Source organism: Leptosomus discolor, chromosome Z (genome assembly GCF_034619465.1).
Source record: "Leptosomus discolor isolate bLepDis1 chromosome Z, bLepDis1.hap2, whole genome shotgun sequence".
Taxonomy (NCBI): domain Eukaryota; kingdom Metazoa; phylum Chordata; class Aves; order Leptosomiformes; family Leptosomidae; genus Leptosomus; species Leptosomus discolor.
Genome location: NC_141419.1, coordinates 58,803,973 through 58,948,151, shown reverse-complemented (window position 1 = coordinate 58,948,151; position 144,179 = coordinate 58,803,973). Strand labels below are relative to the sequence as shown.

The 144,179-nt window shown below is 39.8% G+C and overlaps 1 protein-coding gene across 4 annotated transcripts; it reads right to left on the bottom strand.

Moving 5' to 3' along the window:
- Positions 1 to 46,402: 46,402 nt before the first annotated feature.
- Positions 46,403 to 135,448, bottom strand: MPDZ (multiple PDZ domain crumbs cell polarity complex component). 4 transcript variants are annotated; one of them, XM_086480483.1, is made up of 49 exons: positions 135,433 to 135,448; positions 134,679 to 134,845; positions 125,609 to 125,830; positions 124,511 to 124,650; positions 122,240 to 122,453; positions 120,161 to 120,289; positions 118,736 to 118,939; positions 115,681 to 115,795; positions 112,198 to 112,286; positions 110,319 to 110,514; positions 108,900 to 108,996; positions 106,973 to 107,054; positions 106,361 to 106,507; positions 105,569 to 105,736; positions 104,408 to 104,593; positions 101,443 to 101,652; positions 99,727 to 99,831; positions 97,076 to 97,234; positions 93,794 to 94,078; positions 92,730 to 92,853; positions 88,275 to 88,473; positions 85,377 to 85,418; positions 80,809 to 80,913; positions 79,907 to 79,999; positions 79,253 to 79,430; positions 77,037 to 77,147; positions 76,427 to 76,510; positions 73,721 to 73,819; positions 72,441 to 72,512; positions 69,560 to 69,722; positions 68,755 to 68,951; positions 65,950 to 66,041; positions 65,612 to 65,702; positions 65,190 to 65,270; positions 63,998 to 64,090; positions 63,830 to 63,904; positions 62,230 to 62,407; positions 57,547 to 57,692; positions 57,147 to 57,230; positions 56,840 to 57,033; positions 56,432 to 56,579; positions 53,234 to 53,320; positions 51,761 to 51,857; positions 51,062 to 51,105; positions 49,868 to 49,990; positions 48,822 to 48,926; positions 48,592 to 48,704; positions 47,388 to 47,511; positions 46,403 to 46,549 (listed from the first exon to the last, which is right to left on the bottom strand). In XM_086480483.1, exons 1-49 carry the CDS (start codon positions 135,446 to 135,448, stop codon positions 46,403 to 46,405), a joined length of 6,420 nt encoding a protein of 2,139 aa, XP_086336609.1. The 4 variants fall into 4 exon arrangements, with proteins under 4 accessions (XP_086336609.1, XP_086336610.1, XP_086336611.1 ...); XM_086480484.1 differs by having other exon boundaries at positions 73,721 to 73,795; positions 79,907 to 80,002; positions 106,973 to 107,052; positions 108,907 to 108,996; XM_086480485.1 differs by lacking the exon at positions 76,427 to 76,510 and having other exon boundaries at positions 79,907 to 80,002; positions 106,973 to 107,052; positions 108,907 to 108,996.
- Between the last annotated feature and the right edge of the window lie 8,731 nt (positions 135,449 to 144,179).

Sequence of the window (144,179 nt, the reverse complement as noted above, 5' to 3'; positions counted from 1 at the left end):
CCAATCCCAGTTATTTTTAAAATGTTTCACTTCATCGTAAGCACGTGAAAGTGAAAAATGTCAATCTGAAAATACTCATTCTGCTCTTCTTGCAGTCTCAGGTGTGTGGTAACTGTCACCCTAGGCCAGTAATATATTCACATCAGCTTCTCTCTTTAGGCACATAACTAAATCATTGAAACAAGTAGAACTACTTGCACATTTAACGCGTTGTTGGATTACCTCCAGTATATGGTAGTCAGCTTTCATCATATGCTAGCTAAAGAACGATGCATATCACCTTAACTCTACCTAAATTATAATGTCAGCTTGATTAACTTAAAACAAAAAATTAATTCTGCTGTGTGCAGAATGAAAAAGCCATAGGACCATGGATGGAGACAACCATTGACACAAGGCAATATATGAAAAGTTTAAGTTTAAATATCTGTCTCTGTTTGACCTCTGAGTCTAATTATCCCACCCACCACAAACCCAGAAGAAACATCTGGCTTTGAAGTTTAATAAATCTCCTGACATCTTAGCATTCTAGACATGGAAAAAGTGCATTAAAAACATTTACAAATTATTTCAAGTCAGTTCAGGCTAAGTATTAGTGTCCCAACGACTTGTATTTGTTTCAGTTTTGAAATACATAGGTACTCAAATTAAATAGCTCCAGGATACATGCACAGCACTTCCCTTGTCTAAGTCAAAGCCACTGAGCTTCCAAAGTGGGTCCTTTAGAGCAAAACTCTCATACATCTGCCATTTGGAGTTCTATTGTGGACTCTGTCTCAGCTATGCCCTGACCTAGAAGCATGCCTAGCCTTTCCTCTGTCCCAGAGGAAGTGGAGCACACCTCACAGATTCTTTGAATGGGCAACAGAAGATCATTTCACGATTGGCTGGGTCAATTGGCAAAGGGGTCCTGCCCAAACCTGTGAGAGTCCATGCATGCACAGGTAATGTCAAACTGTTCAGGTGTTCTACAATTGCTTTATAGGCAATTGCCAGTTCTCTTCATTGCCAGTGCTGTCCAACCTTCCAGAAGTTACTGCTCTGAGGAACTGAGACACAGTAATGAGCAAGTTGCAGTATGTTTTGAGTAAAGTTGTGCTAACTTGTTCACAGACCCTAGGAGAACGACTTTTAGGATTTGCATATCTACTGAGCCAGTTTAAGCATTAATCCTTTGTCTGTTTTTACAATGTATTTACATACCGCAGCACACTATGATGCTGTTACAAAACTTATCAGAAACAAGTTTTGTCAATAAGGATGGCTCTTGCTTATCCACCACAAAACATGCTAAAAAGATAAAATGAGAAGTCACTGTCTAGAAATGACATCTCTGAAACACAGGTTTAGTTTAGAATTGCAACGCTAACCTAGAAGAGTAATTTTGAAGTCAGTTACTGCTTTTACAGCATTATTTCAGTATGGCTTAGGAGGTAAAATAGAAGCCAGCAATACATGAGCAGTTTATTGGAGTCTATCAGCCTGAATTAAAAAAACAGAGAACACAGAAGTCTGGCAGCCCCTGGGCCAGGTCATCCCAAAAGCTAGCCAGCTTCCCATACGTATACCATATTCTAAGCTCTTCTATCCCTGATTCACCTAACTGTACGCGATATTTAGACTATATACTAAATAACAATGACAATACATCAACCATAGCCTAGGAACTCCCTCATAGAAATACGGTGCTCTGTAGGGGAAAGGAAGTGCCCCCCATCATCTGCGTTAAGAAAACATGATGGGAACCAAGTGCTGAGCCACAACTTGCTGTTCAGAAACAATTATGTGTAGAAACTGCATGTACTGTTCTTTTGTAACTCTGTTTTTAGGTAGGAAAACAAGTTACTGAAATTCTACTTTACCAGAACAGGGTACTGTTGATCTTTTCCTTAGTCCTTGTCTAGTGATAAGTCTAATCAGTAGGCAATCACCAATAACTAGCACTGAGAATAGCATGCTCTTCCTTTAGAGTAGTGTCTTGGTTTGAAAGACAGGTGTCTGCGGAGGAAGGCAGGAGCCTTCCTTGAAATGGAAAATGCAACCCCCTTCCCTCCAAATTATTATAATTTTGAAATTAACGGGCCTTCAGGCAAAGATATGGGGAATAGGAATAACAGTTCTTTACTAATATATATATATATATAACACAAGGCAGGAAAAAAACAAACAACCCACTGGTTTACACTGACAGAGTCAGAAATACAACCTGACACCCTGTTAGGGTGGCAGTAGCAGTCCGATCAGATGCTGGCTGCAGTCCCCCTGAAGCGATGGATGTAGTTCTGTGGAAGCAGCAATCAGGTAAAAGAGTCTGGTCTTCCTCCGAAGGTCCAGTGGTAGGTAGGTAGCTCTTGTCCTCTGGAACTCCAGTCGGGGGGAAAAGCTCCTCTGGGAATCCAGTGGAAGAAGGCTGCTAGGGTGTTCGAGATCTCAGTTTTTATTTGGCATGGACTGCTTGGCTCCTTCCACCACCACCGCCCCCCCCCCTCCCCGGGCGGAGCATCTCACAATGGGATGGGGAGTCGTGAGGCAGTTCCTTGATGGGCCATTAACAGGAGATAGCCCAGGAGCGAGTTATCGATGGGTCAGGCGATCAGGCATTGTTGTGCCCATTAACAGGAGACAGTCCAGAGGGGGGAGGCAGGGAGCACCGCCCCACCTGGTCTCAACAGCTCCTGAAGATGGTAATAGAATACTTTTTGGGGCACATCTTACACTGTAACCTAGGACAAGCAGTAAGCCACAAAGCAACCACACAGAAAAATCTTTGCCCCTACCACTACTCTATGAAAAATATAAGTGTATGATTTTATTGTGGGTTTACTCTGGTCAATGGCCAAGCGCACACACAGCAGCTCATAGAAAGAATGCAAGAAGATTCACGAGTCAAGACAAAGACAGTTAAATAGACGAAGAAAAAGCTATGTGTGCAAGCAAAGCAAAGTAAGGAATTAATTCGCTACTTCCCAGTGGCAGGCAGATGTTTAGCCACTTTCTAGAAAGCAGGGCTTCATCATGTGTAATGGTTACTTAGGAAGACAAATGCCATAACTGTGTCCCACCTTCCTCCTGTTTCCACCAGCTTTTATTGTTGAGCATGGTGTCATATGGTATGAGATATCCCTTTAGTCAATCTGGATCAGCTCTTTCAGCTGTGTCCTCTCCCAATATCTTGTGCACTCCCAGCCTACTCACTGATGAGGCAGAGTGGGAGAAAGAGAAAGCCTGAGTTTTGTGCAAGCACTTGTCAGCTACAGCCAAAACACCGGTGTGTTATTAACATCGGTTTAGTCACAGATCGAAAACATAACACTGTACATATGTACACCATGACGGTTAACACCATCCCAGCCAGATCGAATATAGATTTCAGCCACCCTGTAGCAGTTAGGACAAGGGCATTACTGTCCTCAGCACAAGCAAAAAAAAAAACCAAAAAAACCACACAGCTCATTTAAACGTGAGATGAGAGAGAGATGCTGGTGGTTGTTGAGCTGAAAACCCTAACAATTACACAGACCACTAATCAACAGCCTTTGAGAACACTAAAAAAACCTTTTGGCCAAGGTTAGGTGTGGGAGCTATCAGGTGTCCAAGGCACTGAGAAACAAGAGCAAGGCACACTACTGAAGCCTCCAAACCCCAGATGTCAACTGTTTTGGAGAATGCTTTTACCATTGTTCCACGTTGCAGTTCTCCACCTGGGAGACTGTCATGGTACCATCCCTGGATACGAACACCAAGCTCAAAGTGCTTGCTCCTCTGTGGTTGCTTAAATACAGGTGGAGAGAACTTTATCCAAACTGAATAGCTGACAATCAATGCACAAAGTGTATTCACATAAACCCATGTGTTCATGTTCACTGCATATTGTCTCCCATCACTGAGAGATGCCTGAGTCTACTACGTGGTTACAGGGTGAAATAACTGCTCACTCACGGCAGTGTAAATAAATCTGAGGATTTTGAAATAATCTGTTTCTTAATTGTTCAAAAAAGACAAAACACTACCCTTAGATTTAACAAATTATAGGCATTATATATGCGACTGAAAAAAAGCACATCCATATTGAAAAATGGAGAGAAACTGTAAGAAATTGCCAAGAATTTTATACAGCCTTTTCTATTTTATTCAAAAGCCAGAAAGAATATTAATTCACCATTTATAAGGCAGATGACATAATTTTAATTTGGTGTTTGGAAAAAACCACCACGTGTTGGGTGTTTGATTGTTTTTTTAAAAAAAATTCTTTAAGTAATGTGAGTAACAGGATATTCCGGAAAAATATTTTAAAGCTTTAGATGTCTGAGTTCCTCATTTTTCTAGATGAGATTTGCAGTCCAACTGTAAGGAAAACTTGACACAAAATTTCCATGACTAAGACCAAAAGGGAGTTTTACTTAACAGTAGTACTGTAGTATAAACTTTATTCTCTTGAATGATTAGGACTTAGTTACTGTAGCTTTGGACCTATTCAGTTTTGTCAGATACAGATATAAACCCATTATTTCCACGTTTTAAATTATAAGACTACAATTCTGTATAACAAGTACTCAAACAAAGCACAATAAATTGAAGGTTATGAAAAATGAAAAGCATAAGACAGGCTTTTCAAAAAGCAAGTAAAAAACCATGAATGTCAGAAAGAGCTTTTAATTTTAGGTCTGAATCCTTTATTAGCATAATTCTAGGTTTAACTTGCTTTAGGTCCACATTTAAAATTGTACAGTACCCACATTTTCACCTTGTTCTAGCTGCTGTCTCAGCTGGTGGAAGACTAAAGATTTGTGCAAAATAAAATCAAAACACTGTTTGGCAGTGGCATAATGAGAAGTTTCTGAAGCATGTTTGTCTAGGACAATGCCACCAAGACCACTGGGAAAAAACGCGTCACAGAATGTTTGGCAGAAAGCAAGTACAGCTTGATGTAGTGCATATCAACACCATGAGTTAGGCTTTAATGCTCCCAGGGGCAGCTACCTGCATGTCCTCCCTTCCTTCCCTCCCTCCCTCCTTGCCTTTGCAGCCAGTGGGCTTGTCTGCAGTCGAATATACATCCAGCACAATGCTCTGGAGGCCCTGCAGAGGGGAAACGGACCCTGTGTGCTCATCAGGAAGCCAGCTGATGTTCAAGGCAACTTGGGATGGGGCAGTCATTTGAGGGCTGAGAGGCAGAATTTGCTGGAAATGGGTCATCTGAGGTCAGTTAAAGTTTTAGCCTGGTTTTGCAGTGAAGCTCCCAGGGGAGCTGAGAAGCAGAGCTGCAAGCCAAGCCTTAATTCACTGTGCAGAAAAGCAAACAGAGAACTAGTCCTAATTAGATAATGGGAACCCCTTTTAATGACCTGCCCATATGTTGATGCATAGATCATCTATTATTAAGTAAATACGTTCTCTGGGATTTGAGCTAAAAAACACCACCAGGTAGCTATTTACTAATGAAGAGAAGTCATACAGTCAAAATTTATGGAAGTTGGGTCATATAAGGTAAAAGCCATGATCAGTTTGCTCTTTAGCCAATAGTGGAGTGAAACTGTGTTATTTTTCCTATACTTGGAGGGGATGTGCTCAGAGAATTCATCTGGAGTTATGAATAGCAGGACATAGCTGTTACAGGGTAAGACTAATGGAAAAAAGCACCATCCACATCTGAAAACCATGTTAAAGCTCTTTCGGTCTTCTCTAGCATTGTAGAGGGTTATCTGAGCACTAACAGCATTCCAGCTTTGCTGTGCAATGATCTATGGCACCACATACAGGCAGTTTACTGCACAGGATTTAAGAGTGTGACCAAAGTCATAAATCCTTGCAAAGGGATCATCTGTAAAGCAGAGCCCCAGTTCCCAACTTCAGGGCCACTTCAGGACAACCGCAAACTCAGTCGTGTGCTCAGGGGTAGTCTGAAATGAAACACTTGAAGCCAACTCAGGCTTTTAAACTGTTCATCTGATGTCATGAATTAAACCTAATTTACTACCAGATGACGGAAGAGTGAACTAAGGTGAAACACAAGCCTTCACTCTCATCCAAAGTCTTATGAAGTCAACAGCACTGCTCTTTCAGTGACATTCTTCCAAGTGAACCAGTATGAGAAGCTGCAGAAGAGATGTAAGCAGCATGTTGCAGTTGTGGCTGCATTGAATTCAGACACCCTTCACCCTGTGGCTTGCAACCTAGTCCTCATACCTGAGCCTTGTGAACAGGCACAGTTCCTTGCAGAGTTCCTTCATCTTGCTATGGAAAGCCTCATACACCAAATACAGACCCAGCATTCCAGGTCAAACGCAAACCCAAGTAACTTCTTAGGGACTGTCACTGTCAGCAGAGCAGGTGCTCCTGAACACATCGCATACTGACCTTTTTTGGTCAGCAGATTCAGCCACACAACTGTATCTGAAGTCAAACATTCCCCTACATCCCTACTGTTGAACAATAGTCACCTAGATCAAGAAAAAGCTCAAGGACTGCTCAGGCAAGGCGGCAGGTTTTAAAAAGCTGCATAATTAGTCTTGGTGAAAAATTGGTGAGAGAAGAGAGCTGGCATTGGCTGTTGCCTGTCTGAAACCAGAGACAGGCACTAGGGACAGAGAGAGAGAGCGAGCCACCGACTGAGAAATCCCAGCTGCCCAAAGAGTTGATCCCATCCTCCTCAACCCTGCCCAGCTGTCTGCAGTGGAGGCTGACAGTGGGGTGGGAGACAGAGGGCTTTTCCATTGGCAGAAGTCTTCATCTCGCCACCACTGCCAGGAGCAGCAAGTCTAGGGGGTGGTGTGGGTCCTCTGCAGCTCAGTGATCCTGCCTGGGCTTAGTCTCTTTTTCTACTCTCCAGTAGCAGAAGCAGGTTCCCCCTTCCCTCCCCACTCATGTAACAGATAGCGAAATAGGACCTACTGGGGGTGGTGGAAGAAAGAGGGAGCTATCATCCTGTATTTGGTTTGCGTGGCAAGGTTTTGGCAGGGGAGGGGGGCACAGCGGTGGCTCCTGTGAGAAGATACAAGAAGCTTCTCCTATGTCCGACACAGCCAGTGCCAGCTGGCTCAGAGACAGACCTGCCACTGGCCAAGGCCGAGCCCAGCAGCAACAGTGGTAGTGTCTCTGTGATAATGTATTGAAGAAGATGGAAAATGTTGCTGTGCAGCAGCAACTGCAAAGAGAGGAGTGAGAATATGTGAGAAAAACAACTCTGCAGAAACCAAGGTCAGTGAATAAGGAGAGGAAGGAAGTGCTTCAGGTGCCAGAACAGAAATTCCCCTGCAGTCTGTGGTGAAGCCCATGGTGAGGTAGGTTGTCCCCCTGCAGCCCATGGAGGTTAACAGTGGAGCAGATATCCACCTGCAGCCCATGGAGGACCCATGCCAGAGCAGGTGGATGCATGCAAAGGAGGCTATGACTCTGTGGACAACCCACGCTGCACCAGGTTCCTGGCAGGACTTGTGGACCTGTGGAGAGAAGAGCAAGAAATATCCCTGATGCTAACAAACCTCCTTCTTTACTCAAGTCAGTCTTATTCTTATGTCTGGACAAACTGAAAATGAAAAATCCTCACATATGGTGGACACTTTCTCATACGTTGGCAAAATATGGGCATCTTTGTGTGGTAATGCTTAGAATATGAGGAACATCACTACTTTCTAAGTTAGAGGATAGAGTGCTTGAAACTCCAGTAAATACCTAGGTCAACCTTGACAGCTGAAAGTAGAGCCTCTAATCAGTTTCTCTGCATTAAACCACTTGTTAAAATTATCTGTGTTGTCACTGTGTTCCCCATCAATATACAGGGATCAAAGAAGAGGAAGAAACAGCAGCTTTAATAAAGTTCAGAGGAGCAAGAGAGCTGGGGGAGGGCAAGAATATGAACAAATTGCTACGTGTGGAAAGCATTAGCAGCCAAAGAGGATAAGGACAAACAGAAAGTGCCAGTGGCAGAAGCATCTCAGATGACAAACCATATTTTGTACTCTGGGCTGAATTCAGGACCCTTCAGTCCTCCTCAACCACCTGCTGCTGCTGCCAGTAATGAGTGCCATCATCTGCAGATCCTCCGATCACAGTGCACAGCCAATAGCTTAAAATAATTTTCCCATCTTTACTGAAAACTTTTCTCATCTGATAGGTTCCCATACCATCAGCAGAGACACAGCTACCATTAGAAATCTCTGCAGCATCCTGGCAGATCAAGCACGCAGACTAGCACTGTCAGGTAAATAAGGTTATTTCTCTCATAGCAACAGATGCAAAGAAGACCTCTGTGTTTGCTGACTTTTGTCAGGACTTAGATGTAGAAGGGAATGCTGGGAAGGGAAAAGATTGTCAGTATATTTCATAACAGTCTGTTGCTGCTGTCCTCCTGGTAACAGTCTTGCTCAAGTCACAGAAAAGGGGAGGTTTCTATCAAGCTGATTTGGGTATGTGTGATGTACAGGTGTTTATCTTACCTTGTACTCAGTGAGGAAAGAATTATTCATTTTGACTCAATGTTTTTTAGTCATTGAAGAGAGGTGCTCTGTATTTCTCCTCTTTGCCAAAGATACAATGTTTAAGAGATGTTATAGAACAGTTTGTGCCTTGCTCGGAGATTGTGACGTATTAAAAAGAGAGGGGGTGCAACTTAGTACTTCACAGAAGAAGCTACACAATGTATAAATGCTGTCACTACATTGTCTGTCAGCCCAAAGCAATAAGATGGAAACCTGAAACAGTAAGAATGAAATCTTGAAGTTCCTATTTCGTTATGCCAAAAACCTGAGTGTATTATATAGGTACATAGGCCCCAATTCTGTAGTTCATCATACAGAAAAGCAGGATACAGAGAGTCTGCTCACAGCTGTAACAGGATGATCCACCCATTCATCCCAAGTCTGGCTCCTGAGTCCAGCTGACAGTGGCATAAAATAGGTACAATTTTATATTACATTATGTTTTTACTATTCAGGAAGGGCTTTAAACCATGCTTTTGGGCCTGTTCCTACTCCTTCCGCAGCCTGCACTGAGTACCAGTCCCAACTATTCTCAAATACTTCTTCATTCAAAGGTTATGCCACATGGCTGTGAGGCATAATCTTTTTCAAATTTCATTTCTATTATTTTTAAAAGACGTCCCTGATGCCCTAACAAAGGAAGATAATGGTTATAAAGAAGTAACATTCAAAAAGATTGAAAAGCTCTTACTTCACCGCAGTCTAATCAGTCTGGAAAATACATTGCACTTTATTAAATACCAGGTTTTACTCGGGGGAAATCTATGGGAAAAACAAAGGAAAAGATGCTCTTCCGCCATTCTGCTTCTCCCAATAAATCAACATTAGCATTTATAAAAAGAGAAGAGCTATTAACCACATGCTAATAATGCTGCCTTCATTTGGCATGGAAATTAGTCTCATGCATAGGAAGATTTTCACCCCTTTTCATACAGATTGCCCATATTCACCAGTGGGAACTAAACCTTGGCAAACTTTCCCTGGAGAAATGTTTTTAACCCGAAAGTCAGCAGCCACTGTACATTCAATCTGTTTCACTGCAGCATTCCTACAGTTGTCCCCTTGCAGACCACCCAACTATCTAGTGTGTATGACTCCACTCCAAACTGTGGAGCTGCTTTTTGTCCACTATTCCTCTGCAGGCTGGGAAAATATTCTCATGAGGATGTTATGGTATGGTGCTTACAGTGTGTTAACGTTCTGGTCCCAAAGGTAAGCTCAGCAGAGGTTGTGCTGCTTTTCTATCTCTGTCAAGAGGTTTGCTGGAAAAGGACAGCTGTACTCTACAGCCCACTTGGTAGACCTGCTGTTAACTACATCAAAACCCTAGCTTTGTTTTCTAAGTAGTTCCTGAAGCCAAAATGACCATGAAAGGATTGTGCTTAACAGTTTCACAAAAACATGTAAAAAATGGCCACATTCAGTCTTACTCTAGTTATCTATTTGTGGAATACATTGCTACAATTAACTGTGAAATACAGAGCTAACAACAGCTTCAGGTTTAACCATAACACATTGGCAATAACGTTGTAGTTAGCCTGTTAACAAAACTTGAATTACAGATGTATTAAGTTAAAACACTGAGATCAGGTCTTCCCACAGCAACACTGCATCAGCAGCAGATACTGCTCACTTGAATCGCTTCTTTTTAATTTGCAAGGCCAGCAGTATGTTTTTAGCATCTTGGCTCTGTTACAGGAATTAAATAGTAGAGTAAATCATCTAATGTGTGGTGTGTACTCTACGTTTAACCGGAGTGAAACTGCTTCTAATATACAGGCCAAACCTTCCACAGACAGGGGCTATTGACTGTAGTTTGTTTATTTGTATCATTTTCATACAAAATCACAGATATGCTTCAGTGCTGCTGTGCTGATAAACTAAAAACTGATGTTAAATATCCCAGCTATATCATCTCTATCACCATATAATTTGCATGCATTTACAAAGCAAGAAAATAAGGGATTGCTGTTGTCAATTACATGAATCAGCATGCACATATTAGAAGATAACCTGATTCAGACATGCAGTGGTAATTTCTGACCTTGTCATCGTGTCTCCCCATGCAAAGCAGCATTGCACTTTATACATGAATGTAAATGAAATACCAGTAGTAAAACAGCCTTGCGCTGTGTGCAGCCTCCTCACTTCCAGCTGAAGCACATGCTCTTTTCTCTAGCAGCTCTTCCCCCACACAGCAGAGCATTGTCAGGGAAGGCCAGAAGAAATGAGAAGCCTCCATAGTGCTTTGAGCCTTGCGGCATGAAATTTGTGTTGATTTTAAGTGTTTATTCCACATACAAAATTTTTAACTGCATCCTGCAAAAAGCTTTGAAGATGTTACATCAATTTAGTTTATCTATGCAATTTTCCTTTTGCTTTGATTCTACAGTCTGCAGCCTAACATTTAAATGCCCATTCTTCTTTCAATGTATTTCAGCAGCTTGTTTGTATTTTTATGTGTAAACAAATGTGCTAAGTACAGTAGCTGGAGAGCTTTTTTGCGTTTCTGTCATCCAGGGTTTCATACAGGGCAGGGCCTCTAGAATAACAGGGTTCTCACTTTCCATGTATTTGCAGCAATAGAGATTTTATAAAACAATGGGGGTAATACCACCACAATTCCCCCACCTGGCATATGGGACACTGGCTAGTGAGTAACCTCTTAACTTGTTAACTTTAAAATGTAATTTCTCCAAACCCAATCTGCTAACTGATATTTCAGAAAAGGGATAATTTAAAGACTAGCTATTTGCTCTGCTTAAAAATATTTTAAAATCTGATTATTTTGTAATTCTTGGCAAGAGATGTCTTTAAGAATGCTATGTCTGAGACAAAGATATCAGACCTGAGATACAAATCCAAGCACATTTCTCCATTCTCCTTTTCTCTCCCATACAGAGCTTCTTTCTCTTTCTCTCTCCCTTTTTTTTTTTTTAAGCCAAATGAAATTATGGGGTTTTTAATGTCAGGAAAATATTCATTTATTTTCAATTAAACAGGTCACTGTGTTCCATTATGCCAGTCTGCAACCAAAGATTTACGGGCTCAAGGTCATGAGTAGGACACAAGGTCATCAGCAGGAAAAGACATGATACATAACAGAATTGTAAAAATACAATTGCCTGTTGCTGTAGTGACAAGACAAACAGAAATGAGGCACTGAGAAACAGTTTCAGACTGAGATTTCTGTCCAAAGTACACAGGAGGTTATTTGGCAGCTGTCTTATCATTGGGGCGCTGAGTGAGATGGGAGCCTGAGCAGCCACTGCTCACAGTGGCCACACGACAAACAAACTACTGCAGCCAGCAGCCTCAGTGCATTACAGTCACAATCAACAGCTGCAGGTAGCTAGGGCGATGAAATCTGTGCACAACTAAGAACTAGTTTTGATTTTGCCATGCAATAATGACGAAAAGGAAGCTGAGACGGATTCCTGCAGTAGTTTGCCTTGCAGGCAAAATGGCTCATCTGATGTAAACACCTTCGGGAAATCAGATTTTCCTGGGTTTTTTTTTTGTTTTTTTTTTTTTTGTTTTTAACAATTTAATTATCAGTGATGTCATTTTGCCTAGTTTGAAATAAATCCATTTTATGGTGAAGACAATGTTTAAGCTAAATTTTTCTTGTATGCCTTGCTACCCAGCTGATTACCAAAGAATTTGCAGTGAGTACCTGACACTGAAGTTTTTTTAAAAAAACTAGTCATGTGATCTTTTTTATCATTTTGCCCAGTCACACTGAAACTAAATTTTGTCATTTTACTGCAAGCAAACTATTTCAATTTGAGTTTATTTTTACTTTAAACTTGTTTCTGCACTTTTAGAAGATTTGTCCTGGCATGCTTGCCTTAGTCTGGCACAGATGTCATTATAAAACTATTAAGAATAACTAGGTTTCAGTTACATCTGACATTTACATAGAATTTGATTTAAATAGAAAAAGATATGTAAATCAGCCTGTCTCAAAAACCAAAACTAGAGGAAGCTAAAAAATTTATGATAGTGACAATATGCTGGACAAGAAGGTTTTGTTTGTTAAAAGTTTGTCCCTGACTCACTGAACATAAAAAATCCTGGACTCATGCTAAAAAGGTTTACCCATCCAGCAAAAAAAGACATGAATTAAGACACTTCAGGCTTTCACAGAACTTCATATTCCCACATGTGCAATTTAATTTTTCAAAAGTGTGAGAAGCTGCTTCTATTATCAGAGTTGGAGAAGAAAAATGCACACAATGGTATATTTTGCATAACTAGTGTGTAAAGAAATGCATATAAAATGCAATGGTATTGAGGAAGTAGGTATATGTGAACTTTTCTGAAATTACATAATAAAAACCTGAAAGTCGCTCGTTCTTCTTTTCTCTCATCTCTGTAATATTGCTGTTTTAATGTTTCATGGTCAATTGCTATTTAAAAAATTGAGGCAACAGATCTTCTTACTATCACAGTCATTGAACTGTCTGTTTCCAAGCAGTAATACAGAAAAACACTATCAAAAAAAAAAATTTAAAAAATTTAAAACCTCATAAATTTCAAGACAATCTTTAGCACGTTCTAAGTAATGGAGATTGGTTAGTGTCTTGTAATCCTTTCCAAATATTTTTAAAATTCAGGCCAGGCAACTTTAAAAGCATACTTTATCTATCAGACATTTAAAAAAATTAAGTGATAGAAGGGACCTATAAAAACAAATAGGAAAAAATCAGCAGGGAGTTAAAAGCAGACCTCTTAAAGCCCTGTAAATTTAACAGAACATTGTTGTTTTAAAGTGTTTGCTTCAGTGCTCAGCTGAATAGGGAAGTCGCAGCTAGGGATCTAAATAGTTTTTCAAGACTAAGAAACCCATATATTCTAAGTTTTAAGTAAGGGTATAAAAATGCTCTAAGGTGAAAACACACCTTTCCTTTATATGTCAGATGCACTGTAAATTTTCTCACTGAGAGAAAAGGAAATAGTTTGAGCTGATCAAATTGCTGACAGTCCCTAGCATATACAATCGTGTTGTTTCTTTCATAAGCAATGTCAGAGATTGAATAGACTTTATCACTGAACTGATAGGTTCTGACCTGATTCCCCTTAAGTAGCAAATCTGGTTTTACTGGAGTAACTCTAACTTCATTGAAAGAAACTGAAAAAAATTACCTGGTTTTCCGTTCATTCATATTGCTTAAACATCCCTCCCACGTTTTGATCTCCATTGTCCATTTTGGTTCCGCTCAGCTGGAAATTTTCATTCCAGTGACAAATCACCTGACACACAATTAGTAAACCTGCCATAAAAGCATAGTTTTAAGCACTATACTTCCCATGCAAGTATTTTTTGGTGAATGTTTACAAGTGAATTTTTCAATTTGAGTAACACCAGATCATTTTGTGGAATATATGTCAGCCTTCTGTAGTAAACCTGAAAAAGTCTAAAGTGGATTTTAAACACAAAGAGAAAATGAAAAGAAAACCAAAACAAACCAACCCATGTGAGAAATTCAAACCAAACATTTACCTTGATCCCATTTATTAACCAAGCCCATGTACCACTGTTCTTAAGATACTATTATTTTTCAGTCCAATCCATATATTCTTTTCCATGCCTCAACAGTCTTTTTTTCCTGAGCACAACCTATTCTGAAAAATGCTTCCTTTTTTCACCAAGACATATTTATGCTAACGAGAGCTGGTAAATCTTCCTGCAGTTCCTCTTGCCAACCTTCACTGTTTTTTTAAAGGTTTTGCATAAAATTATCAAGTCAGAATTAGTCAAAAGCTTCATTAAGATCAAATAAATTTACAAGCAACGGCTGTTGCAATATAATCTGCAGGAAAATCTCTGCATTTTAGTTATCCCAGCAGAAATCTAGATTTTATGCATTCTTTTCCACAAAATTACTGACTCACAAGCATTTTAAGTTGTATTTAAATGACCCATCAGACTGCATTGTCTGATGCACATCATCTGTCTGTCTGTCTACAGATATGTATATACATATATATGACCTTAAGAATATTTTCAGATGAGTATCCAACAGATTTTTTAAATATAATGATACTTAAATAGCCTTGGATCACCAAGATCCAAGTACTTTCACGAACTCATACCCCATGTGAATAAGAAAGGCAGGAGGGAAGGATATAGTGGAGTGAGTGATACAGTTGAACGAAATAGCTCAGACCAGTAAAGTCTGTCCAGTCTCATTTTTAAGCATTGGTAAGCTATTGTGACCATTTTCAGAAGCAGTTGTATTGCAAAAATTAATGAGTTTTCCACTCAAAACTTGCATCTGCCCTAACATGCAGACAGCATTGCAGGTCCCATGTGTATATTTCACCCATAAATAAGCCCCTTCACCACACTCTCTATACTAAGAAGATGTCACAAAGACTCTTGGTCTTCTATTGTCCTTACTTGTTCTGTGTAGTCTAAAGGAATAAAGATTTCCTTGTCAGAAGTTGTGTGAACATATCACGGAAAATGCTGCCTTCCAATGAATTATTTTCTGCTTGAGAAAAATTGTCCTCTTTGATTTGCAGATCTTTCCCAACATCTGATTTTAGTCTAAAAATCTGTGGGCTTATTTGCCCCTTTCTTTCCTCCTGTTAAAATCTTTGATTTTGTCATGCTTGTGCTAGCAGACGTTGAATCAAAAGGGTACGGCAAGTTGTGTTACAGGTACATTGTATACATCTTCTAGTGCATTTTTCCACTGAAGTGATTTGCTGGCACTAGCATCTCCTGACAAACACGAAAACACCAGTACATGCTCCTTTTCTGTATTCTGTGCAGAGCACTGGGAGTGGGAGAGTCTGTGCTGCCACACCCTGCGTGGATATAAACTCCCCTTTACAGTGTTTACCACTACTGACATCCTGCATTCCTGAAAGCAAGAACGAAAACGATAGATTTCTCCTTCATACAATAGACTCCATGAGTTTTTGAAAGCTGTATACATGAATCATACCGAGAGGAGATGAAACTACTCAAGTGGAGCCCTTTTCGATATAACAAGGACACACAGAGTTGCACCTTGCCAACTGAAGGTCTAGGAAATCTAGAAAATCTAGGAAATCTAGAAAATCTAGGAAAGTGCAGCGTTAACAGTCTCTTCAACCCATTCTGGAAGAAGAGTGAGGCAGACTGTGACTATGCCTATATCCACGATCACAAGGCACTTACAGGATTATTTCAGAGACTCTCTGAGATCACAGTATCTGATCCAAAAAGGCTTTTTTTCGCAAGGCTATTAGCAATATTCTCAGTGATTTGATATGTTCTTACTATAACAGGATATAACTTTGTTTGCAAGGCCAAGGCCATCATGTTACACAAAGCAGAACTCAGGAGCAGAGGACCACAGGAGGTACCAACATGAAAATGTGTGCTTGATACCCATAAATATTGTTGGTGCTCTCTTCACAGTGCTGAAGCATATAAGTAGTGATCATAAAATCATAAAATGGTTTGGGTTGGAAGGGACCTCAAAGATCATCTAGTTCCAACCCCTCTGCCATGGCAGGGGCACCTCCCACTAGACCAGGTTGCTCAAGGCTCCATCCAACCTGGCCTTGAACACTGCCAGGGAGGGGGCAGCCACAACTTCGTCAGGCAACCTGTTCCAGAATCTCACTAGCCTCAGGGTGAAGAACTTCTTCCTTGTATCTAGCCTAAACCTGCCCTCTCCCAGCTTCCAACCATTACCCCTCATCCTATCATTGCAGGCCCTCGTAAAAAGTCCCTCCCCAGCCTTCTTGTAGGCCCCCTCCAGGTACTGGAAGGCGGCTAAGGTCTCCCTGGAGCCTGCTAGTCTTCATCTTTCAAGTTAACACTAAACTAAAAGTGGCAACTAGTGAAAAATAAAGGTGGCATGAAATTCAACAGCTGTGTATCCAAGAATACACAGGAAGTCTAAGAGCATGAGAAATTCAGATCAGGTGTTTCTGAGTGTGGGCCCAATGTCTTAAGTGTAAGTCCATCATCTGTTCAATACATCCATTTGGTTACAGGTAGTAAACTGATCTTTTCACTCCTTATGGAAATATTTCTATACCAACAAATGATCTTTTTGCCTATTTGCAAGAACTTCTGAAAGAGAAAAGAAAGGAAAATAGAAATATTATTACCTTGTAAAATTGTTTGCTTATTTCACTTGCACATTTGAAGGAGACTGTTCCGTGAATGATTGGAACGGGTTTGAACACTCCAATTGAAGGAAAAGTGTATTTGTTTCTCTGCCTACTGCCACTTTTTGCCTTATATCTTGACTGTGGTACTTGATGTCACAACTTTTGATTTTTCCAAGTATTCTTATGCACCCATGTACCAAAAATTTCTGTTGTTCTCCCAGACAAATTCCCAGAAATGTCAATGGTAGTTTAAATTAAAGAAAGAAGAAAAGAGTTAGCATGTATGAGCAGGGGCTAACCTTTTTATGAATCAGGTTGTTTCACAAAAATCTAAGAACAGAAGGGGTTAACATGCTTTCTTTTCACTGACCATGATGTCTAGAGCACAGCAAAAATTCTTGCAGATACCCTTTCAAACTGAGGCAGGCTTTTGCAGCCTGACTACTTTATCCCTGCGTGTGTTACCAATTAGTAGCGGCCTAAAATCAATATTAGTAGAATACTGCCCAAGTATTAAGACATTTAGAGGCTGCTGCACATTTGCAGCCAAAAGCTGATTCCAGCTGCTCCCACACTACAATGTTCAAGAGTATTTCTAAGTCACCATTGCCCCTAGATATGGCTATTTTCTGTTGTTAGTTTGAATACACATGGTGATCTCAGCTCTTGGCTCAAAGATTTCTGCATTCTTTTGTAATCTCCTAAACAAAGGCTTTTGTGCTTTAAAAACAGATGCCCAAGGGACTCTGTCATTGTCTCAGGAGGCTGGACTAGAGAAAGCCAGATGCCTGCAGAGTGACTGATGTCCTGGTGGTAAGTGTGGAAGCTGTGTCCCAGATCTGGGATACTCTGGGGAGTGTGCCCCTGTGAGTCACCGGCTGGTTGGTGAGTTCACACACAGGCTGTCTCCAGTGCCAAGAATGAGTCAAGCAGCTTCCTCAAGGGTTGCTTTCATGCATGCCCTTTACCAGCCAGCGATCCCAGACACTAGCAAATTAAACAAATCTTGCGAATAAGAAGTAATCCGGACAAGCTAGGCCTCCAGTCCTCTACATTTTAACAAAGGAGAAACTATTAATCTGCTTCAGCTAAACACGTCACATCTAGACCAGGTAGATGGATGCTAGCTGTAGAGTAAAGAAGGATCAAATCCTGACAGGCCCTGGACTAGAAGGTCTTTTGGTACAGCCAAAAGTGAGAGTTCCCCTGGAAATGATTCAGTGTCGCATTACTGCTCTTTACATAGAGCTGTCACTTGCATCTAGTGACATTTATTGAGCCCCTTCCAGTAAAATGGTCTAAGATAAAAGAATATGCATCTTCAGGATGGCAGAGGAAAGATGGTCATAACCTGTTCTGAGAATTGCCAGATAGTGGCAGGGCACTCATACCATTTCCTCCCTCCTCCCACCACTTCATGGGTTACATTAGCTGGCAAATCTGGTCTCCCAGTGAGTTTTTACCTACATTTCCAGCTTTACCAGTACAAGGCTGGATCTGCTCTTTCAAGATTTGTTCACATGAGCAACATCAGTGTTACCATCAGGACCATTACTGCAGATGAGCATTACTCACACACACAAGATGTACTGGATTAGGTCCTTACATGACAATACCATGGAAACTGCAGTCTGGATTTGCCCAGATAAACATACTAAGGAAGCAATAGCTAAGGACCTGGCAGGAAAATAAGAAACAAAATAGAAAAACCAAAAATACCACTCTGTATTAGGTAGTGTTGGTAGGATGTTCTATACCTGCTCTTTCATAACCCAGTTCACCATCTCGCAAATATTTGGCGCCCTTCTAGAACAAAATACATGCTGAATCCATACTGAACTGTTAGGACCAGGCATCGCTGGTCAATGTGCCTACGTGTAGGTACAGGTTTTGTAAGTCTTAATAAAAAATGAGCACCGTGGTCACCACTGGCTAACTTTACACAACAATTTGGCACTCTCCTCACACCGAAGAAAGCCTCATTTTGTACTCCATTTGTGCGAAGAGTGAAAACCCAAAACTGTTTTTTCCTGCAGAATTAAGTTGTTTAAGATTCTTTTCTTTCTACTTAAATGCACTTTACCCCAACTAAGTTATTAAGTGTGAATATATAATATGAACACAGTTAAGTAGCATTCTGTCAGGAATTGTCAAAGTTTTGGAGGGTAACATCATCAGATATAGACCAAACACAACGTACCTATTATTTCTTACCTTATTCCTTCTGTTTCTTACCAAAAGTTAGCACCTGCCAACATCTCTGTGGTGGTTTGGTGCCTGGCGAGGTTTTTGTAGCGGGGGAGGGGCCCACAGAGGTGGCTCCTGGAAGAGGCTTCGAGAAGTTCCCCCAGCTCCAATGTCGGACCCGCCTCTGGCCAAGGCCAGACCAATGGCACCTCTGCGAATAACTATTTAAGAGTGAAAGAAGCGGTTGATTGTGTCCCTTTGTTCTGTTCGTGTTGGTGAGCGAAGGGGGATGGGAAAGAGCCAGCCCTGCGGACCCCCGGATCAGCGAGGCAGGAGAGGGGGAGCTGTGCCGGAGCAGAGGTTCCCTGCGGCCCGCGGGGGGGTGGCGGCTGAGCCCCTGCAGCCCCTGGAGCCCAGCGGTGGCCCAGAGGTCGCCCTGCAGCCCGCGGAGGGCCCCGGGCCGGAGGGGCAGGGCCCGGGCCCGGAGCAGCCGCGGCTCCGCCCGCGCTGGAGCCGCCCGTCGGTGGGAGGGCGGCAGCCCCGGGAGGGACCCGCCCCGGCGGGTTCTGGGGAGCTGCGGCCCCGCGGGAAGGACTCCCGTTGGGGCGGTGGGTGGAGGGCTGTCTGCCGGGAGAGGGACCCCGCGGTGGGGCAGGGGAGGGCTGCGAGGGCCCCTCTCCCTAAGGGGGAAGGAGCCGCGGAGACACCTTGTGCCGGCCGGACTGTGACCCCCATTCCCTGCCCCTGCGCTGCTGGGGGGGAAGAGGGAGCAGAGCTGAGCCCGGGGAGACCGGAGGGGGGGGTGGGGTGTGTGGAAATTGTGTTGTATTTTAAGACCTGGTTGTATCACATTCTCCTTGATGGTGGTAGTTGTTTTGTATTAAATGTGTGCTGTTATCGCCAAGTTGAGCCTGTCTTTGCCCATGACCATAACTGGTGAGTGAGCCCTCCCTGTCCTTTGTCTTGACCCTCAAGCCCTTTTGGTTTTCTCCTCCCGGTCCCCTGAGGGATGGTGTAGGGTTGAGCGAGCAGCTGCGGTGGGGCTTTGTTGCCAGCTGGGTGGGCTCAAACCACGACAATCTCCTAAACCCTGGAGATGCTTGCAAGAGTTCTCTAGCCAGCATCCGTTCACTGTCACCAGGGGATAGTGATAAATCGCAGAGCATCATCACTGATAACAATGTCACCTTATCACTACATCCAATAGTGGAGGAGAATATTTCTTTGGACTACCACATAGAATGATCAGCCATGCCATGATTTGTATCATGGTGCAGTCTGATCATTCTTACACAATTTTATTCAGTAAGCATGCATTGGGTCATGAATTAGAAACTTAGGAGAAAAAGTGTTTTAAAATACTTTTAGTTAAATACAATTCCAGCTCAAGGCAAGAAGGTTCAAGCTTTTCCCAGGTTCCGTAAGGAATGGTTCTCACAGTACGAAAGGCAAACATTTGTAGCTTGCCAGAATTAGCATCACCTGATTGTTATCAGTAAAATTCAAAGTCGAGCATGTGCACTGTTTTCTGCTACCAGTTTTTCAGGCCAGCTGCAATGTCAGGAAGACAACACTGCAGCGTGTCATATTTGGACATTTTCCCAAGCAAGAAAAAAGGCCAGAAGAGGCATCTCTCAGGCCATCCTTAGTGAGGAGAATATAAATATAACCTTCAAGCACAAGATTAGCAGCAAGCCAAACAACAGGGAACAGCAAAGAAGTAGTATATTCTCCATCAGCACTGGAAAGAAACTGAACTAACTTTCGTTCCTGAGAATATCTTTTCTCATCTGACCCCGGGATTCTGGTATCACGTTTACTCAAATCATCTGTGTGAAAGAGGAAGAAGGATAACAAATAAGCTTTCATCAGCTGGGTTTCAAATCACTCAAAGGCCATGCACTAATAGCACACATCAGTTGCTGGCAGCCAAGGCCAGCAAACAAAGTAGTTTAAACTAATTTCCTCTTGTGCCTTGAGATTTGAGTCTGACTCCCAAATGCTGGGGGCAACACACAGGCACCCAAAACTATTCTGCGAAATGCAGTGCATTAAGAGATATATCCAGTCTTGTTTAATATCTTTATCAATGATCTGAATGAGGGGATTGAGTGCTCCCTCAGCAAGTTTGCAGATGGCACTAAATTGGGTAGGAGTGTTGATCTGCTTGAGGGTAGGAAGGCTCTGCAGAGGAATCCGGATGGGCTGAGGCCAATACTAGTCATTGTATTGGCTGAACATGAGCCGGCAGTGTGCCAAGGTGGTCAAGAAGGCCAACAGCATCCTGGCCTGTATCAGAAATAATGTGGCCAGCAGGAGTAGGGAAGCTATTGTGCCCGGGTACTAGGCACTGGTGAGGCCGAACCTCGAATACCGTGTGCAGTTCAGGGCCCCTCACTACAAGAAAGACACTGAGTTGCTGGAGCGTGTCCAGAGAAGGGCAACGAAGCTGGTGAAAGGTCTGGAGAATAAGTCTTGTGAGGAGCAGCTGAGGGAACTGGGGTTGTTTAGTGTGGAGAATAGCAGGCTGAGGGGAGATCTTGTTGATCTGATGGGTGTCAATCTCTTCTCCCAAGTAGCTAGTGATAGGACAAGAGGAAATGGCCTCAAGTTCCCCACCAACCGAGGGGAAGTTTAGATTGGACATTAGGAAAAATTTCTTCAGTGAGAGAGTGGTCAAACATTGGAACAGACTGCCCAGGGAAGTGGTGGTGTCAATCAAATGTGTAGATGTAGCACTTGTAGACATGGTTTAGTGGGCATGGTGGTGTTTGGTTGACAGTTGGTGATCTTAGAGGTCTTTTCCAACCTTATGACTCTATATCCCAAGAACCTGTGGCATATTTTTCTCCCATAGTGCAAAGCCTCACAGAAATACTGCATATTCTGGACTGAGTCACTGCCATATATGACCTAATAAGAAGAAACATAACCCTGAATCCAGAGTCCTGAGTATCTTCTCAACAGCACAGCCCAGAACACAGATCAGGGTAATGTGTTAAGACACAGACTCCAGACTTTGTCCACCCAAATACTTCCGTTGCAGTATCTTTTTGTCTCGTGGGGTGGACAGGGAAGGGAGGGAAGACTTAGTTCAATATGCAGGTATCTTACTGTACCTGCTAAGCAATAGGGAGTATAAGAGAAATGTCCACCAAATAGAAAAGGTGAAAGAGGCACAACTCAAATCCATTGCGGCTGTAATCTGCAGTTGCATTTTTCTACTATGGATTTACAATAAATCGTTGTTTCTAATTTACCAGAATATTTACAACTCCAGATTTTTAACATTCCTTGTAGGAACATAGATACATTAAAAAGTAGTATACCTAGGACTTGCTGGGGCAGATTGCCTAGTCAATAGAGCTACAGTAATTCGTATTTAGGAAGATTTATTTGTTTATGCCTATGTTGTAATATACTCCGCCAGCTTTTTTATCACAGGTGTGGTTTTTCAATTTAAACATGGTCACTGCCATTTTGATATTTTAGCAAATTTCTGAAAAACTGATAGTTCAATGCATATGGTTCAGCTGAATTCCACATGAATCAAAAAAATCAAGTGAACAGGAATGCATCATGCACTGCAACTTCATTTTAAATAAATCAATGGTGTTCTGTCTAACCTCAGCATGAAAGGTAATTGATGTAGAATAACAAATGAATGTCCTCTGAATTTGCTGATTTTCACTGATTTTAACTGATGTTCTCAATGGGGAACATTGGCATTGTTTCAGTGGGAAGGATAACAACATAATGGATTTCCTCAATTAGTTGTAAACCAAGATAATGGAGCATTATTAGTATGCCTAGACACAAGGAAGACCCTAAAGTAACTTTGAGACGGGAATGTGTTCAGTTAAACAGAAACTACATTGAAATGAATATTACATAGCTCTGATTAAAACAGCTGTGCATAACCTTCCATAAATAATTTGTCAAATAAAATTTATGTGGTGGCCTTAAGCTAAAGTACAACAGCCACCAGTAACATGCTTGATTCTTTAAAAAGTACTTGTTTCGTGTGAAAAACGACTTTTCTTCTTTGTTGCCTTTGGCGCTTACTTAAAAAATCTTGCTTTTAAAATCCATCAAGTGCAGTACCTGCAGGAAATAAATTCAGTTCCTAGAGCAGTACTATCCTTGTATTGCATGTACATGTTCACATGCAGGTATCACCATGCTACACAAGTGATTAAACCATTTGACAATCAACCATGGAAAAAGTACTTGATTCAAGTTCCGAATACCTATAAGCTAGCAGATCCTAGCAAGAATTTTGTTGCCCCAATTCACTAGAAGAGGAAAAGCTCTTCTTGCTCTGACCTATGGTATGTGACAGAGCCAAAGGAAGATGTATTTCTTGACAGATGCAAGTTACCAGAAAATTTAAAGGCAAACAAGAACACTGTTTTCCTGAAAAGAACGCCAACCCTAAGCAAAAGATCTCTGTTGTGTCTCTCAGATGTCATTTGTTTCTTTAAGAATGAAACACAACATGAATAGTTAGTTCAGAGAGAGGCAAATACATACGTGTATATAGACATATATAGACATTTGTACATATTTATGCACATGAAACAGGCATAAATCAGCATTTGATGTGCTTTTCATTGCTCAAAAATGCCTAGTGGAGTTGAGCTGCAGTTCGACATTGAATTGAAGTTTGGGAAGAATATACTATTGATTCTAAAAATGATCCATGACAGGAAAGGAAAAAGGGAGTTCATGTAATTAATAGAATTTTGAAACAGACTGTGTAGAGAGAGCCCAATAATACAAATACAAAACGCAAACCATGTGGATTGCTTGAAAATCGTATGCAACTTACACTACAATGAATGATCACCACAGCAATTAACCTACCACAGTAATATGAACAAACATTGCATAAGGCACACTGTAGGACAATGCTACAAGTCTTGAAGAAAAGCAATGTCATTGAAATGGTTACCTAGTGGAAATCACTTCTGAGAATTTGAGCAGTTCTTTAACACTAAATACCTCCCTCTTCCCTGGGAAAGAAAAGCTATGTATATGTGAGAGCCTAGAGGGAAACTTTCTGAGAAGTACTCCCATCTGTCACCTATTAGTTACAGAGGTTGCGTTTTGAGGGTGTAAGCATTGAACAAAATACGGGCTGAGTCACAGCCAGCCATCATTGGAACCGTGTTTAGTGATACATCATGCCAATCAACATTTTGTTTTCAAATAGCAGTGGGAAACAGCTTCTCAGAATGGCCAGGCCATTCAAGTTAGATTGAAAGATCTGGAGCTGAACATTTGCACATTTGGACAGGTCCAAATAAAAAGCTAGATCACTGAGTTGCTCTTTAATTTCCAGAATCTAAACCCAAGACCAATAGCTCTCATTTTTTTCTTCCTCAGCCTGTAAGAATGAAAGAAAAGGTTAGACACACAGCATTACAAGTAGGTCATGCTGAATTACAGGAAGCACCGTAGCAGAATTCATCTATGACTTCCTTCCTATTAAATCCAAGCATGAAACCTTTCTTGGTGCAACAGTCTGAATGAATGTAATACGTTTGTCACAGGTAACATAAATACATCATTAGACCACTGTTACAAATTAAGTGATTGAACAAAATCAAGCAGTATGAAAAGAAAATAGAAGTTACTTAAAGCTATAAATCACCAGGTTTGAAAAACATCATGAGAGACTACTGAAGTCACACCAGCTTCAAATGTGTGAAGCTGGGGAAGGCTTGGTTAATAATTGATAAAGCACTAACAAGAGGGAATAAAGGAGAGAAATCTGAAGAATTAAATAACCAGAGGCAGGGGGGAGGAAGAGAGAAAAAAGAGGGGGGAGCCTACTTCCACAAAGCCATTTTTAAGTAAAAATGGCAGTTATTGCTATTTGACTCATTGCAGAAATTTGCCTGACATAGTCAGAGATAACAACTCCTAACATATTTTTGCTGATCCAGTATGTCTGCTGTCATTTCCACCCTGGAGTAATACATTATCAGCTTGCTTCAAGCAATGTGTTTTCAGCAGTCACTCAGCTCAGACATTCAGCGCATTGAAGTCCAGTAAAATTTTGCAGATTGTCCTGGGTTACAGTGTAAAATGTGCCAAAAGGAAAAAAAGTATTCTATTACCATCTTCAGGAGCTGTTGAGACCAGGTGGGGCGGTGCTCCCTGCCTCCCCCCTCTGGACTATCTCCTGTTACTGGGCACAACAATGCCTGATCGCCTGACCCATCGATAACTCGCTGCTGGACTGTCTCCTGTTAATGGCCCATCAAGGAACTGCCTCACGACTCCCCATCCCATTGTGAGATGCTCCGCCCGGGGAGGGGGGGGGGCGGTGGTGGTGGAAGGAGCCAAGCAGTCCATGCCAAATAAAAACTGAGATCTCGAACACCCTAGCAGCCTTCTTCCACTGGATTCCCAGAGGAGCTTTTCCCCCCGACTGGAGTTCCAGAGGACAAGAGCTACCTACCTACCACTGGACCTTCGGAGGAAGACCAGACTCTTTTACCTGATTGCTGCTTCCACAGAACTACATCCATCGCTTCAGGAGGACTGCAGCCAGCATCTGATCGGACTGCTACTGCCACCCTAACAGGGTGTCAGGTTGTATTTCTGACTGTGTCAGTGTAAACCAGTGGGTTGTTTGTTTTTTCCCTGCCTTGTGTTATATATATATATATATTAGTAAAGAACTGTTATTCCTATTCCACATATCTTTGCCTGAAGGCCCCTTAATTTCAAAATTATAATAATTTGGAGGGAAGGGGGTTGCACTTTCCATTTCAAGGGAGGCTCCTGCCTTCCTCCACAGACACCTGTCTTTCAAACCAAGACAGAAATAAATAATGATTCCTTAAAAAAAAAAAAATTAAAAAAATCTTTATTCAATTTCATAGTTAGCTTTTAAAGAACATTCTTCTGGGTGAGTCAGGTTAGGCCCCCTTAGCCATATGAAAAGACCCTGCAGGCGAGATAAACGCAACTAAAAATATGAAACAGCTGTTTCTCAGTTGACACACACAGGAGGGATATGATTCAGGTCTTCTTGCCACCCAGATAAAGCACTCAAACATCCTTTGCTAATGAGGCAAGCATCAGTGAACTAAGCAAGAAAAGCCAGTGCTTGGAGCTCCCCAGGCTGGATCCTCAGTGCTGCCAAGCTGCTTTCTGCCACCAGATCAATCCACAGGTCTTACCCTGGTGACTAGTGACACCAGGCAGTCCTTAGATTAACCTCTCTGCTTTTTCTCTTCAGACTACAATTCCCATGTAGGTGGTTTTCCCTCTTGGATCCTTGCATACTTGATGATCGTGTTCCAACCACCCTCCCCCTGTCTGTAATCTTTTCGTCCTTATCTCTCTGCAGACTTTCTTTCTGCTTGTTCTTGCACTCTCTTAGTACTCTCACTTCTCTGAGACAGGGTTGTTGTGCAGCTGGTTGGCATCAGACCTGGATCATGTCTACCAGGGATCCCATCTCAAGAGCAAGGTTCACTGTGGGCCAGGGCTCCTTGTCCGGAGCAGGCACCTGTCCCCAGAACGCAGCACACTTCTCTTACGAGCGTCAGTGGATGCATATCCAGATGTTTGCTTCCTGAAATCCTATCCATAATTTTCTTCACTAGCTCAGGGGAAGTTAAAGACTTGATAGCAACAGGAGAATTCACTGGTAAGAGAATATGAAGTGACAGGCTGGACTGCACAATGTTCTTACTGAGATAGGAGGATGATCCCAGTGCATGAGTTCAGGTGTTAGGAACTGCAAAATGAACACCCCAGAAAAAAGGCAAAAGTCTTTTGCATAACACAATGTCACTATTTATTTTACCTGGCAACTAAGAGTGTATTAAAAATTCAAATGAGCTGTCTGGTTTACAGTTCAAATCTGTAGGAACAATACACAATCAAAATGATTAGGGGTAGGAGTGGCTGTAGTTTCTTTCTACTGACTCACTTGACCCTCTCAACTTCCTGATTTCTGGTTTTCTTCTTTTTGATGCCTACACTGTCCCTTTTCATGCATTCTGTGTTCTGTTCTATAAAAAGAGTCACAAGAAACTTAAATAAATCAAGAGGAAAGAAGAAAATCAATCACCTGCTAGAGTTAAGATTTAAGAGTAACGAACCCAGCAAGGCATACCGGTGTAAACCTGAATGTGTGAAGAAAGATCAGTGAAGCTAAAATGCTTCCATGAATTAGAGACAAATTTCCCGAACCTCAGGAGTTTATTTAGGCATCTTATTACCCTTGAAATTAATGGGAAAACAGACCCTACAAATTGGTCCGTTTGTAAACCTATACAAGGAAAGCAAGCTGGGCATAGACAACATTCTAAAACCAGTGTGATACAGAAAATACACACCATTCAGTGTGACCCAGGTGGGAGCTGCTGTTTTCTGGTCAGTGATCCCAGCACTGTTTTAGTATTAACTAGGAAGACTTAGCTGAACGCAGTTTCAAATCCTACACACTGAAACCGTCAGACTGACTGTATCTGTAGACTGCCTGTGAAACAAGAGACACGGTTTCCTTTCTCTGCCAGCACTGCTGCTCTGAAAAGCCGTTAGAAACAGACAGATACATTCACAAGGCAATGTTCAGGATGATTTCTACCTTTAAGGAAGTGAGTAGGAAGCATCGATAGTTCCCATTTCATAAGACTTCCAGATTCTTAAGTGGAAGGCACAGCAAATTCTTTTTGGACAAAACAAACCCAGAAACTGAATTTTCTTGGGGTGGATTGTCTCTTCCACCCCAGTGGAGATGCCTCAGATAAAGCACCTTAAATGACACTGGACAGTTGTGTTTAAGCTCCATCTGTACCTTTTTATCATTGATTTTCTGCAGGCAAGTATATTTTTCCATGATTCAGAAGAAAGCAACTTCTTCAGTTTGAGCTCAAGCTAGAAATTTTCAAAGCACTAAGACCTTCAGTTGAGAACAGGAGAACAGACTCAGGGCAAAATGTTGTACTCAATTTTATGAGGGTGAGAGAGAGACAGAGAAAATCCTTTTGTGACCTCTTTTTCAAAAGCATAGTGCATTTAATGACAGCTCAACAGGTTTTCATCAACACAGCAAAATAATTATCTGAGAAAAGTTATATAACCTCCAACAAATAAGGTCAGAGATCAAGATATTTTTATACATGGTCTGTAAGATTCCCTCCTGCACAAAATAATTTCTTGGACAGAAAAAAAACATCATCTTTACAGTACTGGACACAAATGACCTATTATTTTAGCACCAATTAAGTTTCCTTCATACAGAGACTAACAGGGAAATTCATTATACAATCCCATTGGTCATCCTACTTCACTGCACAGGCATATCCATAATTCCATCCTGAACACCAAACTGCATCTTTATTTCAGGGGACAATTTAAAAGAGTTACTTTTTGTCCTTAGTTGAAACAAAATACCACAAGCCTATCCCAATCTGTTCCACCGACTTGTCTTTTCTTTTTTTTCCTGGACTGTGTAATTACTGCCCTTTTAACAGAAAGGTTACCAGGGCACAGCTAATGAAACTCACTGGTTAAGATCTAGTTAGCAGCCAAAGATCCGGATACGAATAAAGGGCTGAACACCAAGTCTTTGCAACAGCTGTGAGTTTCAGTTATTAGCCCATCATGGATACTGAATTAAATAGGTCGTTACTGTTCTCGGCAACCATAACCAAGTCACCCTCACATGGCAATTGTAAACATTTCTCTGAGGACTGCTGCCTGCCTGGCTCTACATGTTACATCTTCAGGGTGGATATGGGAACAACTCTGGCGTGACTTTCTATGTCTTTGGAGTGTCTCAGCTGAACAGGCTTTATGTTTCTCTTGCTGAGATCCTGCAGTTTCCAACACTGAGCAATAGACTTCCTAGGTGAAATATTGCCTCTCTTAAAACCAGCTGAACTGTTGCAATCAGGTTCAGTGTGGTGAGGATTTATTCCACTGAGCTTGGGACTTCACATTCAAGCGTGTGCAGAGAAATAGGTGCTGTTGCATATCCCAGAGCTGAAGGACCTAGAACAAGCAGGTTTTTCAGGCTTTCAGAAGGCCCTTGCATCTCTGCAGGCTGCATAGACAACCCCTGTTTAAGCCTCAGACTGTGGCCTGGAAAGAAATACTTGGCTGACATGTTTTAGATGCTGTCCTGATAGTCATTCCTCACCACCTCCCAGCTGTGAGGTCATGACAAACTGGAGCTTCCCCTTGGGATGACAGTTTGGCCACACTGCTAAGGGTTATCATATGAAAAATTCCCAAATAAATAGAAAGATTAGGGCTCCCCACACCACTCAAAGTCGTGTGTTTACTTGAAACATAAGGCCAGAGTATTCAAGCTCAAGAACAACTACAATGGAGTTTTTTGCCTCTATCTATTAACCATTTTCTATGCCAGCCATATCAAAACCAAATCCCATCTCAGTTTGTCAGTAGCTGTCCCAAAGTCTTTGAGGACCCCAGATATGACCATCAATTTTAAAATCTTGCTTCAAGTTTCCTTGAATATTTTGACATTTCTTTTGTGATATTTTCAAGACCAAATACAACTTCCATCGTCAGCTCTGTATTAGATCCAGTATGTTGTTACTAACTTTATATTCTCCCCCTTGAATGCTTTTATTGAATCACATTGGCTGTGGTATTACACCCTTTTCTGTCCTATTTACTGTTATTTAATTATTAATTTACTATTAAGGGGGAAGAACTGCACCTCCTTCCTCCATTGAACATCTTTAGAATAGCTTATATAGTCTAGATCTGCTGAACAATTTATATAGCTTCATAATTTCCTCTTTCACATTAAGTGATGCAATTAGTGAGTAACACAAGCATTCTCATACTCTACAAGGTGCCAGCCCAAAGAAAATTTCAGTGTAGAGCAGAACATCATATACTCTGTCATTAAGGCAGCTGTGAGCTGATGCCTCCCCCAGCAAGTGCTCCAGTGGTGCTGTTGGCAAACAGCTTAGGGTCAGCCATTTTCCTGACTGTGCTGGGAAGTGACATGCTCCTGAATGAAAAGTATTACATGCCTACTGTGAGGAAAACATTCAAGATTTTGGATCTTGAGGTTCATAGTCTAAATGGGGTGAAAGGTGAGGTGAGGAGTAAGATCTAATAAAGCAATTCAGTTAACTAGTGTAGGTGGCTAGTCAGTCTGAGAACTGTTTGTAAGCCATCTACTTGCAAGTGTTTGATTTTTGCTATTTTTTTGTAGAGAAACATTTGGTAATCTCAGCGGACATATAGATAACAAAATATTTATTTAGGAACCTGTGAGCCAGAGCTCTTCTAAATTAAGAAAGTGCCATTTCAAATAAAATCCTTCCTTTAAAACATTCTAAATATATATATATACATATATATATATATACACACCCCCCCAAGAAATTTCTCAGGAAAACACTATACTGCTAAAATAGTTTTGTAGTTTCTTTAGTTACTTTGACTGAAATAATTTTATCATCTGTATTCTCTAGTGGCCACTGCCATGTGGAAGGAATCTGCTTCTGTCAACATCTTCCTGCATACCAAGCACAACAAATGCCAAGTTCTCCCTTGTCCATGATACGTGTTCTGTTGTCACTGTTGTTTCTGAGGGAGCAAGGGAAGTGAGGCCTGGGGGCTAAGAGCCAAGCTCAGCTTTCTTTTTAACTCTACTCACAGGTCACTGGCCATTTCCAGAGTGCCAGCAGTCACTGTGCGGTGCTCTTCCAAGTCTGTGCCTCTGCTCTCAACCCCTCTCTGAATGCGCTGTCCCAGAAGGTGGCAACCCCATGACACAGTGCATGCTGCTTCTCACCCGTCCTAGCGCAGCTGATCCCACCCTGCGTTGTCCAGCAGCCCGCCGACATTTGACCTGCCTTTGCTCCGTTGCGCCCTGCAATGCGGGGCACTGCAGGATGGGAACTCTGCTGCCACCAAAAAACAATACTGCTGATGGGAAACATGCGCCAGCTTATGGGCCAGACCAGTGCTGTTTCTCCAATCTGAGCTGTAATGCCTTTTGAATAGAAGCAAGTGGCCCACACATTTTACCTGGCAAGCAGAGGCTATTATCTGGTCCTTTTTATTCCCCTGAAGCAAAAAGTGTATATAATACAGATTGTAGGTTTCAAATTATCATTATAATTTTTCAGTTGTCACAGTGTGTTAAAATGCAACACTTGTATGCAGTAGAGTAAATAATAATTATGTAATAAGACAAGATGGAGAATAGCTTCACTAATGTGCAATGTAGCCATGGCAGTGAAAAGGAAACTATTAAGATGGCTCCTGAAAGCAAACACTTTGCAAAATTCTTTGGAAGTTTGTAATGGGTAAGTGTGTGAAGACCATTTGACTTTAAAGAATTGTGAGAGCTAACTCACCCATTTTGTGCTCAAGAGACTTTATGAGGTATTGCAATCTGCTTTATATGGCTCCATGTTTCTAAATACTGTATCTAACAGCAACTGGACAAGGGTAAATACAATTAAAATAGTGTGTATAAAAATGTACACACTTATGTAAAATAACATACATATACTATATATGCTTTTACATATAGTCATAATGTATAGATATACTATTATACATATAGACTATATGTATACTATAGTATAGTGTACCGTATAGTATACTATAGTGTATATACAGTATATATATATAAATATACACTATGTACTTTATAGTGTGTATATATGTATTCTATATGTATACTTAATATACATTATATATTATGTAATAATATATAGTACACTATATGCTACATAATAGCATACAGTGTATATTTATACTATATATTTATATATCTCACACTTCTGACTCAAAGGCCTAATTCAGGATTCACATCTTACTACCTTAGAAATACTGAAGTGTAAACACAAAGAGTAACCTGTCGTTTTGTGACCACTCACAGAGAAACAGCAGAGAGAAAAAAGAAACACTATCCTCTTCCTACAATGTCTCCATTAAATAAACTAAGCATAAGATGAAACATCAGAAGCTACTGATCATAAAGGCAGCAACCTAACGAAGATTGTTCCACTTCACTAGTTATTCACTAAACAGCTCCAACAGTATCTCAGTAATATCTTCACAGCTAATTAAGGGAAAGTGACACACAGAGCTAACAACCCTTGAAAAACTATTGCTGTCATGTTGAGCAGCTGTTGAAAAGCACAGAAAAGAAGGGTAAGAAAGCCAAAATCTGCACTAACCTAGCAGATCCCACTGGCCCTTGCCCCACATACCTGCAGTTATGATCTGTGAAACGTTGCCCTGTGTCAGCATACAAAGCCTATTGTCTAAGCAGGATGTGAAACCCAGTGCACAGCAGGGCCAAGTTGGAGTGCCGCACCTGGAAAGTCCTCTTGCCTGAGAGCAGCATGGCACTGTTACCTCCTGGAGAAACACACGGAGTTTCAGACTTCAGCAGCATCGACATCTGCACTACTTCTACCTACTGCTCACTTCATCTGCCTGAACCCTCTTGTTCATTCCTTCACCATGCATGACTTTCTGGCTAGCGCAGATGGTATTGATTTCAACCCACAAAGCTCTAAATAAAATTTGGGCTTTGCTGATATTCCAATTGCTCCTCCCTTTAGCACTACAGCTTTCCTGGATACAGAAGACAGGCAATTGTACCTTCTCAGAAGAAGTTCTACATTATAATCTTGCATGTGAACCTAATTCCCTATATTTAAATATGCTAGAATTGTTGATGGACTCAGTGTAACTGGCAGTAAGTATAGGTCCTGGGTCCAATTCAAAGAGAAAGTGATTAATCTTTGGCAAAGGGCCTGGAATGCCACTTCCCAGGTGCTGTTTATTATTCATGATAGTGGCTTAATACATTAAGTGGAGGACTGATTTGTGAAACTGCAGTTGCCAAGCAGTAACTTGGAGAGACAGACTCTACATGTTGTACAGATGTGTATTTCAATGGCATTTCCTGAATGCCATCTCATGTTTCCTTACAAAAGCATGTGCAAAGAAAATGGTTTCTTTTTTTTTTTATGGCCATAAAACACAGAAGCATCTATGTTGAGGACAGGACCAAAATACATCCTTAAATTCCATCACTCAGATGCTGTTCTGTGTAAGAATGCAAAAGCTTTACCTAAGGCTACAGCCCAGTTCCTCCCTATTTGCACACAGCCTCTTATATATAAACACATTCATTATGTCCTTCATCTGAAACAGGTTAGACTTGGACCTCAAGTGAACACTACCTCTCTTTATCAAGCCACAGATATAATAATAACAAATCTGTTGGTTAAAACAGTTGCTAAAAATTATCAACAATTTTGATTGCTAACTGCAACTATCTTATATCAGCAAAACTTTGCTGCAAGTATATGTATTTTTATCTGGGTTTCCCTGCATTAGCACTTCAGTCTGGATCAGGAGTTTACTCCTAAAGTCTGTTTTTGACCATACTGATCCATCTCATGTAGTGGATCATCCAAACTGGACACCTTTTTGAGCATACTAAAGCTGAAGCTGTGCCAAAAGAGCAGTCGGTTGAAGGAGACACATGAGAATTAGTTGAGAATAGCTACACTGAAAAATAAGTAAGAAGTATATTCTTCAGAAACAACAGTTTCACCCTATGAATTAATTTATTTGGAAACATGTATCTTGTAAATACAGTCTACAGTTTACCTGCATCTCCTGTTGGAGCGCTTCTCCAAATCTGATGGAATAATCAAGTCCAAACTAAACAGCATTGTGGCAGGTAGATCTTGGCAAAGTCAAGCCATTGGAATAACCTGAAATGTAGCTATGCCTATATTTATCTGTATGACTTCCTCAGGATGATACCTGAAGCCTCTATCAAAACTGAATTCCATCACATTGTCTGGAACAACAGACAATCCTTAACATATGGTAAGACTTTTCTGGCAATTTACATCCTGTTTGTCCCAGAAAAATAGAACTATTTGGTAAGGATTTTCTTTACGTTCTATTGGGGTATTTGAACAAATTTCTTCATAAAGTTCATGAATTTAGATATCTTTAATGGGTGGAATCGTGTATCTGGATTCGCATCACAACTACACTTTGGCTTAAAAATATACATTTGGATGAAAAATGGGCACTTGCTCTGACCCCTTGAAAGCCAGGGAGCCCTAGTGCCACCCACTGGACTGATCATCCCTTAAAGCATTTGGACAGTTTGTTAATTATTTCTCCATACCAGGAGTTCCAGGGGATGTTTGCAGCATGACTGCTGGAAACTTTCATTGAGCAGATGGTAAGGGGTGTGTTACTCTCAGTTGGTTTGGCTACAAGTTAAACTTGCGCTTTACAAATCTGATTCAGATCTGCCTTGCTTGATTTAATCACTGATGCAGACAGCTGCTTAATATAGTTGCCTTAACTCCAGCCACGGGTTTTATCTGCTAAAGTAGTAATTATAGGTCTTTAGAAAAAGCAAGGAGGGAAACAATAATTATACAGATGGAGAGGGAAGACTTTCCAGCTGAAATTCAGATTTGTTTTCCCACATCACCTAGCTTAGGAGCCTATCAATAAAGCATACAATACATATACTACTTCTCTCTAGAACTGAGCTTGGCTTTAAACATCAGCAGTCTTTCAGACTGTCTGCTGCTTGCTTTCAGCTTGCCTCATGTCTTGTCTGAATGTCACAGCATAACCTGAAAATAGTTTCTTGGGCTAACTGCACTTTGCGTAAGGCATCTCCTTCTGTTTTACCTTGGTGGTATCCCTGCTTAATTTTAACTGGGCTTTAGGGATCAAAATGCTCAAATCTGAATCTCTGGTATGTCTGTAAGATGTGTGGATTGCTGTTCAATGAAAACAGAAAGGAGATTGCTTAGCAGATCTCCCTACTGATTCTTCAGTGATACAACACAATTTTCCCAGACAAATTGTCAACAGAAAATCAGGCAAGAAATCTCTTGACCTCTCTGAGCCATGCCTTGCTCAGGTGCACTGTAAGTACTAGAAGACTGATTGTAGAGCACCAGAAAGGCAATGACAAGCCTTCCTGCACTCTTCTGAGACAAGATAGCTTAGTGTGTGGCTCCTGAAGTTTTCAGTCAGCTATCTTTGCTCATCCTCACTTTCTGGGTTGTCAGCAACCACACATACCACCACTTGGGCCGTGTTTTACCATCCGTCTTTCACACACTTTCACTCTGCTTTTTTGGGAACCACACGGGTTGTTCACCAGGATTCTGTCTTTTCCAGCTTCCATCTCCCTCCTGCCAAGCTCATTTTCCTCATTAAATAATGCTGGGCAGTGCAGACAAGCAAACAATTACCCATACAGTTTTGGTGTAAGCAAGTTTAAGACCACATCCACAGAGGAAAGGAAGTCAGGTTTAATCATTGCCACTATGTGTGAAGTGTGGGTTCGACAACTGCTTTTGGTCAACAAACCATACGATTTTATTGTGTGGTTGGCTCTCCTGGGCCAGGGCTTGAGCCTAGCTCAAGATTTAATAGAAAGCACAGCTTTTGTGACAAAAGAGACGGCCATGTCCTGATTTCTGACCTTTCTTTCCTGCTCTGATCCTTCCTCACAGACAAAGACCACATTACTTGTCATCATCATTTTGAGACCCCACTGCACTGAAGACACAGCCTCAAAGACAGCCATAGCGGTCTTTGGGGACTGAATACAATTAACAAGGAGGATGTGTGACTTCCCAAAGACTCAGCAGCAAACAAGTTAAGGAAAGTAAGTTTGGCCCTCCAGCTCTTGAGGTTGTTTTGTATTCTGTTGCTTCTGATACTTCCATGTCTATCATTCTCACCTGGTCTTACCACTTCACTCAGCTGCTAGCCATCGCAACCTGCTTAACTAAACTTTTAGCTACAGGAGTGTTCCTGGGATTGTTATTATTAGTTAATTCCTGTGGCAAAAAGTGAATCAAGGAAAAATTTCCCCATAGCAATTTAAGAAGCAGTGCTGCATGGAAGTGAAGTCATACCCAATGTTAATGGAACAGCGTTTGAAACCAAAGGGGGAACCAAATGCCTCAGGCCATTTTATCATCCAAGGTACACAGGTGTAAATACGAAAGCACTCTGATGTAGATTAATAGGCATCACAGGTATGTAAATGACCTCTGAGTTTGGCACAGTATAGAACTTACTTGTTCTTAGATCTTAAGATATCCTGAAGTGTGACTTCACAACACAGAAAAAAAACTGTTCTTACTTCCCTACAAAAATTCCATGTCCTTTCAAAATAAAGTTAATTGTAGGAAAACCTGGTGAATACTTTAAAATGAACATTAAAGATCAGAGGTTACTTACTTGGAAAAATACTTGCTTTAAGTTTCACTACAGGTAAGAAATACTATCAGAAATTAAAATAAAAAACAAACTAAAGCACCAGACTGTCTTCTCATCTTTCCTAGGCTCCACTGGTGCAACCCTACAGCTCTCAGAAGTGGTACGTTGTTTAACTAAGCACACATGTCTCTGCTTTCTTCTCCTCTTGCAGTAACTGCAGGTCTTTCACAGAGAATAGTATCCAATAGCACATACTTTTAGACAACTGGCTAGAATTGTACATGGGCAACTCAACTAAATTTTGACACCTGTAATAAGCTAAATGCATGCTGTCTTTTGCCTGAGTGTATGTGTTGTAGTCCTTTGCCTTTACTTAGGAATCTTCCCAGCTCAGGCCACACGTAGGCTTCTGGGCACAACCTCACTATTCCTCTAAACCTACATGAAAAAGATCCTCAGTGCATTGACAGCAAGTCCCCAAAACAAGGACTGTTCCCCCAAAAGAGCTACTGAATTACATAACTCTTAAGTCTGGAAGGCACCATTCCCCAACCCCACGAGGAAAAAAACAAAACACCACAACAGCCAAGAAGCTGCAGAAATGGTGATTCTACCATAACCTACCTAAAAGTTTATACACACACACACATGCACAGAGGTTTTACACATCTCTTGGCCTTTTCACTTTCCAGCTGCAAGTTAATGGGTGTGAGAACAATGTCAATATGTGCCACTTTAAGAACAATCTTTTATGTAACACAGATTAAAATTTAACTGGCCTGTTTCACTATTCAGTATGTGCAGCCTTCTCAACGGGATCTGATAAAGATCACTTTTGCTGGAACTTGTTTTCAAAGCACTTAGAAAAACAGCTTCCCTGCCATTAGCACTTGGAGCAAAACAAATCACAGAATGAACGCTGTAAATACAATCTACTGCATTTGAGAATGAAGTATAGTAGTTGTCTGGACATGCTTAATATAACTTCATTATGTGCAGTAAATAAATACGGCAAAAAAGGAGCTGGAAGAATTTGTGGTATAATGTCAGTCACTAGTCCTGCTGTAGCGGCACTGTAATGCCAGTTCACCTTCCAGTCCTGTATGTAACTGCTTTGCTGGCCTGCCAACTGCAAATAGCTGTCGACTAGTAAAGGATGCCTGAAGCAGGCTGAAACTGTGATTGGCAAAACTTACTCAGCTCTGTGTTTGTGTAATTGACTCTTATGACCAAGAAAGTTTAGCCCTCCAAGCTGCAGCTGAAGGACTTGTGTCTGAGGGAAAAGGATGGCTGCAAAATCTTTGTTTAAATTGTGGAAAAACAGATGAGCAACCTTTAGTGCTGTGAAATCTCTTACCTTGTTTAAACATACACCTCTCATACACCGACAGGAAAAAGTGAATTTCTATAGAAAGCTGGTAGATCATGATATTCTGGATGTACTGTAAGTGTAAGCAGGCCTCAAAGATAGCCTTTGAATCTCTTGATAACAGGCTGTCATTTTGGCAAGAAACAGCTCACTGGCTGAAAGAGTTCACACATGCATCAACCTAGACTGCTGGGAGTTCCTGCAAGCTTCTATCAATGACAGCCAAGACTGCAGTCCTTGAAGACCCTGTACCTAAGATGAAGCATGCTTATAGCAAATAAGCCACAGTACAGTTGCATATTTTGATACTAGTCTGTCTAATGTACTTTAAAAATAAGCCACAAGAGTGAGAAGCCCTGAGCTGATTATGAATCTGTTCTTCAAGACAAGCATTTAGGAGACATTACTCTTGGGAGTTCAAGACCTTGAAATTTCAAATTTTAGATCCTTGCCAAAGACTCTTGAGATGTATTATCAAAGTAGGATATGGCATCTGGGTATACAAACCCTGTTAATAAATAATAGAAGAATTCATGATCATCTACACAGTATTTTGAAACCAAAGTCAGAAACGCAGTTTTCAGAATTACCAAGTTTCTTACCTTGCACACATCATGCATACCTGGCTATATCTGTCAGGAGGGCCAGAAAATCTGTTTATGGATGTGCAGATCAAAAGCACTTACATGCATTAATTATATGGTTTGAAAGAGTAGTGCAAAACCTATGAAAATGCGCAGCACAAGCAGGCAGTACCGATGCCTTTCTCCTAAGACTTTTTTGCATTTCCCAATCCCTGAGAAAAAAACTTCATATGGGGCTGATAGCAAGCAAGTAGAAGTTGTACCCTTATCGCTTCTCATAGCAGAGATTATACACATTAGTTCTTGGCTTCTCACAGAGATGGTCAGTAATGATTTTTTTCATTAGCTTAAACTCTTCTTGGAAAGTAAAAATACCAAATAATTTTGCAAGGGATAGAGTAAACTTCAAGAAAGTGACATGCACAGATTACTTTTTACCCTCTCTGCAAATGAGTTCTGTGGCAGATATGTTTTTGGAGGCATAACTTTGGAAACCATATATCCCTATGGATATTTTTAGAGGTGTATTTTTACTTCAATTTTAAAGCGTTGCTTTTGTGACGGCTAGTATGAAACATTCGGGATTTACTGCACATTTTGTTGAAGCTTGTGGCCTTCAATAAAGATCAAAAGTAATAAAAAGAGGGCTGGAGTAGAGTAACTGTTCATGCTACTACTATGTTTTTTTTTGCTTGGGAATACATCAGTGTAGACATTTTAAATACACCAGAAGTTAAAACAACTTTCTCCTGATCGAAATATTTCCATTAAGCTGCTGATCAGAGCTGAACACCAACCACAGACTCCAGTGGTTGTTAGTTTTGGAATGCTCAACCTCATTTAAATCTTTGCAACCCATGCTGTTTGAGACTTACTTTGATTCTCTAGTGCTATCTAGTGGCTAGTACTGAAAATGATTAATGCTTAGAAATGCAGCTACACTAAAGTCAGCATCTATGGACAAGTCTAGGTCCCTCTTCCATGGCTAGTCTGACTTCAAGGTGCGCATGTGGGGCTGGGTACTATAGGCAAATAGCCTCTCACACAAAGCTCCAGCACCCCCAAGCTCCCAGGCTAAGTGCCCATGCTGAAACCAGAAGCTGACTGCACAAACAGGTCATGTAGGTAGCGTTATCTTGATTTCTGGTGGCCACCTTCAGGTCTGTTTGTGCCTGAACCGGTGAGAACTTCCCCTCTCGTTCCCATTCACTTTTGAACTGGAAGTTCAGACTAGGGCAGTTCCAGATACCTTTCACTACAGAGAAAAGCAAACAGGCTGCCAGGTGCCAGCAGATACCTTTGCCTCCTTGCTGCTTGTTGCCCAGGATTTTTTCTTGGTTCATCTTCTCCTTGACATTGAGAAGGAAACCAATCTAATTCAGGGTTGCCACTTTGGGGCTTGGTCAAAGAGGTTTGATAGCTTGGCCAACAGATTTAAGGTTTAAACCCAAGTCTGACTGTCAATAATATATGCAGGTACATGAGTTCAAACTACCAACTGAGTAAAATTGAATGCAGCTCCTATATATGAGAAGAACAGTCTTATGAATGTGAGATCTTTCCCATGGGCCTAAATAAAAAGCTTTTAGCAGTGAGGAACTCTGCAGAGTATTGTACTTCATGAGGTGCTCTTAGCCCCACAAACACTACATCAGTATCCCAGACCCAAATATTTCTCAGCTTCAAATGGGATTTCATTGCTCTGAAAGCAGAAACTGGAATGTACTCCATGCCAGGCTAACAGAACAGATCTACACTCACATTAGAAAAATGTTCATGAGGAATCACAGTAAGTACAATCTAATGGAGAACAAACAGATAATCCCTCTGCTGCAGTTTTTCCTGACATTAAATTAAAATACATCAAATATTTATTCCCTCTTTAAAAATCCTTTGAAACCTATGGATAAAAAATGGTTAGAGGGCCTTTTTTAATTTCTTCCATGAAAAAAAAAAAAAATCATGCCTGGAAGGAAATATCTGCAGGCAAATTACTAGCACTCACATAGTACCATTCCCCAAACTGCCCATACATATGCATATATACATGCGCACGCATGCACACGCAAATTTGACATCTTCACCTCACACGTAATATCCACCCCCCTACATACACACAAATCAAAAGAAATGGGAACAGGGGACATACAGACAGGAATGGTTTGGCTGCTGGCAAAATAAATAGCTTTGAAGATTCTCTGACTCCTTAGGGTGGAAAGAAGAAGATGCCATACGACAAACTGTTAATGAGTTATTTCTACTAAATGCTAGCTAACATTCCATAAATCTGCATTTAAAGACAAAGGTCCAGTTACATTTTTACTTCCAGCTCTAGCAACTGCAATAGGAAAAGTAAAGGCCTTTTTCCAGAGGAAAGAGACTACATACACAGAATTCTAATGGTCAGCTGCCATTTGACACCAACAAAGCCAAGTTGTTTCTAGGGAGACTGAAAAGAGAGCATGCTTGGTCATAATAGGAAATCAGCTCAGTCCAGGAGGTTCCCACCTTGTCTCAACCAATTCACTTTCCTGGCAAGCACAGATTTATACTTATTGCAAAGGATTTGTTAGATATGTAACACAAAGGCAATCACTGCTGATCTTCAGTGTTGTGAAAGGGGCTGTAAAGCTTCACCAGGAGACTGTGTCCACAAACATTTTTGTGAAGTAATTAACACACTATTAAGTAATATTTAGTTAGAACAACCTCTCATTCTACAGTAACAATAAATTTGAGTGGATTACTTCTCATTATGTATATGCTTAAAAAGGGAAGTACATGTTAGAACTGGAGATAAAGGTAAAACAAACGCAAGTCCTCTGAAACAACACTCATTTACTACATTAAATGTCTCACTTGTCCTGTTTAAATCCCCAAATACTAAAAATTTAGTCTCCATCCCAGACACTAGGTTTGGAGTTGCTTGGATTCCCCAAGAGAATTCTAACATTAAGAGTGACATTTTCCTTCACTACCTGTGTTTGTATTTATTCATCAAAACCAAGAAAATTACATTTCTGAAACAATGATGGAGTCTTTTCATTTTTTTTTCATTCCAACTATATCAGAAGAATAACACCTTATTAGCTCTTTGCAGGCACTTTACACTTGGGAAAAAGCATAAAATCTCGGAAAAAGGGTTGGTGTGGACTTACTGAAAAAGCATGACAAAAACATGAACGCTATCACTTCTAACCATCTTCTAGTCTTGGTGATAGTAACAAAGGTTAATACTTTCCCCATATGACAATCTTTATTATCATCTGTCCTCAGCGGTTCCCGTCACAAACAGGAATTCAAGAAAACATTTGCTGCTTTAACCATTAGGATTACATTGATATTTATATAACTCATCTCCAATACTGACCTTTCTACTCCCATCAGACATATTCACATTTAACACTGAGTAATGAAGAAGTTTTTCAAGGCAAACCAAAATGTGTTATGTTTTTGACAGTTTCAGACAAAGATTTTCCCAAAACAGAGAATAACTCATTTCCTATTAACTACTCAAGATGCTGCTCCCATTGCTTTTTGTAAAATCCCCAATGATGTGAACTCTGAAGTGTTGGACACAGTGGCTATGGCATCCCTGTGATGAGAAGGTACTTGAAATTTACAGCCTGCAAAGACCTTTAACGTGCCTCAACCTAAAGCGCAGTGTGAGGTGCCCAACAAGAAACTCAGGCTCCCGCATCTCCATCTGGTGTGCAGTAGTGGAAACCTGATAAAGCATCCTGAAAATGTATGTTGTGGTCTCAGTCCTCCCAGTCCTGGTATTGTGCACTCATCTGTGGCTATGAACAGTGAGGAGCATTAAAATAATGCTATGAAAACACACCAAACTGGGACAGACTTGACCAGAGCTGAGAGTCTCAAAAAGGTATCCCACATCTCACAGAAATACTCATGAAGAACATTCACTCCCTTTTAGCTATAATGCCTACCTTGCTCAAAGTGTACTCTCAGCTAAACTGAACTACACTTTAAAAAATGTAATCTTAACTAATAAACTGCCAAAGGCTGAAATACCAGAAAACATTAACAAGTGCTGACAAATTGAAAGCCTTCCATCTTAGACATCCCTTCACTTGTCTATGGGTAAACCGGACATCCAATGCAACTCTCTCAGCTAAGAACACAGATAAGATTTATTGTACATGATTCAAATACTCCCTTTATGTAATAAAAACAAAAGTTACATATTTAAACTACCGTTCTGAAGATTAGAAGAAATGGACTGACGAGAAAGTACTTCGATGAGAAAGACTATGTGAAAGCCTGCTTAATTCACTTTATAAAAACAATTTGCTCCTGCAACTTAATAAAAAAATCTTGAGTTACAAATTAATGATCCATTTTGGATAATTCTGTTATTTTCAGCTGAGACATACGCAGTTTTCAGGACTGTTAGCTTATCAGAAATTATGCTCTTCTTTCTACTGAAATAAGAAAAGCAACACGTATTTTTTCTGCTCATTTCACGTGACCATTTTCACCGGGAGTAGAAAGTCCAATAATATTGTGGAAGATTTTACCACAGGAGAATGAAAACATACGGCAAAAAGTTAGGAACCTCAACTTAGTTAACCATCATCTCCCATTAGTAGGTATACTGTTCTGAAGCGTTTGAAATGGATCAGTCTAACCTGACACTGTTAGCATTTTCCCAAATATATGTGGCAAAACTTCATAAGCTAACACATAACCCTGCAACAGTGGCTAGGAACTAAAACGCATTAAAATCAAGATCTACACAGCTGTTCAGGAAGATGCATGATCTCCAATTCAGAAAGAAATTAAAAACAGCTTGTATATACACTGCAGGTGTTGAATATGCTAAGGACAACTGTGTTTGCAGTTTTAAAAGCATTTGTAAAGGAAGTGAAAATTTTTACCTACTCTTAGTAGTTTCAAGTGGTGCCTAAGACGAAGTGCTCCCTACATGAGTATTTTAGATGCTTCAAAGAATTTGTTTCTAAAAAGCAAGAAAAAGCTATGTGTGGGAAACCACTACCAGCCTTTTTCCAATGTCACTCTCACTTTGAGATAAGGCTTTCTTGGCAAAACAATATTAAAACTACTAAGTTCCTCTACATTACTTGTAAGTCTCTGTCAGTAAAACAAAGTATCTTTTTGCCACTTAAGAACAAAGATGACAACTTTTTTCTTCTTTTAGTTTTCTTACTTTTTTTTAGGCAAGCCCATGCCCAGGTCTACAGAATATACAGCTTCTTTTTTTCTTTTAAAAAGAGGCTGGAGAGGGTGCAGGGAAGTGAATTCTCAATAGCTACTAAATTCCACCCACTCTCCCAACTGAGAATTACCAATATCATTGCTTCCATAAAGAAGTAAAATCCAGCAAAGGAATGAGTAGGAAAGTAGCCATGCCAATGATATCTGCTCACTACCAAGAAATGAAATATGTGCATTCCCATGAGCCAGCTGTCTGTTGTCCAGACCCACACTTACAAAAGGGACAGTCTCTTTCATTAATACCACTTTAAGATTACTACTATTGAATAGGTGAGAGGTAAGCAGAGATCAAAAAAAGGACTGAGTATCTGAACAGACAATGGGGCTGGAGCTTTTAAGATGCCAGGCCCTTCAGCTCCAAGCCTGCCAAGTCCCATAGTTAACAGTATCACACGGAAAAAAAAAAAAAAAAAACCAAAACCAAAACCGGAAGACTTGGTAGAACTGGGAGCACCTTACATGGCTAAACCCTGTGATATGAAAGTTGCGTTGCATACCAAATGATAAAAGAAAATCAAACATCCTGAGTCCGCAAAGTTTATTATACCTCATAGTCCAGTGCATGCAGCCGCTGAAGCAGTGTTCACGCAACAGCTTTCCTGGCATGGGGCTCAGGGGAGATCCTGTGCTCTGAAGAAGCAGCATGGGTCACAGCTAAAAGCAAAGTCCCAGGCTCCATGGCTCACTGTTTTGATCACTGTTTTTGATTCCTTTGATGCCTGAAGGAATGCTTTTTAAATAGGCTCAAAAATGATTAATGCCATCTGTTTCAAAAAAGCAAGGCAGCTTCATATTAATTCCCAGACAGTTTTGGTATCTGGTCTCACGGATTTGCTAAGAGTTTGCAAGAGAAGATAAAATCTTAAAATCCAAAGCAAGTTCTATCAGATGCTTTAAGGTTTGCATGAAGAGTAATGCCTTTTTAAAAAATTTATTAAATCGTTTTGAATTAATCTTTCGCATCAGAATGAAAAATGCAAGCATGTCATTGTAAAGCATTCAGAAACACACCTGTGACTTTATTTTTTCATCATGATAATTTGCAATTTATTCATTTAAATCCTCCATTTAGACACAACAGCAGTAACAAAATAGCTGTACACTACTTCTGTTACAAATATAGATACTATTTAAAGTGACTTTACATACTCTAATATAGGCATTTCTCACTCTAACTAAGGAATAAGTACAGAAGAGCAATTCAATAACAAGAGCATCCAGTAATGGTACCATCTGTTTCTTTCATCTTAGCCTACCATAGTGTAACTTCTAGAATAGTTAAAGAAACAAAGAGGGTGGTTTTTTTAGTTAATTCACTTAGACATAGCTATCAATTTGTTAATATCATTTCACAGACATTCCTAATACTGTTTTTGTGTCCCACTAAAACAAATGCTAGTCTTTTGTATCTCCTCCTAATAATGGCCTGATGGCCTGACCACTGCCTGCATTTTCAGTTCAAATTTCTCTTAAATGACAACACATGGTGGCCTCCTTGCTACAATTTTTTTTTTGCTAATTAACACAAAGGGTCTTACTGCTAATTAGCATGCTAATTAGCTAAATATCTCTCTGCCTCAAAAGACTTGGCAAAATTTTTCTGCAGGAAGGTAACTCATGGGCAAAATGTGCTTTATCTGCCAGACTCCTAACAGCCAGTTTGAAGCAGCAAAGGCAGGCTACAATCAGCTAAGGGTTTTGGTGAGTGCGGTTTTTGGATAAAGTTTTAGTCAGGATCCCAGCTGGGGGAACTGAGGATGCTATTTAACTTATTGACCACACTGCTGGCCAAAGAACAGCCCCATGGTTGCATCATACTTACTAGAGACCGTCTTGTATTTGTGCCTCTAAAATTAATAACCCCAAAACAGTATTTGTGGCCCTCAAATCTCCTCTTCTGCTTTAGCTGATGCAGAAAGACCTTCACTGCTGTCTTATTACTAACCTCCACTGGAAGGGATTTTCAGTATTTTAACCCCCCTCAATTCCCAGTTTTAGGCCTCCTCAGTCCAAGGAGGACTCTACCTTTGCTGTTACTGATAATGGCAGCAACATCGTAACATCAACTTCTTCCACCTTGTCTTAACCAATATCCACAAGCCTCTGTCTGCAGCTAAGTAAACCTGCCCTCAGCAGTTTGTTCGTGGCTCTGATTCAAGCAGCTCGCAGAAATGTCTGCACTGAGCCTGCAGTTTATCTTGCACATTGGAAGAGGACAACCTTCGCTTACACACATGGCATATTGGGAAGGTTGCTTTCATATCCATATAGGCTAGAAAACACTACTATTATAAAAGAAAAGTCTAGTTCTTCTAATACTGTAATTGCTGGGCACTCTCGTTCACCAGGAGTATCTTCCACTAGCAAATGGATTTTTTGGCCCTGAGCACAAGTCCTCTCCTTTCAAAACAAACACACACGCCCCCCTGCCTCAAAAAAACCGCCAAACTCAGACCCTCAAACATAAGCCAAAATGAAACACAGTTTTCTTTTTTTTTTTTGAAAGAATTTCCATGACTTAGGAAATTTAAACACACAAACAGACAAGCAAAAAAACCCACCCAAGTCACACACCCAGCTCCTTCTACTTGGGCATTGTGAATTAATACAAAGAACCATCTAAGTCCATTAATCATCTGCCTCCAGATTACATACTTTTCTTTTCCCAAAATTCCGTATTTTGTTAATACTTTCTTCATAAGCTTGTTTCCGTTTTCTGACTACTGCTGCCCATGCCACCCCTTTGTTGACTTGGTGACTTTTTGTTTTTCCAATGTATTTCAAATACCTAAAGCCTCTTAGCAAAACATTCCAGTTTTGTTGTGTGGTTATTAATGCAAACATTCTTTTTTTTTTTTTTTTTTGGCTTACAAGCATTCATTATAATACTAATAGGAAAAATATCCATGTCTTTCCATAGTTGACAGAACTCCATCCCAGTGGTTTGACAGTAAGAGAAATACTTCTATTGTATATAAAAATACAGTTAAATGTTATTTAAATGTTATTTTTCTTTAGTGTTGTAACACAGTCCTGTGAAGCTGGAAGAGCAAGAAGGCTATATAAACATTTCCATTCTCTTTGCTACACGGAATGTAAATAATATAGTCTTATTGACCCTACCCCTTCGGGCAGCCAGTTCATGACAAAACAGTCAAAGTGACTGTTCCTTTTGTCCTTTTCAGAATAGTAACAGCTTCCTCATGGGTCACCCCTTCTAAACTCTGCCCATTCACAGCAATGATTTGATCCCCCCTCTTCAGGCGTCCATCTTCTGCTGCTGCACCCTGAAACGACACAATATGTAACTGCACTCATGCATTTCTTTTTCTCCCTGCCACACTGTTCTTATGGTCTGAATAAGATGGGTTCAGTGCATAAAACCCCATAAAACTTTTTTAATTTTCAATTATTAGAATACAGTCAACTGTAGTATAGCCTGCTAGTGCTGCAGCATGCCCTGCCCTAAGTTTCACAACATCTAGAAATCGGATTTACAGGACTTTTGTATTTCCTTAATCCTGTTCGTCCAGCTAGTATAACATTTCCACTCTGCTATCACAGAAGTGAAATTTTCAAGACCTGAAGAAGTTTTCAGTAACTTGTATAAGAAATTCAGTAATCAAAACCCAGCTCTGTACTTCAATTTACCAGAAAAGTTTGGGATTCTTGAGTGAAGTTTTCTCTGACTCAGTACTGCTTTCCTAGGGCAGTCCAAACTATCAAATCCAGGTCAGTACCTGAACTTCTCCAAAGGTCCAGACTGAGTTTAATTATTTTATCTTGGTCTACCTTTCAGACTCTCAGGCAAAATAAGTATAACACTCCCTCCTACTACTTGAAGAAAATACACTCTAAACATAAAGCAAGGGGGTTGTTTTTCTAAGTATGTGCCCAGTTCCAGTTTTGAGAATTGCAGAAGACGCTGCCATATGCAGCGTCACATGCTTCCTAAGATGATAACCTTCAAATGCTGCAAGCACATTTTCACCAGCACTTGCATTAAGCAAAAAAAGCTGTGAGAAACTGTAACAATCCTTTGGCTTGAAACTCAGGTCATGACTTAAGATAGTATCTGCTGTAAACTAACTAATAAATGGATTGACCGAACAAATTTACACTTACCTTTGCAAACACTGTCTTCACATAAATGGGTAAGTCTCCATGGGGACTGCCATAACCACCCACAATACTAAAGCCTAGGCCATCTGGTCCTCTATCCAGAGCAATGGTCTTGTACTGAGGGGGTCTACAAAAAGGAAAAAGCATTGCAATGTTGTCTTAACTTATGATTTAACATGCAGAATATTCTACAAAAAAAACACCTTTCCTTTCAAACTAAGCAATACATTTCCCTTTCCACTGTAATTACAAAGGCTTTTATTATAACTAACTGGCTGTTTTAGCTCATGTAAAACACTATAACTGTCTAATGTCCTTATTATTACTCAAAGGTAGCTATTTCAAACATCTCTTCCACCCAGCTTAGGGCATAGTTACAGCTACAACGTCCCACTAACAGTGTTTACAAGTGAAGTAAAGAGGCAATACCAGTACTTCAAACCTCCATAACAAACATCTACTTTAAAAATCCTGTAACCTATTACACCTCCTAAAAATGTCTAAAATTAGCCTCAATAGTTTATGTTGTAAGGTTTAACTGCTTCTCTCCCCCCTCTAATATATGACCCTGTATTTGTATATATGTGTTTAAACAGACCATTTGCAGGTATATTTCCCCACATATACTTTAAGAAATTCTGAAGTTCTATCTTTCGAAGTACGTCTGTGTGGCTAAAGAATCTCACTCTCTTTCCCTGTTCCTAGAACAAATATGCCTCAGATTTATGACAGTTTCAGGCAAAACTTGTTTAAATAGCTTTATCCTGCAGTATACCAGAAACAGTATAACCTTGTATACTAGTAAAGTTTGATGCTCCTGATAGCCCAATGCTAGAAAGCACATTATGGAAACACAACTACCGCTATGGAAAGGGTCTTGCTATTGAAGTCTGAGAAAAAACATTTCGGGTGTATCAATTAACCCCAGCTACCAAGGCTCAGTGAAACAAAGGAGGCTGTATTTACAGAGATGAAATCAAATCACATCATAACTCTACAGCGGGGCAAAATAAAGCAGCACAGTAAATCACATAATGAAAAACACAGAAAAGGACCTATGGCCTACAGGTCCCATGTATTTAAAACACGTAAGCCATGAATAAGTCAAAAAATTCATCCATTATTTGCTAGAATTTTAAAGTTTTTTTAGATTGAGTTCCACCTAAAATAATAGGCTACAGAAGTTGTATATTCTACAGGTACTGACCCTAAATCATCCTGAAAAATGCTGGTTGAGGTTAGCCCCACAAATGAAAGATTTGACGTAGGTGGATCCTGCTGCTGGCCAGTTATGACACTCACTTCTCCTCCAGCTACAACCTAGGAATAGAGTTCATAAACCAGTAAAATGAGAATGCTGACACTGAAATACTTCATTGTAGCAGCTGGCAAAATAGTATTCAAAAAATATTCCAAATGTCACTGAAGATTTTTTACCTGCAACTCAATAGTGCCTGAAGCATTTTTTAACAGACTAACAGCTTGGGAGTGAGTCATGCCCTCAGTAGATGCTCCACAGATGCTAACAATCCTGTCCCCAACCTGGAGAAGAAAACATAGAAAATCTAACTAACGGTAAGTTTAGTTAAGCAGATTTATTCGGCACTTCCTTTCAACAATGGCAGATTTGTGTACTGGCATTTAGCCAGATTTTATCAGTGATATAGGGCAGGAAGAAAGAAACTAGTAACTGTTCATGGACATTATCTTTTGAAGGCAAATCATCTTTGAACTACATAAACACCAAATATTAAGGTAGAAAATTCAACATCACAATTAGCAAATTACACTGGTTTAGTGTATTCAGTGCAAAAAAAGCAATGATGCTTTACAGAATTGATCCTAACATTCTAGAAATATACAACATGTAAAAGAGAGATGCATTTTGCACATCACCTGAAGACAGGCATACTGAAGTAGTAAATTATCATCAGACATTATATGTCTGAAATCATCCTGAAATAACAACTGTTCATTTTTCAAGAAGCGCAAGTCAAATTCAACCACCTCTGGTACAGATTGGATACAGTATGTAAGTGCTGTATCAGACAAGATCTCCCACTTTAACTCAGAACCTAAAAAGTACTGTCTCTATCCTAAGACAGGCAAGCATAGAAAACATGAGAGACACAACAGACTGCATACATACAGTTGCAGGAATGACCACCACACCCATCAGTGAAGCTCACTTACAGAATCCATCATTCTGAACCACTCTTTCTACTTTTAGTTTTCACAAGCTGACCACCTTTATGATCCCAGATTGCTTTAGGACTTCCTTCCCTGAGTTAGTATCTTCCAGCAATTACCTTTTACCATGCTACCAATCTGAGTTACTATTTTGCCAATTCAAACAGCAGAAATTCTTGTCACAAGCAGAAGCACTTATGACTGCATCATTAAACTGCTAATTTATTGCCTGCCTAGGGTAATTACTGTGCATTACCCATGCGATCTTTACAACCTTCTTAACAATAACTTACTCTGAGTTTCTGAGTCTGAGCTGCAACTCCATTCGGATGCATCATGGCAATAAATATAGGAACATCTCCAAGAGGACTTCCTACACCTCCAGCAATGCTCACTCCTAGTGAATCTGCAGGGCCCTGTTATAGTCATGAAAAGAGATTAGATTCTTCTGGAAAGGAAAAACACAAACAGAGAATTGGAGGCTTATCTCAAAAAATTACTAAAGCCCTTGTCTTACGAAAATCAGAATTCCTATGTCTCAAGCCATTTTTTAAGCTAATACAGTTTGCAGCATTTCAAGAAAGCACAGAGAACACAATATACGTTTCTTCTATCAGCGGTAGGAAATTTGCAGACTTAGTTGTATGTTCTATCTTAACCAAACTAAATACTTACAGAATTAATGTCAGCATAGAAAGTCTGGGCAAAGAAAACTGGATAGATGGGATTGCCTGTCCTTAATATTCTCTGCACCAGTCTCCTGCTATTAATCTCCCAAAGACAAGAATTAATCTTTATGCTCCCCCTAGTGTCCTACTGCTGAAGAACAAAACTAGCTGCTTGATACTGTACAACACCCTACTACCTAACTGCAAGAACTGCTATTGTAAACTGATATTTGAAGTTTCTACTGTAAAAAGAGTATGGCTAAATACAATCCATGTCACCAGGTGAACTAGACGCCAGGCAAAGTCAAATAAAATTAAGTATTTTGGACTCTCAGAAGCAATCTGTGACTCAGATCTCATGCTCCTGTAAATAAGTTGACTGAATTTCACAGCTGAAAACCTGGCAGCTGTTATGTAAGAGCCTGCCCATTAAAAATATGTGTGAAGAAAAATATGACGTACCAAACAATGGGCTTGCAACTTTGGTACAGCTCCCCTGACTTCACTAAAACTGGATTTAACTCAGTTTGATAATAGTCAAATTAGGTCCCATTATCTCTTACTAATCCTTCCTCCTTTTGCTTTCAAAAAAAGTTTACAAAACGTGATAGCATAAACTGTACTGATTTTACATTAAAATATAGGCAGTGGAGATCATACAGTCTTGACCTGAAAAGACAGGCAAATGAATTATCTACTGACACATCAATTCCTCTCAAAATAACTCACAGGGCCAGACTTCTTAATTTCTGTAAACACAGCTATTGACAACACTACAAGACCTGCTCCTGATATATATCACTTCATTCTGTAACTTACCTTTTTTATTTCAACTGTTCTTAGTCCCTGTATTTCAGAAGTTGCTGATAAATGAATTTTAAAAAAGAAAAGTTAAACTGAGTATCTTTAGGAAACTTTTCCATTAAAGTTATCCAAACCACTACGATGATTCTAACTTTCTGTTGGTTTATTATAGGCATACATTTCAAGCAGATTCGGAGAGTAGCTGTCATTAAATGAATAGGATTGAAGTACTTCTAGAATGGGTGAAAAAGTCATTCATTCTCTCCATTTAAATAACTTTTGGAATAAGACTGCTAAGTATGCTCAAATAGAATAGAAAAAATATTATTTGCTAGCAATACTTTAGTCAGAAGTAACTTTGTTCTGAATTTCAGCACATGACAGCTACTCCACAACTATTCTAACTTAACTATACAGTATCTGGATTTCCATGAATGAGACAGCTTGACTGAAGAAGTATTTAGATTAAATAGAGAATTATGGCTCAACTTAGATTCTCAATATCTGAACTGCTGGTCTAACAAGCTGCTAGTTTCTTTTCTAAAAAGTTATTCAAAGATATATATAATGTACCGTACAATAACCACCCCTGCAGTGTATTAATATCTAAGGAATCACTTTCAGGCCTACTGCACATAATGACAACATTTTAGAGAAAGATCTCAGCTACCAGTTCACATGTATAAAATACTAAAAGCACCAAAGAAACCTTACTTGTACTCTTCTTTAGGCCACTTTCAAAGACTTCAGGTGCACTGGACCCAGAAACTGGGAAACTGAACGATGAGAGACTGCCACTTCCTTCACTGACCTAAATACAGCATTAGACTGGAATCAGAGAGCAGCTTCAGATACCCAACTGATAAAACTGTAACCCACTATGTTCAGCGGATTTTGCTGTATTGTACTTTTTCTGTGCTCAGTTAAAGCTGACACAGTGCACCTCCATGTATTTCTTGGTCACTCTAGAGGGCTCCTTGTTCAAAACATCATTAGATCAACAGAGATCTCATGCCTACAAGCCCATGCAACACTCTGAAGTGCTGCTTCTGAGGGCCAGACTGTGCCTTCTATCACTTCACAGAGATCTTCTGGTGCTAAAGTTAGCCATGATTATCAAGGTAGGGCCAGAATACAAAAGACAGATCTTTACACTTCTCATGTGTACTCTCATGTTCACCCACCGTGTCAGCTAAACTAAGATTAGGCTCTTCACTCAGCTTCACCTGCATGGTTTCCAGAAAGATTTTCACTATACCCGCAGGGCAATGTAAAGGAACAACACAGCTCCCAGTGAGACTAGTTCACTGACTGTTACAGACTCTTCAAAACATTCAACATTGTGAGCTTCTTCTTACTTAATTTAGATTAAGACAGCCCAGAGGCTGTATATTTCCATCTTGTTTGGCATTACCCATTTTGAAGAGAGCCTAATGTTTCAGTCTTATCCACTCCTAACCCACTCACTTGAAACTGTTTAATTATGATTAGTCTTTAAACTATTTTTCTTCAGTACTTGATGATCTGCATACCTAGTTTATAACCACTTTGTAATAAAAGTTCTAAGGTAACTTCTCAGCTCTCAGAAATATAGCTCCTACTGGAGAGAATAATAATCTGAACCGCTACCACATGCAGGATGCATTCAAGTGCAGAAACTGATGCAAGTTTGTAACACTCCACCATTAGGCCAACAATAAAATAAACAAACTTGACAGAAGCCTGATGGAAAGGGCGCAGGTTTCCTGCTTCTGAGGACCAAGATTATGGTAAGAATATGCAAGGAGTGGAGAAATTCACGAAGTTTACTAAAACAATACTCCATTGCGTGCCAAGAACTCCTAAAGTAACAAAGAGGTTTCAAATCCACTCCCAGCTTCTCATATTGATGAGAATGAGAGCACTCTCTGCTTCCCAGACTGGAGCCATAAAAGCCAGACTCAGGTAACACGTCAAAGCCATTTATGGATTACATTTTTGGCTGGATCATGTCTTTAACAGATACAATATGCTAAAGTGAACACACAAAATGGTTACCAAAAATCTGCAAAGTAGATAAAAACTACTTTTCTTCATCTTGGATCAGGTATGTGGAAAATCATTGTCATCATAAAACTAATCCTTTTTATTTGCTTTCATTATTTAACCATTACTTCTTCCAAACAAAACACTTTTATAGTTACAAACCTGGCTGCTCTGGGATGTTCTCCTCTCGGAGTGGAATGGACCAGCTTTTATTCTTCCAACCTCTAGTCTTACCGTACCTAATGAACACTAAAGAACCAGTCACTTATAACACATCTCTTCTGTCTACAATATTAAAACCTATGACAAATATTTAAGTCGCTTATTGATGAACAAAAGAGAAAAAAAGAAAAAATATGTGCAGAGAGGAAACAATGGGCTAACAACTCTGCATTGAGCACTGAGCAGACAAAGCACACTGCAGGATCAGCGCCATACAAAATGAGTACACCATGATATTCAATACTGAGCAGTACTTTTTGGATTAACCAGTATTACAATACAGATGCGAAAATTACACAAGTCTAATTCACTGAGTAGTTTTGGCTCCCCAACTGTAATGTCAACATACATTTTCAAGATGGTATTTTTCAAGGAATAGTGAAATTGACTATTTTCACAATAAGCACTACAAATAGTGTAACACCTTAAAGTATTAATAATTATTTCTGTTGATATGACTGAGAACATGGTATTTAAACTGGTAGTTAAGTCATCTCTCTCCTGCTCTTCAAATTACTCTGGATCCGTAACATAGCTAAAAAATTTTGGGCAGGAGGTTTTCCAAACATGTATCTGCAGTTTAAGTGACCTTTCTGCATCTAACTCCCAAAAGGAAGCTCGGTGATACAGGCAGTTTGGAGATTAGAAAATCCTTCCACTACTCTTTAAATTTTTAACTATACTATTAGGTATTTACATGTCTGCATAAAATGCACATCTCTGAAGAAAATTTACCCTGCAATCAAATATTTAGAAACCAAGACAGTAGGCTGATTTTGAAAACAGACAGGTAAGTTATTATCACAAAAAACATTTAGAAAACTGGACTTCCAAAATAATACAAGTAGTGATGAAAGACAACCATATATCTGCAACATATTCAAATACAGAAATTCTGAAGTTTTGTTGTTATTTTGCTTGTCCTGCTTTCTTCCACTGGGAAGTTGTTAGTATGAACTCCTGTATCCAAAGAACTTAGTATTACTTAACAATGCCTTATTTATCATGCTTTAGCTGTATTATGATAAAAGAGGTTCATGTATTTGTCAGAAAATTTACAGTAAAAAATAGACCAATACATCAAAGCCAACAACAGGACATATCCATCCAAGTAGGGTTTCCATACCTCATATCCTGTTGCTATTCTCTTAGGGATGACACTAAAAGAGATTTATTACTAAATTGCTTTTTATTTTTTAAATAATGTTGACTTCTCTGTGTCTTGCTAAAGACTTGATCAAAGCTCAAGCAAAACATCTTTCCTGGTTGTATGAATTGACTCATATTAAACCACACAGATGGACAACTCATCTACAATGGAAAATTGAGGAATTATGTACCTAAAATTACCACATCCTCACATAAAATGCAAACCCACAAATAAGATTTAAAAGTTATAACACGTGAAAGTGGAAGGTAATACTTTCCAACTGAACTTGTGAATTCACATTCAGTTTTATTACAGTTTTCTCTTCCTGAAATCTCCCATTTGACAAATCTGTGAGTCAAATGAGGGGAAAAAATGCTCAGCTTTTCACAGGTTTTAGGGATACTTAAAAAGAAACACTTCCAAGAAAAGGCAGAATTCAGACGGACAACACATTCTAGTACTCATGCTATTTAATATACTGGGATATTCCAAAGATTATAAATAATTTTCTAGGAAAATACACTTCAGGCAGTTCAAGACAATTCACTCCTAGATCTTAGTCTCGTGAATGAAAACAGAACTGACACCTGAACTAAAAATGGCGACTGCCTATGTACGAGTGATCACGCTTTACTCCATTTATACTGTGCGAACAAAACAGAATCATTAACAATCATAACATCAGTCGTTAATGGAAGTATTTTAAAAGCCTTATTTCTCAGGGCTGGGACAATTAATTACAGGTACTGTTGAGTGGGATGAAGTATTTAAAATGTGAATATACAAATGATAAGTAGGAAGTAAGAATCTTCAATCAGATACATCAAAATGCTTGCCAAAATGAAAGAAACTTTCCATATAAAATGGCATTTATTTTAGATGAGATATAAAAGTGCAAAATATGAAGAACAGTCCTCAGATAAAATAAAGTATAAGGTAAGAATGGAAAAGTACTATTACCCCAGAAGAGTATATTAATGAGTTCATTGTCAGAACAGACCCAGTTCTGGCATTCTCACTTACGGGCACATGCTGAAAACACAGAAAAAGTGTTCCTACCTCCCCTTTCTAAGCCTTAACCCCCGCTCCCTCCACCCCCTCGCCCCCCCCCCCCCCCAAAATAAATAAAAAAGCTTGAGGAACTGTTCAAGACCTGGAAAAATGTATCTTTGAATGTGAGTGCAAAGAAGCATGATTGTGGGTCTGTGTATCCAAGAGTCAGCTATGAGTAGTGGCTGTTAAATTTTTTCCAGTGTAACTGGTTTCCATTGGAAAATGCTGACTTGATGGAATCCTTACCAGGCAGCAGGACTGTCTCAAAACCCTGGATGGAAAACAGACAAGCTGGCTGACCAGCTGGACTTCCTGCCAGACCACAGGAAATGTTGTATATCTGACTTCATTCTGATCTGGAAATAGGGGGAGGACATCGGAAGCACAAGATTTATTGAGAACAGAAATTCTGGTTCCAAGAGCTGCAGATAGGAGTTTACTTCAATTATCTTTGTGAGAAAGTAATTTCTTTCACTAGATGCCTTGGTCACTGGAAAATGCATTACAGTATTTAATGGATGTAAGGTGACACTAGACATACAAAGAAAAAAAAAAGTTGAACATTATCAACTATGACAGTAATCACTTTTTGGCACAACTACTCTGATGAATTCTCCATCATTTAATGTATTTTCCTAAAAATGTGAGATAGTTAACCAGTTATCAGTTTGTTGGAGACCATACAGTGTTAAGTTTTAGCTTGTTCCACATAATGGTCTTCTACTGCCCTGCACTATGGCACTGCACCACCACTACCTCTATTTTCATCAGGCAAAAGTATCAAAATCTGAATGCAGGAAGCTTAAATTTGAACCCACAACTCATACTCACTGACATCTCAACAACAGTCTGAACTCAGTCTGAATAAAACTAAAGCTTTCAAAAACTCTGGATCTCAGTCCTTCACTTTTATCCACCTTCTCTTTTCCCAATACCTTTAGCAGAGCTGCAACAGCCTCTTGGTTAGCATTTCGAACATCTTCTCCATTCACTGTCAATATCTGGTCTCCTTGCATCAATCTCCCATCTGTATCTGCTATTCCTCCTTTGACGATGTCTGACACAAACACCCCCGTATCGTTTCTGCAAATACACACATGGATTTTGCATTACAGTATTGATTGAGGGCCATTTTTATGGGTTGCTATTTAGAACACAATAAATATTGTCTCATTTTTCTATTGAGTAACACTGGGCTAGGTCCTCTAGGAATGACCAATTAGCTTAGGCCAAAAAACGACACATATGGCCTTCAATCCCACAGGACCTGAGTGCCAGACCCCAACAGAAACATGAGCATGCCCAGCAAGTCCCAGACATTGACACTCCAGGTACATTCATACCTTTTCCCAACAATACTCAGACCAAGGCCTTTGCCAGGCTTCTTTTGCAATTCTATATTGAGTACATCATACATGTCTTCCTCCTTGTACTGGGCCTCATCTCTGTACACAGTCAGACGAACTTTTTGGGGAGTCTGCCGGAGGACATTTATTGCTTCATCATGTGTGGCATTCCTGAGGTCAATCCCATTCACCTGCAATGAAAACATAAAACATACAACGATAAAGTGTGTAGGACCTTCCATCTGACAAATAGAAGATGTCTAGCTAGCAAAGACAATAGAAATGACCAAAGAAACCACCACACCTCTAATATCTGATCCCCAGCCCACAGTCTCCCATCTTTAGATGCTGCTCCTTCTTCATATACTTCATGAATAATGATTGCTCCCTGTGGATAAAGAAAACAAAAATAAATTGCATGTTGAGAGAACATGTCCCTACTTTGAACCAAGAGCAACTGAAAACTCGTACTATAATTCATCAGTGATAAACAAAACAGCCAAACGTATGATGAACAAATTACCAAAATATTTAAGAAGTTCATTTATACTTTCAATTTTAAGAGTGCCTTTTTTTTTTTTTCTTTTCCCCCTTTGGTATCTTTCTATAAATGCTACAAATTAAGAAAAAAAATCTCTTATATCAGACGTTTTCATTTCATTATTGTTACTTCATGGAGTGACACACATATTTTCCCAACCAACCAGCAAAGTGTCTGCTCCTCCAACAATGCTCAGACCAAGACCAGTCCGCCCTTTAGAGATATCAATGGTTGTTTCACATCCAGGAATGATGGGACAAGTAGCTGGGTCGGAGGCTAACATGGCTGGAGTTGAAGATCTGCTTGTGTCTAAAACAACAATTAAACATCCTGGTTACAGTAAGAGGACTCAATATGAGAAAAGTGACTTTAAAACAGCATTTTGAGAGTCCGTTGACAGCTCTTCAGCAACAGCTGAACAGTTGATCTACAGACACTGATATTGCCAACTCTCCCTTCCCCTCAGACAAGTACTATACTGTAGTTTTAATCACAGTCCCATTTTTATACCAAGTACCTGGATTACAGTCTGGATAGCCAAAGAAGCCATCGTACACAATAGATTCTGTTTAGGATAGAATTTAATTTAAACATCTATACCAGCAACTATGCAATGTAGAAATAAATGAAGTACATAGTACGTATTAAATACATGGATTCAAGGACGTCAGCCCTTCACCTCTGCAATAGGTCAAGTTAAGGGCCATCTAACTAAATATTCTGTCTCAGACTCAGATCTGTACTAAGAGAAAGAATGTTAAGTATAAATCAAACATAGTGGTATTTCACAAGTCCAGCAATCCATGGTCAAGTCAAAGGTTTTATACACATCATTATATTTAGTGCCCCTCAAAACGAACTTTTTTACACCAGTCCAGCTTTTAACTGGCCACTGACACAGCTTTTGGAAGCACTAAGTTTTGTGGTATAAATATATATTCTCATAGTGCAAATACATAGCAATTTATCTGTAAATTCAGTATCTCTGGTATATCATAAATTGATCTTTGCTTCAGTATTTTAGTCAGTTCTGTACCCTTCACAGAAAAAAAAAAAGCTAAAAACACTAGGAGAGGATATTTTGTAGCAACTGAAAGAATCAGCAATTGAAACATCTGGGATGTTCAGATTATCTCTATCACTGATGTTCTCTGTGCTTTAAAACACCACCAAAATTACATTTTTTCCAAAAGGTAAAAACAGACATCTAAATCCTTTTAAGCCACTTTGAGAAGGCACTGATTGAAAGACTTTTCACTGAAATTAACAGAGGGCTTGACCATTCAGAAATAAGGATTTATATTAGACAAATATTTAGGTATAGTGTGAGCAACAAGTCCTGCAGGAACAGTAAGCCTCAAAACTAAGACTCTTGGCCTCTGAAGGGAACCAAAAGGGCAATTAAGACTTTTTAAATGTAAAGCCTCTGTGCAAGTAAAGAAAAGGTTATGCTACTTCTCTGTTATGCAAGTTCTCTCTGTTAAAAGGCATCAAGGTGCTCATCTGCTGACCTGATAGAGAGTCACGGGAGGTATGCTGCCTTCCAGCAGTTTTAGGCACCTCATTACAAGAAAGACATTGAGGTGCTGGAGCGTGTCCAGAGAAGGGCAACGAAGGTGGCGAAGGGCCTGGAGAGCAGGTCTTGTGAGGAGTGGCTGAGGGAACTGGGGTTGTTTAGTCTGGAGGAGGCTGAGGGTAGACCTTGTTGCTCTCTGCAACTACCTGGAAGGAGGTTGTAGTGAGGTGGGGGTTGGTCTCTTCTCCCAAGTAACTAGTGACAGGTCAAGAGGAAGTGGCCTCAAGTTGTACCAGGGTAGGTTTAGATTGGACATTAGGAGAAATTTCTTACTGAAGTAGTTAAACATTGAAACAGGCTGCTCAGGGAAGTGGTGAAGTCACTGTCCTTGGAGATGTTCAAAAAACGTGTAGGTGTGGCACTTGGGGACATGGTTTAGTGGGAATGGTGGTATTAGGTCAACGGTTGGACCTGATGATCTTAGAGGTCTCTTCCAACCTAATGATTCTATAAGTTGATATGCATTATTCATCGATTTGTGGCTGCCTCCTTACCACTGACTGGTAAAATGGAGGAAAAGGTAACTCTGGCCTCTTCAACGACCTACTTGGAGCAATCCCATGGGCTAAGGCTCTAGACCGTAGGGGGGCTCAAGAGAGCTGGTTGCTATTCCTCCAAGCTCAAGATTGGTGCATCCCTATGAGGAAAAAAGGGAAAAGGAAGAAGGAAATTTACAGAAGGTGGAAAAAAAGGCACTGGCCACTTGGGAAGAATATAGGAATGTTATCAAGAGTATGCAGGGATGCAAAGAGGAAGGTTAAGGGCCACTTGGAATTAAATCTGGCAAGGGATGTCAAAGACAACAAGATGGGCTTCTTCAAATTCATCAGTGGCAAAAAGAAGACTAGGGAAAATGTGGGCCCACTGCTGAATGAGGTGGGTGCCCTGGTGACAGAGGATATGCAGAAGGCACAGTTACTGAATTCCTTCTTTGCCACACTCTTTACTGATAAGGCTGGCCCTCAGGAATATCAGACCCCGGAGGCAGGGGAAAAAGTCTGGAAAAAGGAAGACTTTCCCTTGGTTGAGGAAGATTGGGTTAGGGATCTTTTAGGTGAACTAGACACCCACAAATCCATAGGATCCAATGGGATGCACCTGCGAGTACTGAGGTAGCTGGCAGATGCTGTTATTGCTAAGCCGCTTTCCATCATATTGATGGGTCATGGAGGACAGGAAAGGTGCCTGAGGACTGGCGGAAACGCAGTGTCACTCCAATCGTTAAAAAGCGCAAGAAGGAGGACCCAGGAAACTACAGACCAGTCAGCCTTACCTCCACTCCTGGAAAGGTGATGGAACAGCTCATTCTGGCTGTTATCTCTGAACAGGTGGAGGAAAAGAAGGTTATCAGGAGTAGTCTGCATTGATTCAGCAAGGGGAAATCATGCTTGACCAATCCGATAGCCTTCTATTATGGCATGACTGGTTGGGTGGATGATAGAAGAACAGTGGGTGTTGTCTACCTTCACTTTAGCAAGGCTTTGGACATGCTCTCCCATCACATCCTCATAGGTAAGCTTAGGAAGTATGTGGCAGACAAGTGGACAGAGAGGTGGACTGAGAACTGGCTGAAGGACAGAGCTCAGAGGGTTGTGATCAGTCACACTGAGTCCAGCTGGAGGCCTGTAGCTAGCAGTGTTCCGCACTGGTCAGTACTAGGTCCACTCATTCAATATATTCATCAGTGACGTGGATGAAGGCACAGAGTGCACTGTCAGCAGGTTTGCTGATGACAGAAAACTGCAAGGAGCAGCTGATACACCAGAAGGCTGTGCTGCCATTCACTGAGATCTGGAGAGGCTAGTAAGTTGGGCAGAGAGGAAACTAATGAGGTTAAATAAGGGCAAGCGTAGGGTCCTATACCTGGGGAAGAATAACCAATACAGGCTGGGGGTTGACCTGCTGGAGAGCAACTCTATGGAGAAGGACCTGGGAGTCTCAGAGAACAAGAAGTTAACCATGAGCCACCAATGTGCCCTTGTGGCAAAGAAGGCCAAGGGTGTCCTCGGGTGCATTAAGAAGAGTGTGGCCAGCAGGTCGAGGGAGGTCATCCTCCCCCTCTACTCTGCCCTTGTAAGGCCACACCTGCAGTGCTGTGTCCAGTTCTGGGCCCCCCAGTTCAAGAGAGACAGGGAACTAATGGAGAGAGTCCAGTGGAGGGCCACAACAGATGATGAGAGGAGTGGAGCATCTCTCTTATGAGGAAAGGCTGAGAGATCTGGGTCTCTTTAGCCTGGAGAAGAGAGACTGAGAGGGGACCTTATCAACACTTATAAATATGTAAAGGGCATGTGTCAAGGGGATGGGGTCAGGCTCTTTTCATTGGTGCCCAGTGAACGGACAAGGGGCAATGGTCACAAACTGGAGCACAGGAAGTTCCACCTGAACATGAGGAAAAACTTTTTTCTCAGAGGGTGACAGAGCACTGGAACATGCTGCCCAGAGAGGCTGCAGGGTCTCCTACTGTGGAGATATTAAAAATCCACCTGGACATGATCCTGAAGGGGTAAACTTGGACAAAGCAATAGATTTTACCCTAAAACTAAATGCAGCAGGGAAGATGACAGAATTATTACCAAGCAGGTCTCCCGTGTGTTTCTTAAGCTTTCTTTACAGTGGTATAATTGTGCATCAATACTACTGCTAGTAATCAGCAACAGAAACATGACTCAGTAATACTTGCAGCAATTTACATTTAAATTAACTGTGAGGTGTGCATTATGCAATTAAGTTATTATTAACTCTTAGTAATGTGTTGCTTAACCAATAACCATCATCAATCAGTGGCATCTCAACTCTCCACTCTAAAGTGGAGAGTCAAACGTGGCTAGTCATAAATGGCTAGACAATCTTAACAATTCCCCTGTTCAAGGAAAGATGACATGACTTTTCTCCCTCATTTAAAGGAATGTCTCCCACTTAGTTCTAGACAACAATGACAGAGGCACCTGCTGCACAGCCTCTGGGAGGGAGAAGGAAATCCTTCTATCCTCCCAACTCTACAACAGGCCAGGGGGAAGGCAAGAGGTAGGGGGAAGGCAAGAGGTAGGGGGAAGGCAAGAGGTAGGGGGAAGGCAAGAGGTAGGGGGAAGGCAAGAGGTAGGTCTTCAGCATGGAGCCTCACTGCTTTCAGATGGATCTGTAATCCAAAAGTACTAGAAAATGCAACTCAGAAGACAGCTGAGTGCATAGAAAGAGGGAAAACTTGTTACAAGTTGAGTCTTCACTTTTATGTCACAACCTCAGTGAAGACAGACACAAGAATCTTACTTTTGACTGCTTCTGGTTCTGGTGAGCTGGAAGAGGGGACAGTCGGTGGCGGCTGTATATTCCTCCTCTCTGCTGGGGCAGTGTTAGAAGGGACTGGTGCTGCAGTCAGGCTATCTGTCTCTGCTGAGTTGATTGTAAGCTTCACCATAGTTTTCGATGTCTTCAGGAGACTAATAAACTGAATGATAAAGAGGAAAAGCTGTTGAAAAGTGTAACTGGACTTCAGTTGTAAAATAAAAATAAAGCAGAACTGTTCTGCAAACCATAGCTACAAGTCTCAGTCTGCAGGTTTTCTTGGTAATGAATAAGGACAAATATCGATGGTTTTTATAAGAAACAGCAAGAGAGTTAACTGTGGGCCAGACCTGGCTGATGTTAATCAAGCTTCCATGAAACTTCACTAAATTACATCTGATGAGAATGTGGCAGTCTTTTGATGGCTTCTTTGGACAAAATACTATGTTTATAGCAATTACTATAAAAATGGAAAAACTAGTACTGTCTTTCAACGCTTGGCTGAAGCCCAATTCTGATCCTGCAGAAGTCAATGCTAAAACACCTACTGATTTAAATAAAAGTGCTACTGCCATCCTAGCTCCTTAATCAGATGCACAGCTGGAAGGAAAATCTGAAAATATGGTCTGAACTATGGGAGGGAGAGAAGGATACTAGGGCGGAAGGCAACATCTAGTTTAAAGGGATACTGAAAAACCTTCAAAGTTGTCATCTCACAGAAAAGACAGCAAATCCTCCCAAGACTTTACATTTCAGCAGAATTAGAAGTATCTTCAGAAACTAGTTACTCAATCTCTCTGTCTCTTCTTCCAAAGCCTACTTACTTCCCTGCAGAAAACATCCCTATCTCATTTCCTGCTTCAGAAATAGCAGTGCATCAAAGAGTAAGATGGATGCTCTCTTGATAGCCCTTTATCAAACAAAGTAAACTTCTCACACCTAAAGAATCACTTTTCTCAGTAGCAAGGCAGGTGCTAGAAAAACGCCCTCCTTGATTCATTACAGAACCCAAATTGTGTTTGTAGAGCTACAAGTTAGAAATAGATCTTGTTATTTAGGAATAAAGATAGTTTTCCCTAAAAGGTTGAAATAACAGGCTTGGAATATGAGGCCATTATTACAGACACTCCCCATGTGTGAGCACAGTTCATGACCTGATTTACCACCGATGCAACTCACTCATGTAAATTTACACATATTAATTTTATTGGTTCTAATATTTTCAAGTGGAGCAGATACAAAGAGTCATTAATAAGCAATAGTTCATGGCTTTTAGCCCACAACCATGTACCTCTCAGTCATCAGATTTGAACCACAGGTAATGAAAAAAATCACATTTGTAGCATAAAGATGCCTCATGAAGTGCATTAATGTAAAATATCAGCTGAGCTTTAAATTCAGGCTTTATCTTATTCTGCAGTAGTTTCCTTATCCAGATGATGCCTGTGGATCTTTGGTTCTTCAGCCAGCTTTGAAAATGAAGTCAGAATATAGTAATGAAAACCTCACTGGTGTGTTTAAGCCTCTATCACTTCCTACATTAAGTGGCGTAATTTCAGCAACATTCCTGACACTTCAGAAGCACCTTTTCTACTGGGTATCCCACAACAATTTCATCATCCACTGCCAGGATCTGATCTCCAACTTTGATTCGTCCATCCTGGAAACAACACAGAATAAAAAAATATGAGTTCTGGATGCTAATCCAAAAAACATTTTTCATTCACTATTTGGATTTTAAATGTTCTCGCACCTTTGCTGCTGCACCATGATCTGTTAGGCTCTTAATAACTACTCCATTAATTGTGTCTTCTTCACTAATGGCAATTCCAAAGCCTCCTTGATCCTGCAGCAAACAGAAATATGCAAATAGTTAGGTACTGTGTTTATCAACATCTTAGAATACATTCACAAAAGACTAGTGAAGCCTGCAGACATAACAAAAGTTTGGGTTTCCACAACCCATCAATATTTTTGTTTTAAACTAATCTATTTCTGAAACAGATTTTGCCAACCTATAAACAGTATATTTGCTACCAAGACAAATCTGAAACACTTCTAAATTCAAATATACTCCTTTGAAACTTACAAGGTCAATTGTCATTCAGTCATTAAATTCATAAATAGGAGTAAGAAAGACAAAATATTCGGAAACTACAAACTGAGGTAAACAAAGCTTCACGGTATAGCTCAAATTCATTATCTGAAACCACAGAAAAACACACAGGAGTGGAAAATACAGAGGATGGAAAAATGTACGCTCTTCCCATGACATTAGTAAATGTCTGTGGCAAAGTGAAATTTCCCTAATGGTTTCACCTAGAATTAAATCATCCAGATACCATCGTCTGTAAGATATTCTCCTGGTTATAATCGAAGACTAGACACCTTCCAAGGAGAAAAACTCAACAACAGTCTGCAAGTCTCTATCCTTACATCCACTGAATGCAACAGTCTTCTCCATGTCAATAAGCAGGAGTAGCAATTTTTCCACCCTTGTTTGGAAGCTTCTTGGTTATAGAATACCTGGCCATTTTCTCACAGCTGCACCGTCTCCACATATGTTGTCTGGGGGAATTCGGTGCTTACAGTCTGCTAATTAATTTACTTTGAACAATTAAAGTAAAGATTTTATCTGAGGCACGACCAGCAGCTGGTTACAAGGAGTTTTGCAAATGGGACAAGTGGTGACTTATTGCAGAGAGAAACAGCAATCGGCAAATTTATGTGAAGTTAGAAGCCCTTGAGGTTGCCAAAGACAGTCATTACATCAAGAAAACCATGGGGTCCGTTCACAGATAGGAAGAGAAGACCTCTAGAAATCTCTCTTCTAACTTCCAGTAAGTAAGGGACAAAGTTTGTTTGCCATAAGAGGGACACCATTACAAGGAAGTAAGCTAGTGAATACAAATGTGACTAATGTAAATTTAATTTTCAGCACATACCTTAAGGAGTTCCACATGCTGTATGTTTTTACATGAACTGAAGTCAGAACAAGTACTGGAGTTTGCAGCACTGATATCAATCTAATAAAAAATAAAAACATAACTGTCAGCAACTATATTCAGTATTTTGCATCAAAATAAAGTAGCACACAAACATTTCAAGTGGATCTGCTCATTTTCTGGATTCATTTAAGCTGCTATAAGCCTACTCACAGGAATGTTAGATTCACTTCATAGTTTAGATTAACATAAAACAGAATTGCTCATAGCTGTAATAAATTTAGCAGCCTTACTAAAATCTCGTTTGTTTTTCCCTTGGATTTCTTTTTCTTTTGTAGTATTTGCTAAACAAACAGGGCACTCCTCTATGCAGAAGAATGTTAGTATCTCAGTCAAATGAGAAAAACAAAAATTTACTTTACCTCTTGGTGTTGAAGTGCCCCTGAAGGACACTGTGAAGCCTCTACTGACTTTGCAGGGCACACAGCCATCTGATTTACCGCATCTTTATTTCTACAATAGATTCAGTTAAAGAATGTAGTAATACAGCATCGTATTTCTTGGAAAAATTTTAAGTCTAGCGGTTTCTTTTACTTTATTTCTGGCACTTCAAATTCATACCAAAAGAGAAAACTCAAGACATATTTAACTACTAAGAACTGGGTTCAAAAGAACATCTACCTTACCAAAATAAATAAAACAGAAAGACTCTGTGCAAAACTTGAGCATATTAAAAATAAACATTTTAACCAGAACTTACCTGATAAAGATTATTTTTACTTTAGATGGTGCACATTTAATTATTGAGGAAGCATTCTGATGAGTCCTTCCATAGAGTATTTGCCCATTTATCTATATAAAGGAAGGTAGCAATTATTTCTCAAAGTATTTTAATCCACTTATACTTAACCTAATTTTTAAGCCTTAAAAATAATCCATTATCCCACATGACTGGCTAAAGCAGCAACTGTATTGTGCTTTTGTGTTGTGTCCTGCTTTCACTCCCATCTTCCAGTAAAACACTCCTTACAGTTTAACTTCAGACTAACACTGTCCCAGTGCTAAAAATGTATTTCTCTGAGTTATGCTGGGTTGACTTGGCACATCTGTTTTTACTTGCCATTGATCACCTCATGACTGATGGGGTGATAAAACAGGGCCATGGGAAATTCTAACCATAACAAATAAATGAATCGCTTATATCCAGCAACAAGATTGCTATTATTTATTCAATCTCAGCTCTGAGCCAGGCACTTTATACACAGGAGTCTGACCACTGGTGCATTAACAATCTGAAGATTTGACCTGACAATTATTGTCTTCACTTGGCAGAGTAGACTCACTGAAACCCCTTGAAGCTCCTATGATTCAGACATGATCAGAGGTATCAGTGCAAATTTGCAGAATAAGGCCATTGGAGAAGGAGTTGAGGGTGCTGGTGGATGAAAGACTGAATATGACCCGGAAATGTGCGCTTGCAGCCCAGAAAGCCAGTCACATCCTGGGCTGCATCAAGAGAAGCGTGGCCAGCAGGTCGAGGGAGGTGATTCTCCCACTCTACTCTGCTCTGGTGAGACCCCACCTGCAGTGCTGCATCCAGCTCTGGAGCCCTCAGCACAAGACAGACATGAATCTGCTCAAGCAGGTCCAGAGGAGAGTCACAAAGATGACTGGAGGGCTGAAGCACCTCCCCTATGAGGACAGGCTGAGAGAGTTGGGATTGTTCAGCCAGGAGAAGAGAAGGCTTGGGGGGGGGGAGCTTATAGTGGCCCTCTAGTACTTAAAGGGGGCCTACAGGAAAGGTAGGGAGGGACCCTTTATCAGGGAGTCCAGTGATAGGATGAGGGTAATGGTTTCAAAGTGAAAGAGGGGAGATTTAGATTAGATATTAGGAAGAAATTCTTTCCTGTGAGGGTGGAGAGGCACTGGAACAGGTTGCCCAGAGAAGCTGTGGCTGCCCCCTCCCTGGCAGTGTTCAAGGCCAGGCTGGATGGGACTTTGAGCAACCTGGTCTGGTGGAAGGTGTCCCTGCCTGTGGCAGGGGGGTTGGAACTGGATGATCTTTATGGTCACTTCCAACCCAAACCATTCTGTGATACCACGATTATTCATCCACATTTTATTAGTTGCATTTGTTCTTGGAATCGGAAAACTGCTGTGCAGAAATCCACTTTAAGAAAGGGGATATGACTGGCAAAGGACAGCTTGAACCTACACATGCAACTCACACTGAGGTAGTACCAGCAGAAACAGAGAATTGAACAGTGAGCAACAGCCACAATACACTGAACTGAGGGTTGAGCATAATGGCAACCCCTCAGCTCCCACACAAGCTGTGTCGACCAGGCATGGCCCTGTCATTTGCACTGGAGGTGACAATCCAGACGCCGCACTGCTTCCAGTGCTCACCATGGGCTTGTGAAGAACCGGTCAGGCTGTCAGCTGGGGAATGGGGCATGGCCCACCATAGCTGATGGACAGCTACTTGGGAAGATAAGGAGCAAGCTCAGATGTCTCCTCTCAGAAGGGGCTGAGACTCTTAGCATCATTTGCAGGTTTACAGCATGGACAGTAAGCAAGAAATCACATGAGAGCAGACTCAGACAGATGTGTTTCAATGTATTCTGAGGATACTCAGCATCTGCAACATCAAGGTTCTAAAACCAGCCATTTTAACCGATTCAAGAGAACCACCTAGCAGATAACATTGGACTCTACAAGTCCCTCCATGAGACTAGGTCCACAGTGCCACAAATCCCTTTTTGTTTCTCTCCTGCAACTGCTAATCTACATAGTTTACTCTCTCATTGTCTTCCTCAAGCTTTGTTCAGCCTCACCATTCCCTCCTTGTACCATCTTCTCCATGCATCCTCAAATATCTCCACATACAGTTTTGAACTTACACAAAGCATTTTGGTGAGGGAAATGTTACCTACTGCTATCACTACAGCAGAGAATGCATCTGCAAGTATCAACAACTGAACTGTGGTAACACAAAAATACACTTTATGCTCATATACGTATTGGGAACGTTAGCTGCACATTCAGCAGCTGGGTCCCTCCACAAAGCCACAAGAAAATAGCCTGAAAAAGGTCTGTAATACAAATGGATCTGTTCTGTTTCTCCAATTTAATTTCCATATTAAATGTTACACAACATAAAAATATTCTGATACCATCACACTTCCAGTAGACAGAGAAGTAATTAGAAAGTCTGGAGCGCTCCACAGATGGATGGATTAAAGGACTTCCACATTTTCCATGGTCTGCAATGCATTGCCTTCCACACTCTCCATAACCCAGAAACTGCTGTCATCCCCCATTTTTATCCACTTTAAATACACAAACACCTTTACTTAGTACTCCTATAACCAGGAAAAAAGTCCCAGCTACAACTGTTTTGCACACACCAAAATGAAAATCTGCTAGCATAGTGATACTGACTTGGATAACTTGGGAATTTAAAGTCCACTGAAAAACAGCTAAGCATTGAAGCAAGAATCTTATATTTCACTGTATTTTCAGTCAATATGTTTGGGTTTCAGTATAAATTGCAAAAACTCACCTCCAGTAACTCATCTGCAATCTGTAACCTGCCATCTTTGCCAGCTGCTCCATTTGGATCAATTCCCACTACAAAGACACTCATTCTGGATCGGTCTTTGTTACCAGCAAGACTAAGTCCCAGACCTGTCCTTCCTTTTTCCAGCTCAATCATGTGTAGCTCCCCCGGTAGATTTCCATAGCGCTGCACGATCTTTTCTAAATGTAAAAGTGTGGGCAGCAGAGGTTGGATTTACATTAGAAAGTTTCACAAATCACCTAGAGTCAAGATCAGTGTCCAGTGGCAGTATGACAGAAGAACCCCAAACTGGATGAGAAAATCTTAAGTGTACACCACATTTTCTTTTAAGCTAAGCCCTAGGTGATTTTAACAGTATTTCTAGTTCCTTGTTTTCCTTCTAACTTCGGAAAACATTAAAACTTCTCTTAAAAAAAGATATTTCACACATAAAAGCAATAATCTTCCCTCTAGTAACACCTTCAGGATAACAGATGCTATTCCATCAATCACTGCCATCAGTTACCTAGAGCACACTGAAGTTCTTCAAGTAGTACTACATGTGAAACAGGGAATTTGGACCACGGAGGAAAACAGAGATTGGAGTGCAATGAAGAAAAACTAAATAGTTTTCTATTTCACCATGTGCATCTGACCAAGCAGAAGTGAAGCTGACAGCAACACTTAACACCTAAACCACGAAGCACAAAAGAATGAAGTAGTTCACACTGGAGCCCCCCCATATCTTCTGCTACACTGCTATTTCAACACTGACTATTTCAAACATTATCACAAAGCATAAACTTACTCCAGCTGTAATCGAACTCATCCTCCTTCTCCACATCCTCTGGGACTCTGCTAGAAGATGACTGTGCAACATCACAGCTCATTCCTGAAAATGCTGAAGGAGGGGGCAGAGGTAAGTTACAAAGCGAAGTCTTTTCTGGCTCTAAATCGGACTGACCGAATGCCTGTGGAGAATAAGAAAAATGCAGTGGTTAAGCAGATGCAGACTCCGTGAAGGGCAAACTAGTACACAAAAATGTTGAAATGGCTATGAACATGGCTTTGAAGTTTAAACACCAAGCATCTGGAATTCTAAATTAATAACACTGCACAGAAAGGCTGCAAGAGATCAAAGATAGAAACAAACACCAGGCAAGGTAAGAGATAACATCACTCCAAAATGTATTCGGAAGCAAACAGAACTCACAATAAAAGCCCAATTCAGTAAAGTTTTATGTGCCACTTTACATTTCAGAAAAACTCTCTTACGAAGACTCAAGAGATTTTTTTTTTTTTAATGCCATATTTGTAAAAGACTTCTACTTCATTTTATTTTTAAAAGCCACGGCATATAATTTCTCCCTATCATATGCTCTGGAAGCCAAAGAGAAGGAAAGGGAAAGGAAAGGAAACAAAGAACTTGGTGCTTTCAAAAATGCCTCCAGAAAAAAATAACTGGCATATTAACTGAAAGGATAATTTAAAAACAAAATAGAACAGATGATAACTGAAGAAATCCAGTAGTGGACTTTTTTTATTTCAGTTTTATTTACTGGTTTCCTATAAGCATTGGGGAGATCAAATAAAGCACGATTAAATCACAAAGGAGGCAAATATTTTTGGTCTTGATGTATGTGGTCCATTCATATTCACAAAAAGTTAAAAAGTACAACCACATGACTACTGCAATATAATGGTTAAATGCCCAAATCCAAAATCTGGCAAGCCTCCATTCAAGTCAGTTTCCCTTAGGAATATGGACTCTGATCAGGGATTTGGCTACATGTTTGCAATTTATATCATTTTGGCTTGTTCAGAGTAAACATGTAGGCAAGAAACTCATGTCTGAATATCATCATTCTGAAGCTTATGCATGCCCAAAAGACTTTTATATTTGGCATGTTCGGCTGTTGATGTAAACAACAAAAACTTTAGATGAAAACCAAGTATTTTTCCAACACAATTTTCAGGTGTTGCTCTAGCTTCATATCCCTATTCTCACCATTTCAGCTTTCACTACCTGCATTAGCAAAAGTTCGAACACGGTGTCTCGGTGTCTCTGGGTGCCAAAAGCACTGAGACAATTTCTTCATCAGAGGCAACAATGAAATTGATAACAACATACACCCTGGAACGCTTTGATCCACGTTAAATTGAAGGTGTTGAAAGAACTAGAAAGTTACCAATTTAGGCATATGAGATTTAAGGAAGGTCCCATCTCTCAGGGAAAATAAATCACCTTCATTCTCTGTATCTTCCAAAGATTTAAAGAAAACACAAATGTCCTATTTCAGCTCCCTCATTCTGCTTCTGCTTGAAAAATATTTTCCTTTCATTCAAGAACTTGTTCTAGGAGCTTAACTAAGTTTAAATGTCAAAAGTTTTGGAAGTTTTAGTATGGCACCCAAGCCAATCATTTTTATAAAAAAAGAATATAAACGCTATTAAGATTTTTAGTATCATTATATCAGCCACATTGATCTGTGCTTCAAATCCAAGACAGTGCCATCCTGCTGAGATGATACCTTCCATCACTAAACTTCATGTAGGAATTATTTATAGTTTATGCAAATTATAGTCTAAAACATGCTAATAGTTACAGGGCAGACATAAACCTCAATTGAAGCAGCAAAATTATACCAACGACATTGTTACCCATCAGAGTCAGAGTAGGGTGGAAACATTATTTAGCAACATTCAAAGTGATTCTGCATAATCAAAAATTCACATATCCACCACAGAGAAAAGTTGGTGACAGAACTCTGGCTCAAGGAGCGCTGAAGGGGAGAGTAATTCTAGAAACACTATTTGTTCAGAATGCTTCCTAGAGTTTTAACTAGAAAGCTACATAACATACTGAAAAAACGAGGCAATACAATACAGTGTGACAGCAGACTCTATCAGCAGACCTTACAGTAGTCTCTGTGTTTTAAAACCAAAATTAACATATCACTTCAGTGGTACTCCCGGTAAACGACAGTGTCAAAGAACTTTGCAAAATTAAAGAAAACATGGCCAAAAAAAAAAGAAGAAAAAATTGTTAAGAGGACCTCTGGAAGATCTATAAGGTGTGGATGCGTGGCTACATTCTGACAGATTAGCACTTATGAACTGCAGCCACCATAACGTGACTGAAAAAAATGCTTCTTTTTGTACCTCTGTGCACACGTACATAAATCTGAACATGTCTGATGTTTAAGAAAATGCTGAAACAAAAGTAGAAGAAAGGCTCCTTTGCAACAAGGGTAAGAAGGGTGTTACAATGCCATTTGGGTGGAGGGGATCAGGTCCTGCCTCCAGGAACTCAACCTGACACACATGCACTGCCAGCAGCACAAGCTGGCCCCACAGTTAACACACACATAAGACTTTTGCTCCCTGAATCGGGCCACACACACAAAAAACTAAAATGCTTTAACTCATGAAATACTTCCAGTGTGCCACAGCACAGTATTTCATTTAAAATGCAAAGCATCAGACTGTGCATGAACCCATTTGGCTACCAGGGTCACTCCAATCACAGCCAAGCAAATATTAAAAATGGCAGCAAGTCTGGAGCAGTATCACTTTCAACAAAGGAGGCACACGTGGAGGAAGAAGCAGTATTCTGAAAGGTATCACAGGCCATTTACAAACATACAGCACACATACAGTAGAACCCACTCACTGGAATCAAGACAAACCTTGAACGGTGTGGGAGCAAAAGGGTTAGTTGGGGAACAACGGAAGGTAACCCTAATTGGATTCGATACTTCCTACAGTAACAGAAAACAGCAGTCCACATGTTACAGCACCTTTGGCAATACACAACATTATTCATGAATAACTCATTTTCAGTTATGGATTCATTTTGCTAACTGCAGCAGCTTCATTAACTCCATTCACAAATGGACAAAAGTATTTAAGGGGTTACTAAGGACTCTGTTTCAGCAAAGTTTCTTACTCTACGTGAACCTTAGCTCAGCAGAAGCAGACACAGATGACAAAAGGCCATTCTTATCTCAATGTTAAAACAGGAATTATGCAGAAGCTACAAAAACATTAGGCTTTCTCTAAAAATACATGCAATTATTTTCAAAAATAATTTTGAAAATGTAGAAAATACAAGCCATCATTTATGTTACACTTCTACTCTCTCTCCTCAGAACTGTAACAAACACAAAGACAGATTTCAAAAACACACATGCAATTATACACCACATATCATATCACAAATGTTCGTTGTACACTCGATAAATTTGACAACACCGGAAAACAGACAAAGGGAACAATCACTCCCAAGATGTACAACCAGCTAGAAACTGTTTATTAAATCAGAAATGCATGCACATAAGAATTACACCTTTATTTATGACTGTGTTAGAGGTTAACTCTGTTCTTAATATCAATAACATGCAGTAAGCACTAACCACAAAAAAAAAGAATTTAATTTTTTTCATATTTCCAAAGATGTCAGTATCCTGTTCATGGTGCATTGAAAGTTTTTTCAAGAAGCAGAGGGAAAATACTTTCAGCATCATAAAACAAAAGCTGGCCATGGGTTTTTTCATGCAAAAAGAAAAAAAGAGATATCAAAGCTGGAAAGTCCTAACCACATAAAAAGAAAATGAAGTACATAGCAGCAAAACACCCCACACTGATGAGAGAGTTACACTCAGGTGGATATTTAAACATATACCACAGGGACTGATTTTGTAATTGAGACCCTACTACTCTGGTAGCTCTGATTAGATCAGCTTTAGTGGTTATGATTAATGGAGCTAGCATTTTTTGACTTCTTCAAAGCTTTTCTATGTGCCTGCGTGTCTGCATCTTTTTAATTCACTACACAGAATTCCCACTCTCATCAGCGCAATATTTTACTCAAATTGGTATAAAAGAATTTAAAAGCAGAGACACACTAATGGTAAAGAAGCACACATAATTTTTGGTGAGTCAAAAGCACACAGTGTCATCATCCAACCTTGTTGCTGAGCTCAGAAGAATCAGCAAATGGGTTAGTGCTGCTGAAGACAGTTGGCCTACAGAAAAGACTGTTCTGTGGAAAAGGCAAGGAAGGGTTCTAAAAGGAAAACATAACAGCAACTAAGCAAAAACATTTTTAAATGAACCCCTTGTGACTCATGAAACAAAGCATGTTTACTTAGCAGTTTGTGCTAACTGAACGAGGTCTGCTTCCTGCACTTTGCTACAGACATGTAAAGGTAAGCAAAACCGTATTTGCCCTGTGTTTGTAGCAGCTATGTTTAGCAGAGAATAGAGGAAAAGCACCAATCAACCTCATACCTGTTCTAGCCCACAAAGCGCATAAACAGCAGAATTCAGCAGCACAAACAACAGAAAAATTACTTGCTGTGATGTTTGTTCAATTTTGTTCAAGCACGTCAGCATATGGGATACTCTTACACACTAGTTAATTACAAAATGTGTGGATTTCTGGATTAGAATAAACACAGTACTTTGTAATAATGCAGTAGGTTTAGTTTTATTTTGAAAACCACAGATTAATTCTCATAATTTGGTTTACCTCTTGTGGTACACAATCACTGCTTATTTCACAAAAGAGAACATTTAGTAATATTAGGCATCTCTAGACAGACTTCATACCTAATAACTTCTACAGATCACTTTATATGTGTCTATGCATCCATAATCTTCTGAATTTATACTTCAATGAAACTAAATTCTCTAGTCTTCTGAAACAACACAAGGTACTTCCTCATTATTATTTAACACAAAACCAGTTTCTATGTTTAGACAAAATTAAAGGATGTAATTTGACCATTTATATTCCTTACGCAGTTTTTGTACGGTACTTTATTTCGAGATCAGAACCTGCTTAATAAAGAGGGAATAGCTCTGATTTTGTACACTATGTTGGAAATACTGCTCAATGTATACTTAAAAGTAATTTCTAAACTAGGTTATCCATCTGGCAGTTGCCTAAATGTCTTAGGGCTGTAAGTTTAACACTGCTGGAAACTAAGTAGTATAGTAAATGGAAAGGAATGTGAAATGCTTGCAGCACCAACTGATAAATTTATATCACAGTAATTTAATCCAGACATATGTTGCTGTTTAAAAACTTTCTTAAACCATTTTTGTTTTTTCAGTGCTCCTGAAAATAGAAAATGCATCCCTAAACACTGTTTCTCAAATAACATTTTTCAAAACAAAAAGTAATGTAATTTGGTAAGACAATATATGCCTTGGTTCTACAATATCTTCAGCAGTGAGAAATTAGAGCTATGCATGAACAAAGTTTCTTCACTGGCAAGTGACTCAAAGTCAACAGGCACTTTCCCTACAGTACAAAAAGGTTTTCTGTTTACACATGCGATTCACATTGGATTTTGTCTTTTATAAAGAGAAGTTTGGGAAAAGTAACTTGCCAGTGTAATGAACCTATTGCACTTTAACCATTACATTTGTCATCTTCATAAAACTTGAAATTGTATCTTGATGACATTTTAAGCAACTAAAATAAGCATCACAAACATTTTGTATATAAACAGTGAAATCCTGGTAAATGAGAAAACAAAAGATCAGCCACAGTAATTCAAAATCATCCCTTTTGTATTTTGTCATGATGGTATAGCACCTAAAATACCACTGCTAGCTCAAATTCTAATCCATGCAACAGTATTGTATTAATATGGAGTATTGTAATAAAATACGGAGCATTTGAGCTTGACTAAACAGTTAGGTTTAGCATGCTTTCTTGCACAGTCCAGGATAAGAAAAGTAAATGCTAAAATAAAGGGTATTCTTCCTCTTACTGTTTTGTTGGGTTTTTGTTTTTGTTTTGTTTTTTTTTTCCAAAACAAAACCTAAAATAACAGGATGCTAAGGTATTATAAACCAGCTAGCATTTCGTATAGCACAATCCTACAAATTATCTGGGACCACAACCATGGTGACAGATTAATTCTTACTCAAAAATGCCCAGAGCAGTATTAGTATGAAACACAGATTTGATGAATAACTGCTTGCTATCAAAACTATCCACTAGCCTTTCACAGCCCATTTGCATTTTTTGGGCTATTCTGGAGTACACTTAGGAACTCTTTAACTACTACAACAGCCTGAATGAAAGAAAAAAAAAAAAAACCAAACAAGAGGGAAGAAACTGACTCATTAGCAACATGTCACTTGAAACTGACTATCTTGCTAAATACATAGCGGTACCATATTAAACATAGCTACTGTGTGCAAGCAGATAGCTATCTCGGTGACTGCACATGAATGAAGGCAGGAAATTCGCTTGTAATATCTTATCATAAAGTACAGATGCAAGTTTCAAAAGATGAAAACAATAAAATGTAACACCATTTACAAAGATCATAACGCAACACGTGTACAGTAAGAGCATTTGCAATGTTTCTGCTTCCAGAGAAACAAGAGTTTGTTAATGAACAGTCAAGAAATAACCAACAAGCTTAATAATTGGAAAACAAAGATAACAAAGAGCTACAATTAAAAATAGCAAAGGAGCATTCTCTAAATGAAAGTAAGTTATGGTAAAGAAATGGCATCATGCCCATCCCAAACTGGCCTAAACATTCAGCACTGGCAATTTTGTTCACATCACAGCAAATGCAAAAGCCTTACTTTAGTAGCTTAAGTATCAGTAACCAACATTCAATACCACTTTTTCATGCAACTTTACCTTAGATGACTGACGATAAAATGGGTTAGTAGTTTTCTGCCCACAGGGAGCAGAAGCTGAAGAAGGGCTATAAAGAGACTCTGGCTGGGGAACAAGAATTATGAGACAACTAGTAAACAAACATGCAACTTACACAGACTCTACAATGAGGAAGTTTAGTTTCTAGTGATGCAAGCAACTTATATTAAAGCTCAGTAGCTTTTGTCTGCAATGTCCATGCAGCTTAGTGACGGAAAACTTCGTGTACGTCTAGGTCCTTTCATTAATGTCCAATGAATTTTTTAACAGGTGCTGTATTTCTGCATGCGCTCCTCAGACATGCTGTCAATCTCTAAGAGCTGGTTTTAGTTAGACTCCTACTCTGCCCCCCAACAAATTATCTCTCTTGAGGCTTTTCAAAATAGTTTGAGGACGGCGTACTGGAGGGCAATTCCAAATCCAAATCGATTTCATTCTAAATGGAAATAATACTTAAATCAAATCTTTGTTCCTAAAATAGCTGAGATGGAACTTTCAGGACTAAATATCCCATTCCCAAACACCACCACCTTGAACATTTGTTTCATCTATTACTATTTATTACATCTCTTTTCACATTCTTTATGCTTACCCTTGGTCTGCTTATAATGCTCTGTACCATAAAGACTACAGGATTGCCTGCCTTCCGTATGGCTTCCACAGCTTGTTCGTGGCTGGCATCTCTGAGGTCAATTCCATCCACCTGTAATTGGAAGGCCTCATCTTAAGATTGTAAGAAGCTACAAGAATCATGAGTCAGCTTTGGGTTTTGGTTAGGGAACGTTGACTAGAACCTAAGCCCAAACCTCTTTACTGGTGGAAAGGTTTCTACTGACTCGGTCTCAGGTCCCCCACACATGGGTTTGAGATTTCCAAGAGCACTGAAAGGACATCAAATAACTGTTCTCCATCATTTTAAAAACACGTTTTTCAACATTCTTGGTTCAGGCTCCATACATCCTGTTTTCCCACAGGCAATGTAATAGAAGAGATATGATAATAAGAAGAGATAAGGTAATCTGAAGAGAGTGGTAGTGTTTGCCAAATACTTCCAGTTAATCCTATCTTGGAATCACCTACCTCCCGGGACTTTATGAGATTTACAAACTGAAACTTGTTAGGTGCTGGATGGTTTTTCATTGTGGGGTATTATGTCAGTATGGTGTACTTTTTTTTTTCCCCTTCTTTTTTCTTTTAATTCTTTTTTTTTTTTTGCTTTCTCTCCTCTAGAAGAAAGCATTTACAAAGGATGGCTAAGGACAAATTTTGCCTGGTTGCTTTTCTTCATGCTTTTACATGTATCGGTGTGTAAAACAATAAACCAGTTTGTCTTGAGATCCAGGTAAGAACCATGTTATGCTGAGGTTAGCATCAGTAAAGCATTCTCACAACAACCATAATAAAAGCTAGAAGCTAACACAGAAAGGTTATTTGTTAGTGGCAATTCTTGCACACAAAGTTATATAATGAGGATTACCCCTACCTTTTTAATTGTCTAACTCTACCACAAACTTAACCATCCAATGTAAATAAAAAGAGAACAATAACAATCTGAGAGACATGACTATAAACCTATGGGGAACTGAACACCATCACTAAGGGTCTCTGGATGGCCAAGTCTGAAATACTGTATGCAGTAGCAGAGAAAAGCCTAGATATGCTACAACTTGAGAAACTGAAATAATCTGGTTCAGGAAGAGTCACATTAACACAATATTAGTTACTTAAGTTTCATTCACCCACTTGCAACTTCTGCAAACATCATTGCCAAAGACAATCACTGCATTCCTAACATTCCAGGTATTCAGATATAACAAACATTTTTTAACTCTGCGGCCATCGAGCAAAATTCCACCTCCCAACTTGTTATACGCTGGAAACCCTTCCATCCTGTTGTAGAAAATGCTACCTATATTAAGGCATTATTTCAAGATCCTTTATATGGATCTTGTAGCAGACAGTAAACTGCAGTTTAAGTATCTCCATGTAAAGCAAGCCCACTCTGATCCAGGGGAAAAATCATCATCTCCATCACCCAGCTTGTTATGTTCTTACTGATGGACAGTCAGCTAAGATGTCCAGCAGGGTGAAGAAAAGTGCAGTTCCTCATGGCTTGACACTGGCAGCAGGGTAATGTCTGACTTATTGATAATCATCACAGGAAAGACATATTCCTTTCATTATGTTCATTCTTCAGTATCTTTAAGCGAGAAAGTAGAAGTGGCTGCATGAACACAGGACTGGCAAAGCAGAAGAGAAATCTTGGTAAATTCCTCCCTGCACCACCGCTGGCTACCCTATCCTCAGGCAAGGGCACAATGCTCTTAACTTCCTCTGTATCAAATCCAGCTTTTTTCATGTCAGCAGGAAAAAAATTGTGTATCCCTTAAATCCTGCACAACATGCACAAGAATGATATGATCTGATTACGATTTAAGAGGGAACTAAGCTTGGCATTTATTTGCATGACTTGCTATTCACTGGCCATTTCTGTGCTCTCCAATATACAAAGGTCAAACCTTTTAGCTTCACCAAAGTGAAGCTTTTCCCCACACATGCTGGCTTTGAAACAGGCAGGTAGAACTGCTGGCTTTGTAGACCTCTGCTCACACAGTCATCTATGCTTTAGCTTGTATATTCAATTTAGATCTGTCTGCCCACAAACACCAGTGGATGGTACTACACTCTGCATGGCTCAAGTGGTTCCAGCTAGAGCAATTACACAGCTGTCAGCCCAGGACCACTCATCCATCTCAGTGGCTCCTGAGATGCTGGGGGTATTGCAAGCAAAAGGCACTCTGCTGGTACCTCCACAATCCGATCTCCAGTTTTCAGTGTTCCATTTTTGCCGGCTGGGCTGTCTTCCAGGATATGCTTGATAAAGATCCCTCTCATCACTTCTCCATTACTCAGGCGGCTCCCCATCCCTCTTCCTCCAACAATGCTGATCCCTAGTGACTTGCGAGGCTCTCTCCAGAGTTCAACTCTGTTGTGACAAAACAAATGCCAAAATAATAGAAAATATGTTGTGATTATGACAATGCTGCCTATTGAAGACATGTGGATTTGCACAATGGTTTATAAACATTCAGAAATAACTCCTCCTTGGAAAGTTTTGTCTTTCAGTGGGAGTTATCTACTGAATCGCTCAATGCCTGTGTCTACTGTTCACTCTATTTTGGATTCTAATCAAAACTTTGAATTCTCCTCTTCATCTCTTCTTACTGGGTCCCAGAGAGTCAGCCTACAAAGGTAAGTTACAAAAGCAATGAAGAAACTGCTAGATTGCAGGGACTTAGCCTAATGGCAACAAAAGTCAACAGTGAATTACTCCTGCAATGCAGAATATATTTAAGTGCAGCAATTCTGTCATTTTCTTATTCCTCTTAAAATATACTACAGGTTTCAAAATTTCTGAATTTCAGCTGAGATTTTATACTGTGCAACTAGATCTGCACTTACTTTCTGGGCTGGTTCCAGTTACTGAAAGCTGCATTTTGAAGCTCACTTTCTTCTCCTTCCCCCTCTTCACGCTCTGGAAGTTCCGGGAGTTCCCTGCTGATGAACAGGAACATGCAACTCACTTTTAAAGAACTCACATAATCACTAGATTTCACTGCAAAATTTCATGTATTGGATCACCCTGCCAGCATGAGAACTTGTACACAGGGTTCCTGTAAGAAGCTTCTTTTTCAGATGTCTGTAAGATTACACATTGTGTTTGGGGATCCCCTGTCCACTTGTCTCCGCAATTAAGTTGCTGTCAACCACAGAACATGACTCTGCATTTTGGAACTAGAACCAAATCAAAGCTGCAGGTAATTATCTCTTGTTTCCAAAACAGAAGAAATAACAACAGCAGCATTCAAAACCAGGTGCTGCTTCTGGAGATTAATTTCATGAAAACAGAAATTATTAGTTGCTTTGAATATTTTGGCCTATAACTGTAATTATTTTTTGAAACTCAAGGAAAAGGGCAGCATAACTCATTCCTTCCAGTATAGGTTCTGTAAAGACTATCGATGCCAAATTCTCATGTTGGAAGCACTGAGTATTTGCAGCAATACATAAATCAAATTGCATGGTATTTAAAAGAAGTTCAGGATGAGGCAGTATTCAATCTCCTTTTTTGGGTAGATCAAACACATAGAAAACAGCCTTGTAAAAATGTCAGAAAAATTTGCTAGCCAAAGCAAAAACTGTATTCCGAACAGCTTTTAATTGTAATGGCTGCTGGTCTGAAGAAAACCATCCATCTTTCAGCTCTTCTAAACTAAAACTTACCTTCCTGAACTATGCAAAGTGTATGGAAAGAGTTACACCTGAGAGCTCTATGGGAGAAAACAGTGCGTCTTTTGACTCACCTGACAGTATGTGAAGTTGAAAGTTCAAGTGGCACAGCTCCCTCTGTCTGTTGTCCCAAACTGGCCCTGTACTCGTCTAAATTTTCTGCTGGCACATACGTAATACTGCAATAAAACGGGACATGATTAAGGTAGCATGAGGACTGCTGGTCCTAACTTTGGTGGGTGTGAGGAATGGATACGAGGAAGCTACTCAGGGCTACTTCATGCCAGCACTGACTTCAAAGCCACAATGCTGGTATGTTAGGAATAAGGAGTTAGATGAACCCTTTGTTAACTTTGCAACAAATACGCATTTATGATCAAATCAGGTAGCTGAACAGCACATAATTTTCTGAGGTCTGGCCACTCCATTTTAAGTAAATGGTGCTTGAACAGCGACAAGAGAATAATGGAGACAATCCACATCTTCACTCAAAACAGAGCTTCCTTGTGCAAAGACAAACACTAAAGAATCTGTGAGGTGTGAAGCACCGTTACCACCCTAAATGCTGGCTGAAGACACTTCTGGAAGTTGGCTTGCAAGAGGTTTTGTGCTTTCCTGCATGGTTTTGTATCTATTTTAGGTTTCTATGCTCTTGGTGAATAATACATGCTTGGATTTGGACATACAAACGTGTTACAGCACACCACCTATGCCACAGGGAGCAATCCCCTGCTCAACTCCTTCCTCCACCCCCTTCATGCATTTCCAGCCAGCTTGGGACAGTCAGACAGTCATGTTTCACCAGCCAAATGACATGCAGACTCCTGAAGTGCTAGCGTAACCCAATTGTGTTTGAATGCCAGAAACAGAAATGGCCCAATAGACTGGGGAGGGGGAAACAAAGAGAAGGAAAAAGGATTAAGGCATGAATAGTATTTCTTTAAAAAAACTTCCCTCTACAGGCAAAAGGACACCATGATCTAAACCAGGGCTACTTAGATGGCCCTCCTTTACTCATGCTTTGTCTTCTTAAAAACCTTTAGTTGTTCGGTAAGCTGCTTAGCTATCAGATCCAAGTCTGCCAAGAAGTAAGGCTGATGGAAAAAGAACACACAAAAAAATGGCTGTCCTCCCATCCATCACATGGTTAAAAGAAATACGAACATATTTCCCCATCGAATAGACAGGGGAAAAAAAAAAAAAAAAAGTCTTGATCAATTCACAAGGACATGTAAGCTGCTGAGGACAGATTTCTTCAGATCTGAGTCTCTCACTTACCTGGAGCCCTCTCCTGTCCATCATTCCCTGACTGGAGTCCTCTTCTGCCTGTCACTCCCTGACTGCCACTGATTCCCCATCTCATTGTTTTTTTGCTGAATACAGCAAACAGCAGAAGGCAGAGCAAATAAACTTTTATACGACTCTACCAAAATTGTCATAAGGAATAACTTTGTGTGTTGTCTTCGCCTGTGCTCAAGCATGTTCCCTACCTCTTCTCACATCTACCATACCTAGAAAAGTGCAGAAGGTGGTCATTAAGGAGGTGCCCAAGGTGCCAAACAGGAGGAACTCCCCAGTTCTTTTAACGGAAATTTCTAAATCACTCATCACCAGTTTTTTCTCTTCCTTAATTATCCTCCCTTTGCTGCTTTGGCCATTTTTCAAACACACAAGTGTTATGTGCTTGACACAGAGTTCACATTTTGAAGCACTGGGGAGTTAACTAGTGAACAAATACTCAGCAGGTCACTGACTCTTGTCTCTTTCCTGAGAGCATTCCAACACTGGGAAACACCCAAGACACGCAGCAGTTATTCTGCGATGCCCTACTAATGAAATGGGAGAGAAGTAAGAGGGAAAAGAGTTTTTGAAAATAATCATTACTACTTCTCAGCCACCTCCAACTCCAAATGTGTTGAACTATTGCAAAGTGATAGCATTATGGTCACAAAACTCTCACAGGGCACATGCTGCTGCAGAAGGACCACCCACTAAGCCTAGAAGAATACCTTGCCTCAAAGCTATGGCACATGCAAGCTGCATTTCAATGAACGAAAACGTATCATTCATCCAGTTACACTCATCAGTTTCATCCCAATCAAATTCATCAATTTTCGTCCTACAAAACTAAGTAGGAAATAATGTATTTTCCTTTGAAAAACAGCTGCAGTAAGGAAACCAGAATTGCAAGCAACATTTCTGCTGGCTAGAAGGCTTGGACAATCTTCTTTACACTGCAGCTGGAAGCTACTGTTCCAAGTATGCAAAGGAGAATGGCAGGCTCCTAAAAAGCAAACAGATATGCCCAGATTCAACCTGGATGTAGACAGTAGAGTGCAATCTACTGTCTACTACCTACTGATAGTAGAGTGTCCAACATTTTTAAACTCCTGTCCAGGCATTTTGTGCAAGGAGAACATGGCAAACAATTATGCAGGGTCCCCAGGTCCAAGAGTAGTAGTAGTCCTTACCTCATACTTCTGTGCAACATCAGCATCAGATATCAGCTAAGGGGGAGGCAAACCATATGCACTCCAACTTCTGGGATACCCTGTCGTTTTTCATTATATGAATGAAAACGGACATTGTGCCAGGACATTCAAAACATACGGCTCAAAGAATGCTCTAAAACAGCCTTATACGCTACTTACAAACATCTCCCAAAAGCTCTCCTAGGTAGGTAAGTTTCCTTCTCTGAATACAGCACAGGAACTGAGAAGAAAAAGAGGTTCACTCCACGATTTTTAAAAATTCATCTAAAATTGAGCAACTGAATTACCCAATTGATTTCCACAGACGGAGTCAAATTTAGATAGTATCACTGGGAGCTGTTACATTTTAGCTCTTTGGAAAATTACATTATTTCTATTCTAATACTTAACCACAGCTCTAATTGCCCAATTTTAAACACTCAAAGGAACATTCAGTATGTTTTTAACTGTTCATTCCTATCTACAACTAAACTTCAATAATGCTTCAGCTACTTCAAAAATATAAATCAGAACACTTACTTGCATTCTGCAAAAAATAGCATAGAAAAGAAAACTAAATTACATGGATCAAACGCATGAAAAGGTACATTCCACGAGCAGTTCACCTTTGTTTCCTGCTCATGATTCCCACAGCTCAGTTAACTGCAGAGGTTTCCCTAGTTGCTCTTCTTAGCTAAGCAGTATTAGTGATATGACTTCCCTCCTCCCCCCTCTCCTTTGCATATTATTATTAAAATGAAAAGTTATACAAAAAACCTAGCTCTGCTGTAAATTAGTTTTAGAAAATATGTATACTCAGCTTTGCTAAGAGGCTGTCTGTCATGCTCCCACATTCTGTCACACAAAGTAAGGTCAGATTGTAGTTAAGACTTTGGGTTTATATCTGATAATAATTTTTCCCTGTTTAGTACTTCATGGGCAGACACTCTGGAGTTATCAAATCTATCACTTGCTAGAGCACTACTGTAGCTCACTTATTGGAAGTCACAGTGAGGTCTGAAGACATCCAGCATCATCCTTAGCAGCTCAGTATGTGACTGGGATGATGAGGGGCCCAGAATGAGAAGGGTGTTGGCCTCCTCTAGTCAACTCTGTTGACCTTTGTGCTGTGAACTGGAGATAAAAATCCACCCAGGCACCTGAATGGTTCATCTGCAAAATGGACTGATAATTGCCCTAATATGGTCACAGCTAAAACAGTAAGAGAAACAAGTGCCAGGAGATAGGGATGAAGACATATAGAACAGGAAACAAGACTGCTCTACTATTGTGTTGCATTTGTTATCTGCAAGAGAAGTTAAAGTTCAACAATTTCAAAGGAAAGTATATGCAGGACTTCATCATTTCCTCTCTTTCATAGCTGTATAGCTTGAAGGAGAAAGTGTTCTGGTTTTGTTTCTTGAGAGCCACAACCACCCTCCTTCCCCCTGAGATACATGCTAGCAATGAAAGCAGTGACAATGAAAATACCACAGGTTGTACATACGAAAATATCTTGTAAATACAACACTGCATGCACCACAGAGGAACATTTATCACATGCTTGACTGAACAGCCACACAAAACCTTGAAACACCAACAAACCAAATAACAAAGTATGGAAAATGTTCAAGACAAATTACTGCCATTAACACTTAAGGTCTAATTTGAATCTTTTTATGCATGAAGGAAGTAAAATGTAAGTGTCACAGAAAATGTGACACTGAGATTAATCCAGATATCAGTACATCGTACTCATGCCAATTCTAGCAGTGAACCCCGTACACACACACACACACACATGCACGTGCTGTGAGCACATCTGTGGTGGCTGTCATAGCCGAAATTTAAAAATAATAGCTATAATTTTTTAGAATACAGGTGTTTTCATTCCAGTCTTAGAAAGTATGCTCCAATCTTCAATTTTAAAGCCATCTATACATATAGACACACACACACACGCGCGCTCATACATATATATATATATATATATAAACATCCACATGTGCAGCCACATATGCATGCACACGCACACACAAAGAGAGACAGAATATGCACCTATATCTGGATATATCCCTGACATTACTATGGATGTCATAAAAGCATGGAATGATTTTACAGACAAGTTGCAACATAGAGCCATAATGAGTTTCTAAATCGCCAATACTCACACATAACAGAGGGCCTGATCATCAGCAGGTGCTGGAGAAGATCTAGAATGTGAAGCATACGATGCAGCATCTTTTTACAACCGTGTTAACAAATGTCAATGTCTCATGCTGAATGTGAGAGGCATATTTACGTAGTTAAAAGTGTGAGCTGCGGGTTTTTTTTTCTTTCTCCTTTTCTTTTCCCCATTCCACCTCTGCTTCATCTATGCCTCCCCCAGAAAACATCTGCTCTCTATTACTGTCTACAGCAGTGGTTATTAACAAGCATGGAAAATGGAATTGCAATCTATCTTTTATTTCTTGATCATTAATTCATCCCCGCAATTTAGTCAGGTGAATTCTGATTCAGCTCTGTAATTATCTGACAGCTGTTAAAAGCAGCTGCTGCTAAGTACAAAACCCTGGCTATTATTACAGAAATATAAGAGCTCCTGGCAAGGTGGAGTGAAAACTGAAACAGAATGCATTCTGATAAGGCCACATATCTGGTTTTCCACACACAAAGGGAAAAAAAATTACCTAAGATTGAAACTCAGGTTGCTGGTTCATGAATTCAAAATCAAATTTCCTTTAACAAAATAAACCAAAGCCTTTATGTGACAAGTAAGAACAGCTTTATGTTTTCTCAGCAAATAATGTTGGCCACTGAAATACAACTTTAGAATCAAAATACCTCTGCTTAATCACATTTTAGGGGAAGCCTGCTTCCCCAAAAAAGCTCAGTCTAAAAGTTAAGGTGCCAACTTTGCAGCCCTGTATGGATAAAGAGGAGTGATATCTAGATCACCCCACCTGACTGCTGGCACACCCTTGTTTCCCAAGGAAGACACCAAAGAGATTCAACTTGCTTCTTTGAAACACTGGCCCTTAAATTGCAAATCCTGAATGGTGGTGCACCATATTAGCTCTGAAATGACATCTATATAGCTGTGTATCACTCTCAGCAAACAGGAAGAACTATCATGAGACAATGCCTCATATTTCCAAATTTCTGATTTGGGACATTACCCACACGTTCATATCATAACAATTTCTGGGATCCTGTACTGCTCCTGGAAGTACAAATTACAGAAAAGTTTAATTAAGCTGAAGTTTTGTATCAAAACTATGTAGGCCCAAAAGCATTGTTGTTATTTTTGCAAGACTCCTTTAGAAGTTACCAAAGGATTTGGTCTTTCAGCTCTTTGAAGCATAGAAGCCAGCTTCAATTTAAACTCTTATCGTGAGAATGCACAAAAGAACATAAATATAAAATGAAAGACAAAAGTCCTAAGTAAGAATATGAATAGCAACTGCCCCTTTTCTGTGAGATCTTTCAGAAAGGGATATACTTTTCTCTGGAAAATCTGAATATTCACATCTAAGACAAGGTTTTGTTATTTCCAACATATCTGCAAAAGACTAAGACTACAAATATAGTCACATAGTGTAAAATGCAGCAGCTATAAAAGGATAAGCATAAATAATTAACACATCCGTGTTTGATCACATAACTACGGCACTAATAAAAGACTCCTCACAAAAGAATGGTGTTGTAGCACTAGTGTATTTAAGCAGACGTACTCACACATTCATGCGCACATAGCAACTGATTTCAGTTGTGGCAGTCGGAATTATAATAGAGTTTGAAAGCCTACAATAATAACCAATGTCACATTTTATCAACACTGACTCACATTCATGACAGCAATGACAATAATGTAATTCATCATATGAGCATACCCCACTATTTAAACAAGCTTGCATTAATTATAATCCTAAACACATGAAAGCTATGGGACAGACAATTAAACCTACCACCCACAGTGAAGATACCTTGCCTACCTATTCCTATAACACCAGCTCTCTTCAAAGCTAGAACACTTCTGGGGAAGAATGGAATGCCCTGTAGTACTTTTTGAACTGACAGAAATCACAGTTACCTGCAACTGCACTGAGACTGAACTGATCCCTTCCAAGGCCACCCTCTTAAATAAGTAGAGGCTTCTAGTACCAGCAGCTCTATTAATCCCATTTGCAGATCTGAATCAATCCACATTACCATAGGTCTGAGAAAAACAGCTACCAGATTTTTGGAGCTGTAAACCCAGCATTGGTGTGTCTAAAGCACCGTCTACAAGCTTAGGAACCACCTCATTTCTAGATGGTGTGTGTGGGCAAAGTTAACTCCACAGCCATGACAGCTAGAAAAAATCGTGCTTTAAGGGAAAGTTAAAATTCCATAAATTGAGTGAATTTGAGAAGAAGAAACTTTCTCATCAAGCACATGGATTTTTCAAAACTTGTATTAATTACTACAAGTTTAAAGTAGTACTCCCAAGAGCAGATATATACATACTAGAGCAACAACTCTTTATTATGTACTAATAAAAACTTGTAAGTGACTTCACAAAACAAACTGTTTCTGCTGTTTGGCACAGATGTACTGAAAATGTTTTAAGAGTTACTTCTCTGCATTAACATCATGTGTCATACTTTCTGTCTGGCAGTCAAAACCAAAATCCACTACAAAGATTTCCATCAAATGAAATCACTTGTGCAATGGCCAGGACAGTCCACCTTTGAGAAACACAAACACCTTGAGGAAATCCTTACTTTCGTTGGAAGTCATACCACGAATGCAGAACTCTGACTAATTCCATTCCTTGAATAAAATCAGGCAGGGCAGTAATGATGATGATTACTATTGATAGTAATAACTTTTCTAAGAACATTCAAAGCCTCTCACACAAGTGATTTTATCTTGCAAAACCAGGAAGCTCTAATCTGAAGCTGTAACTTAAAGGTAAATTCATGTTGTAAAAATGAACAAAATTTTAATTTAAAATACTTGCATAAATAACCAAATCTTGATTATCAGCCTCTTCCTACCTCAATTCATCATCTAGCTTTACCTACTTTATATCTGGTCCAATGAGCGAATGCCTCCTTAGCATAGCCCGGGCTTGTGCATTGGTTAAGTTAGTGGTTGACTCTTCATTAATGGACAGGATACAGTCCCCCACACCAATTCGTCCATCACGACTTATAGAGCCTCCATGGATGACGCTGCGGACTATCATTCCTGAGCCATCTTTATTGGAACTTACTGTCATTCCTATAGTGAAAAATGAATGAAACAGTTCATAAGGTCTTTGAGTCCCAGCTCTGAGTGCCAAGAAGAAGACATGTAATCTGGGGCAGGGAAGGTAAAAGCCAGCCAGCTGACCTGCCAATGTCAGCAAGCCTAGAAATGTTGCTCTTACACTCCCTTGCATTTCCTTCTTTCCAACAGGACACAGCAGTTACACATCACAATCATAGTATCTTTACCTTGTGTTATATATTAACATACCAGACTCAACACAAAAAAAAAAAACACCTAAGACAGTGGAAAATTTAAGCAGAAAATAAACATAAAAGGTAATGAAATTGCTTCTAAATCAGTCAAATTTACTGCTCTTCTGCATGGTTCACTGAGTTTATACACCACATTTCAGTTTAGTTTATGACGGTTCTCTTTGGAAAAGAGGTGAAATGATTAAACAGTTAATTAGGAGCACAGGGCAAATACAACCATATACTTATTTTCAACAGAAAGACTGAATAGGATCCCACAATTGTGGCTGCCTTCCCGCTGTCCTAGGTGAGCCATTGCTTAGGCCCAGAACAGCATCCTCACTCCTGTGACAGCCCCCGCGCTACTGACACATACGGTCCAGTACTTACACCATGATCCCACCTGTGGCACAGCAGGACACCACCACTCAGTGTTTATACACACCATTTAACTCCACTTTCTGTTCGCTAATGGGAAATGAGACAGAGATGCCCATGGGGACTTACTTGTGGTGTTGGATTCACATGTCTTTATGACTGTTCTTACATGCATGAGTTGTCACTGTTATTTTCAGGGCAGTTGGTGCTCATGAAATCAACCCTGATGACATTTCCAGGAAAAACTCTTCTTCACTAAGGCAATGGAAAGACAGCTGAAGGGCCAGTACTCTGGAATTCCACTGGGTGGACCTTCCACTATCTTCATACTGCTAAACTTGTTTTTATTCTTTTTCTTGTGCACTAACATGGAAGATTTCCTTTACTAACAAGATGAAGTCTCCGAAGGAAGAGTGCTTTATAGAGGAATACCTATTAAAAGAAGGAGGCAGTGACTATCCTGCTACGTGTCTCCTGGTTTTGCATGTGAACATCAGGCTACCAAGCACTTGGAGTGTAGTTGTGTGCCTGCAAGCCCTTACCTTTATTGTCCAGACTGTGAGCGGAAGGAAGATGATAGCTACCCAGAGCAAAAACTCCAAGGACACTGATGATGAAAAAATTCTAACCATTTATATGAACACATGGCTACAGAAGACAGAGACTGAACACTTTACTCTGTGACCTTAGACCCTGGGAGACTGACTGGCCGAACAGCATTTAGAAGGCAGCTGTAAGCCCGGGCTACCCACACTCAGCCAACCACACAAACATTTGCCTACATCTGTCTCAGAGAAAAATATAAAACACTGTAACCATTTAAAGGACAACGTTAATCTGGATATTCCTTTGTGCTTTTTAAGACTCCTTCCAGAAAACAAAAATCTCTTAATAGTGTTGGTTCCTCCCATCCACTTGTAGTGAGATCAACACAACTGTCCAAAGTACAAGAAGATGGCCCTGACTAGCAGGGAACTGCCCAAAAGCCAAAGCTGCTTAGACACAGGAATATACATACCTCTCTGCTTTGGTATGCAGAAGTCAAGGTTTACTTTTGGAAAAACTGCAAAACCCACCTTCTTCATGATGGCACTTTATATGAAACATATGGAAGAATATGGTATTACTATTGGCTGGAGATTTATACTTATGATTTGTCAGGTCATGATGTCAGCTGTGGTCAGGCATAATTTAAACATGGGTGTATCAGACTTGTGATACAGACACGTAATGCCACTGATTTACTGCCTTGCTAGTAGAAAAAGTAAGGTAAACTGCCTGTCACCTATGCCTCAGGTTAGTAACATTACCATGTTGAGCACGCCACAGAGGGCATTTACAGGTGCCATCCGGGGGTGGATGCCTCAGTGTTTACACTCATATACTCTTTCCGTCTCTTAACAGATCTGCTCATACAGGTTACTCAGTCAGACCTGAATGTAAACACAACTCTGCAACAGAGTGGCCTCCATGAGAATACAGGCAGCATGCACAGGAAAGCAAACGGCCAAGAAAACAGCTGAAACGTGGTTTGAAACTCTACCCTAACTTTGCTGCTCAGTTAAGCTGGTAATAAACAACAGTATTACTGAGGCTAGCATAACAGCACTTTAGAAGAACATCACCCTCAGTTTCTATGCTGACATCCTCATTACAACAGATCTGCAAAGCTGATGTCACACTTTGGACAGCTACAGTTTCAGGTTAAAAACGCAAATGCCACTGTCAAGTTGCCAAATGAATCACATAGGACAGTAGCTCTTCTTCTTGCATGTGGGTGCTCCGTCAACCTACCTTTTAGAAATCGCAATCAAAAGGTTAGAGCTTTGGCTCTGGCTGGATTTGAAGAGCTGTTGCAAGCTGTGGGTGCCATTATTTAAAAAAAAATAACCCTGAGGTGCCAGTTCTCAACTGAAATAATTGACGCAGCTGCAGCTTTCAACATCATTCACAGCTACTGATTTAGCTCCTTTTATAAAAACTAAAGTCAAAAGCAGTGTAGCCACGTGTGTAAATTGGTTACTGTGCCCAAGCAGCTTCCCAGGCCAGAGCACACACAGACTGGAAGAAAAATACTACAGCCAAAAGCCAGGAGAAAGCGTTATTCACATTCATACTATGTATACATGAGACAACAGTCTTACTTCTCATGTATGTAATGTCTACCAATGTGCACCCTGCCCCCCGCTTCTATTTTTATGCTGTATTATGCTTGACATGAAATTTGCTTTGTTTGTTCACTGCACTTAAAATACTCATAGACGTACATGAAAAATACTGCTCCATTGAGTTAAGAGGTTATTGCAAAGAAAACTTTTTTAACAAAATCCAAATGCCTGGAACTGCACTGTGACCTGCATTTTACAGAGCCTAACCACAAGGCCAATAAAGGCAGTAGTTACCCAACCACCTCATACCAATGAAAGTCAAAATTCATACCCCCATCAACCTTGCCTACAGCTTTACATTTTGAAGAGGCTGATTTTACTGTAGATAGTTCCCGATCCAGTTTGGAGGCTGGCTGTATCATGACAGAGAAGGTGATATGGGGAGACTGAGCATCCAGCCATCACAGGGCAGTTTGCTCCAGGCAGAAGCACCCACTGAATTACAGGATCACAGTGGCCCACCCACCTCTGTGCAGCAAGGGAGTCCTGAGGCTGTTTATGAACAAGGGGCCCATGGGCTCCTTTCAGGGTGCTTTCTGTGGAAAGCATTTGAGGAGTCACTGCAAACAGTCAGTGCCCACACAAACTCCTACCCTACCAACACCAGACAGTCTTCAAGGACGTGCAGCTGGCCGAAAGAAATGGCAACAGGAAGCTAAACGAAAGCAAATGAACACATCAGCCATGAACGGGAAGGAAGCATCACTGCCTCCCACCACAAGCCTCCCCGCATGATGGCTCTGGGAACTGGCCTGGGAGGATGCTATCCCTGTGCTCCCCCTCACATTGCCCAGGGCCACAGCAGAGACCAGGACACTGAAAAATGTTTCCATCTGTGGTGCCTGTTCACTCCAAAATGTGCCCCTAGTCAGTATGCACAGTAAGTTGCAGATTGCAGGTATTTAAAACTCTGGAAATCTCTACAAAATGGTAACATCATGAGCTAAAAATACTATCTATTAATTGTAACAATGACCTGATTTTCAGAAATACTGAGGCAGTTAAGATACAAGTACAAATACGTAGCAAGAGGTGAACAGTTTGTTTAGACCCTTTGTCCATCCTCAGAAAGCATGATCATTTTGTTTACATACATTTGAAAGTCTAGTCTGCAGCTTTTTGACCAAAATGTTCTTCTACAGCATTCCTTAGCTATGTCTCATTTTCCCACTATATTATATAAACATATATATATTAAAAACCATTGTATTAAAATTGTTCTGTTAACACTTAGGAATGACTAAACTCCTTTAGGAGGAAAAAAAATTCTCAGTGAGACCAAAGACTCTACTTTTGTGTTCACGGTGACAGCAAATGCATGCCCTGCCATCATAGCCAAACAGCGCAAAAGCAGCAAAGAATGAATACCCCGTTATGCTTTCCCCACTAAAAGGAAAATGTTTAGTCTTTACTAATACAACACGAAACATAGGAGAAAAACAGAAAGCCAGATTCCTGAACTGGTTACAAAAAATATTAGCTACCTTACCTAGACTTGAGTTTCCTTTTGCAATGGTGATAGTCTTCCCATACATGGTTTTGACTGAACCTGGGGTTATGGAACTTCCCTCTAAAGATACCGGGCATCTCTTTTCCACTAAAAGCACTTGATCCTAACACAAGAAAAAATAATATCAGCTCAGAATACCAAGATAAAAATATACAGACATATCAACCTAATCAATATACAGACATTATCAACTAATCTTACCTTACACAAAAGCTAGGTGTACCATTAATACAGACATTGGAAAAGTCAGTCCACCAAAGATCAAACCGACATACATGAGGTTTCTGTTTTCTTTCAGGTAATATAGTAAATTACCATAAAGTACGTTTTTAATTTAGGGACATCAGCTACACTATTACAATTAGTGGGATGAATTCAAGGGCTCTCATGCTCATTCACCACAGACATCTGACAATCTGACAGTCCTAAAGTAACAAGTCTTACAAGAAATAGTAGCTCTGAAGAATTTCTAATAAATTACTGAAGAAAATCATGGAAGGAAAAAAAAAACCCACATCACAGAGACTGTCATATAAAGGAATATTATGTCTGCATACTGGGGCATGACAGGCCAGTTTGTGAGCTGAACTGCACAGGCTTGAGCGAACACCAAGATGCAACACTTTCACACCACTCCTCCTTGGCTTCCTAGGGCTGGTTTCCAGCTGTGCACCTCCTCCTTATGCCTAGGTCTCTGCAGAGGTTAGCAGGGTACCCTGTAAGAAAACCCCCCTGGCCTGCCCAGTAGTCCACTGGGGTCCAGTAGTATCTACTGCTGTGAGGTAAGAGCAGAATTGCTCAAGACTCCGTATTGCCAGTCTCTGGGCGATGACTATCTTGATGACATAAATTATCTCCTGTTTTGCACAGATATAAATCTGTAAGTTTTGATGTGAGCAACCACATCTGATGGACACTTATAACCAAAGAACCATACATGGCTGTTGGCCAGTGTCAATTTCTGTGGGAGATTCTATGGTGTACTATGGCCTTTCTATGGGTTTTTTTAAATTATATTTTTTTTAAAATAATAAAATCTTTACTTTTCCAGTGGGATCAAGCTGCATAGTAGTAGCAAGGCTTGTACTTAGTGGAATTTCTGCTGTTGTTTGAGATCCAGTCCGTGTTGTGTTTTCACTTTCATTTTGGTTGATACTCGAAACATCCAGAGGCAGACGATCCTTTTTAGTAAAAGCAGTTGCAGTTTCCAGGCTACTGTCCACTAAGGACTTTTGGTCTTTCACTCTCTGATTCAGATCCATGTTGTACAGATTCTTGTCAGATGCACATAAATCAGCTGCAGCACTTGAACATTCCTCTCCAACAGACTGTTAAACATAGGAGACAATGAACAATCAACATGCGATTAAAAAGTACATTTCATACTAAAACCTTAAACAGAAACTAATCTCATAGGATTTAACCACATTTGTTGTTACATTAGTTTCTTCAGTAGGTCCCAAGAGGTATTTTACTATAAAATTTACTTGATTCCTCAATTTCTTCTGTTTTAAAATACCAGAAATCAATGAAATAAGTTACTGCTGAAGGCCAGATTCTAACTTGGTACCCATCAATAACTCTCCACTAACTTCAACAAAGTAGCGTCCACTCACACATTCTCAAACTAGACATAACTCCAGCAAGTTAATAAATTTAAGCATCCAATTGTCTTTCTCAGTCGGAAGAACTTTGCAAGACCAAGGCCTTTACTTTCAAAACATTTAGCTAGCAAAGAGCAATTTCAAGCAGCTCAGACAACAAGTATGCAATCTAATCATCCCTTTTACTGAGTAGAAATATACTTAGACATCCCTTCCACACAAAGAGGGAAAACCAAAAACTCAGTCAAATCTCAGCAAAAAAGGAACATGGAGGTTTTGAAGTGTGACAAAATGAGATACAATGTTGCAGGTACATAAGCTTAGCAGTTAGTACCTCTTGCAAGTGTATTGATCATGACTGCAGTACTAGGATTAACTAGTCTGCACGAACACAGGTTTGTGCAGACTTTCAAGATTCTAAGGTTCCACATTTCAAGTATTTTAAGGGATTTCAATAATTACGACCTCCTGGAGAGAAAAAAAAAAAAAAACCCCACACAGAAAACAACTCCAAATATTCTCTAGCTGAGCTTTCAAAATAAGTAATTTTAAAAACATGCAGGCCAGAAAGACTTAGAGGCTGGACTTAGAGGCTCTGCATCAATATTAGAAATTTTTCTCTGAAACAGAAAATGTAGTCACAAGAATGTCTACCTTTATCTGTCTTAGTTGTTATCTACTGGTCCTATTAATTCTTCCATTCCTTTTCCAAAGGGTGAGGAAAACATGTTTCCCATGATATCGGGATATTTTGCAACTTTTTGTATCAAAGGCCTTAGAATTAGTTTCTCTCATCTTTCATTAAGTGAATACATGCTTGCTCTGCCCTCAGACAATCATCAAAAAGATTCACCTGTAAATAAGTGGTTTCAGTAACATCTGAGAAGATAATTGAGCAAAGCCTAAATACAACTAATCGGTATGATATAACCAATGAAATAGTTTCCTACCTTTTGGAGAACAGAACACTAGGACTATATTTAAATTATTCTATATGATTTTGAAGACATCTGGAACATCTACTTTTAAGTCTGTTCTGTATCCTTTCCCAAGTCAGTGAAAACAAGACCCAGATCATACTCAACATTTATTCCATAAGCCACATATACATATTAAGAGTTGCAGCATATGCCTGTTTTTATTTTTGTCTCACTTAAAAGACAACGCTGTAATTTTTGAAGACAAAAACAATTTGAGGAATATGTAACTACAGCAACATGTGGCCTCATTAGAACATTTGCACTATTCTGACTTTTAAGTATTTTTTTACCACCTATTTTAAAAATGACACCAAAAGCATTCAGAACCTGCCAAGTACCCTGCAGTCAGAAATAGCTGAAATACCTCTGCATTCCTCATAGCATCAAAAGCATCAAATAACAATTTTTTTTTCGTTTTTACTGCATTTCACTTGCTTCAGAAGTCTTCTTTTATGAACAGATTTTCTCACTATGTTTACTTGGTGAAATCACTCATAGCTGCAGAGTATAAAATGTTACCTGATGAGAAGTTAATGCTCACTTCATACTGGTGCACTGAAAAGTCAGGACCATAATCTTTAAAAAAACATGTAAACCAAAGCCATCTTTAAGTCAATGCTGAAAATAACTTAAGACTTTCCAGAGCCTCAACGTGATACATAATGTAAATCCAGCCTCTATCTCATAAAATGCTTCTCAGCATGCAAATGCATAATCCGTTTAAGTAACAATTACAGAGTTAAACAACGCAATCTGTCCCACTGGCACAGCACAGATGTGCTCTTCTGTGGATTAGGAGAAACCATTAGAAGATGAATTTAGCTTTCTAACCAGTGCCTCATAAGGGCTGAACATATTCCAGAATGGATAAAGCGAGTTACTGTGGCTCAGGTGTGGAGAAAACAGCAGTAGCTAGTCTATTCAAGACCATAGACTGCAAACCCTGGAAGAATTCCCTACAATGTCGCTTTCAAAGATGACTACCAGGAGAAATTACTTGGAAGACTCTGGATTAGTGAAATAAATCTACAGATTGCCAAGAAAAAAAAAGCATGAAAAAACACGGAGAGAAACAAAAGATCAACTCTGATACAAACAATCAAGTCATTATGGGTATGTGACCAGCAAAAAAAAAAGATACTGATCTTTGTAATGCTCTTAAAAAAATTTATTTTCATTTACTGGCTTCAAATAGAAATTATTAGCAATCAGAAGTTTCACATATACAGATTTACTTTTAATTACAGTGACATTATGAACATTTCATTCAACACAGTAAACTAATTAGCAAACATACTAATGAAGTATAAAATCAAAGTTTAGGATGAAAACTTGCTCTTGCTTTTCATACCTAAAATACTGTAGAAGAATGCAGTTATTTTGTGTTACCATTCATACCTAAAATACTGTAGAATAATGCAGTTATTTTGTGTAACCATTCTTTACCGTGCTTTGAAGTAATAACAATTAAGTTTTTGTCGCAGACTGCTCACCACAGCTTTAACACCACAATCATCTCACCGTACTTTGTCTGGCTATACAAAACACAAACCCAAGCTTTCAACCTTCTAGCTGCCTCTCTCTTCAAGACATCAGCACTACCCTAAACAAAACTGCACCTTAATCTGGTAACAAACAGTGCAGTTTGAACCAGGATGACATAAAGCATTTATATCTAATAATACAGCCTGTTCACACTTATAATCAAAGTTTGTCATCAATAAACCATCCTCCTTTTTACCTTGGGAGTTGACAATGGAAGAGAGAAGCTGTAGTTCAGCTCACCGCTACAGGCACTGCCATGCAGAGCTATCACTGAAGCCTGGTAGACGTCACTCTCTAGAGAATACTGCGATTCAAAGGTGGACTCATCCGCTAGATCTGCCTCGCTGGAGTCCACCTAACAACAAAAGCAATTCAATCAGCCAGGCTATCTGTCACCTTCACGCCACATAAGCCCCAAACACATGCACCTCCGCTGCTACATACGGACTGTCACATTTTTTTCCCCCTCCATGTTTTACATTGAAGTTATATTTACACAGCACAGTAGGAAAAATTTCTGCTTCCAGTAACAATTCATGTTACATCTTCAGAGGTTGTAAAGAATATCTGAAGTAAAGTGACAGGCTCAACTGGAATGTGTGGCAGGGCTGACGCAGGCTCATGCCTCTTAATAGAAGTATGAGGTGTTGGGAGAATTCTGCTGTACTCCCTAGTGTCAGTATTTTCATTTCTTCGGGGCCTTTTTTTTTTCTTTTCGATTTTCTTTTACAGGAACTAGCACTGAAAAAATAAGGAGCTTCACTTAGAGCCACCTGCCAGGAATGTTCCCTCCACCCAACTTCATAGGTTCAGGTTTTTATTAAAAGGATACAAAAAATAACATTCTGGAAACTGTAATGCTTTCCAACACATTTATAAGAAAAAATCATTATATGATTCTTTGTGATTTGCAAAATGTTTTACATATGACGACAAGATTACTACGGACAATTGTCCTGTCTTACATGAAAATAAAATTTTAAAGAGTTCCAGACATGGACACGTGCAGTATTTTTTGCTTTTTTTCTTCTTATATGAAGACTCATATACCTTCAAATTCTAGAAAAAAAATAAGTCCTAAAAGACATGCTGCACTCTGATTATAATTCCATGTCCCCTGGCAGAGCTCCAGAGAGCAGTCTATGCTAATGAAAATGACCAGTGAGTTCAGAGCCACGGCCATGCAGTAAACTTGCACAAAGCAGCCAAGTGCACCCATCTGCAGAGATTGGACCTAACTATTGGTTTTCAGCCTCTTGTGGTTAATCATATTATGAACTCTTCTGTCAGATTCACAACACCAATAGCAACATTATGCAGTGATGCAACAAATTGATTCCTTTTTGGGGGAAACAATCCATTTTTTATTGTCTCAACTCTAAAGACTTAACAACTAATTCAAACTGCTCCTTTGGTGTAACTTACTCTCAGCCCATCTTCTGGAAAATGCAGACTACTGTTACCAAATCTATGCCACCTTCTGGAAAATGCAGACTAGTGTTACCAAAGCTACGTCCTAAAAAAAAGGTTTGTGGAAAATGGGGACAGACCTGTAGAATCTGAATGTAGATTTATCTATGAAAAACAGTATCTCATCAGTGCACACTGTAAACACTTCTTCAACTGGGTGACTGCACATTCAATTTCATACTTTGTACATTTAAATTGTCAACTCTGCCAACTGTTTAATTAACCTCATTATTATCTGCCATTTTCATTGTTCTAATTTTTTTAGATGAATCACAGATAGAAGTCAAATTTTGAAATACTAAAAGGTTTAATCTGATCTTTTCAACATACCTTTAATCAAAGGATACTTACAATACATAACCTGTCTTTTTCACACTTCTTCTGAATGAACAGAGTAAGGCAAATACTATCATCTAACTACTGTGCCAAGGTAACAAACTGCAGAAGCAAAACCAGGCAGTCTTGTTTAAAAGCAAGTTATTAAAACCAGCTTGTCATTTGCAAATGTAAAAATATAGCAAACATACTGGAATCAGTAATTCCGAGACTTCTGTCTTGGAAGAAACCATTTCAGGTTTTGGTTTTTCTCTAACAAATTAAGTTCTGGTGTTTAGTACAAGGTGCTTCCCTATTTATGTCCCCAGAAGGGCTAACTAACTTCAGTATCAGAGATCACTATAAATAACCATGAGAAGACACACTTGGAATGTATTTATATACTGGTTTGGGGGAGTTTTGTGGAGTCCTATATCCTCTGTCTGTTTTACCTGAGTTTTTATTGGTATCTGCTGGGCTCTGCAAGGCACTGAATGCTCAGTAAGCCACATTGTTTGTACAAGTGAACACCTTTTAACCTTGTAAATCTCATAATCACTGACTGATGCTGAAGTCTAAAGCATACTATTAGGGAGAAGTGTTGGCAGCTTTTAAAGACGGAGAGTATTCCTTGTAAGGCTGGCTTACATGCAAAAAGAGAGTTCCAAAAACTTTTCAACATAGAGAAATTATGTATTATGATATACAGGCAAAGAGATTTATTTACAAAATAAGCACATGAACATTTCTCTACACAAGGTGAGATTTTCAAAGGGGATACTCAGTGTATGCAAGGAGAAGTGGGTAGCCATGTACTTTTGAAATCTCAGCAAAATACTTCTTTTTTTTTCCAGCAACTAACATATCATAGGCCAGATTCACAGCCCATGCAAACAGCTAAGATCTCCAGATGCCAGTTGCTACCACATGGGGATCCATCCCAACTATGGTGGATGAGTACTGCGTTGACAGTAAACACTAAAAAATAAGCATGAACAAAGCAACCCCTTTCATTATAAAATGCAAAGACTTAAGAAATCTTTGGTAAGTTGGGCCACTAACCAGAGCCAGCTCAGCATGGAAGAGGGCTGCATCAGCTGGCCCCTCCTCCTCAAGTGACTGGGCAGTGTAGAAAAAGCAATCTTCCTTAGCCTCCTCTGGTGAAAGCTGCAGAAAGAACGAAGCTCTGAGTTGGATGAGTGGCCAGGACACAGGGCATGCAGAGTGCATTATGTGTAGGGGTTTAGAGAGGCAAATTAATTCCAAATTCAGCAAAGAGTTCATTTGAATTACGGTCACAATGTTGGGTAGGGAAAGAGACAAATCTTTCTTTCCAAGTTTACCTGAATTGATTCAGCTTCAAATCTCATTTTACATCCCCAAGTAATGAAAGTGGCCTATCCAGAGCCCACAGCTTTGTCTAAACTAATTTTCAATTTCTGGTCTTATTAAATATATACTAAAACTGGCATTAGAGCTGCCACTAGGGAAAGAGCCTAACAGCAGAGGCCTTCGCAACCTTGGTAGCCAGAAAGTAAACTTGTTAGGAGGCAGGAAAACTGCATCCAATGTCTGTGTTTTAAGATTGTATCTGCCGGGTGGAACAGCCTCAAGAGGACAAAACATAATTCTGACTATAAACCAGCTGCTTCTTCCAACATAATTTGGTGCTAGGTGTATTCATCCAGTACTGCAAAAAAGTTAGTGATTATTCACAATGTTCAATTAACTGGCAAGTGTGATACGTGAAACATTAAAGTGCAAATGCTGAATGTTTACAAACTAGTGGGAACAGAAACAAAACTCCCATGCATTTTCTCTTTTAGAGTGACATCTTCATAAGTATGAAAATGTTGATTTGCAAGACATTTCAGTGGATAACACAGTCTCCACTACAAAAAACTAATTTAACAAAGCAAGTTAAAAAAGTACCCTCCCACTATAAAAAGCAAAGCTTCTAGTAACTTCAAACATCAGCCATTCCCTCCCAGCCTCTCCAAAAAGATCCACTCACAATAAAAATTTGGCATCTGCATCCAAGATTGTAATTTCATTAAAAGCAAAAATGAGCCCCAAAGACTGCACTTGCATTTACAAACATAGTGAAAAGTATCTTCTTTGTATGAACTGATGCCATTCTACCAATTTGAATTTAACACACCATGGACACTAGTCTACTAGCATCATTACTGATACACTATCTAGGTAATCTTAGGTCTCCTTCAACCTTAATCTTCTAATTGTTACACACTACCTTCTAAAATCAAGCCTGAAATTATTTATGGCTATACTAAAATAAACACTTTGAGGGATACAAACTGAAGATTGCTCACCATTGTTTAAACATAAAGTGTGAAGTCTACATAAGACAGAGTGGGTATGTACTGTACCTTGCAAAGCAAAGGAATACGCAAATCCCAGCCAAACTACATAGAATTGAGTTCACTTCACCATCTCACGCATTCAGAGAATCTTGTAAAGTGTATAAAATTATGCCTGGCAACTTGCAGCCCTGAAAGACTGTGGTGGTTGCAAGACGCTTTGCTGTTTTCTCAGCTGCAAGACAAGTGGGCTAGGTCCTGCAATCACTACACCAGTCATACACTGCATAGGCCACTCCTACACACAAGGAGATACAGGAACCTATCAAAGGCTGTTTCTGCAAATTTGGAGCCAGCCAGCTGTATCCAAAGCACACAAAGTGTACGTAGAAGTCAGGACCACCACGCACCAGCTTAAATGACATGAAAAGCACACATCAAATTCTCAAATCCTTACAGGCAATGGTTTGGCAACTCCTATTTTAACTGTTCCTGTTGGGGCTCCTTTCAGTGCTTGTACTGCTTCCTCCAGGCTGCCGTTTTCCAAGTTGATATCGTTGACAAACATAAGCCTATCTCCAGGAAGAAGTCTGCCATCTTGCTCAGCCACACCTCCAGGAACTAATGAGCGAATCACAATTACAGTGTTTGCTGGATCAACAGGATCCTAATTAAATAAAAGGAAGAAAAACATTTCATTTTATTTACTCTTTCATAAAATCTTGTGAGGCTAATTTTTATGCGTGAGCTTTTAATAACTTAACAGAGTTGGGTTATTTAAAAAGTTGGACCTCTGGTCCAGATAAATCCTCAGCAGCAACTGTCCATACTGCCCATACATTTAGACTTCCACCTATTTTTAGTTCTTGAATATGAAAACTATTACTGCTTTCTAGATGATGTACCATCATATATCTCCAGTACAAAATACTGCTCAGTTGCAGAGTGCTGTTCATGTTGTAACAAGCAATTACATGCTAGAAATTCAAAAACTTCTTACTGCAATGACAGCGTTGCAGACTTCATCCTCCCCTACACTCAGTAGTTTGGGAATACAGCTGGGCAATGCAGCCGGGGGCAAATTTAACATGTGCATTCTGGTGGAACAAAGGGCTTCTTTTCAATAACTCTCTTATACTTCATGGCATCAGATTTTGCTCAGCTGAGAAAGCACCTTTTTTTTTTTTTTTTTTTTTTTAAGAGGCAAGTCCTTGTGTAAGCCTAATTAAACACTCTATGCAAGACAGGAACATAACAATACAGCACTCTAATCAACAAGAAACAACAAAGTGGTGTTTGCTTTTAAAAAAGAAAACTGCTTTGAATTCCCCATCCTCCAATGCACTGATAGCACTAAACACTAGTAACAGAAATGTATGATTGTTATAGCAATTATCACAGGTGCACACATTTGCATGATTCTTACAGAATTACATTCACAAGGAATATCAATACATGTCAATACTTCCAACACACACCAACTCACTTGAGTGCACACACAGAGAAAAAAACAAGAAATGTAATAATGTATCAGCTTTACTGATAGCAAAAGGAAGAGAAAAGCAAACACCCACAAACTGGCATGCAACTGTAACAAGTTTCCATGCCAAGATATACATCTGAAAGGATGCACACCACCAAGGCAGCACCCAAATCCACAGGAACTGGAGACTGCTGAAAGCTAGTGTCAGAGAGAAGCATTGAGGGAGAGAGGGAGGGATGCACACCAAGAAGACCCTTAATACTTCATGGCAGTTAGTGCAGAAGAATGCCATGGAGCAACAAAACACAAGTAGAAATACAACTAGCATTGCTGGAAGTAGCGCTTAAGCCTGAACACCAACATCTTCATCGCTATTTTAACAACGTGTATTTACACTGTCACTTTAGATGACATTACATAACACATTTTTTTAAAAAAATCACCTCTCTAGTGTATGTGATGGTCTCCCCTGGGGTAAGAAATTATGTAGACTTTTCTACAGGTCTGCCATTGTATAAAACATAAGGAACATATTAGTACGAACAAAACCGTCTTAACCTTAGTCACTGTTCATCAGAAATTAATTGAAAATTTGATGGAAGCAGCAAAATACAAAGATAAATCTCACTGTAAACTTCTTGTTCACAGTCTTAGATGAAACTTCAGTGAGAAACTGAAATGTTTTAACCACATGTCAAAGGAGCAAACATAAGATAAATCACAAATATTCTGACATCAAAAAAAGGTAAGGTTCAGAAAGCTGACTAGAGCTGTAGGATATAATCAAACTCACATTGGCAAAACATATAAAACAATATAAGGTACTTTCCACAGCCCTTCAGTATTACCATCCATAAAACAAAATTCAGTAACTAACCACATAGGTAACCACTGTTTGTGTAAACGCTTCAGAAGAGGCTGAAGCAAAAACATCCTTTACTTTCTGCTGACATGGACTGCAAATACTCAGGCTCAGCTATGGTGTCTCACTGAAGAGCATCATGAGCAACACATTAAAGAGTAATCACTGTTTTGTAAAACAGATACTTTACTATGCCTTTATCCTTCAGACTATTAAACTACACTGCTCTTCATCAGTGTGCAAATGCCAAATACTACTGAGACATAGATTACTTCTAAGCAGTGCCCTGTGGGCACGATTTCCACCTGCGAAGTGACCTCCAGATGCAAATGCATATACTCTTAGGGACAAGATCCAGCAGAGACCTGGGGGGAGACCAGAACCACTAAACAGCTGGGCAAAAGCCTACACTGACCACAGGCAGAAATTACTTGAAGTCAGATTAACAATTATCCATTGTGACAAGTGGGAACAGGACGAACATTTGTTCTGGGACCCTGATCAAGTGCAGGGAGCAGACAGGCACTGAGAAGCTCATTGGGACACACCAAGAATCACAGCTTGAGATACCCACAAATTTTCAAGTCAAATACAAAATGAATGTGGGTGTTCAGGCAGATCCTGGACAGACAGCAGCTAAGCAAGTGATTTCAGAATTGCAGTTCTGGATTTTAGTAAATCCTGCTTTAAGCATCTAAGTACTTTATTGGATCTTGCCCTAAGCACCTCACTGCAGGTGCAAAATATATGGCAAATGCCTGAATATTCTGACTACATCACTCATGGCCCCTGAGGCACTAGAAGACGAGCCTTCTGAAGACCCTAGTACATCACGAATTATCTGTTTTTCTGGACCAGTATTACCACTATCATTAACACCTGCAGTCTTAATACAGTAAGAGGAATAAGTAAGGTAGCTAGTGGGATGCCTACCAGTAGCGATATCCCTTTAGCTTTATTGTTTTGCTTCATTTCCATTAATATTTACCCTTAAAATATGTATTTAGATCACATTGTGAGATCCAAACAATATGAAGTATTTTGTCCTCTACTCAAATAAAGGAGTGCAGAAGTTACCTGGTAGTCCAATATGCTAAATCCAAGTCCCACACTCCCTTTCTCCAGCTCAATGTCCTGTACTTCTGTTTCCCACATCGCCAAAGACGAGCTCTGCACCTCTTCCATACCCTGACCCTCGTCGGCTGTTTCCAAACCTGTTCCCTCCGTGTCTGAGGAGCCAATGAATCCAAGTTCTACATGAGCCTAAGAAAAACAGTGAATGTTCACCAATAAAACGTAAATGTTTGTGAATCTGCAGAGGCAAAACTCTACTCACTAAGAACAAGACAAAAAATAAGTGATGTGTCTTTAAACACGTAGGAAGTAGAAGCACTCAGCGGAATTAACAAACAAGTCTGATAAACCTAGCACAGAATTCACATACCACATACACATGATATATATTCATATATCACATATATGAAAGTACTCACTGGAAAAAATATTTACAAAATGGAATTTCTGTCAAACTAAAATCTTCAGTGAACTTCATTAGTACACATATTCAAATATAAAGGAAATATCTGTTATTAAGCAGTATGTCTAAAAATATGCCATGCTCTATACATAGTAGCACTGATTGGAGTCAGAATATTTAAAAAAAAAACAAAACGCACACACACATGGATATATGTTCTTCACTTCCCTGGGTTTCACAGAAAAGCTTAACTGAATTTTGTGCCTTGCTCAGAACTCAATTAACTGTCTCCCTTTTCATACAAACACTATTGCTTTGTATGCTATACTGCAGGCCATTCCTACATGTTCAGTACATCAGGCTGCACAGAGCTTTGCACTTAGGAGTGACAGAAGTATGTCTGCAAGTGAATGCATACACAGTTCTGCACAACACAAACCCAGAAAGCAAAATTCAAAACCAGATTAAATATATTCCAGTTCTAAAGAACGCAGAGTTCAGTTTGCCATACGCCCACAGCCCACCTGCAGAACAGAAGTACTTGGGTAGACAGACCTGCATTCCACAGTATTTCTGCTCATGACCTACCAGGATTGACATCTTCTGGTGGCCTAAAGTATGGCTGATGAACATAATTTGCCTTTTTCTATTTATCTGGTTCCAAGTCCTAAAATACTAAAACATATTTCTAATCTGGTATAAGAACTTTATACGTTTTCTTTTTTCTCGAGGAAACAGTGATTTTTTTAAGACAAAAATACCTTTTCTGTGAGCTGAACCTCAGATAGACTTAGACTCTCCAGTACTTCCGACTGAGCAATGGGGGGAGCTACCGGACGACAGCACACCATTGTCACCTTAATAGGAAGTTCTTTCAAGATATTGACCACATCCTTGTGGTTTTCTCCAAGTAAAGAGATCTCATTCACCTCAATAAATAGAGAATACACAGTGTTTAGAAGCACAATAAACAAAAATAGGTTAAAAAAAACGCAGCTCACTAATCACCTCATTTAAAAACCAAAATAAAACAAAAACACACAAATGGACATTGTCAACCCTTAATTTATACTCAATTTTTTGCTCAGAATCAGCACCAAGATACATTTTGAACTGAATGGCTAGTCTCATAAATTGCATGACACCACCCTACAAGCACCACATACTCTGTCACTTCATGTTTCTTGCATTTACGTGAAGAAAATTCACATTTTAATTCTAAGAAAATGATTTAGAAAAGTACACAGGTGTTTAGTTCCTTCACTGTGTAGGCATATTCCTATTAAATCTTAATGCTTTTGCTAGGTATTCTTTTCAGTGACCTTGAATAGTATCTGAAACATCAGCTATCAGCTGAGAAATGCATGTAAGCATATGTACTTATATAAGTATATGTAAATAAATATATGAAGTGAGTGCTCAAGCACTTCTGGTTATGGCTGGTATGCAGCTAGATACGCAACATTCCCAGTCATACCCTGTGAGAAGCAAGTCAGTCACTGCTCAAACATCTTACTGAATGCAGACTAAAATAAAGTAGTATTTTTTCTTACTTCCAGCAACTCATCTCCACTGAACAGCTTGCCACTTCGTCCAACTGGTCCCTCTGGTAAGATAGATCTGATGAAATGATGTCCCACTGTAGCTTCAAGGCTTATCCCTAACCCACTGCTTTCACTGAATTTGTTAAGTACAGCCACCTAAAATAAGACAAAGAAATGGTTACTTTTGACATTGTTATACTGCTTTTCAACTGTACCTAGATCATTATATAAACAACTCATTCAGTATGCAGAATGGGTAGGAAGTTTCAAGCACTAGCTTCAAATTCTGGCTAATGAAGGGAGCTTTGAAGTTCAACTTAATTTTTTTTTTTCCTCTAATATACATTTATCCTCTTGAAGCTAGGAAATCTGTGAAACAATACTCATAGGCACAGTAACCTAAGAAGCCTGTAATTATTTTGGGAAAATCAATACAGAAAAATATGTATCTATATTCAAAATTTATAATAAAAATAAAATAATCTCAACAGATTAAGAAGCACTTGTACGATTTCTACAAATAAAGGGACAAATACAATACAAACATTTCTACCTGTATGTTTGCAACATAATAGGTGGATAGATCAAAGGGCATTTAATAATAGTAATCAGTTTACCTACCACTATTTCATAATTCGAACCCATAATCCTCTGCCACTTTGCCTTGATAGCCGCTTCTTCTGTAGTAGTTAGCTGGAAATCTAAAAATTATGTCTTAGATTACTGCGACAAAAAGTAGTAAAATGTTCTGTCTATTCCTATAACTGATAAAGTATATGGACCATGCAAGACTACGCAACCATTCCCATGATGTCAGAATTCTCCTAAAATGACTCAAAACTTCTCATGTTTTGTCTCATCAGGCTTGGGTTTACCACAAGAAAAACCTGCAAAATAGTATTAGATTAGATACCACCCCTGCAAAACTCTGTATTTTGAAAGACATGAAGTTCAGTCAAAAAGCTTGGTGTGCACAGGTCAGAAGAAAGGACGCGTATTTAAACTAGTCTCAGTGTTGAGTGAATTTAATGCAGCTTTACAAGACAATGGGCACAAAGGAAATAAAAAAGTTACATGCACGCCCCCGGCATTTGTCAAACCAGACTGTATGTGTGCTGATCAGATTGATTCAAGGGGATGGTCAAAACACTTACACACGTATGTTACCGCATACTGATCATTTTGGACAGACCCTGCATTTTACAGAGACTGTCCAAGGAAATCTGGAGGTTTTCTACTTCCAAAACTATAAGCACAACTATAAAAGGTTTTTTTGAAACTGTAGGCCCTAGAAAGCAGTAACAGACTGGAAGTCCTAGCTCTTTTTCTTTTTTCTTTTTTTTTTTTTTCCCCCATTAAATTCACATACATGCACACATACAAGAGAAATAATTCTAATAGCTGAAGAACAGCAATGACATTGGAAGGGAAGAAGGGAAGGAGGGGAGAAAAGTAACGACGCTGAGAAAAACACCATGACAGGCTAGGCAGCAAACTGCAGCAACTCTTAACTTGATTGAAATTTATCTGCAGGCTTAAAAAACAGAAATGCTTTCCTCCTGCCCATTTTGGCTTCATTCACATTGTTTAGATTCTAGGGCAGGACACAATAAAAAGCAGTATTTAGCCACAATAGCCAGCAAAACCAGGAGACTCAAGAGGACAGTGCATATTCAAGTTCCACAGTCTGTGCTACGCCTACAGTAAGTATTAAAATAAACTGTTCAGAACTGAACGCTCGTCACAGGCCAAGACTAGGAATCTTCATTACAAGGTTAAGCTCCCAACTCCCACCAACTTTCAGTAAGAATTTAAAGTGAGTTACAGCCTCAGACAGTGTTTTAAATCTAGTCATTGCTCAGAAAAGTTAGTAAACATAAAGCCATATATTGTGCAGCATTCAAATATGACAATAACTTCCCCAAAGCAGAGACCCTGCAGTATCTGAAGGAAAGCTGTTAAAACATAGGACTTCTGAAACACAGCACAGTGCCCTAACAGCTCAAGAGGGAAAGGAAAACACCCATTAGAAAATAAGAATTTCCACAAAGAGTACGTGGAAAGTCAGAGCATATCAGTGCACCAAAACTGACTGAATTTCCAACATTATCAGAGAACACAGATTGCAATGAGTGAAAGCTCAGGAACAAAAAGGAAGTTTATCAGAAGAGGAAGAAGTCCTGGAACCACAGCTGGGCAGCTGCAGACAGCTGGAAAGACAAGGAATACTGGGGAATGAGGAGACAAAAAATTTAATACACAATTACACTAGAAAGAGTATAAATACAAACTAGACTAAAACCAGCGATGAGCATGTATTTAAAGCAGACTGTTTCATGCGACATCTTTGATACACGATTATTTTCAGACATATACAGTAGTCAGTGATCTTATAGCACACAAGACCACATGCTTATATGTATGACTACTTTCACTTTCTAGCTGCACCTCAGCTACACAGCACACAGGAGATGGAAAGGCACAAAAAACACCTGATCTTTGCGTAAGTACACCCAAGTGCATTTTCACCAAACAAAATATTAAATGTTGAAAACCTGTTTCCTGTTGTTTTGTGTCCTCTCCAATATTTACCACACTGGCACTGCACGGCAGTGATAGGGATCCCTGTTCTATTTCACTGTTACCTGCAAAAAGAAGAAGCAGCTTTTTCAGCTATTTTACGTGTTGTAATGTTCATCAAGCTCACAGGTATGCCTCAGGGTACTGAATCTCTCTTCCTCTGGACTTCAGAGGATCTGTATTTGGCAAATGGAATCTGGCATGAGGGGTCCAGAAGAAATGCCATACTTTAAAGACATTTTGTCTTGTTAATGCTTTACCTTCTTCAGTGAATTTCCCAGTGAAACAAGAAAAAAAAAAGGCACAACTATCAGTAGCTGCATCTTTATGATTGAAAGGAAAGTTACTGGAAAATATATAAAGATAACACTGTTTAGCACTTTTGTATTACCGTTTTTTTTCCTTTCTATTCTTTCCTTTGTGCAATTCAGGAAGCTGATGCTGAAAAATGAAAATGCTACAGACTTGGAGACCTGCATACTTTACACACTTTTCACTTGTAGAAAGCCTACCACAGAGTTCTGTTAGGTATGTAGCTCACTGTCAGCGGTCTTAACACGTCTAGGCTGGAGAAACAGCACTTTCTGAGCATCTCCTCTGTAATTTTTTCTAAAGGCAGGAATGGGAGGATGCCATACAGATAACATATTATCGGTCTGTCAAAACCTTGCGCAAGGTGAGGGTTATGCCTCAGTCTATAAGTCATGATATACTTCTGCTGACATCAACCTATAATACAAGTAGCTGAAAAAAAAAATCTGTTTGTGAATCCAGCCTCTGTGCAGATATTCTGTTCAAACACATGGACTCTCAAGATCTGGCACATATACTTCAAGATATTCACAGTGTAAGATTAAGCTTCACTAATATCAGCAGCAGCAAAATTAATCTTGGTCATTGGCTTTGGAACTTTGTACACATATACAGTTAATGCCCTATCAGATTATTAACCTCTAGATACAGGACACTCCTCTCATACCTCCAGCTTGTGACACTGACACGCAAGACTGAAAGGAACTGAGATGGTTTTTGCTCATTGTGGAGGGTACCTCTTTGCTTGCTCTTGAATGCAGCTCTCACCCTTGTGCACAAAGAAAACATTCACTGCCTTCTTACCATTTGAAGATTTGCAGGATCAAAGTCTTGAAGCAATTCAGTCAGAAGTGCAATGCAGTGCAGAGCTTTTAACGCTCACCTTGAAAATGTAGCAAATAATACCACTGTGTCTAAAAGATTATTCAAACCATAGTAAACTCCTCCCTCATGTACAACAGCTCCGCCATAAGTAGTAACTACCCAGAATGAGTCTGACCCATTTCATTTCCAGTTTGCAACTGAGAAGAAAAATGTTCTAAGCTAACTTTAAAGCAAAGTCAGTTTTAATTACCTTTGGCGGCGCTACTATCCCTTGCTTGGAACAGTAAGTCCTTTTCAACAGCAGCACTGAAGTCCTCCTGGGGCTGAATATGATTTTCCTGCTTAAGCCCTCTTCTGATCAAAGTGAGCCGAACCGTTTGTCCTGTGTGCCGCAAAACATCAACTGCTTGCTGGTTAGTGAAACCCTGAAGATTTGTTCCATCCACCTGCAGGATTAAGCAGCTTTTCAGGCCACAGGACACCACCCATTTAAAAAAAATGTGCAGGGCAAAACAATATGGTGACCTCTCAGCATGTGTCAGTCTGAGCACAAAGCAAGCAGAGGGACAAGAACAAAAATCTGGACAATTTAACAACAACGTATATACTAAGCACTTTGACTGGAGCACCTCACAGCTAGGTAACAACCAGGACCACAGCAAAGTGGGGAGAAGCGCTTTGGGTGCCCACCACAGTGTAGCCAGGCAGATCTGCTCTGCGAGGTAGGAAAAGACATAGCACGTGCTGTACTGGGCACATTATGCAGCCTGCCAGCCTGACTGCTTCAGCCACACCCACCTCAGAAGAGAAAATACTGGGTGAATAAACCGACACAGCCATGGCTGGGAGAGCTGGGGAGCAGAAGGTGAGGGGAGACACATCTGTCCACTGTGCTAGGAAGAACCACAGAGTGCAGCCATTCTGAGGCCAAGTAACCTTAGACACAGTGAAGTTTACTACTGAACACTGTGACATTCCATCTCCCAATAAAACACTGTCCCAGCCAGCCAGATAGTATCTCTGGTCCATCATTTCAATGTTTTAAAGAACAAGATTTTGGTCTCTGCTCTTTGAAGCTACCTCAGTATCTCATTAACTCAGGGTTTTTTTCTGAAACTCAAGACTTCAGCATCACACAATTTAATTCCATTATTCCTAGTACATGCCACTTCTTACTCTTCTCCCTGCAAACTCCGTATTATCCTATTCGTTCTCCGTCTCATCCCTCACTGTCATTAATTTCTGAAATATTTCTAACAATACTATATTCCCTGTCTTCTTTAGTTGCTTCAGTCTATCTATACAACACACATATTCTATTCTTTTAATTCCTCCTGCATGAAGAATGACCCCCAGCCCCCGGACCTTTAATCATTCTGTTGCCCTTCTCTGAACTTCTTCCAACTCTGGTGCTCTTCTAAAAATAAAGTAATCACAAATGAGCTGGAGTTACTTAATTTTTCCTCCACATTTAAGCAAACCGTATTTTAAAAATCTTTATCATTCTTTTGTCTGAAGTCACTAAAATCTTCCTTCTGCATCTGCAGTAGCAGAAAACAAACTTTGGAATAATTAATTTTAGCCATTTGTACTCAGCATTTAAGTCATAAACCCCATATATACTTCCACATACAAACACACAGGCACATTTGTACTTGTAGAGAGATGATAACTTGTTCTTAGCACTGCTTTTGCAGAAATGCAAGGACAAATCTTTGACAGCCACAAGAACACAGTTCCTGCATGATTTGATTTTCACCGCACAACTAACATTTTATGCATGAAAATATTTTCTTCTTTCTCTGAGCACCTAAACCTTTAATTACATACTTTTAAAAATCATTTTGAAAACAGTTGGTTAAATTGAATCAAACTTTGAAACTTTGCCTTTACTAAGCAATTTCAAAGATTAGTAAGACACACACATACAACACAGATTTTCTTAAGAAACACAAGTTACACACAGGTAGCATAACTGGAAAGATAACATGATCAAATACTCGGTCAAAAAAAGGACTCATCATTTCAACACCAATCCTAAATGTTTAAACACGTACTATACAAGCATTTCTTTCAAACTTGAAGTAGTAGTTTTGTAGACAAGTGATCTCAGTTCTGTGTTTACTTACAACTATAATTTGATCTCCCACATGGATTCTGCCATCATGTTCAACAGCACTGCCTTTTGTAATGCTTTTCACAAAGATACCAGAAGGTTCTGAGATGAAGAAACAGAGAAAATTAAATTAACTAATTTATTAAGAAATAATTTAAATAATGCAACAATCTCCAACTGATACTACCAGCCAAAGGAAGACAAAGAAAGAAAACACAATCTCCAGGTAAGATAAGGAAAGATCCATCAAGAAAGTATATGCTTTAGGTAAAACATATATATCATTATTATTTTCCTAAAGGATGAGTCTGATTGATTTCAGCTCGGATTGGACCAGATTTCATTCAAAATCACACAATGCCAAATTCTCAATTCTTGATGCAAAAGAAGAAATATTCTCGCTTATTTTAATCTAAATGTTGAAACCAACATCAACAAAAAACGTATCTCTGACTCTTGGTCAGATTTAAAACTGTAGGACAGAAAGTTCAGTTTGAGGACACTAACCTGGTAAATTCTCTATTTTCTATGTACTTAACAACTACTTAAGAAAATGCTTGGATAACCAAATGCAGAAAATTATAAGCAAGCAGGACTACAACTTAGGTTTGAACCAGCTTTCAAGTACAGCTGTAAGTCAGTATTTGATCCAATGAAAAAAAAAAAAAGACACAAAAGCATAAAGAAAATCCAAACCCCAAAACAGAACCACTTTAGACAGTTACCAATTTTGAATCAGAAGGAAAAGTCTTACTACATAAAACACTACAGAAGGGACATTTTACAAAAAGAAGTCAATTTCAGAAAAAAAAAAACCACACTGGATTTTGAAACAACAGCTCAGTGAAGTGAAAATCTATGGAGTTCCTACATGCACATTTTGCAAGGTATACACGAAATCAAGAAAAATACTAGCATGAACTGGCACGAAATTAGGTCTGAAGGTTACAGGCCTATAACACTGTTATCATAAATCTTCACGGAATCTACTTTCTCTCAACACTTTTCAACTCTGTTAAATGAATACATTTGATGGGAACATAATCCACTACAAAATGGGTTTTATCAGCTGTCAAAGACACCACAGTGCCTTTGCATACCTCAAAGGGCTTCAATATGACAAAAGTTAGCAGGAAGGAGGGCTAAATCTATTTTTTTCTCTAATGACCATGTTGAGCTTAGGAAGAATAAGACTACAAGTATATTTAAGTCACAATATTGACAATTCTTTTCTGCTTTTTCTTAATTTCCTGTTTTCCCAGGTTTTGTGAATAAATAAATGGCTGGCCTTACTAACTTCCAAGTGCTTTTATATCCTGTAACAGCTGTATAGTAACATGACAAGTGTTATTCGTGAATGTCAAAGTTGTACTTTAACTAAGTGTTAAGTCACAAAATTAAGTGAGATGCCGGACTAGTTCCTAAGGCAAGAAGAGTTTCTAATGCAGTTACATCCAGCACAATAATTTAAAACTGAAGACTGGTGATATTCCACTATCAGTTAAAATATGCTATCAGATCTATCACGTTCTACAATTTGATCTGCCTTTTAAAGATTGAACTGGAAGCTGTTAAACAGTGGACTTACACAAACTGTGACCATCCTGTCCTATGGAACAGATTGTTAAAATTCAGTCCAGCGACTCAAAGCCAACAAATTATGTCTATGAACTGACAACAATGTGGGATATATCTATCCATACATTTTTCTAACAATATATACATGAGTAAAAGTCAAACCAACAGCTCTTTGAGAAGTTTTACAACACATTTGATAACTGTCACTTCCTAGCAGTACTGAATTTGCCAGACACCCCTTAGGGAGGCCTAACAGAGTTTTGGATCATTTTTCTGAAAAATGTGTTGGGAATTACAAAGTAAAAATACACAACTGTGGCCAATGGGATAGTGTCGAGTTGGAGGCCTGTATCTAGTGGAGTCCCTCAGGGGTCAGTCCTGGGACCAGTACTATTCAGTATATTCATCAATGACCTGGACGAGGGAACAGAGGGCACTGTCAGCAAGTTTGCTGATGACACAAAACTGGGAGGAGTGGCTGACACACCAGAAGGTTGTGCTGCCATTCAGAGAGACCTAGACAGGCTGCAGAGCTGGACGGAGAGAAATTCAATTAAATACAAGGGCAAGTGTAGAGTCTTGCATCTGAGAAAAAACAACCCCACGCACCAGTACAGGTTGGGGACTGAACTCTTAGAGAGTAGCGTAGGGGAAAGGGACCTGGGGTCCTGGTGGACAGCAGGGTGACCATGAGCTAGCAATGTGCCCTCGTGGCCGAGAAAGCCAGTGGCAACCTGGGGTGTATTAGAAGGAGGGTGGTCAGTAGATAGAGGGAGGTTCTCCTCCCCCTCTACTCTGCCCTGGTGAGACCCCTTCTGGAACATTGTGTCCAGTTCTGGGCCCGTCAGCAGAAGGAGGACAGGGAACTGCTTGAAAGAGTCCAGCACAGAGCCACAAAGATGATTAAGGGGGTGGAACATCTCCCTTCTGATGAAAGGCTGAGGGAGCTGGGTCTCTTTAGCTTGGAGGAGACTGAGGGGTGACCTCATCAATGTTTATAAATACGTAAAGGGTGAGTGTCAGGAGGATGGAGCCGAGCTCTTCTCAGTGATGTCCTATGATAGGACAAGAGGCAACAGGTGCAAGCTGGAGCACAGGAGGTTCCACATTAAAGTAACGAAAAACTTTTTCACAGGAGGTTCCACATTAACAGGAAAAACTTTTTCACTGTGAGGGTGAAGAGCCCTGGAACAGGCTGCCCAGAGAGGTTGTGGAGTCTCCTTCTCTGGAGACATTCAAAACCCGCCTGGACGCATTCCTGAGTGATCTACTCTAGGTGGTCCTGCTCTGGCAGGGGGGTTTGACTAGATGACCTTTCGAGGTCCCCTCCAACCCCTAACATTCTGTGATTCTGTGTAACTGTACAGGAACACTGTTGCATTCATTTATTTAAATTAACTGACTTACTGCCTGCAACAGCCTAGAGGTCAACAAACATTTGTTATATTCAGAGTCATTAAGGAATTATTGATTTGCCAGCAGTATTCTACACATTGTTTCAAAAATAATAACAATACCGCCTAAAAATACTCAGAATACTAAGGTATTCTCTTGTAAGAGCTTTTAAAAAATGAAAATGTAATTTAAAAAGCCCAGCTAGTTTAAACAAAAATAGCTCAATCTATTTTAGAACTGTTTTGCAAAAATATATAAAAGCAGAAGCTTTAGCAAAGAGTGAATACAAAAATTGGTTAAAAACCTCTAAGTTAGGATTTTATAATAAAACTGATTGCTTCTAATCTGAGTGTCCTTCTCACAAAAGCAAGACAGCGCCTTTTTCTTTACAAACTTTAAAAAGATTTTAGATGGCAAAGGTTTTTTTGAGATATGCTATACCAAAACTAAAATTAAGTCTTTGATGCATATACACCGTAGTATACAACAGATTATATAGTAAACAGCAGGAATCAATCATTACCTGAGGTTTTGTCTCCAACGTAACCAGCAATAGTTATTCCTAATCCCTGGTTGTTTTTTGTGAGTTCAACATTAAATTTCTCCCCATCTTCACAGCTATCAAAAGAAGCATCTGCCTAATAAAAAAAGCATGATTAGAAAGGAAGCTTTTTTTTTCTTTAAAGATCCACCACGTTCTTTTATGTCATATAAAATTAGACACAAATGTAAAAAAGAAAGGACCAACTTTGCTTCTGCTCTTACTTGGTGTTCAGCAGAGAAACTATATATAGGTAACATTCCGTACTGTAAAGCAATGCAGGCCACACCTTTCCTGCCCCACTGCACCTGGGACATTACCCTCTAACCTATAAAATCATTATTTGATGACTAAAATGACTGGTGAAAGTTGTACAAACTGAACAATGAATGCCTTGTACAGTAAGTTACATACACCATGCCTAATCATTAGAATATATAGCTTGCTGTCCTTCTGGGACATCCTCAGAAGCAACTTTAGACTGCTGTGTTATTAAAAAAAAAAAAAAAAAAAAAAGATCAAAATTACATTTTGTATTCTATGTCTTTAAATTCCTGTTCAAAAACTATAGCTATTTTTTTCCTATGCATGCCAAGTTTAAACATAATAAAAGCTATTACTAGGGAGGCAATCATGCTTCTTGTTTTTGAAAGACTTAAAAATTTTGTTTTAGAAAGCAGCAAGTATACTTCTAGCTAGTTAAATAATGACAATCTCTGCTAATCTCTACTACAACACTCTGAATTTCAATAACAAAGAATTTTGGGGGTAATAAATTCATGTACTTAATGTTAATGAAGCTACAATACATATTAAAATCCCATTGCAACAATACTGCTTTCGTATTTAAAAAAAAAAATTAAAAAATCAACTTACAAAATTAATTTCAACTTCTAAAAAGTTGAAAAGATTTTCAGCTTTCAGCTGTCTAAAACAGATAGTTACTTCCATAGCTGATATATATCAGTATGTGATTAGATATACAAAGCTTCAATTTCATTGTATTGAGATGGACGTCAATATCTATGTACATATTTAAAATAGGAATTCATAAATCTATCAAGAACCTGCTATACTTCTATTTTATTCTGTCTCTTCTGCATGACAAATAGCAGCTAATATTTTTTAAAGTGCCAATATGGCACCCAGTTTGACTAGATGAGCATACATGTGCCAAAAAAATTAAAAAAAAGATGACTTCAGGAGACCTATGATGCTACTTGCCAAAAAAGAATCTGACTTCATGTCTTTATCTGAACAACTGCACCCAAAACCACAATCAAACAGAAGAAAAATAAATTTCTACTGTTTTAACTACCTCTCTGCTTTATAATACAAGATTATTACGGCCACAGGTAATGCCACCAAAAAAGCGCTCCCATTTCTATAACCTCATTAATTTTTACATTAGAGAAGAGACATCTACAGGAGACACGATGAGAAATGCCCATTTTGGAAAGACATTCTGCTCTCACTAATAGTTTTAAGAGCATCATGAAGTCTTCATGCACCCTGTATTTGCCAGGAAGAAACTGACAAACCAAGCTGCTTCCGTCATCATCTTCACTCCAGACCCAAATGAATGAGGCTTGCACCATAATTAACTGGCTGCTCTCTCCAAGACCAAGACTTTGTGCAGGCAGAAGCAGTTTAAAAACAGCCTGCCTCCTGCCAGAGGAGATGTATCAGAAATGAGGTATCAAAAAGGACAGAAATGGAGAAGACGACGACAAAAAAGTCAAGTTTTGCCACTTGGTGGCTTTGAACTATTTCCTCGCTACTAGAAATCCTATACATCCTGCAGCTGCAGATACAGCCCTCAACACTGCATCATGTAACCTCAGAAAGGCAAATACTAAAGAAATATACACAGATGAAATTATCAAATCAGCTTCTCTTTCGAGATTGCTGCTTTTCAGATAAACAATATTCAGGTTAAATACTGATCCCTTTATCTACAATTACAGCCAGGGTTTCATGCCTCTGAGTGCTGCAGAGACACAAAATTACCATCTCTCCTCTTAAGATGCTCAGAAGACTCCATGTTAAGATTAACTTTCTTTGCCTTATAGTCACAGAAGAGGGGATGAATATACATTTGTTTTCCACAGATACCACTACAATGGACAGAGGCAAAATAATGGTAATCATGCAAAAATTGTTAAGGCTTTTTTTCTTCCAAAGTAACATATCTGAAATGTAATTTGTAACTGGGAAGAAAATGCGCAGAAAAACAGCAGGAAAAAGTAAAACAAAAAATTCTTTGTAAGGCACAAATTCTATCTAGATGTATGCTCAGAAACAACCACCTTTTTCTTCTCTTATTCACTTACTCCACATATTCACATTTAAATGTATCTCGTCATAATCATACGTGACAAGACACTACTGTTCCTGGCTCCCATGAAACCAGGCTTTGCTGCAAACATGCAAATGACTTATTTTGTAGAGGTTTTGAGCTGACGACATGATAATATTTACAGCATTTTTTAAGTGGCTGACAGTTGTAGAGGAGTAACAGCACAGAGAGTACAATCATCAGCAGGGGAATATTTGGAAGGTATCTAGCAAATGAGCAATGCCAGGTGACGTAAGAAAGAAGAAGCATCTGTTTGCTGGTTGGCACAAGGGCAAACATTTCCAATGATATGGAAATAAGAATTGTTCCTGGAGTGGAAAAGGAGAGACGGACAGAGAAATGCCACAGAGACAGCTTGCTCTGTCTGAAGCACAGACTGCACGGCTTCAGTTGTTCATCACTGTGCAATCACAAGCAATCCAGAACCAGACATTATTCAGGTCATACTTATGGAACTCCTCAGTCTTGATCCCAAAAGGCTTCAAGCATATAGTTCCTCATACTGTGTACTCACGATACTTAAATTCTCCCATACTGTCAGCTGAGAACACTGCTACTGGGAAAGAAAATCCTGGCTTTTGAGAACATAAGCATGAAAGACGTTCAAACAGCAGTTAAAAGAAAAGGAATTTTGAAGTGAAAGTTTACCATGAGTTAAGTATATTCACTGTTGCTTACCTGTTTCTCTGATGTCAAGATGGGTACTGGAGTACCTGGAGGGACTGCTGGTGGAGGTGGCTCCTCAATAGGACCTCTTGCAATTACAAGTTTCACTCGATTTCCACACTGCCTCAGAACTTGTGCCACCTGCTCACTGCTCATTCCAGCTAGGTCTGTATCACCAATTTTCAAGATGTGGTCTCCACTACACAATCTCCCATGCTGGAGAAAGAAAAATGATGGAAGAAAATCTATTAACATCCTGCCATTTCTCCCACATACCATACAATTAGAAAAAGACCATATGTCACTTTTAAGACATATGAACCAGGTGACTTTTTTTGAGTGCCAAGTCAATATCCTGACAACATGGAGAAGAAATGTAAGCTGCCTAATGGGACAGTAATTTCACAAAAAATTTCCCCAGATATACTCAGGACATCCTTTTTCAAGCAGTCAGTCACACGAGCACAGAAAAAAATGCATATAGTTACAACTACTGTCTACCAGTATTTAACAACTGCATGCAGATTAGGGAACTTCAGGTTTCATTTCCAAACACACTTCCAAAACACAGCATACATACGTGTATTTGGCTTTGCACTTCTGTTTAAAAACTGGTCTTCAGGATTAACTGTAACTTCAAAATAAAATACATTTCCCCCTTACTGTGACCCAGTTATTTACATCATCGCATTACACCAGTTTACTCTCCTAATGATTTACCTTTAATCAATAAAAAAGCTTCACATGAATTTAGCCCATATGAAGAGTATTAAAGAGACAGGTCTGTAAAAGCAACCCATCTACCCGCTCAGGGAAAGAGTGTGGCAGTAAATCCTGTCCACACATCTCCAGGCCCTGTTATCAGGCCACCACTTCTGTGCTTGGAAGGCTGACCAGCCTGTGCATATTCGATCCTTGACCATCATTAACGCAGCCCTAGATACTTGTCCAATGGACAAGCCTGAAAGGAGCTGTGATCACCAAATTCAATGTGCATGAGCCCTTCAGGCAGGAGCAAAGCCCATGTCCTGAAGCAGACACATGAAGCCACATGCCTGCTCTAAGCTTCAGTAAGCCCAGCAGAGACAAGCAGATGCTATTCTTAGCTGTCACGGCACAGCAAGTAAGTGTGTGGTGTCCCTCCCACCCCTGGATTACGATCAGTATATTCATTAAAGAATTGGAAAGTCTAAATGCATCGGCACCAAACATGTATAATGTAACAGGTTTGAAAATGCAATTTAGAGCCTAATCCAGCTTTTACACCCAAATGCACAGATCCCTCGCACTAAACACATCCTTACTGAGGATAAATTTTACCACTTGCTCTCTCTTTTTTACACTTATGAGGAAAAAAAGCAACACTATTTAGCATGATTCTAAAAGCAAAGAGTAAATTCACACCTTACTGAATGGTAAACAGAAGGTTGAATTTACCTGATCAGCCACCCCTCCTGGGAGGATGGTTTTAACAATCACTCCAGTTGACTTTCCTCCCACTATTCCAAATCCCAGACCTGAGCCATCATTCACCAGCTCAATGGTCTCCACATGCTGCCAGTGAACCTAAAAGAAATAAAGATAAGCTTGCAAATGACTAAAATAAGGACATATGCATTAAAATTTACAAAATATTTTCTCTTATTTCTTGGGTATATTTTTTAACAAAGGAAGGTGGGAGGAAGGCGGAAATACGGGACCTTTCTAACAATTACTAATAGGTGTAAGATTACATAATATTTAAGCAATAAATTGCTCATTCCGTAACAGCTGGAATTTCTCTGGTACAAACCAGAGCTGGGTAGATGGTCTGGCCTTTCAAGAACTTGCTGAATTAGTTTAAGCATCAGTCTAGGACTGTTCACCTCTATGCCTCATTGCAGTCAGTGAGAAAAATACTGCTGCTAGGAAATCTCACAGGACTGGAAATTAAAATCTTCACGTAAGTGAATGTTTGCATCAGCCATTATAACAGAGCACAGGAGAAAGCATAAGCCCAGTTCAGAAGTTAATGTTGAAAGCAGCACCGGGTATGGCAAGGCAGGCATTATTGCAGAATTGCCCGCTGTGTAACGAACAAAGATTTCTGGGTTGTCCAATGTCAACAGCACTGGACTGAAGTAGCTCTGATGGCAAGCTTCACATTCTGACAGGAGTGAAACTGCCGTGAAAGAAAGACAAACACTAGCTTGCTCTCGTGGGGCAATACCACAGGGGACAAATGGAAGGTCCTGGCATTGTTTCTTCTGAAGAACAAACCACACCGAAAAGTCATCTGAAATTTAAAACCACAGATGGTGCTCCACCAGCTAGGATCTTGAAAATAAGTAGTTACTTTGGAATAATCAAGGTACAGAAAATTCAAAGCCCTGTAGTACCCGTTTGGGAATCCACAGTCTTAACATAAACCAACGATGATCAAGCAAAGCCTGAAGGAAAAAGAATGGCTCCAGATAAGCTGCTATCCTCCAGCATTTGAAAGCAAAGGGTACACAAAGACTGGGAAAGGCACGCATAAAAAAACAGAAGGAGCTGTGGCAGGTTTGAAAGTAACATTTTTTCAAGCATGGGAAGCTGGAGAATAGGGAGACAATCACATAGAGAAAGAAGCATGTCACAGCAATACTGGAAGAGCGCAGGCCTCTCCTATGTGCTGACAAGATAAGTCAGGCCAATCAGATTTATTCCTATACACAGAAGAACGGAACAATTCTGAAGTTTCTTTACTAAAAGTTTTATGTTAATGATCAGAATAAACACCAAAATAGCTGCTTTTTCCAGACTGATTGCTCTTATACATTTGATTATCAACTCCCTTAAAGAAGAAATACAGATGACTGAACAACAAATCCTACCGAAACCAAAGATAGGCCATTTCATCCCAGGACAAGCCGTTACATGAGTAAGATAACAGGAAGAGAAAGTGCAGTTAATATCACCATGTTTCTGACCTATGTTCTCTACACCTAGCTGTGCCAAAAGCTTTCAAAAGAAAGGACATGTAGCAGAGCTGTTTTCCGGGGGTCCTAAAGTGTGTCCTTACACATGGCATTTTGTGGGCTCTCTCTTGTTGTTTAACTTGAGCCACACCGCTAACAGATAAGAGAGAAACAGAGCAGCATTCATCCAGCTGGTGGTGCAGATCAGATTGCAATGCCTCACAAATATCTGCTTGCCCAAGCGGAAGGCAAAGAGAAAAAAAGATCCTGTTTACTGCTACCTCAAAATAAAGCCTCATAAAGTAAGGTAAACATGCTGTATTTGCACTGGTGGATACACAGAATTTGGCAGATGGGAAGAAGGAATACGTCCAAGATCAAGAACCCTCCAAGCAAGCCTGAATATTTTCTACTCTTTGTATGGGAAAAAGTACAACAAAGATAAATAGAAGAAAAACCTCAAGAACTGTGAAGGAAATGTACATACAAGCTATAAGAAAAAAAGTCTCAAAATACTAGATGCAGTAAGCACATACATGCTCAAAACTAAATACACAGACGTTTGGGGTATACTCACCGGGTTGGAATGGGCTGAAACTGTACTAGCAGCAGATGGAGACCGGGAAACTACAGGACTGATGAGCTGAGGGAAAGTGCCCCTGGCCACAACTAGCTGGACATTATCTTTTGCTTTCTGTAGGATGCTGATAGCCTGTTGATGTGTAATTGTCTGATCAAGGGCTTGTCCGTTAATAGCAAGGATTTGATCTGCTTCCTTCAGCTTTCCATCTCTGTCACATATGCGTAAACAGGGAAGGGGGACAACAAAATAAACAAACAAGAAAAACCAAAGAAGTGTTGCCACAGAAATTACAATATTTTGACAATTTTCCAGTATTTTTAATAACCTGTTCTCTAACACACACACCACCCCCCCACCCCCACCCCCCCCCTTTTTAATCTCTCCCTGCAGTTTTGCTGAAAGGGGTTGATGCAGCACCCTGGTGATCGCTTCCTTTGAAGCTAATCCCACCACCACTCTCCCCTGGCTACTACCCCCTAGCTAGCTTTCTTCTCCCTGTACTCCCATGCGAGACTAAGCATATTAGATCTCAGTCACTCCCAACCATAGCCTGGGAACTTATGTTTATTCTTGACTTTGAGCCTCTTGCTTAACAGACCAAGTGCTCCACTTTGTTCAGTGTGCCCACTCTGAATATTCATCAAACTGCGGAGTGGAAAACACTTTCATCAAGATTTTATGGAAACAAATTTTGTTTTGCACATGACCAAGGAGGGGTGGGGGGGAAGGAAGCTAGAGAGAAACAGAATGATAAAACAGATCCCTTTTAAATGAGGGAGAAAAAAGCCCTGAACAAATTAAAAAGTAACTCTCCACTTTCTGACAAAGGAAGCACTACTGTAAAATTACATACAGAGCCCTTCCCCAGCCCTACTTCAAAGGAAGCATATGAAGCCTACACAGATGAGTCACCCTCCGCCTCCTCCACCACTTCTACTGCTTCTGCAACAGACCACCAAAAACTCTGGGATTTTGAAGACAAGACTTCAAAGTGCCAATACTTTGAGAACAAAGGGCAGTGATGAAAACAAGGATCCCTATTACACCAGCTGTCGTGTGCACCTACAGAGTAGAAGCCAAGGTACTCGACAGCAGTCACGAAAAACCCTACTTAGCTTCAACTTGTAACATTTCACTTGTGAATTCGAACTGTTTTTCAGAGTGCTCTCAAAGAATTACTACTGTCAGGGCCTTTCTAATTTACAAGCCCTGTAACAACTGTTGAATGTTTCTCTTCTCACCAGTGAACCAGGCAGAGCCTGATTCAGGAAAGATAGGTCTCAACTCCATGAATAAGGGAAGTAAAAGCAAAGACCTCTTGAAGCGGAAGGAAAAGAAAAAACCAGAAAGTGGAATTTAGGCAGATTAAAAAATATTGTAACAACATAGAGCATGCCACTTTTCAGAACTGAATTAACTCTGTAGGCCAAGCTGTGCCCTCTGTTAAAAGGACAGTGTTAAGAACACAAATAATCAGAAAATTTCTCCCTTCAGCACAGTGAGAAATAGCACCAAGATGAGTACTATCAGCCGCCCCACACAAAATACAGAGTACACCACGAAGCAGCTCTGGCCAGCATCCTGATCAGCAAATCCACACACAGTGATACACCCCACAAGTCTGCAATGAACCAGTGCTGCTGCCATTCACCACTGAGTTAATTTACTGTCAGGGCTGTTCTTATAGCAGAAATCTATTTCTTTCAACATTACCTGTTGAATCAGGATTGAAGTCTAAAGCATACTTTCAGTAAGCTATCACTATGGCTGAGATTCTAGTAACATCAGTTGAATATCTCTTTTGAAGAGTCTAATAACTTTAGGTCAAGACTTGCTTGACTTAACAGCTGGGTTTCACACCTGCTCAGTGGGACCCTATCTAACAAACAGCCCTGCTAGTTACAACCGATTTTTTGTACCAAATGGTTTTGCAGTGCATTCAAGGATGGCAAAATCTGGATTTGAGCTTTAAAAGCCATGACACAGAACAGTAACCTCTCTGTTTTCCCTATTGCAAAGGAGATACTATAAACAAACCACAGAGAAACTATATCTGTAGTTTCTACAAATTCAGAAGAAATCATACATTGCCCTGTTCCAATGTTATATAAATTGTAGTGGTAATTAATTTTACATCTGCCATGATGTTTGGCTTACAATACAAGAGAAATATGGCCTTGTACCACAAAAACAACAGCAATAACAACTAAATTGCAGTGTCATGTTAACACTTGGTACATTAAAATATTCCAGTAGCAATCTTACCTATGTGCCACACTTCCCTCCTGGATTTCTTGCACAAATATCCCTAGTTCTCCCCTGTTTTCACTCTTGAGTCCCACAACACTGAAGCCCAGACCACCACTTAACGGTTTAATAAGCTCAATGGTCTCAACAAGACGACCCTGTTCAGCAGAAGGAAAAAAAGGGTAACAAATGTTAAAAATGTTGAAAAGCAGCATTAATAAATGGGCTAGACAACCTGGAAATTAAGTTTCTAATTTGACAGCTATAGCTGGACAAAGCTACACTAGCTAATAACTGAAACATAGTTGTTCAGTTGCAACTTCTCACTATCATACAGAAAAGCAACAATTAGGAAAGATTTGAGAAGTAAAGATGATTACAGCCCAGAACAGGAAATCGGGGAACAACTTAATATACAGAGTTTAGGCTTAGTAGTGACTAAACGAGGATATATGTGTATATAAAATTTTAGAGGGCACAGGCCAACTTCCAAGCAGAACTAGAAAAAGACGACAAATTTCAGAAAGAGAGAAAAAAAGTAGGACTGTGCAAAAGGCTCTCCAGAAGAACAGCAGACTTCCCTATCCAGCTCTATTACAGGTTAATTAGAAAAATGCTAGAATGTACGCTTGGCCGTTCTCAGCTCCTGTGACTGAAGAGATTCATACACCATTTCTGCCCACAACAGGAAAACAGTAAGACTACAGAACAGTGCATCGCAAGGCCAAAAAGGAATTCTCCATTTTATTTCTAAGCAAGTCACAAAACCAGCTTTCATTAGTTATGCATACAAGACCATGCTCTGACAAAGCATCCCCCTCATGCACAGAGCAGCAGTCCTGCAATGAGCATGGAAAGATAATGGCGTGCTGATCTGTAAGAGGCACACTGTCCAGCTAAGGACAGTAACTCAGCAGTGACAATGTCAAGGCTACTTTTCCAACTGTTTTCTCATTTACCAATTGTTTCTCAAATTAAAAGGTTATTTTTGTTTTATACAGCAAGTGAGCTCGGGTTTGCTTAATAGCACGACTGCTTTTAAATAAACATACGTGTATTTTAATCTTCCAGAGAATCAGTGATCCACATTTCATGGTTACCAGGCAACATGCTTACCTGGGACATATTTCTGATCAGCTGCTCAAAGTCATCACTAGAGGACTTCCCATTAATTTGAGGAGTAACGGCTCTCATAGATGTTTCTAGCACATTAGCTGGGCTACCATTCTGCTGAGCCAACAAATATGACTCATTATGTGGCAAGGACCCCACATTCACACCATGATGGAGAAGCTGGGGGAATTCACCAGTGGAGTGTATGGAAGGTGCAATATTCACCTGTAAAAGATTGATGGCAACACAGATTTACAGACACAGCAGAAACCTCCTTATCCAAAAGCATCACGATAGGCCAACTGTTTATTAAAAATAGTTGAAATCCTAATTTGTAATTTAAAAAAAAATTTCTTTTTAAAATGTCTATCTTTAATATTTATCATCAATGTAAAGCTGTGAATTATCAGTATAAAACTTGAAAGAAATTGAATAAAATAATCTAAAATTATTTTCCATACTCTGCCTAAAATTCTTTTGTTTCTATCAGCATAGTAGCTTGAAGTACTCCAACACAATGGTAGTGGTAAACAAGTATGAACAAGCTTTTTCTACAGGTCCAGTCTTGTTTTTAAAAATTCATCAATTATTGCATAAAAAAATAATTATTTTTTTTTTTAAATATGTCTTTTGATGAAAAAAGAAAGAAATCTCGCAAGCTACCTAGGGAACAAATTTCACTGGTCAGGGTTTCTGCATCACTGTGCACTACAGCTGCCAATGTGACTCTCTACAGGAGCTAGTATTAAATACAAAATTACTGAACAAGTCTAAAATCACCCCGCTGATCTGAAAACCACAGTCGTACCTTCACACAGGCAGCCTTGACAATACACCTCTCAGAGCAGAAAAGAAAATAAGAAAATTCTCCACTTTGCCCAGCCATAGTAAATTACTGATTTTCAAACAGGTCTCTGCCAACCAATCTAATGAATGGCTGGTGGTGGTATAAAGCTCAGGTGATGCAGGAGCCCTTACCTGGCTGCAGTCCCACTTGCCTGTTGACCATCAACAGGCACTATTTTACTCCACATCGATTTGTTTCATACTTGCCTGGCACACTAACCACAATTTAGGACCACAATATTGCAGCCTCAGATACTTCATAGTTTTACAACGCAAATTTTCTAGAATTCTGCACCACAATACAAAAGACTGGGATTCCCCTTCCTTGAAGCCTTATTTTTGAACTTCGAGTATCAACAATACATTTCAAAACTGTAAAGGTATTCTAAAAAGTCTACAGCACCAGACTCAACTGCTTAAGCATCCTACTTCCATTAGGTTTATCAAATCATTCTCCCAACAGTTCAGTCATTAAAACATCACATAATTTCTTCTCATCTGGGTGCTTTGGGAAAATACAACAGGACACATGCCATTTGTTGAAGAGCTTATATGCCTGATAAGACCCTCAAGTTACAGGAAAAAATACAAGACAGTAGTTGGAAGAAAAGTCCTCAACAGCACTTAGCCTGCTCTGCCATAAAAAAATGGAAAGAGAAAAAACAGGATGTTTGGAATTCAGTGATATCATCCCAAAGTGATTATGTTCTATTGTCCTTATTTGCGAGGAATCACTTGGGCTATGTTTCAAACAAATCATAATGCCTAAAACCTGCACACATTCACTTTCTTTAATCACATACAGTCATTTCAGCAAGACTGTAAAGCACAGGTAGATAAGCCTTGTTTCACAGTTCACTACATGTAACAACCCAGAGACATAATCAATTTCTGCCCTTCCATGAATGCAAGGTTTCTCCTTACATTACATGCATTGATTCGAAACTAATAGTCTATGCCATACTGTGTTTCTTATGTGCATGAGTCCATATAATAGGTTAACTCACTTCCACCTTCCCAATGTCATCCATTTCAGTGTGTAAGAGTAATTGACCATGTTTGGTGATACAATGTGCTTCATTTCTTGTCCTGCTCCACTTTCAAATCTTCTTAACACACCCTGCTGTCAAGTTCCTTTCCACAAAAAATTGACATGTGTCCAAATAACAATTTGGAAGATTATCTAATACCACTGTAATTAGCCAGTCTTGCACTGCTTCTATTTAAAAATATTTTCACATTTCCACAGCAAGATAAAGCAGCCTAAGAATATACCGAGACGCAAACCCAAACTATTTCTCTTGTGCGCTCGGGGGCCGTAGCATACGGGTCTGATATCACAAATGTTAGGAAGTTATGGATACACGTTCATCTTCTAAATTGCAGTGCTCACTGTAGCAAACAGCACTGAACTGCCCTTCCTGTTAAAGGTTACAATCCTCAGAGCTCACTTGTTGAAAGAAGTCACTAATCACCTGCTCAGGCAAAGACAGCAAGGATAGCCTAAGCAATCAACAGCATACCATGAGAAAAACCTATTGATTTTGCCCAATGTAGATTAGTGAAAGCTCACATAGTCTCTTTGATGCAGCCTTTGCAATAGTAACCTTAAACTAAGTAGGCAAGACCCTGCAGCTGAGAGTGGTAATGATTCTAGTCAATACGATTAAATCTGGAGAAAAGTACATGAAATGTCTTCAATTTCACTTAGCACCACTCTAAGCACAGCATTACTTTGTCTTGGGACCCCTTTAATGTGGCAGGAGCTTCCTGAGGTCTCAACCTTCAGGATGGCAGACGGGGAAGGGTCACCGGTATTACTCATAGGCCTATAAAACCGAAAGATGCGTGAATTCCCTGCTTTGAATGGAGTGTGCAATCATCTTCTAAGACAAAAAAGGGTAAAGAAGAAATATCCTACAATAACGCTAAGAGCAAAATTTGAGACTATACACAGAAAGCTAGAACCCCTTCTGCTTTACAAAGAAAGAGTAAAAAAGGGACAGAAACAGAATTTTACCAACTGCAGCTGAGGAAGCACTGCTGTGCCCACCCCATCATCTCTTTCCCTTCCATCTTCCTTCATGAATGTCCCTTTAAGTTTTTTCCATGTTAGCACATGGTGTGCAGACTGCTAATATAGAGCAAATCCCAGTCTGTGAAACCTCTCTCTGGATAAAAAGTCCATGTCTTTCTGTATCTAGAGCACTCCTTCCCACAGCAATGTGTAGGGAGCAAGTTGCAACAGTGGAAAAATCATGCAATGAAGAAAAGTAGATCAAACAAGCCACAACAATCCTAAGACAGGACACTTTCAGAATCATATGAATGATAAAAACAGCATTTACATCATGATACTGTTTTTCCCTAGTACACAATAAAACACTTTCCTGTATGCACAAACAGCGAAGAAAAAAAAAAATGGAGCTACATCTCAAAAATGAAAGGTTATTATGATACATTGCCCTTACGATGAACTGTATTACAATGCCTTCTCTGAATCCAAAATACTTCTCGTACCACCCAATATCCCATACAACGCAACCTTCAGTACGCAGAGGAGCTCTGTGCCCATCCTGTACTATGTTCTAAACATGTTGTGCTAGTACTGCTTTACAGAGGATTGCTTTAGGCATTTCATTTCACTGTTTGTAATGTTCCAACAGCAGGCTAGCCATACCAGGCACATTAACTTCCACTTGAACATGTGCCCAGTATCAACATTTTCTTCTCTAGATAAGTTTGAAGGAGTTCTTCAATTAAGATATGACAGTCTCCTTAGGGATTTACGTTTTTCGCTCTGGTAGAAAACTCACACATCCTACTCACACATCCTACTCACACATCCCCATGCTAAAATAGAAGCAGCACCGGACCAACTCCTGTTTTAGCTTCCATTGCACATTTTCATAGATCAAATCCTGTTTAAACTGGCAATACAGTGCTCACCTTCTCAGTTTGACATTTTATCCTTTCTGCGTACTTGTATGAGCTGGGATACCACTGCAAACACACAGGAATTGACTGATGTCTCCCATTCCTCCTGCCTTCCAAACCAGAAGACAGAAGTTGTTTATGTTTTTCTAAGATATTTTCCATAAATTATTATTAACTCATTGTTCTGAACACACTGGATGGGTTTTATTCACATGATGGTTGAAATAGCACTGAAAAGAAGTGCTGCATACTATATATAGAAGGAAAGGGCAAAAACAACCCTCCAATCCACACCAGCTTAACTAGAACTTCAAAAAGCTTCACCTCAAACCTTCAGTACATCTGTTATTACAGCACAGCTAACATGAAGTATTGAACACCACCTCTTCCAACAGAAGTTGACAACATTACCTCATTTTCATGCCCCCTTTTTTAGACAAACACAGCTACCTGTTCAATGGAGGATGTGCTAAACACAGGAAGCCTACTTCACATAAAGCAGCTTCTGACTTGCGAAACTCCAAGAAAAAATGTAACTCCAAGAAAAAATGTCAAACTGTCAACAAAATAAAGTTTTGTGCATGTGTGTGCAAAAAATGTAGATTTCAGAATGTCTCCTCTCCCAAAACACACACTTACATTTTATAAACACTTCTGGTTTTTATACTGACATTTATAATGAACCTACAGATGTAAGTTCAGAATCCCCAGACAAATTACAAGCAGAAATGTGACGACCACTCTCTTCCCTGTCCCCCCTGAAACACAAGCTTGTAGCATGTAAAAGTTGAGAACTGGTGTATATTCTTGCAAACCACAGAAGTACAGGTCATTCCAGGGGGAGCAATAGAACAGAAGTGGAAATCTTAGAAAGATGATGCTTTTGTGGTTGCATGAAATATTTTTCATAACATATAAAGTGCACTTTGCAGTAATAAAATCACCATAATTCCATCAAGAAGTAGCTTTTCAACACTGTGACCGTGCAAGTACCGTATGAAAGAATATTGCTTTGTTTTGTAATTTGGCAATGTGGACATAATTTGGCATAAGACAAAAAGAAAAATTCAGGAATACTACAGAGAATGGTAAAAAGTACTTTACAGTTGTGCAGACAGACACAAAATGCAATCAAACAACACTTACATGCTTCTAACAAAAAGGAGCTACCCAAGCCACATCTGCAGCGTAGCAACATTTAAAGCAATGTCATCGGCATTGCTGGGTCTCAACATGGGCAAGAACAAATTCTCGGTGTTTCTGCACTCCAGCCATTGAGCCCCAGTCCTTGGAGATCCCAAGAAGCACAGGGTGGTGCTTCAGTTGACCGCAAGTGTCCTGCATAGCAAAAAAGGTCGTCTGCAACAGTGACGGCCCTGGAAGCAACGAAGCGCCAGCCGGCCGCCCGGTAAGCCCTGGCGGGAAGTGGCAGCAAGGGCAGCGCTGCCCCACTCCACGGCCGGCACTACTGACAGAGCCCCCGGGCTCCCCAGGAGCGGGCACTGGCACCAGCACTGCTCCAGCACCGCCCTACTGGCTGCACCTTTATGCCTCTGTCCGCAGGGTGGGTGAAGCAGATCCCAAATTGGCATTTCTTCTAAGCATTTTGTTTCAAAACACAGAGCAAACGGTGTTGTTGCAGAAAGGGTTTCAGGATAGGAACTAAAAGCCTCCTCTAGTTGTGCAAACCACAGAGTTAAGAGAGTGCTCACAGGCAACAGGAAAAGACATAGCTCTTCGCTAAATGAAAAGACTCCAATTCTTCCCTAAATACACTCCAACGCTGACACCCAGCTATCCCATGCAACCCAGTACGTGCTGCACCGCAGGGGGGACACTCTTCCCCGTTACCGCATTGTGAACTAAAAACTACAGTCAACCTCACAGGCAAAAAAATTTGAGGAATGCAGCTCAGCCAAAGGAAGGGTATTTTATTCTGGCAGAGCCCTGAGCAGAGTGGAAGCAGTAGGAGGAGAGGTGGAGGAGGGGAGGAGGGGGTGGATAAGGGAGAGATAAAAAGGAAAGGAAAAGAAGCGGGAGAGGACTGCCAGCATGGTCTGAGTATTTTCTTTAAAACACTTTATAAAGAAAATACTATTATAAAGTTCAAAACAACACAATCTCTATTTTTCTTTCCCGTGACTCCCTTATCTTCAAACATGGAGACTGTTCCTCAGCATGAGAAAACAAGCATTCACTGAAGAAATACACACACCAAGAGGCAAAAAAAACCCCTGGTTCCTTCAGTGTTCCTTAAGTGACTACTGAAGTCAGGATAGTGATTGTTAAAAAAACATCCCTTTGCTGTCCACAGACTTTTCCCACTCCAGTTCTTAACTTCACAATGACAGATTTGCAGTGCAAATAGATACTGCTTGCTCGTTTAAGAAGAAAAAAAAAAACAAAACCAAAACCGAAAAATTTTAAAGCACCTACCAGTAAGCAACAAAGCATCAGATCTTCTGACTTTACCATCACACCTCACCAAGATCCATATGAAGCAACATTCCACTCACTCCACACCACTGCATGTAACACAAATGCAAACTGAAGAGACTCATGCTAAGCACACACCAACAATGAAGGGGATCAATTTCCAACTAACTCACAGAAACTTTAAGGAAAAGGGAGAGCAAATCTGAAACACCTCCAAGCACACAGAAACACGCACATTTTCAGATCTTCTATTGGTTCTTAAAGAGACCATTTGTCTGGAAAAAAAAAAAAAAAAAGAAAAGGAAGTCTACTCTTTTAGACCATAAAAAATGGTAGTAACTCTCATCAGAATGCAAGGAATATTTGTCTGCTAAAACTGAATACTTGCATCCTATTTTTTGCTAGAAAAACATGACATGTTTACAAGATTTGCCAGCTCATTTTCCAGATTCACTGCACCAACAGAACATGGGGCTTTCACTATCATCTCTATGCGTTCCAGGCACAGTGCCTCAAGACAGGAATATGTCCTACCCTAAATTTATTTAGTCCACTACAGGCCCACAAGTAGGTCTCACTTAGTGACCTACTTCTGCTGGGATCCTTGCAAGGATCAGTTTCACTTTGAAAGTAAATTGCCATTATTGCTTCTCTGCTCCCATCCTCTCTTTCAACCTATACCCTCCTAAAAGATGGCCTTCTCCTGAGAATGTTGAAATAGTCTCGTAGCTCTCTAAAAACTCATAAACTAATTAAAAACACAAGAACAGTTTAACACACTGCCACTTAAAAGTCACTTTGAGAAGAAACAGACCCCCATTCAACTTTCAATGCAGGTCATCATGAAACATCGAAAAAATTTAGCCATCTTGGTCTCGAGAGGGTAGAGACTGCAGCACTTAGCCACTGCACAGCTCAGCACCACTTGTCATCCTGTCTCAAACATAGCTCTGCCTGCGAATGCTTGAGAAACAACTTGTCTCCTTCAGGCATGGCTTGGCTGAAAAGACTGATCACTGTTCACATGCCTTGCAGTTTTCAACAGCCTGTAGTTTAAGAGTTTCAAGAGCACAGCACCTTCCCAGCCATAAAAAGAAAGCAAAAGGTGTCCTTGAACAAAACTGAGCCTTCGAAACTGCCAAGAAACGTAATTTTTAACACGACCACCTATTTAATTATTTTTTTCTTTGTCCTGTTTCTATATGCTTTATATGTGTTTAAGTAAAACAAAGAAGGGACAGACAATCTCACATTACATTGAAGGGAAGAAATTATTTAATACAGAAAACACAGGATACTTTCTGAAGAGCTGGCCCAAATCTAAGAATGGCCAGAAACATAAATTTGCATGGTCAAGTGTTCATATAAGCACATATCAGGAAAGGATTTCACATCCATGTGGCTCCCCTGTCAGCTAGGCTGGACATGTACCATGCAACGTGCACAGGACACTAACGTTACTGCACAGATAAACCTGCAAGGTTAGGGCACAAGATAAAATTGTTATTTGCTTTTAAAAAAATACACATCTGAAATTACCCATCTGTAGGATCACCTGCTTCATTTTACTAATTTAGGTGACTGTATTTAAAAAGAGAAGCATCTTTTAACTTCATTAATTCACATCCTTAAATTCCAGACTTTAACTAAGGTCTGGAAGTGAAAATTTAATTTGCCTTTTCATAAAATTCCCATTAACTCTTTAGGCACAATTTCATTTCCCGCTACACATTCCCAGAGTCATCACCAAGTAATTCACATAATTTCCAAACGTCACTATTAAATTCTCTTTTTCAAATAGCAAAGCAAACCCTCAGAACAGCTTTTCTTCTTCCTACATGTTTTCAAGTCACTCCAATGTCATCAATTCTCTACATATCAAACATGCAAAATCTGAAAAAACATGGTCATGTATAGTACTGTAGACATCATTCTAACTTATTTCTTCTCTGTGCAAAATAGCATCAAGATGATTCCAAAAGAAGCAATAAAGGGCCAGACAGTGCTCTTCTGCCACATAGGTGAAGTAGCATCAGAATCATGAGGACTTCTCACTAGCCACAGTCCTGTCAAGAGACCAGATGCAGCTCCACGCTGATGATAAAGTCAGTGTGCAGGGGCTGCATCCTTCTACTTCGGCACTTCTGCATACCAGCCACAGAGCTGCCCATCTTGCAGGAGTCAACAGGAATAACTTTGCAGAGCCAGACACACAGTTTAGTCCTAATTCTGTTACTGAACTACTTTTTGTATTCTTGAAGCTCTTACTCTGCTGACAAGGAAATTAAGTTATAGTAATAAGTAATCAAGTCAATATAGCTGAATTGCTGCCCCTTTTCTCATCCTTATCAAAGACATGCAGAAAAGTAATACTTTTACTTAAAACCCTTAGCAAGGAAATCTTTTATTCCTATTAAAAAAAAAAAAAAAAAATCTTCATGTCCTTCTGACGTCAACATTCCACAGCTTCCCTTACATATTCTCATTTTAGCAGGGTAACACACAAGAGAGCAATAAAAGGCTCCTAGGAAAAAAATCCTAAGACCTCATACAAAACATGTTCCTTTTGGAGGACAGAGATAGCAAGACTTATGTTAACTCCCCACCCAGTATCACCATTTCCCTACCACAAACATCGTAACAAGCATATATATAAAAAAAAACACATACACAAACTCTGGGTCTCAACAAAGCCCAGAAAAGTCAACGGGTATGTCCCCCTCAGTGCCTTGAAACTTTGGAATAGATGTTTAATTCAGGCTATTTGATTTCACTATACAATATGTACAGACGCACACAGTTTTGAACCTTCTTAGCAACTTTTTTCTGGTGTCTGGGAGGCTGCTTTTCCTACCTGATCTCTCAGTTGTTGAACAGAAGTCTGAAGGTTGAGAATTTGGTTAAAAAGAGGACTCTGCAGCACTGATTTTAATAAGCTCAGCTTCTCCTCATTTGCAATGTCACCTCGATCCCGAAGTTTTGCCTGTAAGCGGTCCATGGCCTGGAGGGCCCGATGTGTATCTGTAGCGATAATCACTCCTAGTCAGTAAAGTTTAGAAATAGCCACATACAACAGGTTTAAATGTACACCTCTCTACTGTTCAAACTACAGGAGACTTGAATGGTTCAGTTCTGGAAAAATTCCAGCCCAAACACTTCTAATGAATCAGGAAGTGAGGTGCAGGGCACAAAACAGAAGCCAATGAAAATTACATTTTTGCCCATCAAGAAGTGAGTTACAAAAATGAAAGAGCCTGCATTAAAATTCGGTCACAGGAACTGTGGCTACAGACCACTGTAAATAAGTAGTGACAAAAATAGCCATAACAGAAAACATTTGTCTTTTTCATAAGAACTTTCTTAATTCAAGTAAAGATTAAAACAACGAAATCAAGACAACAGGCTAAAAATGAAATAAACTAAACAAATGATGGTACACCTTTTGTTTTCAAACACAAAATACAAAAACACAAATACATCATCTACTTCTAATCACAGCAGGTATTTTTTTACAAAACCTCTCTAGCAGTATATACCAATGTTCTAAATCTATCACGCACACTTGATTTGGCCACAAAAATATAGTGATACAAATAAAAAAAGATTACCAATTGTTTCCAACATGTTTTTCTGCTTCTCAGCTTCTATTCCAATCGCGGTAAGAGGCAGCAAATACAGTATTTTCCTGAAAAACAACAAAAAGGGAAAAGGGTCACATTAATAAAAGCACTAAGCTCTGAAGAAGAAGAAAAAACTTGACTTCTGAAAACAAGAAACAGCCTCACAAAGTAACAATCCACAAAAACCGTATCTTCTTGGATAATTAAAATAACTCGGAGGTGACCATATTCTAAGTCACTTTGGAGCTCAAAACCTTGCCTTTAGGAATATACTTTGCAATATTTTTGCATTTCCATATCAAAGCTGCTGTCTGCATACTGTTGCACAACATGCCCTGCATTGCTTTAATCAGAAGCTATGAATCATAGCTGTCACTGGTACTTCACACAGTTTCATTGCTTTCCTTTTCAGTGATTCATAAAAAACATTCCCTGCAGGATCAGTTTTCAAGATCTACACTGACAATTTCAGGTGCACATTTTTAAAGTCACCTTTTAAAAAGAAAAGTCACATAAGTCACAAAGTCTTCATGCTACACAGGCTTGCAGGACTCGCACGCTACAGCCTCTGCTATTAACGTCTATCAGAATTGAGACTCTGATCTGGATGACAGCTGGGTTTTTGCCAGCATGGGTTTCCAGGCAGGAAATTCTACACTGGGAGAAGGAAATTCTGAAATCACTTTGTTTATTCTTTTCCGTTCCTTTTTGGTTTTTATTTTCAACTGCATGTCTGCAATTGCTCAGAAATTTGTAGTGATGGAATATGTATGATGGAGACGGACAGCTGAGGAGAAGCGAGGAGTTCAAGTGTCATTGGTTTACGAACTGAGCTGTGCATTTTATCGTCTTATCTTTCACAATGTTGCCTTTGTTTTCTGGATAATACTAAAGCACTTCAGTATAGCATCCCACCATCAATCTGGTTAAATTACCAATATGCAGAGAGCTGTGAACTCTAAGCACTCATGAAAAAAATAGTTTTTCTTGAAATTTTGCAGAAAAATAGGGAAAGGAATAGTGTTGACAGATCTCTGGGTAAGACAGCCGAACTGAAACCCAACAGGACCCTTAGCTGTAGGACTACTGCAGGACATGTATAAATCAACCCTCACAATAAAAGCAAGAAAACAGCTGTTAACATAGATTCACTGAGAAGGAACTCAAGCCAGGATGAACATTTTGACAAGCCTATATCATTTGCAGTTGTCAAGGGCTGTGGCTGGGCTGGCCACTAATGAATGACAGAAGTTCACTATTAACCCCTCTCCCCTCCCAGAAGGGGAAGGGAGACAGAATAAGAGAGAGAGACTTATGGATTGGGAAGAAAACTAAACCAGCTTTAAAAAAATATTAAAAAGAAAGGATAAAAATACAAATAAGAAAATGTTAAAAGGTATACAAATACACATAAAACCAATAACGAACCCACACCCCCACCCCCTTGATGACCATACGTCACCAGTGATGCTGCAGGGCTGGCACTGGGGCAGTCCCAGGCTGGACCCTGCAACAGATGGGAACTGAACTCAGGAGCTGGACTCAGGAACCTGATTCCTCAACGCATGGATTGGGACCAAAGGCAGAAGAACGGACAGAGTCCTCCTTGGACGCCAGCCACGGAAGAAGAGGACTTAACCCTTGTGACCCCTCAGCTTCACACTGACTATGACACATATGGGATGGAATACTTGGCTGATCCGGTTTGGGTCACCTGTCCTGTCTGCTCGTCCCTGCAGGTGCAACTTTTTCGCTTCGTTATGACCCTTTCACTTCACAGCACCTCAACATTTAGCAGTGACCTTGGCTGCTGTGGGAGCAAGTATAAGCAAGAGTCTTTCTGCACCCCACTCCTTGGTAGTAACTACAACCACCAAGCGCTGTCACTACTAGAGGCAGATGCTGTCTGGGAAAACACACTGTTGATTTCAGAAAGTTCAGTTACTCAGAACAGGCTTAGCAGAAAAGTAGAATCACTGAACAGAATTCTGGTTTATCTCAAACCAGGACAGCAGTCTGTGCACAAAACCCAAATCAAGTGGGTTTAAAATAGTTTCAAGTTCTGTCACCAAGACTTCGCTAGTTTTGATATGGTAAGGCTTCATATCAGTTTACTTGATTGCATTTGAATTTGCCAGTACATTGGTATAGAATCCTTTCTAGGACTATGTGCCACTTAGGGACAGACATTCAAATCCTTTGAATCTGAGTTTGTCAGAGTAACCTTATTCCATGATCGAAATCATGCATATCAGTAATAAATAAAAACTACCCTCTATGAATTTTTCTCTTGGCAAGGCAAATCCCAGCTCCTGATTACCAGATCTGAAAACCAAACCAAGCATCTTATGCTTTCACCTTGTCACTCTGGAAGAAAAAAAAAAGACAAAAAAAATGTCTATTTTACAAGAGAAGGGCTGGATGAGATTATTTAAACATTATGAAGGAACTTGGCTTCCCCAAGCTTTAATCGCTCATAGCTTTTCCTTCCAGATTAACAAACAATCACTTCTTCTATTCAGAGCCCCTATTTAGAAATAGAGGCATTTATATCATGTTCACAGGTGTTTTTTTCAGTGGCATGTTAATCAAAGCAGTTCTATCCTGTTTCATCATTCCAGTTCTTCCTCTACAGCTAATCTTGGGGCTGTATTGTGGATGTAATCACAAAACTGGAGAAAAAAAAAAAAAAAAAAGTGCAGTATTTTTCAGCCATTTCAGTGTCGTGAACCTGTTTATCACAGTTCTATACGGACAAGCACACAGTTATCATAGGTTCAACTGTTATCTTCTGAGGAAACTAATCAGGAAATACAGGGTTACTGTCCTGCTTTAGCTCCCTGAGAACCTCAAGAAAACATGCAGCTGTAAAAAGTCGCTATCTTTTGAATAGCTGCATATTGCTTTACATTATGATTCAACTTGCCTAAAATCTCATTCTTGGTGCGCTGTGAAAGGCATGTTTTATAAGTGACAGAATGAATAAGGCCACCACTATGTTCGTGCGTTCCCAGAGGTATGAGCTCTGATGATTTATAATGGAAGCTTTCCTATAAGCAGACACAAGTCCTAAACATACTTTACAGATGGATATGCTCCTATCTAATTTGCAATGAAAAAAAGCCTTAACTCTGTTAAGACACTCATGATATACTTTCTATTTGCCTCATACTTCAGGAGTACTGCTCCAGAGCTATCTTATTTTTAACTCTCGGTTTAATTCTCCTTATTTTGTGTCTACACTAGGGGGGAATCCCTCGTCAGCTGACCAGCTTAATGTTTTTGTCGACTGTGGCTCTAAGCAGGAGCAACACCAAAACTGCCATCAGGATGTTTTCCTTCAAGACATTTCCTCTGATGCAGAAGCAATGCATTGAGACACAAAAGCATTTCTACACGTCACAGTCCAAGATGATGCCTGTTCACTCTGACCTCACTCTGAAATGGCAAAAAGCCATGTGACTGTGCTCCTGCTGTGCCACATCCATGCTAACAAGTGGGATCTGTCAGCACCAGCTTAGTGGCACATTAACATAGCCGAAATACAGGGGAAGCAAGAACACATCTGTCCAAAACACACCACAGAGGCATACCCATAACCACCACCACCCACTACAGCTGTAATTTCTTGCCTTTAAACCAGCTTGCCTCTATGTATTATAACAACAAAGTACTGGGGAGCAGTATGAAGGGATGCATGACGATTTGGTGAAAGGCATAAGTCTATCATTTGCAATAGTGACTATTTTTATAATGCCACCGCAGACTTCTAGATGCACAAATGGGAAGTTTAGTTCCCAGAGGTTCTGATTCTCTCATTTTGCATGCTCCGGGCAGTCTGTATCACAGGAGTCTGAAGCCAAAAACAGCCTTTCTATACATGATACAAATACTGTTCAGGCCTCAAAGAGCTTACTAGCTTAGCTCAAAGTAGATTTAACTATTTTCGTATTTCAGTGCTAAAGTTCATTAATCTCTTCACAGTAGCAAGAACACAGACTGACTGAGTTAGACTTTTTTATTGGCAACTTGAAGAAATACTGTTAAACACACAGCAAGTTAAATTCACTTTCAAGCTTTTAAAGGTATCTGAAAGATGTGGCCCAAAAAAAAAAAAAAGAGCCAGGTACATGGTGAGAAACATGCCATCTTCTATTAAGCATGTACAAAAGATCCCTTTCAGACTTGCACTTCTGAAATTTGCTTCTTCCCATGCTAACAAACAAAAATATGTTATATACACATTTCTCCACTCTTCATGCTGCCCTTCCTCTATGAGGTCAGTTGCCAGAAAACAGCTGTCATGCTGCAGCTCCGATTTCTTTGTGCCCACTCCTAAAACACTCAAATCCCCAAGTGTTAGAATGCTAAAAAAAACCAACATGAGATTTCTGTTGACCACCTCCTTTCCACAGCAACCATGCAAGCCACCAAGCTAAACAGCCAAAAGATTCACAAAAAGAGAAAGATGACCCACTTTGAATGATTACTCTTGCACATCTAATCATGTAGTTCCCACAAGGAAACTGTTTCATTGACGGATACTCCATCTACTATTTAACAAAGACATTTCAGATAATACCCTAGAAACTAATGCTCATAGCACTGGATTAGCAAACATGTGATGCCAAAGATAGAAAACACAGTAATAGGCTTTGCCCTATAGCTCTGGCATTACTTGAAGTGCTCTGAGAATACAGGGGAAATGGCTATCTTAAGAGTGATCTCTAGGCCCAAACTTTGGCTAGGAGTCACTCGAGTTTAAAACTAAATCTGTTTCAATTAAGCAGCATGGTGATCACAACATGCATTTTATAGCTGCTAAAAAGAGCATTTCAAAACTTCTGATCTAAATTTCAACACCTGTGCCTGAATTTGGCTGGGCTAGAGATATCCTTTTTCACTTGATTTTTATTCCATGTCATTCCCTCTCTACTTTCTGGCTTCCATCCCAACAGGCATGTTTGTTAGCACCACCTGGCACAGGAACGGAAACCAAACTGCAGAGGAAGTGGAAGACACACTAATTACTGCCAAACCTCCTGCTTTACCTGCCATTTCCGGGAGCGCTTCTGTTTCACCCAGTTACCTTCTGCATGCTGGACACTATCCCCGGGAAGAAAATTAAGGTGATCCCCAGCCTCCTTGGGGGACATCTTGTCAATATAAAGGCAGCAGAGACCATTCACGGTAAATTGAAACATCTCACGTTTTTCTATGCATTCTTCCACTGTCACAAAACAAATTTTGCTGTTGCATACCGCACCTTCTAGGATTACGAGCAATATTACAAGGACTTGACAACTGTAGCCTGACTGGTATAGCCTAGCCTTCACTATTCATTATGAGACATATGCACACTTGAGCATGCAGCAAAAGGGTGTGGAAGTATTGCAGTGATCAACACGGAAAGGAGGATAAACAAAAACAGAAAGTGGAAAGGAAGAAAGAAGGGGGGAAGGAGGCTAGCCTACCATTTTAGACAGGGCATGAGCTTGCCAAATTAACATTAACCACTTGGTCTCATCAGCCAAGAGACCCTGGACTGCACGCTTCTGGATGACAGAAGCGAGAACTGATTCAAATTAAGGATTTAACACAACCAAAATTAATGTTCACTGCTTCACAAGGAACAAAGCAGATTTTCACTGACTACCTGGAATGTAACAAGCAAGCACAAGAAGCCTGAAATTTACATTTAAAAGCTATGCTAATGAAAATTGTTCTGAAACACTCAAAGCAGAAATAAAAAGACAGTTCAGAAACTAACGCACAGCCTACGTTAAGACTGTAAGCAGTTTTGTTTGAAAAGTGACTTTATTAGCCTCTTGAAATTTAGCACAACAGTGAATGCATCAAAGAGATGTAAAAAGATGTTAGCAGTGGCTCTGTATGTCAGAGAAAAGTACTGCAGTAGAGCTGAACAGCATTATGTATTTTGAAGCAACTATGATAATAAAATTTCAGACATTCAAATATATTAAAGCTTCTGTACACATCACATTAATGTATTAAGGCAACTTACAATGCTTTTGGATGAAGAAACAATCTGTTCACTGTTTAATTAATAATGTTCTGTAACACTGTAAGAAGCCCTACATGAGCATAATATCCATATTAGCTGATGTGCAAGTTATAACTGTGACTGGGAAACAGGCCTAAACTATAATTAATGTTTTCACCCAGTGATAAACATGTGTGATATAGGGTATTCAGAAGCAATTTGTACAATACTGCAAAAACAACAACATACTAGGGGAAATTCTTCTGGTGGGGTTTTGAGGGGCTTTTTTGGTTACGGAAACTAAGAGATCATCTGTTTACAAAAAAAAACAACACCTTTGAGTACATATTTTAAATTGAGATTAATTGGAATCACTTTCTTCTAACTTTTGAAACACAGCCTTAGCTTCAGAAGCTAAAAAGCAACTCTTTAGTATATGCAGAATACATCCAGTGCTACATAAACTGAATTAATGTACGAGACCCGGGCATGGTTAATGTTGCCTCTTTATGTTTTCAGCATAGCCAAGTGGTTACCATAGTCATTAAACCCAGTTAAACCTGACGAAATACAGTTCCTACAAAAGTTGCACCTCTTAATGTGTACTGGATTCTCCACAGAGGTGACAACAGCATTCATAAATGAATAAATAAGAAGCCCCACCGAACAGCTGCCAGTAAAGCATCAATGAACAGTCACCGTTTTCCTTACAAACTGGAAACTCCTCATTGTATGTTGTGACAATAATGGGCAAATAAAAAACATGACAGCACATAACAAGACTACCGTGCAGGGTGTCTCGGATGCAAGGACAGGGTTTGAAAAGCCTAGGAAAGAAATACTTCAATACTGTCAAGGCAAAAATGACGTATTTATATATTGACTTGTAGTGAATGCCAACAGTGAAATAAAACTGTCCCTACAAATAATAATACAGTGTACTGACGGCATGGCATTTTATTGGCTTAAACTGCTTCAGCAGGGTGCTCAAATATAAAGCTAATTAGAAAATTTACTTGATACACTCCGTAGAATTTTAAATTTTCTTACACGAAACATGACACAGATGATTTAAAAGGTCTTTGTAATGGTTCTCAATACAAAACCGTTTACAGCGACCTGCATTACTGAGAAGTTGTATGGCATTCCTCTCTGAAGAATTCACAGACACAGAGCCAGATGCAATATAAAGATCATACATTAGTATGTAAGTAGTGCAGTTCTCTTTTTCCCTAGTGTTGATACTGATCCACCTTTCCAAGTGCACTTTCAAGCAGACAGAGGAGAATGTATCCGATTCCTCACGAAAAAGCTTCTTTTGAAAAGCACAAAGGAAGCCATTGGAAACACCAGTGCTAATCAGTAAATGTGACATGCACGTAACTGTTAAAAAGATACTGAGAGATAAAAAATATGTATACTAAAAATGGATAACAATTCTGAAAAGAAAAAAAAATAAACTGAAGTCCTCTGACATTGAAAAAGTTGGTAATTAAGCTGGATTATGTCCTTAGATATTTTCATCCTGCATTCTTTTCTTCTAATATTACTTTCCATTTCCACAGGAGCATCAAATAACATCTCCTAAAAATACTTTACCACTCCTTCCTTTTCCAGTTCAGATTCTTCCCTCCCAAAGAGTTGCTGTTACCTTGGAAAATGCAGTGCTGATACAGAAACCACAAAGCATTACACAATAGACTTCCGCAACGGCAAATTCAGACCCTTCAGCTTCACTACGGTAAATCACTGCTCTGCTCTGGCAAGAGTCTCCTGCCACCCTTTCTGGCACCAAAGCCAGTAAGGACGTTTTCTGTTCAACTGCTTACACTAACAAAATCTTCTGCACATGTTAAGAAGCAAAAAAAAATGAAGATATGAGGCAGTGTTTACAGAAGTGAAATAAAAGGAAATGAAAAAAAAAATAATACAACATCATTCAGCCAAGTGGAAAATCAAATCTGTTAAATGTGACACATGGAGTTCAAATGGTCGGCTTTGTGAGAGTTTTTCTTTTACTTTCCTCCTATTACTCTTTCCAGTAACGTCAGAAGGAGACACGACATGAGGAGCAAACCATGCCAGAAAACAGACCCTGTCCTTCGCACAGCCAGACCCATCAAAGGGCACAACAGAGGCTTGCGCCTGGGCCCTCCACTTCCACTCTGCCAAAACGGTCACGTTTAAAGGCAGACCCGGGGGGATGCTAGCGAGCCACCGCGGAGCCCGGGCCTGTGACAGGCGCCAACACCAGCACGGCAACAGGTACCGCCACCGGCACCCGAGGTCCGGCGGTCGCCGCTCCCCAGGAGCCCGCGCACCCACCGCGCAGGAAACCGCCCGTCTCGTTCGGGCCTCTGGGCCGGTTCCGAGCGAGCCCCAACGCCGCCGGCCGCAAGCGCTAAGCGAGGGCCGCTGCGACCAGGAACCCCCCCGGGCCGCGGCCGCCCGCAGATCCGTGGCGGCAGCAGGTGAGGAGACCTCGCCCGGCCTGAAACACCCTCGCTGGGGGTAAAAAAAAAAAAGGGAGAGGCGGGGGAGGGAGGGGGCAAGCAGCGCTCCCTGCAGCAGCCGGGGAAGGCTCGGCCGTGGTTTCCGTGCGGACGCCTCCCCGCCAGGCCGCTCCAGCCCGCGGACCGCCCGCCCGCCGCAGGCCGGAGCCGCTGCGCGGCCCAGCCCCGAGCGCCGCTGCCCGCCGCCGGCGGACACTTCGGCCCGGGGCGGGGGGGGA

Coding starts and splice junctions, on each gene's coding strand:
- MPDZ (XM_086480483.1), bottom strand. Junction 118,940..120,160: donor CAGGAGGGGTGGCTGATCAG/GTAAATTCAACC, acceptor TTCTTTCTCCAG/CATGGGAGATTGTGTAGTGG. Junction 115,796..118,735: donor TCTTGACATCAGAGAAACAG/GTAAGCAACAGT, acceptor TTTTTTTATTAG/GCAGATGCTTCTTTTGATAG.